Genomic DNA, 144179 nt, shown 5'->3' with positions numbered 1-144179 from the left:
AAACGACTTACCGACAGTATCTTGTTACGGGTCCCATCCAGCTGCATGAAATAAGCCTCAAGCAACATCTCCAAATCCTCCACATCATGATCATCAGAATGGATGCTTGTGATCATACTTGCGTTGCTTTGAATGTTTGAAATAGCCCGTGGTAGGTTTGAAGCAAAAGTGATGGAACTGTTTGAAGCCCCAGCAGCCGCCAAAGCTTCAAACTGTTGAATTTGAATCTGCTTCCTTGTCAGGTACAGATGTGCCATGTCTTCATTATCATCTAAAAGATGCTCAATCTCATCTCTGACCTGGGGGATGAACATTCATCACTCATTGAAACAAGGCCATATATGTTTAAGGTAACAATATGCAATGTGATTTGGGTGGCCAACTGTTTGGTTTTTATATGTTGAATATGACACAATATCGAATATGAACAATGTGATTACACTATAATCACATCGAAAGTCAAGAAGATAACACCCAAACGATACAAGGAAGACGAAGAAAAAAACAATTCCTATGAAGGCCACTGAACTTTGAGCATATATGATCTCCCCTTCACTGCTGAGAAAAGAAAACAACCCATTTCCTACTTAGGAAACGCACAACACTTGCCACCCCTCGGTGCATGCCCCCCCTCATGGATGCATGCTATGATTGTGTCCGCATGTTATGCATTCCCATGTGTATGCAAATGTTGTGAACTGCAGAGCAGTGCATGACCGCAGCATGTGGGAACATGTTTGTGGGAATAAAATAAACAAGTTTGCTGCATTCATATAAATATGGAGATACCATTAGCATGTATCAAGCATCAAAACAAAGTGCATGTGGGCGATGTATTCTCAGACGGGCATGGTATTAGCATTTTCCTGTGTGAAGACAGGGATCAAATTACTAATACCATGCTTCTTGAAGATACAAAATTTGCAAGTAACATACAGATAATAAACAAAACACAGGAGAAAAGTAAAGCCCATCCACCGAACATACCTTCTGTACACGTGCAAGCAGACGGGTAAGATGGCTCTTCAGGCTCCGGACACGCTCCAGATTCTTAGTGCTAACATACCTGGCTAGCTCGTCTAGGATGGGGTACGCATTTATTTCTAGATCCACCACACTTGAGTCCAAATACGAACATACAACCTCCAATGCAATCTCCAGGACCTGAAACTCAAACGGTAGTTCACTCTGCAAACCTTCAGCTGCATCAGGAACAGGCAACCATTGCCCATCAGTTGAGCGCCTCTCTTTTTCTTGCATGTCTGTGGGGCCAGACTCATGAATTCTAAATGGGCTCTTAAGAGGCAGCTGTTGCCTTAGTTGATCCACAAAAGGAAGAACTTCCTGGCTCAAAGGATCCAGCAGCAGCACTTCCTCCGCGGTAACTATCGCCTTTATAAATTCTAAATTCACAACCATGGCTCTCTCTCTGGCTGTTGACAGATTCAGGGTAGAGAGAAGTTAGCATAATATATCCCCCATTGTTGGCATGAATTCAGATTAGAAAAATCCACAAAGTCAGCACCAGAATAGCATTAGATCTACCAGATAAGCATTTCTGGGTATAATGCTTTAGCAGCTACTATTAATTGTTAAGAAACGCTAGCTGCAAATTGTAACCATTCACATGGTGGAAAAGAAAGAAGAAGAGAAAGGAATATTTGGAGAAGGGGTTCTATAGAGATTTGCCCTCTCCACACCTTAAACTTGTATGAACCCTGGGGGTGGCAATGGGCCAGGCCAAGGTTACCCCTGGCCCTAATGGGCTAAAGAGGCCCCAACCCTTGCCCTCACCCTTAAGGGGGCTGGGCTAGGCCGGGCCAGGGCCGGCCCTATAAGTTAAAGATAAGTTATATGTATGCTACGTGTACAATTGGTGAGTGCATGATTATGAACCATCATGCTCCTCCAGGGAATTATTTATTTTCCGTGGCACACCTATGTCAAATAAGATCATTAATCAACCAAGTGTATGCCCCACCCAAATATCCACCATATGCATGGACTTAAATAAGTGCATCTATATACCATTCACCATCTAAAGTGGTGGATGCACACTTTGGACAATTTACAAGCATTGTGTATCATCCATTACACTTCACTAGAGTATCAAAGTTCTTCATATGTTACTGATACAAGTGCCGCCTATCATCCATCACACTTCGCTAGTATATGAACTCTATTCTACGTTACTAACACCTACAAATACCCGTGTATCGTGTAGCATACAGTAGGGAAACAGGTTGAGCAGGTCGGGATACACATCACTGGCCCTAGCCCAGCTCAACCTGAACAGCAGGTCTATATTTCAAGCCCTAATCCAGCCCTCGGGCCAAGTTTAGTGGCCCAAGCCCTAGCCCTTTAGGGCCGGCTAGCCCGGCCCATTGCCACCCACTAATTAACACAAAGAATATGGCGTACATGGAGAGTGCCAAGACAGGATACACATGCACCTTACAAAGATACGCGTGTCACACCCAAGGTATTACATGTCGGCCATCAGGTAACAATTTGGGCCATCACGCATTACGGGGCCGTAACAGAACATTCCGAAAATAAGACCGTAAGTTAGGACTGTTTTGCGTTTTTTCGCCACTTCTCCTCCACTTTTTTATATATTTGATTCTTGTGACTATTTTAACCCATTTTCAACTAAATTTATAAAATCCTTGAAAATTAAAACACAAAATTAAGCCATTTTCGAAGAATAAAGATCCGAGGCTGACTTCGGAGAAAATCGAAAAAAAATAGGTATATATTCTTCTTATTTTTTTCTTACTGCAAATTTATTGACTCAACATTATCCTGCCGAATTGACTAAATAAGGCACTGAATTTTATTAGGAGACCAATAGGACAAAAAGGTAAACAGAAACAGAAGAAACAGAGCAAAATAAAATACAATATAGGAGCCAAACGGCTCCCAAACACCGAAGCTAGCTAGGAAGCCACTCTCTCACTAAGATGAGAACCCTGTTAAAAAACCCCAAAGCCAAGATGCTATGATTTCTAAAGCAGCCACCATTTCGTTCTGCCCAAAGGCACCAAAGGACAGCTATCAGAGATAAATCCCAAGCATATTTCCTGTGCCTCTTCCAGCCATCCGAGAACCATGAGCGAAACAAATCTTCAGTTGAAGCCGGCATAACCCATTGAGCCTTGAAGGATTGAAGCACATTGGATCAAACTTCCTTGGGGAAAGACAACAGTGGATGAGTAAGTGATTCATTGCTTCAGTATCCTCATAACGCAGCAAGCATATATTTGGGAGGACCATAGATCTTTTGCAAAGATTATCTACAGTCAGGATGCAGTTTCTACTAGCAAACCAGGCAAATGATCCGCCAAAGAGCCTTCTTCTAACTAGGAGAGTCAAAAAGCTACTAGAAGCGAAGCTTCTGGCTCTCCCCCTTTGAATTTCCAACTCCTTTTCATTCTACTTAGGTGGAGCAACCCGAACTGATGCAGGACGGTCTAAACTAGAATGCATGTGTGAGCACAAAAATGATCCAGCGAAATAAACTAAGCAAATCAATTGAAATATTCACATTCCACATCATAGTAAAGATAATAATAAAGGGAATATACAATGGTTGCAGACCATCATCACAATCCTACGGAACCATATTCAAATCATGCGTGGATTGGATCCGACAAGGGATGGGACCTCCCGATCTTGCATGGTTTCAATCCAACAATCAATGCAGCTTTTCTAGTCTAGGAAATCAATGGATTTTTGGAATAGGGACGGCTGAAAAATCTGAGAGAGGGTTGGGATCAATTCTCAGATTTTTAGGGCCAATAGCAAAAAAAAAGACCAGGCATAGAAAGAGAAGAAGAAGGCTGGAGGGCTAGAAATAAAAGTTAGAAGAAGAGGAGATTAAGGGAAGAGAAGAACTTACCACAGAGAGAGGAGGAGGCACCAAATTTCTTTATATATATATATATATATATATATATATATATATATATATATATATATATATATATATATTAAAAAAAAAAAAAAAAAAAAAAAAAAAACATCGTTAGGTTTAGGGTAGAAAGCACCCTATTTATAAAATTCGGATTTAAAAGAAAATGACTAAACTACCCCTATAACAAAAGGGGAAAAAAACGTGCAAAACAAAGCTTTCTATAAATAAATAAATAAATAAATATTTCATGCGTAACAGATTAGTCTTCTAACTCATCCTACACGTGTCCTCCTAATGTGGGCCTTCAATTAATCCAAGGACAAGTGTAAGGTCTTCAAAATCATCCTCAGTTGTGCAATTAACCAAATCTTCAAAATCATCCTTGGTTGTGCCATGAACCATCATCGAGCCATAAAGATGTATTCGTCGGCCGCCTTCGTCTTTGATAAAATTTGAAGGGTCTGATGTCCTCATCACGAACTCTCAACAAAATATAAAAGACGACTGCAGGCCTATGTAGACACCTCAACAAACTCATGTGGACACTCCTCAGCCCGAGGTATGGGAATCATGGGGCTGGTTGGGAGAATATGAAATTCTGGCGTGAAGGGATTTCACCAAGGACCCATTGGGGGTGATTCCATATTAGCGTGTCAGCCTCGCCCAAAGAAGGTCTGAATCTTTGCAAGCGCAAGAGAATGGAGGTCAGATGACCGATCTCCTTGTCTTGGAGGTTCCACCGGCAAGCGGGAATCCATACTCCCCAATCCACCGAACCACTAAAACAATCTGCAGCAAATATCTTCAAAACAAAACGAATAGCCGCAAGGGAAGGGAAGACCTCACACAAGGGCCTCCCTACACCAGATATCCTCCCATAAGCAAATACAAGATCCATCCCCTAGGGAAAACACCATTCCCTCCTAAACAATAGGAACTGTCTTAGGGATAGATTTCCATATGAGGGAGGCACGGTACAGGGTTGACCCCCTTATCCGCTGTCCCATAGGGGTTGGGCTGTACTTGGCCACAATTATAGATATCTAAAGACTCCCCTCTTCTTTTTCAAACCTTTAGATTAATTTACCCAGAACGGCCAAATTTACCTCATCCAATCTCTTAATCCCTCCTAAGGGAGAGCAGACCTTCCAATTCATCAAATAAAATTTACCAAATGACAAACCACCACATTACCGAAAATCCCTCCTAAGTTTGTCGATTCTATCAATGACGGACTTAGGGTAGAGAAATAGAGACATGTAATACAACAGGGATTGGAGAGGGATGCTTTGATGAGGGTGATTCTAAACCTTCCAATTCATCAAATGAAATTTACCAAATGACAAACCACCAAGTCACAGAAAATCCCCTCCTAAGTTTGTTGATTCTATCAATGATGGACTGCACAACAAGGATTGGAGAGGGAAGCCACCCCCCCCCCCGAGAAGCATAATCTTCTAAGGAGAGAGTTTTCTCTCTATCATCTCAATAACCTTATCCCATCGATAAGGGGGCCAACACCATCGATGAAAGGGTTCCAGGAAGCCATGGGGGTGGCTAACAGCGCACCGAATCCTTGTTCTGTAGGAGTACCGAAACAAAGAAGTGACACGTGCAACGATACAGTTGGAGGCAGAGACGACAAAGACAGAAGAGGGACGGATCACGAGACGCGTGGTATCGCGCTATTAGAGGGAGACATGTTACCTGTCTCAGAGGGAGATTTTGAATCTCCATTGGCCACGCGAATGGAGGAGATGACGTCGCGTCACCAACGTATCTCCGTCGAATTGAGGGAGATCGAGCTTCATCAGATCCTCGAGGACACCGGTACACGTGGCAGCTTCAATGAGGGTGGCTCCACACAGGAGGCTCTGGAGCCTTTCTTAGACTCGGCCGACATCCTCCGGCTTGGTAAGGTTGCCTCGGGTCAGCCGAACTAGGTACGCTTAAATTTGGACCTTTCTTTAAGTGCAGACCCTAGATCCGATCGTCGCCTCGTGTCATTTAGGGGAGGCTCGGACGCCTCAAATAAGCTTAATGAGCCCTATAAGGAGAACGAGAGCCGTGTTGGGGAGTCTCCTCGAAGGCACGACATACAGACTCGGGTGATATGGACGATTAGTCCGCCTATGACTGGACCGCTCAAACATACGAAGACCTTGCACATATCAGAACGTACAAATTGTCGTCTACTACAATATTACAAACACCTATCCTCGAGCGATGTAACTCTATCCCCAGAAATTCTTAACAGGGACGTGATCTATACAACTGAAGAAGATCTCCTCCCGGAACTCTGATTGTGCGGAAACTCCCAAGTGCTTGTAGCATCGTTCCTCAACACCAGAGACGCAACATCAGACCAAGCACTAGTTACTCTATTCCAGGAAGGAATCAGTGAAGAGATTATTGAAGCGAAGCCTTAGCAGGTTAGGGTGGGAAGATCATCAAAAGAACTGTGGTGCGACCAAATGGTGAGGGCAGATTTTGAAGAACAGAGGGCAAAGCTGATTGATATTATACAACAGAAGAAATGGATCGAGGACACAATGGGCCATGAAGGTTGATAGGGCTTTCGTTCGGCGAGCATCCGAAAGATTACATAAGCACTTGTGTGGAGGCTCGCGGTCAACCCCTGACAAGAGCAAGATCTCAGAGGAAACCTCCCAGCAACTCAGGTAGCAATAGAGAATTACAGAGTCTTCTATCGAGTCCCTCTTCGCTTAGCTGGAAAAAGACGGAAAGTGGGACGCAAGGAAAACGGGGTAACACCGTTCCCAAATGAAGATTTTATCATGGAATGTTAGGGGAGTGGGGTCTAAGCAAAAAATAAGGCTTATCAAAGATGTCTGTGGAAGAACCAAAACAGAAGTGATTTGCTTCCAAGAAGCAAAGGTTCAAATTTTCAATTATAAGCTTTTGAGCACTCTCTAAAAAGCAAAAGATGCAAAGTGGGCAGCACTAGATGTTAAGGGAAGGTCTAAAGGAATTCTGGTGGCATGGAAGTCTTCATATTGGTTGTTGGTGAATAGCTAGAATGGAGCCTTCTCAGTTTCAGTGATTCTTATAGAGGTCTCCTTTGACTTTTGTTGTCTTATCACTTCAGTATATGGACCTACTGAAGAAGACAGAAGAAAAGATTGTTGGGAGGAATTGAACGCAATAAGGCATAAGTTCAGCGGACCCTGGTGTATTGGTGGAGACTTCAACATCATGTGATACGCTGAAGAGAGGTCCCACGAAGGAAAGATCACTACTGGTATGCGCTCCTCAAATTGGATCGACGACCAGGAATTAGTGGATCTCCCACTGGTAGGATCCAGATTTACTTGGTCTAACGGCCGGGTGAACCCAACCATGTCCAGGTTGGACAGATTTCTGGTTTCGACGGACTGGATTGAAAGATTCCCTCTTGTAATGCAGAGGGTACTACCAAAACCTACGCCAAATCACAGCCTAGTGATTCTCGCAGTGTCTAAAGTTAAAGGCTTCGCTGGTTTCAGGCTATGCTGCAAACTGAGACTCTTAAAAGAAAAGATCAAGACGTGGAATGGGACAAAGCTCTGTAAAAGGGAGATGGAAACTAGCGCAATTCTTGCGGAGCTGCAATCGATCGATACAAAAGCGGAGGGCGGCACGATGTCAATAGAAAAGATGGTGAGGAGAGTGTAGCTATTCCAAAATTACTCTGCAAGGGTTTTGGAAGACAAAATTACATGGAGGCAAAGATCGCGGACCAAGTGGATTAAAGGAGACAAACATATCAAATTCTTTCACAGTCTAGCGAGTGCGTGCCCAAGAAACAATAAGATCAACAGCATCATGGTGAATGGGACCCGAATAGAAGATAAACAAAGCATATAAAACGAGGTCATTTGCTTTTTCAGAAACCTTCTTCAAGGAGAAGGTTGAAATAGGCCTAAGTTAGACCATCTCCAGTTTAATAGACTCTCTTTTGAGGATGCTAGTGCCCTTGAGTCTCCATTCACGTTGGAAGAGGTGAAAGATGCAGCGGAAGCTTTGGTAGGAGATAAGGCCCCGGGGCCAAATGGGTTCCCGATAATGTTTTTCCAAACGTTTTGGGAAATATTAAAGGGGGATGTAATGGAATTCATGAACGAATTCTATTTAAGAGGGAAGCTATCAAAAGACCTTGGAGCATCTTTCGTGGCAAAAATTCCGAAGACTTCGGGAGTGGACTCTTTGAAGGACTTTAGACCGATCAGTTTAATCAGCGGCCCGTATAAGATTTTGGCCAAAGTTTTGGCGCCTCAATTGAAAGGAGTGCTGGGAAAGATCATTTCCGACAATCAAAGTGCGTTCATCCCGGGAAGACAAATTATTAACAACGCCCTCATTGCACACAAATGCTTGGACTCAGGACATAGATCCAAATCAAAAGGTTTAGTCTGCAAGCTTGATATAGAAAAGGCATATGATCACGTTGATTGGGATTTTTTACAATATATGTTGCAGCGGCTGGGATTTGGAGATAAGTGGAGAATGTGGATAGAGGAATGTGTGGGCTCGGCGTTCTTCACGGTCCTACTAAATGGATCCCCAAAAGGATTTTTCAACAGCTCTAGGGGGTTGCATCAAGGTGATCTGCTATTCCCTTTCCTTTTTGTAATTGTTGGGGATGCCCTGTCAAGAATGTTGAGCAAAGGCCAAGACAGACATAATTACCGGTTTCAGAGTGGAAGGAATGGAAACACTGATATCTCACATTCAGTTTGCAAATGACATGTTACTATTTAGCGAAGCCAAGCCAGAAAAGGTGAGTAATCTACAGACCATAATTCGGTGTTTCGAAGTAGTTTTGGGGCTTAGGGTGAATATGGCAAAGTCCAAGATGTTTGGGGTGAATATAGAGGAAGAAGTAGGGAAATTCACCGAATACTTTGCTTGTTCAGTGGGACGTCTTCCGACTACATTCATTGGCCTTCCATTGTGTATTGGGAAGCCCCCGAAGTCCTTATGGGATAAGGTTATTGATAGGTTCGAGATGTACCTTGCAAGGTGGACATGTAGATACCTATCACTGGGCGAACGTATCACTCTTATAAAGGCAGCACTTTCGAATCTCCCCCTATACTTCATGTCAGTGTTCAAATACCCGCCTTCAATATTGGCAACACTAGAAAAGTTAAGAAGTGACTTCCTATGGCATGGGATGGAAGAGAAGAATAAATTCCACGTCGCACGTGGATGGTGGGAGGCGACTTCAACACAATTCGCCGAACAATCTGATAAGATTGGAGGTCGTGAAGCATGTTATCAATCAATGACCGACTTCAGGACAATGATAGATTCATGTGGTCTGGTCGACATGAGATTCTTTGGTCAATTGGAAGGAGGTGTGCAAGCATGTCTAAGAAGGTGGGGCAGGCGTAAAAGATCTCAAAAGTATGAATTGGGCTCTGGTAGGCAAGTGGACTTGGAGGCTATGGACCGAGAATGGGACTCTTTGGAATATGATTATCAGAAGTAAGTATGGTCGCTCGAAGGGAGGATGGTGGACCAAGGACTCATCCAACTATAGAGCATCAACTCTTTGAAGAGGCGTGGTATCCATAAAGGAGGAGGTTATGAAAGGAATTGGTATTGCAATAGGGAATGGTGAAAGCACTCGATTTTGGGAAGACATTTGGGCGGGAGATATAGCATTGAAAGAGGAGTTCCCGTGTATCTTCCGTCTCGCCCCAAATCAGTCCATTACGGTAGCGGGATGTTACTTTGTAGTTGGGGGAGAAGTTGCCTGGAGTCCTCTGCGCAGAAGATATCTTCAGGATGACGAGGTTGAAGAATATGTGGCCCTTCTTAATCGCATCTGTAATTGCCAGCCGGACCAGTTCAGCACAGACAGATTAGTCTGGAGAATGGATAAAGCTATTGAATTTTCCGTAAAGTCTTTCTACAAATTTATTGGTAAGGATCTTTCAACAAGAGAAGAGGCATTAATAGATCAAGTATGGAAATCAAGGTGTTCTGTAATGGTAACAGTGGCCGTAACTGCCACCACCGTTACCTTTACGATACGGATCGTAACGGCTGTTACGGCCCCCGTAACGGCCATTACAGTCTCTTTTTTTATTGAAAAAATTCCTGAAAAACCTGTATTTGCCCTGTAATATTGATTAAAAAGTATGGAAAGCATGTATCTGCCCCATAACAGACAATTACAGGGTTGTTATGGCCTTTATAGGGGACGTAACGTGCCGTTAACAACAATTACGGGTCATTTTTTTCCATAACGGCTGTTACGGCTGTTACGACCCCGTAACGGTTGCCACCATTACCTTTATGTAACAGCCTTTACAGCCCCGTAACGGCTTTTACAACACACCATGATGGAAATACCAAGTCCCGCCCAAGATAGTGGCCTTTGGATGGTTGGTTGGCAAGAAAAAGGTTCTCACAGTGGACAATTTGCGTAAAAGGGGAATGATTATCACAAACGCCTGTCTATGCTGCATGGCAAACGAAGAATCGGTAGATCACCTATTTGTACACTGCACTTTTATCAATCAAATTTGGCCAGATATTCTAGCTCGGTTCAAAGTCCTTTGGTCCTTCCCCTATTCAGCGGGAGAGCTCCTAAAGGCTTGGAATGGAACAAGTTTGGGCAAACAAAGGACAGTTTTATGGAGAATGTCACTTCTGGCAGTCTGGTGGTCCGTGTGGGAAGAAAGGAATGGGAGATGTTTTAGTGGAGTTACCAACCTTGTGAAGTCCATAGCTCAAAGAGTGAGGTCGTTAATAGTTGAGCGGGCTTCTAATGTCAACAAATTAAACGGTTGTAATCTTCATTTTATAGGAGTGTAGCCGGTTCGCTATCTCAGCGGCTCGGCTCTCTCTATGTAGTCTTTCCGTTTTTGTGATTAATAAACTCTTCGTAATCTTTCAAAAAAAAAAACTTATCCCATAAATGCTTAGCTAGTTTACCGATGCAAGGGGTTGCCCAAGATAAGAAGATAGAAAGGAGCCTATCCGACAACCAAACAAGGAAGCTAATCTACTTGACTCTGAAGGCGATACATTGACACCCAAAAGCTCAAATTTGGCCAAGTTGAGACCAGCTCAAACAACCATATTGTCTTGTTAAGCTTATCCACCATAAAATCAACAACTTTGCAAAAGATCAAGGTGTCATCAACGAATTGAAAGTGAGTGACTTTTTGCAGAAAATTGGGGACAAGGAAGCCTTGAAACAAATAAACAGATTGATCTTTGACTAGAAGACGACTCAAGGATTCAAAGATAATGGGGAAACAGAAAGGAGAGCGAGGGACCCCTTGTCAGATTCCCCTCAATGCTTTAAAGCAACCAAATGGGAACCGTTAATCAAGATCAAGAACTTTGCCAATGAATCACAGGCATTCATCCACCCTCTCAATATAGAACCAAAAACCATACAGGCCATCATATAGTCTAGAAAAGCTCAATCGACATGATTGTATGCCTTCTCTAAATCTAACTTGCATAGAATTCCCCACCTACCAGCCTGATAGCAAGAATCCATGCACCCGTGGGCCAATAGAGCATTTTCAAGAATCCGTCTGCCCCGAGATGAACGCACTTTAAAAAGGAAAGATAACTTTGCCCAACATAGCCCTCAACCTATGGCTCAACAATTTAGCCAGAATCTTGTATAAGTTGCCAAATAAACTATTAGGCCAGAAATCCCTCAAGGAAACAACCCCTTCAATCTTCAAGACTAAGGCTAGAAAGGAGGGGAGCCCAACTCCGACAGAAAGCACCCAAATTAAAAATTAAAATAAAATTTAAAAAGAAAAGGAGAGAGAGAAAAAAAAAAAAAAACCTTCTATGAAACCAATAACGTCTTATTTAACTATTTCCCAAAATGTATGAAAATAGGCTACCGGGAAACTGTCGAGACCAAGAGCTTTGTCACGTTCCAAAATGAAATTTGCGTCCTTAATTCCCTCCTCCGAAGGAGGTTGTTCAAGGGAATCAACCTCTTGGGAGAGATTGTCAAAAGTTTTGTATCTTTCCTAGTTTTTATATAATTTCCAACAATTTTCAAAAAAAAATGTGTTTTTTTTATAATATTTGGAGTGTAGATTGTTTAAATACATGTATTAAGTTTAGATCTACAAATGCGTGCACTAAATTGTTGGGTCAGTTTTATTATGAATAATGCCAAATTTATTTATTTTTATTTTCTTCATCAAATTTCTTGAGGGGAATGATGTCAAATGCTTAGGGATATGTACAGTACTAATGGGATGAATTCCGTTGATTGCATGAATTTTGGCCAATTTTAGAGGCATTCGAGTGGTCCCAAATCAACCCAATACTATTCATCCGATTTTAATTTTAATTTTCTCCTCAAATCTCAAGGGAAATAGTATCAAATGGTTAGGGACATGCATTAGTGGGATGAATTCCACAGATATTCGAACCATTTGGGGCTCATTTGAGCGGTCCTAAATCGGCACACACTATTCATTCGAATTTAATTTTTTTTTAAAAATTCTTTAATTTTTTTTGAGGAAAATGGTGTCAAGTGGTTAAGGATATGCATTAGTTGGATTGAGTTCCACAAATTACATGAATTTCAAACAATTTTGAGGGCATTCAAGTGGTGTTAAATTAGCTATACTATATCGTCTACGATAAAATAGTTATTTAAATAAAAGTATATAATTGTCCCACAATTAGATTCATGCTCATATAATCTTATTTATATTGAATAACTGATATTAGATATTTAGAAAATTAAATATAGGAATTTTAGGTTAGTCTAAACCTCTCAAGTTAATAGAATCATTAAGTCCGAGAAAGCATTCTTACCAAAGTATTGTCCATTACACCACCATAAACATGTTCAAAGTAGGAAAAAAAAAAAAAAAAAAAAACAATGATTTTTTTTATAAAAAAATTCTTTAAAAAAGATCGACCATTCCGGGGGCCATAACGCCCATTGCCCTTTTTTCTTAAAAATAAATAAGGGTTCAATGTCAGTACCTCTGGAATATGGGATACAATACTTGTGGCTTTCTACTCTCCCCATAAAAAAGTTAGGAAAGCTTTTATGCAAAAAAAAGGCTTTTGAGTTGGATGGTAAAGTTGTTAATACGCTTGTAAACAAAAGCCTTGAGGATTGTCGGTTGGGAGAACTCCCTCCCTCAAGACAAGAGGGTACTCACGAATCGACAGACATTCGCTACTATTTTTCTTCACATTATTAAAGAGGAAGCCCGTAACATAACCGTTGAATGATTAGTTGTTACATTGGTCGTTGTCGTTATTGAATACCTTGGTCACACTACTACATACTACACCAACACAAACAAATCAAACTATACCACTTCAACTTACTGAAAGCAAAAAAAGGAGCAATTATTTTTGTGATTTCAGAAGATATAAGAGCGGAATTTGAGAAAAGAAGAGGTAGACATACAGATAAGGACAGGCAGGAAAATGTGAGAAGAATTATCAGCAGATCATCTTCGACTTCAAATGTCTCCTTATTACATATTAGCAATAACCAAATATTAGCTTATATCATTTCACACTGCATTAAGAGAATGCAATCTACGAAGACCAGTGTTGTCATGTGCGAGCGATCACACAATCACATAAATTGGCTCAAATCGCAGACGCGATGGTCGCATACAATGTTTTAAATATCAACGATATCGGCCGATATATCCCACGATATATCTTGTATCCCACCAGTGCGATACGAACCGCACAGATAGAGTGTTGATATATTCCACATGTTCGATCCAATGAGCATTTTCAATTTCTAATCCCTTTTTTTGTTGAAATTACGTTAAATCAGTGTAAAATGGTTACAAATCCGTTGGTTCTTCATGGTTTGCATGAAAAATCATGGAGTTGGAGTTTTGATTTCGATATCCATTGGTTCTTCATGTTCTCAATGTTTTTTTAAAAAAAATTTCCTTCAACCAGCTATCAATTGATATTAATTTCGAAGTATTTGGGAGTATTTGATGAAATGATAATCACATACACTCTAATTTTGAAATTAGGGTATAGGTAGTATGATTCAGAGAAAATTGGGGGAATTTCAAAAATTTTCCAAATTGTTTGCAATGTTGCACTCCAAACATGAAATCAAGCATGTATGAGGGTTGATCTAATGATTTGTTAAGTCCTTATCAATTTTTAGAAAATAAAAATTATTAAAATATTATTTTTTTCAAAATTTTCCATCAACCATATATCAACTTAGACTAATTTCAAAGTATTTAGGAGTGTTTGATGAAATGATCATCACATACACTCTAAATGTTATGCATTCAATTTGAATATAGTTGCATTAGTTCAATCAGACAACGCATAGCTTAGGACCTTATACAAAGGAAACCTATTATGTGCACTTCCTTTTTTACTGAGATGTTATGATTTAAAAGTGTGTATTAAGGTCTTTTTTTAAAAATCCCCGAAGTTTCATTCAAAAATTCAACCATTTCCCCAATGTTTCCCAAAAAGTGCGATAAATTATCGATACAAAAGATATATCCCGTGCGATAACCGGTACGCATCTATATCCCAAGGATGTGATACGTAATGTGATACTGATATTTCAAACACTGGTCGCATATGCCATATAGGAAGTATGCAATGGTTATGCGAAATGGCATAATGGCCAACAGTCAAATTTCTCATAGATTGTAGTAAGTTGTAACTTGTAACTTGTAGAGTTGTACTTGTAACTTGTATTGTATGCATTAACTCATCAAGATTCAAGTTATACATAAAATTTCTATGTTTGTAGTTTTTAATAATTAATTCTCTATTAGTGTAGCTTGTTGATTGTTTAAATTTGTTTGTTATATATAATATAATTTAACTTATAGATGGTCTAATGAAATAGGTTTTTTAAAAAAATCCAATCACTTGTAGTAATCAGATAGTTCTTCTTAATTTTTTAGATTTTTTTCTATTTTTCTCCTTTTTTTTGTTTTTCCAAAAAAAAAAAAAAAAAAATTTAAATTAAATTAAAAAAATAGCCTGAGCGATTGTTTATGTGATTATGCGATCACATAAGCGATCAACCTAGATTGATGGCTTAGGCGATTATATGTGATTTGACAACACTGACGAAGACCCAATAAAATGTTTTGTTATTGATAAAAAAGACACCGCAATCATAATATACAACAACAACAATGACGATGATGATGATGATGATGTCAATGGCAATGATGGGAGACTACAATCCCAATGCTAAGTATCATTTGACCCATATATGTGAATTGGCACCAAGAACATAATAAGGCACAAGGGTGGCAAAAGAGGGAAAGCAAGAAACTCCAACATAAATATACTACAATGATTTATTAAATTGATCCTTTGGTACACCATTGACTATTTGAAAGATATAACATATGTGAACTAGTGAAAATAGTGACATCATAGAATACATGATTCCATGCACATGAATCAATTTCATTCGTTATCAACGTATAACTATAATCATACTTCTAAAACACACAATGGTTATTGCGTTGTAAGCAAGTATTGTCATGCATGAGGGTGGTTTCTCTAAAGTTCCATTGTATTTAGCATCTCCAAAGCCCCATTGATTTAGTGCACTTTGGTGTTTGGAAAGCCATATATATTCGTCTAAAAGTGGTTTCTTTACCATGTAAACCTCATTAATGATTTTTCGAGGCATACATAAATTTATTTAATGTTATATATTTAAGAATAGAATTAATAACACACATGGGAGGTTTACACTCTCATTATCAGTCCCGAGCCTGGACAAAGAGGGTTGTGTCAAGTTGGCAACTGACAACCCAGCATGGAGCTTTGGCCACAACTTTATCATGAATACTGGCAATCAAACATTCCAAGCTCATGCTAGGGCATTCCCTGTAAGCTATGCACTGCACCACCGCCCAAGTTTCCTGTAAGCAACACATTGCATTGGAACTCAAGTACAATGAGAAGTGACATGCCCGAACGACACCTAGTTGTGAGATGTAGGCAAGGGTTCCCATGCCACTTTGGATGGGTTACGGGCAAAGAAACTAGTCTAGGAGATAGAATTCGTCTTGCCACATGGAGTGTATAAACACTAATAAGTAAGAGCATCAAGTTAGTGAATACAATGAAAACAAAGATTTAAAGGACAAAGATGTAGATGTAAAGAGAGTATGTAATAGGCTTTTCTTAATAAGGCTTGTGTTGAGAGAGGAGATAATTAATGTTATTAGCGCATGTGCCGCAGGCCCGTAGGTAGGATTAGAGGAAAGAATCAAGAGAATTTTGGGAGGACATGGATGACCTAGTTTAAAGAATTTCAAATCGAGAAAGGATGTTTTTAGGAGGAGACTTAAATGGCCGTGTAGGAAAAGAGAGTGGAGGAATGTGATGGGGGATGTTATCCATGCTTTTTTTATGGCATACGATCTCTCTCTATCAAACATGTACTTCAAAAGGAGACATGGTCGCTTAATAACTTCCAAATGTGGATCATATACAAACTAGATGGACTTCTTTCTACTTAGAAAGGTGAAACAATCAATATGTAAATATTGCAAGGTTATACAAGGTGAGAGTTTGACTATGCAAAATGGGTAAATGGTTATGGAAGTCTACATTAAGAGATGGAAGAGAGGGAGTGAAATTTATAGGTGTCCAGAAACAAGATGGTGGGATTTAGAAGGAGAGAAAATAATGCTATTTAGTAAAATGAAATGTCGAAAAAGAAGTTAAATGTCCTATGGAAAGAGAGGGATGAGTGCATTAGGAAAGTGGAGCAAAATGTTTTTATCTAGAGGGGAAAACCATTCATATAAAGAAACTTGGTGGTAGAAGGGCAAGGTACAAAAGGCTATTAGCAAGAAACGATATGTTTCAAAGCCTGCAGGGAACTAAAAACTAGGAAGATACAGAAAAATATACAAACACCAAAAAGAATGCCAAGAGTAGTAAGTGAGTCTAAACTTAAGGCACACGATGATCCTTATAATAGATTGGGGGAAGAGAAGTGATGCAATCGTCCAGCATCCCACATGTGCACGCTCTGCACGTGTGTACAAGAAAAGGACCACCTTCCTTTTTTAACCATCCTCACTTTCCATTTTTTCAAATTTCTAGATTAGGAAATCTGCTCTTTCTTTCATATCTTTATTTTTAGGCAGGGAATAATCTTAAATATTTTCTTATCTAAGTATCTTCTTATTTTAAAAAGCTTTGTTACTTAGGTGCTTTCCTATTTCATAGATTCTTATTTTAGATATTTTCTAAAATATAGAAAGCTTTGTTACTTAGGCCGTGTTTGTTAACGCTGAAATTTTGCACTTAACGCGAAATGGAGAAAATTTTCCATGTTTAGTGGTGTTTGTTAATGCGTTGTTAACGCGGAAAACGGAAAGCGGTAAGTGGTTTTTCACTGAATTCTTTCCGTGATAGGAGTCTGGCTTAATGGTGAACGCGGAATGCGCTCCGTGATTCTTCATTAAACAAAAATTTTTTGCTTCCAAAAATACCCCTTTTCAAGTTACTAAGGAAATTTTTTCTTTTAAATTATTTGCGCAATAAAAAATCAACCTTTAACCAGGAAAACTTCTTTATGCCCCACCATGATTTATGTGTTTGATCCACACCGTCCATCAACTTTTTCAGATAATTTAAGGTGTGATCCAATAAAAGAAGCAGGTCCAATGATGAATTGGACCATAAGGTGGGGATTGAACGTCCACCGTTAAAAATTTCTTAAGAGCTGGTGAAGTTTCAAATCAAGCTGATATTTGTGTTTCACTTCATCCACGTTTACATGACCTAATGAATAGGTTGGATGGTAAAAAAACATCACAGTGGACCTGTGAATTTTTTAATGGTGAAAATCATTATCCCGCTGCTGTTTTTGGTGTGGTCTATTTGAGAATTGGATGTGCCTCATTTTTGTGTACATGCCTTAAAATAATCTGAGAAAAAGGATTGACGGTTTGGATGTACAGATACATCACAGTGGACCCACCCACAGAACTGCCCGTTCGGAGCTAGGGACGGGTGGGGGTAGTACGCCACGTCCTCGTGCTCGTCCTGGACACAGGACGGGAACGGATTGGCTACTCCCACAGCCACCGGCCAATGGCTGGTGGTCGGTGCTCTGTGGGCCTTACCATGATGTATGTGTTTCATCCATACCATCCATATATTTTTTCAGATCATTTCATGGTATGTGACAAAAAATTAGGTATATCAAAATCTCAAGTGGGCCACATTACAAGAAACAGTGTTGAATGAGTTTCAACCATTAAAAACCTTTAGGGGGCTATAAACGTTTTGGATCAAGCTGATCTTTGTTTTCTCCCTTCATCTGGGCCTGTATGACCTAGTAAAAAGATTGGATGTCAAATAAACAGTACAGTGGGCCTTAGGAGGATTTTAATGATGCATATCCAATCATTATTGTTTTCCTATGGTGTGGTCCACCTGAGATTTATATCCTCTAATTTTTGGGATAAAGCATTAGAATGATATGTAAAAATGAATGAAGCGGAATGGATGAAACACATACATCATGAAGGGGCTAACAGAGCACCACCCAAGGAGTGAGTCAGGGGACGCGGATTTCCTGCCAGAGGCTTTCGCGGGAAGTGACTGCGCTGGAAACTTAGGTGGGGCCTACCGTGATGTTTGTAAGAAATCCACCCCGTTCATCCATTTTTTGAGATCATTTTAGGACTTCGCAGAAAATTTGAGAAGGATCCAAGACTCAATTGGGCCGCAATAAAGAAAAATGTGTACAGGGAAATTTCTGCCGTTGAAATGTTCCCGGGTAGATAGTGATGTTTATATGCCATCTATACCGTTTATAATGTCATTCATACTGGGATGAAATGAAACAAAAATATTATCCTGATTCAAAGCTTCTGTGGCCACACAAATATTTCAACTGTTGATGTTCAATACTCACATTTTTGTCCCACCTGAGTATCCGATATGGTTCATTTTTCTCCTTATATCCTAAAATGAACTCACAAAACAAATGAATGGAGTGGATTTCTCACAAACATCACGGTAGGCCTCACCTAAGTTCCCAGCGCAGGAACTTTATGCGAAAGCCTTCGGCGAGGAATCCCGTCCGAGTCACGGACGGGATTGGAAGCGGATTGGCTGGTGTATTAAGCAAGTTCTGTGGATCCCATCATGATGTATTTGTTATATCCAAACCGTCCATCCATTTTGCAAGCTCGTTGTAAGACTTGAGCTGAAAAATAAGACATATATAAAGATAAACTGAACCACAATGCAAAAAGCAGTAGGGAATTGAACGTGTACCATTGAAACCCTTTTGGGGTCATAGAAGTTTTGGATCAATATGAAATTTGTTTTTCCTCTTCATCCCAATGTTTTTGACCTTATGAATACATTAGATGGAAAATAAATGTTATAGTGGGCCCTACAAATTTTTTAATGGTGAAAATCATTATCCCATTGCTATTTTTGGTGTGGTCCATTTGAGTTTTGGATATGATTCATTTTTTAGACAATGCTCTAAAATAATCTTGAAAAATTTATGAACGGTGCGGATATAATAAATGCATTATTGTAGGGCCCATGTAACTTTGATTTCCTTTGAAACCTTCATACAAGGCGGAGTTCAAGGAGTGTCTTCGCACGACATGTACCCACGTATCAACGAATTGGCTACTCTCCCAACCAGCAGCCTAGTGGGTGATGGTCAGTGCTGTGAGGCCCCATGATGTATGTGTTTCATCCATCTAAGTTCATTCATTTTTTACATATCATTTTATATCTCCTATCCCAAAAATATCCACCACACTTATACGTACAAATCATTAATTTGCAATATGTATTCATGATTAATGATATTTTAATTTTCTATTAAGTATTTTATAGTTTATTTAAATTAAATAGAATAATTTTATTTTCATTTAATAAAAATAATTTCTTTATAATGTAAAATATTTCCAAACAGGAGATAGGGGCAAATGTGTCAAATCAACCTATTTTAGACAATTCATATGTTTGTTAACAAACAGATTGTTTCAAATTCAGTACTTAATTTTCAGACTTCAGCCATAATTACCAAACAAGTTTTTTGACTTCAGATTTCAGATTCAAGATTCAAATTTCAGATTCAGCTTCAGATTTCAGATTCAGGCTTTAGACTTCAGATTTAACAAACGGGGCCTTAGTAGCTTTCCTTTTTATAGATTTTTAGATTTCATATCTTTTATTACAGATTGTAAGGTTGATTATAAACAGGACTTCTGTCCTATGGAATACGACAACTTGATCAAAATTCTCTTTATGAATTTTCTTCTTTTCTCTATGGTGGCTGTTGAAGGGAGGGAAAGTGATCTCTAGTTCTACACTAGAGGACTGTTGAGCTTGCTCACAATCTTGCATTGTGATCTCCAGCATCCGGCTAGAGGATTGTTGAATCTTTTCCACAATCTCCTTATTTTCTTATTGATTTATTTGCTTTCCTTTTCGGGTTTGCATGAAGAAGGTTAGGGATAGGAAGATGTCTTCGAACTAGCAAAAATGAGAAAGAGGAAGGTGGGGACTTGGATTGCGATGCATGCAGAGCGATGGGTAAAGGGTATCAGTTAAAGGAAGATGAGATCAATAAGGTGGAGATGCTATTTTTGGAGCTTCTTAAATGACAACCACTGAATGAATCATAAACTCAAATGAGGCTAGAGGCTGAAGATACTTTCATCCATCAGCTGCCAGAGTCTCAAAGTTTGTCTTCAGCATTATTCCTTTCCTCTCATGGAATTCACATGTGCTCATTGGAAACCCGAATCCCATAGATACTGTTCAATCCATGGGCAGGGTCTCTTTCTACGAAACGATTAGTTTATGAATTCTGCAATTGGACATTTCCTCGATTCTCCACTAATAAGGTAATCGCCTCATATCTACTCATCTGCCCTAGGAGCTCACAAGCAAGAAGCATCTTGGCCATCAACCGGAAACCACGAAATCCGAAATTTAGAACAGGCATATACCGATTCGAACCAAAACGGCACATTCAATAAGGAAACCTAAGAATCGGAGGGATGAGCAAAGTACCGAGAATGTTGGAGGAATGGGAGAAGACGGGGCCGAGGATCCTGAGGTCTCGGGCAGGGATGGAGACACGCTTCATGATGGTGTTCTTGTCACATTCAATGAGCTCCGATTGTCCCGCGATGTCGAAACTCATCCACAAGCGAGATCCCGTCTTCTTCTTACTGCTCTTCGACGGAGCGCTGGCAAGAACTGTGCCGGTGCCGGTGCCGGTGCCGGTGCCGGGGTTGGATCTGCCGGCGTTGGCTGAAGATGAAGGGTCGATTGGTTGCATCTCCGTCTTCCTCGACGTAAGGAATTTCTTCCGGAAGGAGAAAGGGGTTTTCTTCTTCCCCATCCTCTTCCCACACCATTCGCCTCCCTCCCTCTCTCCCTCTTATTCGACCCTTCTTTTTTATTTCGCTCGCTCTGTTTTGAGTTTATTCAGGGGAGGAAGTTTCTTTAAAGCCTGTTAGAATACATACTGACGTCTTACATTACATATACCCAACGTCGGATTCTAGCCGCTGGATTTGAGCCTTTTCTAACAACACAAACAGTGGGTGTTACTCTGACCGTATGAGGCCCACCTTAATAATTTTTTCCATATCCACGCCATCCATCCGTTTTCACATCTCACTTTAGTGCGTGATCCCAAAATCTAAGTAGATCCAAATCTCAGGTAGACCACGCCACTAGAAACATGGACGATTGACCGTTAAGGGTTTCTTGTGGGGCATAAGAAGTTTTGGATCAAGCTGGTCTTTGTTTTTTCCATTCATCCAGGTATTTTTTATCTTAATAATAGGTTTGATGGCAAATAAACGCCATTGTAGGCTCCCTAGGAAGTTTCAACGGTGGGCATCATTGTCCCCACTGCCTTCTCTGGGATGGTCCACTTGATATTTGTATCTGCTTAATCTTTTGGACCACCTCCTAAAATGAGCTGAAAAAATGGATGGACGGTGTGGATATACAACACACTCATCAAGGTGGGCCCCACAGTTAGAGTAACACCCACTGATGTGTTACCCAGGTAACACCTAATCCGCTCCCGGTCCCGATTTAGTGTAAGATGATCTGATAGTCAAAGGTGCAGGGCTCACTGGGGCCGATCTTTTCTGTAGAGTAATATGATACGTCGACGGAGTATGAAACTTAATATGCAGGCACTCCTAGATTGAACATGGGACGTGTTAACCTGAGTTAAACCGACTAAAGTGCGGATTACTCAGTGTCAGAACAAGGCTAGTTAAACAGTCCTAACCCCTAGCGTGGATAGGGGTGAGGAATTCGTGAAAGATCATAGGTAGTACTTTAATTTTTGTTTACGATAAATTCCTAATTATGACATTATTTCTTCAATTTTTCAAGTTTCCTCGAATTCTTGTATCACAAGCCATTTTTAAATTCATTTTATTACGAGTCCTGGACAGAAAATCCTTTGATATTTTACCTTTAAACTTTATTCAAACTATGAAGCCAGCCACCCTAACTGATCAATGAGGGAGTGGTATGTGTCCAGAAATGCCTGAGAGCCAATTGAAACATGCCATGCGGCTATAAAACCCTGTATCTTATCTTATTTTCAATATACCAGTAAGTTTTTAAAGGCTGGGTGAGAAAGTCTGGACGAAAGTGGTAAAATATTATCCCTTTCTAGTATCCATTCTCCCATGAACTCGGTGTGACAAGGTCCCAGGAGTAAAGTGCATATCATAAAGCTTTAGTCATTTTCTTTGACCAATGACTGTTGGTGTTCTTTATTTCCTAGGCATATCTTTAATCAGGACACATTGTCCTGTGATTGAAGATTTTGTAGAGTGAAGATAATGATTTGAGAGCTCCCATCAGCCAATCTCTCGTCATGGTGTTGGATTTCTTCTCCTCCACTCTCGTCTTTTTGAGTCCTCAACTAATTCAGATAGCTTGTTTAGATGGCGTTTGAATCATGAGTTACTCATACCTTAAGTAGTTTATCTTGATTTTTACTTATCAAAGGAATGATTATGTTTAATAAACAACATGCTTATCAACTGAAAATTAGAAAAATATATCTGATTTCTAACATCACATAAAGTTCTTAGCCCTCGAGTTTGTTTGATCTGCTCTTAATATCACCATCCACCACATGGGCCCAACCTTTTATATGGATTATTCATTATGTTGGACTACCTTGACTTTTGTCTTCGATATGAAATGTTCAACATTTTTGACCTACCTTTAATGTGGACCATCCACCTTGTAGGGCTCACCTTCAGTGTATGTTACTTGTGGTGTGAGGCCCACTTTAGATGTAACGATCTTGAATTTTAATACACTTATAATTGAAACAAATATTTAAAATTTTTTATTTTTATTTTAAAAGTAAAAACAAGTTAACTGTAAGTTAGTACTGATACTCTTGATTAAGAGAAAGGTTGGGAGAATGACTCTTCTCTTGTATCTTTTTACTTATTTTTTGTTATTTTGTTCATCTTTTCCTAATTGATACCAATGCATTAAATTTCAGATTAATCTAATCTGGTTAATTTTATCAGATTTTTCATATGAATCACTTATACTTTAGATTCAAAAATGGTGATTGGACATATCAAATCAGATCCCCACTACATGTGCTCATTTTGGAATAAATTTTAATTTTTATCAAGAGAGTTAGGGTGAATCTAACTGTTTGATGAGCCATATGGATAAAAGGTTAGGACCGTGCCTATTATACTTTAAAGCAATTTTTAAAAAAAAAAAACATAAATGGTTTGTATCTGAGCGATCTATTTACCCATTCTCGACACGAGATTTTGTGATGTCAACTAATGGGTTAGTTTTGCCTTATATAATCAGTGGATCATTTCAAACAATAAAAATGAGGAAGCATAAACGATAATAAATTTGGATCATTTAAAATATTTTGGTATGATCGGTTTGACTGGTCAACTATACACTGCAAATTTTAGTTTTTTCTAAACTTTGATATTTTAAAATTTGTTAGTTAAATTAGCGACAATCCCTAATCATCTAAAGATAATAGGATGATTAGAGCACTTGGTTAATCAGGTGGACCCCACGTGATAAGGTGACTAACTATAAGTATACAATTTAAGAGAATTCAAAATCTAACGGTTGAATTGTCGTGTGGGTTGTCCGAGTTAAGAAATTATAGACCAAATGTAAAATGATAAAACATGAATGGATAAATGTAGATAGAGAGCTAATTAAGCTATGTAATTAGGTAATTGCTAACCAGTTGATCTCGAGGTAACATATCAGCATATTCCAAGTGAGTGATCCCAACATGCTTCATATTCGTTGTGATTAAATTAGTCATCTAAATGTTTTCGCTAGCTGTGATTCCTCGTGTTGAATGCTTTGTTTGATTAAAATCAAAATGGCATATATTATTATATATGTGACAATTGCTAACATGATGCATAAATCATTTCGTGCATCTATGCCATGCATTGCATAATTGCGTTGAATACCCAGGGCACTCACTGGATGACCCGTAGGTACTCACAATGCCGAGTGGCCTAGGAGACCATCCATGGATGCCCGCAAGATGTAAAAGAGCCTACCCAAAAAGTGAGAGATGCAGGTTGATGGGATATAACTTAGGCAAAGTGGACGGATCGGCCCACTTGATCCACTCTCGCATATATGCATCTAATGACATTCATACATTCCTATTTTATTTACGATGTATATGAACCATGACAGGTTCACTCACTGAGCTTGGCCAGCTAACGTTATATTGATTAAAAAATCATACGGATTTAGTGAATGATGTAACAACTGCTCAAAATTCAGGGTGAGAAGATGAATTAGTAGATGATGCACAAGGGTAGTGGCCTTATCTTGAGAAAGATGATCTAAATACATTAAATCAGCAGGATGTTATAATTGAGCCGGTACTATATTATTTGTTTATGCTTTTGAATTTATTTTAGTTGGAAGATTCAGACCTGTATATGTTTTGCTTTTATTAATTGACTAGCAATTCAATAAAGCTCCGAATATGTGCCCCATAGTACAATAAATAGTTTTTGTAAATGTTAAAAACATGTGAACTAAATGTTTATTTATTGGTTATGTGTATGAATAATGGATGATAGGGAAACCTATAATACATAAAATTATTGGCCTCTAGTCAAACAAAGTAACTCGTTGTTTTAAACACACTCTGCGTGCGAGTCATGGACCATAACTTGAATATGAGGGTGCACACTCTATATTCAATTTATGGGGCGTAACATTAGATGTGAGTTGTCCATCATGTGGGCCCACATTTAATTTGGACAGTCCATTTGTATAAGCCTAACTTCAAAGTGGGTCATCCATCAAGCGGGGGCCACCCTAGATACTATCCTCATGCAGTGCCCACCTTGATACGGGTCATCTATCGTGTGGAGCCCACCATCAATGTTATTGTCCATCATGTGGGGCCCACCTTTAAAATCCACCACCATCATGTGTAGCCTGCCCTTGGCGTGGACTATCCATCATGCGGGCCTCACCTTTAATGTGGGTTGTCCATCATGCGAGGCCCCACATTGGATGTGGGTCATTCATCATTCGCACTTTTGATGGAGACCATCCATTATATGGGTTCCACCTTAATGTGGGTTTCCATCATGCGGGGCCCACTTTCAATGTCCACCTCCAGTCATGTGGAGCCCACCATTGATGTGGATTGTCCATCGTGTGGGTGCCACCCTCGATGTGGGTCATCCATCATGCAAGGCCCGCCTTGGATGTGGGTCATTCATCATTAGGGACCGACCTTTAACGTGGACCATCCATTATGTGGAGCCCACCTAGATGTGGATCATCATCATGTGGAGCCCATGTTTGATGTAATCATCCATCATGCGGGGCCACCTTTAATATCCATCACCCCTTGTGTGGAGCCTACTTTTGATGTGGGTCGTCCATCATGTGGGTCATCCATCATGGCGGGCCTACTTTGGATGTGGGCCGTTAGAAGCCTAGCTTTGACGTGGACAATTCATTACGTGGGCACGCTTTGATGTGGGTCATCCATAGTGTGATGCTCACCTCTAGTGTGGACCTTCCATCGCGCAAGCCCCACCATTGATGTGGACTAGCTATCATGTGAGGCCTCCCTCGACATGGATCATCCATCACATGGAGAGACAATGAAATATGTAAAAAAGTTATAAGCTTGCAAGTAAAAAATTTGAAAATTTTTAGAGGTAAGCCACTTTTATTGCAATTCTTGCCAAACTAAATAAAGTTGAGAAGGTAACCTATTAACTTACATAGGTAAAAAAAAGTTACTTATTAAGTGGCATCCAACTTTCCATTATATGAGATTTTGCTTACTATATAATTATATTTCCTTTCTCATTTAATCATTCGTGGTAAATTTACTTTATTTTTTATTCAGTTTATGTACTTTCTGTCAAGCAACAATTTAAAGCTAAAATTTTCATGATTATATGTTTTTCCAGGAGTGGTGATGGGTGGAGATGGGCATGTTGGACCTGATCCGGTGGATCCAACCAGATTCGACCTGAATCGAACCGAACCGATGGCCTGGATCGGTCAGGTTCGGGCAAGATCAAGCAGATCCGACCGTTAATCGGATTGGGTTCGGGTCAATGTCGATTCAGACCGGACCTATCCGAAATCTGATTCGATTCAGACCGGATCGAATGTATTACTTGTTCAAAAGCAATATTTCGAAAGTAATCTTCTCACTGTCCTCACTGAAATCAGGCAACTCACCAATAAGATGGAAGCAGAAGTTCACATATATTTCATAGAAAGTATGCTCCGTCAGAAAGTAGCCTAATACAATCCTTCTCCATCACTGAATCACTTGTCGGATCTCTAGTTCCCGGACTTTTTCAAATCAAATTGCAAGAGTTTTGGGTTTCTAACTGGCCTTTCAGTTGATTTTGCTCAAAATCAGTTTCATCATTTCCGTTATCGACTATCAAGATCACCGAATCCATATCTACAATCAATGAGCTATGGACTCTGTTTCTACAATCAATGAGTTTGTAGACTCTGTTTCTACAAAATTGGACAAAAGAAGAAGAAGAAGATCAAATGGTATATAATTCATACCGAGCATGGTGAGGGTGATGCCAGGGATCTGCCACTTGGAATCCAACTAAAGAAAAGAAGAAGGTCTGAAGAGGCCGACAACGCATGCCAATGTAACCCACATCGAGAATGCCATTGATATAAGCTCTCCAGCTAAAGCTATCCGCCCAAGGAGATCAATGCCGTCGCTGCTGCTGCCGTCGTCACTTGAATTGTCAACAACGGCCGAAACTGTAGTTGATGAATTTCTACTTCTCCTTCTCCTTCCATTCCCATCGCTAGGAATCCAGATGCTGGAGACATCATCAGTAGCAGCAGCAGCAGCAGCAGCAGCAATGTTATAATCGGTACAGAGGGTGTGGAACCCTCTTCTTCCCAATGGCTTTGATGGGAAGCTGCTTGGGGCCCACTCCCTGGAGCTGTTGAGTGCTTTGTAAGGATGGAGATCGTAGAGTTTTGCTCCCCTGCTGGCGGGAAGAGTAAGTAGACATTGCATCTTGATTTTCTAAAAAATGGGTCGATCTGAACCTTGCCCAATCTAATCCGACTCGATTTTCGTGACTAAGTCGGACTTGGATCGGTTCAGACCAGCATGGGTTTGGATCGGTTCGAGTCAGATGACCCGGATTCGATCCCGGATCGGATCGAGTTCAGGTCAGGCCATGTAGAACTCGGACTGAGTCGAGTTGGACCCAATCCGATCCGACTTGGTCCGATGCCCAACTCTAATGGTGGGTACCTCATATCTTCCTTCCCATACAAGGTCCATACTTGAAATTTGCAGTAGTAGATAATGTGATGCTCTTCAAACAAAAAACGTGCATCTCAACCCTCAGGTCATCATGGTCACATGGCATCTAGCCTACTACATAATTTGATATTTAAGCTAGTTATGATTCCACGGACCTGCTTCCCAAGTCTTGTATATTGCATTCCTTACAGTGCACCTTGCCAATCTATTTTATTGACTAATTTCTACATTTTGAAGGCAATGAATATAAGAAAGGAATAAGAGGAGTAGAGAAATGAGAGAGAATGAGCTTACATGTAAGGAAGAGAGGAAGAGAGCTACAATGCAATACCCAGACCCTAACCCTAAATATCAGTCTTTTATGATAACGTAGAAAATCTGTAAATTCCATTAGGCCTCCATGGTGGGCTTTGCCCATTATTCAACTAATGCATATTTGCTTATTCAACACAACATAAATCCCATTTAACTTTGCTCTTTCAACGCTCATCCTCAAACTAAAGCACCCAGTATTGGAATATATGAAAGAAATAAATTATTTCTTAACATATTTCATAGCAGAATATGAATATTTTAAATTAGACCGTTAAAAACAGCTCATGATTAATAACATAATAAAAATATGCATGGTTATTCAAATACCGGCCTATTTAGTTGGTGCGCATGTAAAAAAATGTTGAAATGGAAAAATATCTAATTATCTTATTCCAGCAAACAATTAGTTCCCAACCAGATGTCACAACTTCTAGGAATTGAAGACTTAGAAACAATGGTCTCTATGATTTAGTCGGTTTTATTTGTATTAATAAAAGCTAGATTACAAATTTCGAGCTGCCTGTTATAGTATCAAATAACTCTACCGCTGGAAAAAGTAATCAACAACCTATATTCAACGCTATGTGATTTTGGGGCTGAAAACTTACAAACGGCGTCCTCTATAGTCCAGTTGGTTGAATTTGATCAATATAAGTGAGCTCACAAAATTTGAGTGCCTGCGTATCAATCGTCGTGCACCACCAGAGTATCAAATAACTCCACTTGTACAAAGCCTAGATTCAACGCTAACATGTCGTCATTTGATGCTCAGGGGACGCGGATTAGGTACTGATAGGCTAAGCAGAGACTCGCAGCTAAAGTAATGCCACCAAGTTCGGTGGACCCACCATAATGTATGTTTTGTATCCACACCGTCAATATATTTGGGCCAAAGGATAAGTTAGATACAAAACTCCAATGGACCCATCACAGAAAATAATAGGGAGGGTGATGCCCACCATAAGAAATTTCGAAGGGCCACAAAAGTTTTAGATCAAGCTGATATGTGTGTTTTCCCTTGGTTCATGTCTTTGTTAACTTATAAACAGGTTGGATCTCAAACAAGTATCATAAACAAGTATCATAAGAAAGTTTCAATGGTGGGTGTTACTCCCCCCACTGTTTCATGTGGTGCGGTCTACTCGAGCTTCAGATCTGCCTTATTTTTTTGGCATACAATACACACGTCATGGTAGGGCCCACGTAACTTGGTAACGTCACATTCTGCAGAGAGTATCGCTACTCAAGCTGTATGTAGCTAATAAGCGTGCATGCTCAGCCAGCTTGCTTAAAAAAATAAAAAAATAAATACAAAAAATGCCGCGCATGTTCCTTGCGTCGTCTGTGTCCCAAACCTGATAAGTGGTCCCAATATCTCACAGGCTCGCTGGGGATATTCCTTCACAATCCGTACTCTCGCCACCTCGTCATCTGCCACGAACGAAAAATGTAAAGCTATTCGCGGGGAGAGAATTTGAAGGGTTGGATCCAGCCACACGTGCCAACGTGGCATCCATGTCCTAAATCGTGGCCCCACATATTGGTGGGGCTCTATACGCGTAAGGATGGCCTACATGAAACGTGGCCTGCATGTCGCACAGTATAAATTGGTTTTAAGCACGGACAAGTGGTCCATGGTTGCTTATCCACACCATTCATCTAGCGAGTCTCAACCGAGGTAAGAGTAGCCGATGTTATAGAAACTCTGGAAGATCCGAAGCCTTTAAAGCATTGGATTGGAAGATCTGAAGCATCTGAACCACCCGACTGGAAGATCTGAAGCATCTGAAATTAGGATACATTTATTGAGTTCCACCTTTGACGGAGAATCTGATATTAGGACCTTTGGAAGATATTAAGCAGCTGATATGAGGACCGTTGTTTCAGTTGAATGTGGACAGTAGTTGTATTTATCTTCTCGACCGTCTATTAGGGCCCACAGAGCCAAAAAAACAGTTTGAAAATGCCATATTACGTGCGATGATCCATCAACCGCCTAATATAATAGATAAATGGTCTGGATTACTGAAATGTGGACCTCACTAGACAAACTGCAAAAAAGCGCATGTCCCACCTCACGTAATTCATCGCGTGGGACTTTACTAGATTGTCCTGATTGCATGGGGGATTGACTAGATTGTCCCGATTCATGGGACGCAGTGTGGGGTAATTTACCTTAGCTGGGAGGCCTTGACTGGAAGGCCCACCTTGATGTATGCATTGTACATCGGCTCACCTTAAGCCATGGTAATAAAAATAACTGTAGGTATAAATCTAAGGTGAACCACTTATAAGAAGATAGTTGCCATTGAACACCCACCCTAAATACTTTTTAGGAACTACTATAATATTTATTTTCCCTGTTACTTGTTAAATAAAGCCACATACGTATAAATGAAGGAAAAACACATGGCAACTTAATCCGAAACTTTTATGATCACCGATGAGTTCGAATTATAAAAATTCAATTCCTACTATATGGTCCACTAAGGATATGAATTTACCTCAATTTAAACTAGCACTAAAATGAGTTTATAATATGGATGGACCATGTGGATGTACAACACGTACATTAGGGCCAGCCTTATGGTCAAGGCCTCACCCACTAAGCCATTGCTTGTCTGGCTTAAACATGTCCATATAAGGTCTTTCCTACCCTAATGATCGGTTGGGAGTAGCTGTGGGGCACGCTTGAATGGTTTTCATATATTCATGCTGTCTATCTATTTTTCTTGTCCATTTTAGAATATAGTCACAAAAATTAAGTAAAAAAATCTAAAATAAAGCATACTTAGGAAATAGTGGTGATTAAATATTTGTCATTAAAAACTTTATAAGGTCCACCTTAATGTTTATTTACCAGTTAACTTATTAGCAAGATTAATTTTAGAATGTAGTCACAAAAATCAAGTAGAGAAATCTAAAACAGATCACACGATAAGAAATAATGGTGATTAAACATTTATTATTAAAAGCTTTATAAGGCCCACTTTAATGTTTATTTGCCATCTAACTCATTAACAATGTCAACTATATCAGGATGGAGGGAAACTACAAAGTTATGCTTGATCGAAAATATTTGTAGCCCACAAATTTTTTTAATGGCCATTCACCACTGTTACCAATGGTGTAGTCCACCTGTGATTTGAATCTACTTGAGTTTTGGGATCAGGTCATAAAGTGAGCAGGGAAAATAGATGGACCGTGTGGATATACAGAACTTTCATCAAGGTGGGCCCCACACGGTAAGGGTAACATCCACTACACCTAATCCGACCCCCAATAATCGGCCCCGATCTCGCACACGCGCTACCACTCACACGGGCGCCGCGATTCATTTCTTCAATATCTCCTCGCGCGAATCGCCACACCAGTCTCGGCCATAAAATGTGGTCCGCGGCCTCTCTCTTTCCGTGCCTTTCCCCCAACCCGAACATTAAAAATAGGAGAGAAGGAGCATCGAAATCGCTCTCTTCATCTCCGCCCTCGACCCAACCTGTCTCTCTCTCTCTCTCTCTCTCTCTCTCTCCAACAACTCTCATGTCTTTCAAGGTACATTTCAATCTCTCTTCATTTGCCCCTCATTTTCGCCCTTGTTACAAGGGATTTGATATCTACACCAACCCCAATTGATTTTTTCACCCACCACAGGAAATGAAGCAGTACACTTTTGTACTGTTTCATTACCTAAAATGGAAGATGCATGCAAGCGAGCACTAAAAAAGGGCGGGTGTAAATATCGTCTCCGTTATTACAATCTTGCCATGAATCTCAGATGCTTACAAGCCAAAAGTCATGTGCGTTCTCTTTAATTTATTCATTTCTGCAGAATCTCAGCATCTGATCATTTTTAATTAATATTCCCACTGTCTTTGGCCATTTCTCTTCCCATCAAATCGTTTTTTTTCTTTTCTTTTTAAACGATGCCCGTCAAATCACGTCCGTTGATTTTTTTGGGACATCTTTGCCCTCAATCTACCACAGCTCGTTGTATAAATTTTGGTGGGTGTTTGTTAGAAATCTGTGCTTTTCTTTTAATCGGGAAACGATCGACGAGGCATATGGATATCTGGTAATCTATCTTGCATTTGAATCGCGCTATTGGGAGGTAGGAGCCATTTTGATCCGTTGACCGTAGTTTTTTTAAATCCTTTTTATTTGTTTTCTTTCAGACGGGGTAAACTGTAAAGATCATGTTTTTGGTGAGATTCCCATGTAAATGGGCTGCTGCCGAAATTGAGATTTGCATATTGTGTATTGATTATTACTCTGTAGCTGGAGGTTAGATATCTCTACCAAGGGAAATTTGTTTCCCTTTTTCTCTTTGAATTTGGAGAATGTGCAGTGAGGCCTGATTTTGGGGTAGACTACTGCTTACGCTTGCCTCAATCTGTTGAATTGTGATAACGCACTCAATGTGCAATATGGCAAATATGTATGTTAATCCAGACCTTCCAAATCGTAGGTGGGGTGGATATTGAAAATCCAACTGATAGGGTGATCTTTACTGTCCAGTTGTTGGGCATCAAATTGATGATCACAAGCTATAGGTCCATGCTTGAAATTCAACGGACAAATTTGGATGGTTTAAATTGCTCGATCAGCCCTCCATTGGGCCTGTGATCTGTGTCAGGGACTCGGGATCCTTCTAAACAGGTGCAGCTCCCACTTTGTATCTTGCTTCAGACTCGTGCTCCCGCTTCCGCTTCCTAGTCATGTATACTTGCTAATATTTTGTTGAAATAGAAGCTTTGCTGCTCCCGCATCCAAATCTGTTGCTGTACTTCGCTTCACGCTTAATGCAACTGTTGGGGGTTTCTGTTTGATAGATTAATGACATTTGGTCATTGGATGAGATGCCACAATTTCATCAATTGTCCCAGGCAAAGTTAGCAAAAATCCAGTTTTGTTAAATGTCATATGCAGGAATGTCTGTTAGTGTGATTGGAATTCAGTTGAAATGTGGTTTGAACTAATACAACTCGTATTTAGCCTTGGTTCCTTCATATGCTGTTCCTTACTTACATGTATGACTTTAGCCATCACAAAGCAAAGTTAGATGAGATGCGACAATTTCGTAATTCATGCCTAGCAAATTTACCAAGCATGTGAGTCTAGCCCCCTAGTTTTGTTCTGTTGCTGGCAAAGTCCTGCTTGATTGTGTATCATGTGTGGGAGTGTCTGGTAGGATAACTGTAATTAGATGGAATGTGGTTTCAACTAACACGAGTTATAAAACTCCTATGTTGCCATGTTTCCTTTGAGTGCTGTTACATGTAAGACTTTATCCCATCACAAATCACTACCATTTCACAATTTAACAGCTTCTTCCTCAGGTAGTGTACGGTGTACCACATTGTCTTCCTTGAATTCCCAACTTGTTACCTTAACAGTCAACATGACGGATATGACCATCTATATAGCCATGAATGATTTGCTCCATCTCTTGGAACCTATTATGGAGTAACTGGAACAGGGGAGACCCCCTTTGCAGTCATTAGATTGCATCAAAGGTCAAATTGAACTTGTTGGGGGAATCTTTAAGGAACTTAATGTTGGATGAGAGGGTTGAATCTTGGCCTTCATTACGTTTGTATTGCCCACTGGACTGATACAATGATTATTATTATTATTATTATTTTTAAATTTTTTTTTGAGAAATCACTTTCTCCCTCACGAAGTGACAGTCCAAAATTTCTATATGGTGCTTGGTTCTTTCATGGAATACTGGGTCGGAGGCAATGTGAATTACACTCTTTTTATCACAGAACATATCCATGGCTTGATGATGCCTTAACCCCATCTCCCAAAGTAGAGATTTCATCCATATAAGTTCACAAGCTGTGGAGGCCATTGCCCGGTATTTTGCTTCTGCAATGGACCTTGCTATAATAGACTGCTTCTGACTCTTCCAGGCAACTAGACTATTGTCAATGAAGATGCAATAGCCAGTGGTAGATCTCCTGTCTTCAGGGCAACCGGCCCAATTAACATATGAATATCCAGTGATACCTTGAGAGCCAACTGAGACCGGGGTTTAATTTGATGTATTTAAGAAGTAGACTGCAACAAGGTGAGGCTTTCGAGGCTTATGCATGAATTGGCTGACAATGCCCACAACATTTCAAATATTCGAGACTTCCCACGAGGTGTCTATACATAGCCGGATTCTCAATCAACTCTTCTGATTCAACTATTAACTTGTGATGCTGTTCCAACGGCAATTCACTAGGCTTGGCTACAAGCATGCCACTCTTTGAGAGGAGATCAGTGACATACTTACATTGATTGAGAGAAAATCCTTTATTTGATCTTTTAACTTCAATGCCCAAAAAAGATTTGAGGTCCCCCAAACAAGGTGTCACAAAACGGTTATGTATCGGCCGTAATGGCCGATACGTAACGGTAACAGTGGTACCCGTTACGCGTTTCGGGGTCGTATCGGCCGAGTCCATATTCTGTACACGTAACAGCCGTTACGGGCCCGTTACTGACCTGTAACGGCTATTACGGGCCTTCAAAAAAAATAAAAAAAATACCTGTTTTCCTTTATTTTCTTCTTCTTCTTCTTCTCTTTCTTCTTCTTCTTCTTCTTCTTCTTCTTCTTCTGTGGTTGCGGCTGCGGCCCCGGCTCCGGTTGAGGTTGAGGTTGAGGCTGCGGCCTTCTTCCTCCTCCTCTTCTTCTTCTTCTTCTCTCTCTCTTCTTTCCCTCTTTCCCTCTTTTTTCTTCTCTCTTCTTTCCCTCTTTTCTTTTCAGTTTCCCTCTCTCTGTTTTTTTTTTTTTTTTTCAGGCGTACCACGCACCAGCTAGGGTACGTGTCACGCTAAGACGAGTGCTGACACTCCTCGAGCTCCGAGTTGTACGAACGGTTCAAATGAGATCAAAGTTATATGGGCTCCAAAGTGATGTATTTATTACATCTCTACACCGTTCATCTATTTTCAGAGATCATTTTAGAGCACTACCCAAAAAATGAATTATATCCAAAGATCATCTGGACTGCACCAAAAATAGCAGCAGAGATAATATTTTCAGCGTAAAACAATTCGTAGGGCCCACAGTAACGTTTATTTTCCATCCAATCTGATTTGATCAGACCTGAGTGGGCCCCACCACGATGTATATATTTATCCATTTTGACCATCCATTTTGCCACGTAATTTTACATCAGGATCTAAAAAATTAATAATATCCAAATCTCATGTGGACCACACCATAGGAAACAGTGGTTATAGAATGCTCACCATTAAAAATTTCTTAAGGTCCATTGTAATGTTTATTTTCAATCTAACCTATTAATTGGGTCACACTGACGTGGATGAAGAGAAAACACACATGTCAGCTTGATCTAAAACTTTTGTAGCCCCCAATAAATTTTTAATGGTGAACGTTTAATTAGTGTTGTTTCTTATGGTGCAGTCTACCTGAGCTTTGGATGTGCCTCATTTTTGGGCTCATGCCCTAAAATTATTTGGCAAAATGAATGGACGGTGTGGATATAACACATTCATCACGGGTGGGGCCCAAAAAACTTTGACACGTGTGCTATACTTCACAGTCCGAGTCCCGCCTAATTCGAGCCTTAAAAAATTGTACACGAGACATATATTAACTTAAAATTTAGCAATTAAATTATGAACTGCAATTGCTAACTCACAATGCCAAAATCAAATTGTTTGAATAGTTTTAATTGTTAATTTGTGGACTTTTATTTTTTAAAATAGGGTCTTTTGATTTTTTTTTCATGATTCACTATCCAATAAATGTCCACCAATTCATAAGTGGGATAATGACAATAAATTGCATGAATTTGAGGCCGATTTGGTGTATAGATTGGTCCTCCAAGTCAGCCCCAAATTGGCAACGCCATCTACCTGAATTTAATTTCATTTTTTTAAAGAACTATTGAGAGAAATGATATCAAGTTGTTAAGTATATAAATTAAATATTTAGAAAATTAAATATATAAATTTTGTAGTCAAATTCAGGTTATCTGGTTCATAAATTCATTAGACAGTCCGATACAACTTCTCACCAAAGAGTGGACCGTTACACCACCATAAACGTGTTCCAATTTATAAATGAATGCATATTTGGAATGCTTAGAATATTCCGGATTGAATCCATATTTTTTCATATTTTTTTTGGCAAAAAAAAATATTTTGCACCGTTACGGGCCGTTATGCCCCCGTATCGCCGTTACGCCCCCATATCCGTATCGGTTTCGGAGGGCACCGTTACGCCAACCGATACCGATACAGGATACCTTGCCCCCAAATCCTTAATGTCGAAGACTAAGTGAAGATGAGATTTCAGTCGCTTGATACTCTTTGCATCATCTCCTGTCACCACAATGTCATCCACAAAGACTAAAAGTAGTCCCATGCCTTTTCGTGTTTTCTTAATGAGCATAGCGTGGTTTGATAATGATTTGATGAAGCCACCACTTTCCACAGTGCAACTGAATTTAGCAACCAAGCTGATGGAGCTTTAGACCAAAGAAGGAATTTCTTTGATGGCACACACAGTGAGAAATCCAAGCTTGGAAAATCCAAGAGGGAGAGGCAGACTAATTCTTGCAGGTCACCATAAAGGAATGCATTTTTCACGTCCAGTTGATATAGATGGCGGTTCTTTACGGTAGCAACAACAATGACACATCTGACAGATGTCATTTTCACCACTGGCGTAGATCTTTCTTCATAGACTACCCCTTTGGAGTGTACCCCTTTGCAACCAATCTTGCTCTTCTCAATGGATGCGAGTGTTACTTTATGTTATAGCTCCTAGCGAGCTAAGCTCATTCTTTTTTGTGGCCATGCTGTGAAGTGAAATTGTATTGTATCCAAAGCCCTTGCACTGCAGGGCCCTATCATAGGGGGTTCGAACCCCTATTTTCCTGATCCAACATGGTGGAGGCCCATCTTCTTCATTTCCTCAGGGGAGACAATAAAAAATGCTTGGTTGGACTCGACCCCTTTTTCTATTATGGATGAAACCCTACCTTACAACTAGAGCTACAAAGTGTTAAAACCCGAGTTCAATGGAGAACTTCTAAGGTATCGTACATAGGATTCTGTTTTTGAATGTCACTCCTATTTTGCTCAGAACCAAAAAGCAAGTTGAAAAACTACCGAGCGCACTAGCGCGTTTTACCTTAGTAATAAGATTTGAAGCCATGCTGAAAAACGTAAGCTAGTGCGCAATAGCTTTTTAGCACCTTGTTGGCATTTTAGGCATTTTTTCTTATATTCCCTAGCTGTTTTCAATTTTGTGAAAAATTTATTGTTGTGAGTAAGAAACAATTAACAGATCATTAACCATACATAGAGCTAGAGCTCTTTGAGCCAATTACAACTTAAAGCAAACAAAATAACACGGTAAGATAATATTACGAGGATTGATGGGTGTTATAGGGCGGCTTAGGGGACCACCCATTGTTTGGTTTCCTGGACTCCGGAGGCTTTAGCATCTTGGGGAGCCAAGAATGTTGACAGATCCCACTTGAGCTCTGGCTGTGATTGAGTGATGCAGGACAATTAACCACTTGCTCTAAAAGCTCGAATTGTTAGAGTATGACGAATTAATCCCTTTATCTCATAGCTTAGGCCCCACATCGCATGGGTTTAGGACCTCGGCCGAATCCCCTTCGTGGGCCCCAAATCACATGGGCCGCCCACTCCGAGTGTGTCCCCACATCCCACGGGCTACCCCAATCAAGCCCAGTGTGAAATGCACATTAATTACCCCTGATGAGGAGTCTTGAACACGAGACCTCCCCCATGGGTCCCAAATCACATGGGTCACCCACCCCGAGTGTGCCTCTGCATCCCACAGGCGACCCCACTTGAGCCTAGTGTGAAAATGCCCCTGCATTATTGAGTGTCACTACCTTTTCATTTCTTCTAGTTTCTTTGGTCATCGAGGGTGACAGCTTGCACAATGAGCTCTTGTTGTTCTTCGAGCAACGCCCTCTTCTTTGGATCCTTGCTCTTGCACGGGTGGTAGACTCTTGGGAGTTTCAACACCCGGTCAAGGGTTCTTGTATCCATAGGTGGTGAAATTCCATTACGGCGTGAGTGTGGGGGGTGTGTGTGCGTGTGTTAAAAAAAAAGAAAAAAAAGAGCAACGCCCACTTCCTATTTTCAAGTGAGCATATCTCGTTCTAAGAAAAACATATAATCTCATATGAGAATTGGATCGATAACAAACATATGTTCCCATAACGCACCCAGCATTTGCTCTCATTGGAACTTTTCGTTTTTCACCTGACGTATTTCTTGCTTAATTCTCTCAAGTCTTCTAGCGATATCCATGGCCATTTAAAGCACGTTCTTGTCGACTTTTAAGTTTGACCCCGTCTCTCTTTGCCAAATAGAGACTAAAAGAAGCTTATATGTATAGGCGTTGGAGGCCCTTAACTCAACAATGTCTTAATCTGTAACATATATCATTTTAAACCTTAGCCAATTGTCAATCTCTAGCCCAAATCTGAGCAGTACAAAACTATGTGATTTGTTTCCGTTTACGTACCCCACTGGCTTCACAGTATCCTGCCCACTTTTCTTTAACTGGCTTCTACTTGTCTTTTACTTGCTTATTTGTACCAAGCTACATGATGGAGCTTCCCTCGGCCCATCATCACTTGCTAGCGTAGTCCTTGCTTAGGAAAAATATATTTGGCTGAACCCCTATCTCTGTACTGATCTGATCAGTGTAAGTACAATCACCAGTACAATACTAGCTTTTACAACAAGTATTAATAGCTACCAATACATCTTTTACAGTACAACAATAACAATCGTTCAATTAGAGGACCTCACTATCTATGTCTATTAGTAGAACTCTTATGGTAAGCTAGCTACTGATACAGCTCGCTCTTTAAGTCTACTAACTATTAGAGTCCACTAATAATATACCAGTAACGAAAAAGATTAAAAGTGACATCAAAATGTAATAGAGTGTTCAACTTGTATTTCGACTTTTTCGAGAAAAAGTTCAATTGAAATGCTAAACCAAAAAGAATGACACGGCGTCTCGTCGCCATTTTTACAGATTTTTGCGTCTTTCTTGTCCTGTGTAATTTTAGTTGTTACAGTGAGTAGTGTATAGTCTGTGATGTGAAGAGGCCCTCCTCTTGTCCTTCGCAATTGTAGCTGTTACGACGACAACAACATGAAAAAGGCTTGATCTTCCTTTTCAAGAGCAGTCCTCTGTTCTCATAAATCAACCTTCTTTCATCGCAGAAACGAACAAAAGATGATGGACCCTCTTTCCCCCTAACTAATGATCCCCTTAATCCCTTATGGATTCTTTTAGTGTCGTGCCTAGCACAACAACTCCAACCATTATTGCCAAAGTCTTCGATTTGCCGGTTGGAGCTTTTCAGTTGGTTGAAGGCTTCCGAAACTAATTCGGATGAACGAACATGAACCCAAGCTATATGAAGGGACAATGCAAAACTTTTATTGCATTTGTGTACTCTGCAGAGTAGCAAGCCGCAGGTTGCACTAATTGGGGCTTGGGCAACAAATACCACCAGGCACCAAGTCCACTTAGAATGCATGTCAGTAGAACGAAGTAGACATCCCAGAAGTAGGATAGGGATGTTGCTTTTGAGAAATTGAATGTCCTTGTTGTCCACTTTTTCGTATTGGGTCCCCCAAGCACATTACCCCCTCTAGTGATCTTAATAGCTTGGCAATGTGCTCCCTATTTGGATCCATTGCTGAAGAAATCATTAAAGGCAACCGATCGACCTCGGCACTGAGAGGCTTCCAGAGCGACAACGGTTGAAGTTGAATTTGTTTCAGCGAGGTGAAGCCCTTCAAGCAAGCTTTGTTTTTTAACAGGTTTTGAAGTTTGGACAGTGGGTTGATTCACTGTCATGCATGGGAGAGTGGGATACTTACAATCATCTCTGCCTTTAATGCCTTTGGAAAGCGTCGTCTAATATTAGGATGGGGAGTTGGTGTCGAACAATTAGGCTTACTACTACTAGTAGTACCTATAATCTATAGGGTGGAAAAATGACATTCAAACTAATGGATGATTTTATGGGAATGTGGTGAAATTGGCCATAATACCGTCTTTTCTGGTTTTTCCGGACCAAAGCTCCTTTGCTTTGGGTCACCTGTTTGTTGTCGGTAGACTCAGTGATTACTGATAAATTAAATGATTGGGAGGGAGCCTCGACACAAGAATTTTGACCAATAGATTCTTCTGAAGAATGGTTTGAGCCTTGGTGCGAAATCTTATATTTTTTTGGAAAGTAAACTAATTGCCCCATGTGTCTCGTAAGAGGTATAAGCAAACCTCCTAAGATATATGGCACGACTCCATGCTTTGCCTTTTTGAGTTTGAAGTGTAACCTTTGCCCATGAGGCTAATGCTCGCAATAAGAAAGTGGAGAAAGATAAGACTTTTTGGGTTCCCGATTGGTTGATGGGAAGCCTAGCTTGAACGGGCTTACAATAAACCAATCGGGATAAGAAAGATGTAAAAATCTGTAAAAATGGTAACGAGACGCCTTATTCTTCCTTTTGGTTTAACCTTTCGAGTGGATTTTTTTTTTCTTCGAGAAAACCGAAATGCAGGTTGGACATTCTATATTATAGTTTGATGACACTTTTGATTTTTTTCGTCACTAGTGCATTGTTAGTGGATTTTAATAGATAATTGACTTAAATAGTGAGCTGTACTGGTAGCTAACTTACTAGTACTGGCGTCTGTAAGAGCTGTATTGATAGACAGAGCTAGTGAGGTTTTCCAGAATGAACGATTGCTATTGTTGTACTTTAAAAGCTGTACTGGTATTTATTGTTGCTTGTTGTTAGAGCTAATGTTGTATCGGTCACTGTACTTACATAGCTGTATTGGGTACTGGATTGGGAAAATGCAAGTGTCTAATTAGATTAATAAAGAGAGGGGTTCGACTAAACATAATTTTCCTAAATAAGGATTACACTGGTGAGTGACAATTGGCCGATGAGAGTTTTATCATGTAGCTAGGTGCAATTAAGCCAGTAAAAGACAAATAGAAGCTAGTTAAAGACGAGTCAGAAGGGTACTGTGGAGCCAGTGGGGGAACGTAAATGGGGACAAATCACATGATTTTGTAACGGTCAACTTTAGGTTGGGGATTGATGATTAGCTAAGGTTTGAAATGATCCATGTTACGGAACCACATTTTTGGGTTAAGGGCCTCCAACGACTATAAATAGAAGCTTCTTTCAATCTCTATTTAGCTAAGGCAGATGAGGCCAAACGTAGAAGTCAGCACGAAAGAGCTTTGAGTAGCTATCGACATCACCAGAAGACTTTAGAGAATTGAGTAAGAAATACATTAGGTGGAAAACGAGAAGCTCCAACCAGAGCAAATGTTGGGTGCATTCTGGGAATATATGCCTGCTAACGATCTAATTCTCATATGAGATCGCATGCTTTTTCTCCAAAATGAGATACACTATTGAAAACAGGAAGTGGGCCTTCTACAAATAAAGTTGGGTAATTCGATAGGGAACGAATATTGTCCTTGAATCTTTGAGTTTTTCTTTATCCAGACACTATTTCCCATCTTCCCAATTCCTTGCTTTTGAACGATGATGATCATTCTTTCGGGATTGAATCCAATTGCTTTTCAGTGAGATGTGAGGAAGTTTCTTGGACCCTCATTTTTAGAAGAAATCTTGATGATGAGGAAATCGAAGAATTTGTTAGTTTGCTCCAGCTTCTAAAGAATTGCTCCCCGGTGCTTTCAGATGTGGATTCTTTGAAGTGGTTAAAGGATTGGTTCGACTCCTCAGCATGAAAAGAATGATGGTGTTTCTCCTATGTCACATCTTTGGCGCTATGGTGCTCCTTTGAAGGTGGCGGCTTTTAGTTGGCTAGTAGGGAGAAATAAAGTGTTTACTATTGACAATCTTTGCAAGAGGAAGATGGTCCTCCCAAACATTTGTTTGATGTGCTATAAAGATGTGGAAACAGTGGATCATTTGTTTATTCATTGTTCCTTTTCGAGGGAGGTGTGGAGTCTTGTTCTTCTATCTTTCAGAGTTCTATGGGTCTTCCCCAAGCATATCCAAGATCTACTTCTTGGCATGATACGACATTTGGATAAGAAGAGGTGAAGATTAAGTTTGTTAGTGATTTTGTGGGCCATATGGTGGGAAAGAAATGACCAATGTTTCAGAGACGAGAAGAAAGTTGCTTCAGATGTCTTTAGAAGGGCTTCTCTCTTTGTGAAAGAATGGGCAGAAGCTTAGATTTCTTTGCTTCTTTTTAGGCCTTGAGGGTGGGTGTGTTTAGCAGTATTTTGTTTTGTGTATATTTGTATATTTGTATTTTCAGGCTGCGGCCCTTTTCTTTTAACGAAATATCATCACAGTTTAAAAAAGAAGAAGAAGAAGTCTCTCCCTTTAAAAAAACACATTTTAACGTCTCCATGACACTAAGTAACTTGTCTAGAATGTCCATGATTGTGTTATGCTTAGTTATGAATATACTGAATAGGATTCTATGTCCTTCATCAAGAGTAGTTTGTGATTAACACAACACAAACAGATTGCACCATCATTATGTGATTTAGTTAATCTTATGTGTTGGAATTCGGAGCCTTGGAATCTCATTTCTTTGGCATGCACACATAACATGCAAGCATTACACATGTTATCACTACCGTTGTTCATTAATCCTGTTTCATTGTTGAATTTGGAGCCTTGGAATCTCATTTCTTTGGCGTGCACACATAACATGCAAGCATTACACATGTTATCATTATCCTTGTACGTTAATCCTGTTTCATTGTTGGACTGACACCGTTTGGACATTGTCTAATCTTTTCAGCCTGCTTAGGAAACACATCAAGATCCTTAGAAGAGCATTTTGTCCTTGGCTTTCAGGTAACTGATGTTTATGTAGAATCTTGTGCATGCAAAGGAGTCAAAACTGTTCTTTTGGCCTCATGCTCTTAAAGATATTGCATTTTCATCTGGGAAGGCATGTTTTACAGTCCATGCTGTTATTCCTGCTTTGGTAAATTAGTGGCCTAAACTTGTTCTTGTCAGACAAGTTCAAAGATGTAAGCAAGGATTACTCTGCTTCCTGCATTTTGTTTTTATGCTTAAAAAATATTGTTTCCCATGACAACTACGACTTAACACATGACAACCACGGCCCTTAACACATGACAACCATAACCTTAACAAATGACAACCACGACCCTTAACACATGACAAGCATTAAGTGCCCATAATGACAACCCCAACCCTTAATAGAGGCTAACCTTGAACCTCATGTAGTAAGGGTCTTGGCTGTCATTTGTTAAGGGGAGGAATGTGCACCTGACCTAATTCCCTGCCAGTGGGGAGGAATGCGCACCCAACCTGATTCTCACGCCTGAGGATGGAATGTAGGAGAATGGTCCGCCAGAGAATAGAGCGTGGGAGCGTGGTGGTGGGTCCCACGGGTTGTGGTTGTCATGTACGAAACGGTTGTTTTTTTCTGGTCAAAGCGAACAGGAATGCTGTATGTTGGAGAACGTGGCGCTAGTAGCCACATGCCAGAAAAAGAACTCCACTAGAGGGTGGTGATGGCTCTCATGTAGGAAGGTTCCAAAGGAAGAAGAAGAAGAAGCTCTGTAAAAAAACCAAAAAAAAAAAAAAACTCAAACAGGTCCTTTGATCAACTTGGCCCTACTGATGGGTCTTTGGACACTGTTTGTGGGGCCCACCGTGGGTATGTGTCGAATCCACTTCATCCATTGGAATTGGAATTTCATAAAAGGCCATGAGCCAAAGGATGAGCCACATCTGCAGATAAGGTGGACTACACTGAAATTAGCGTCTTCCCATTGATATGTTGGGCCACAAAGAGAATGAACGGATTGGATCTGCCTTCAAGTGGGTCCAATCACTGTGAGGGCCACGTCATGCATTGGGATTGGTGCTACAAAGCTTCTCCCGCAAGACAAAGTAGGTACAAGAGCATCTCCAAAAGGCAAGGACATTTTGGTCATGTAAAAACTAAAAAGCTGTCAGTTGAGGGGAAAAAGAAGTGAAAAGGGATGCTATTGTCTTACAATGATTCCCTTTAATAAATTATCATTAACTTTTTAAACCACCCCCCGTGGAAGGGTTAACACCAGCAATTGTCCACCTCGATATTCAAAAGGTTCTTGTTAATTATCTAAAAAAAGAATAAAAATTTCTCCAAGTTCAATACTGATGTGAATACGTATCTTGATACTCTTGGTACTTTTGAACCATTTGTCACAGTAGACGCTGGTTGCTTATTGTTTTTCAGAACCTGCACCTTCTTGAGCTTCCTCATTCCGATGTGAAATTTTATCCCCCTGTGAAAATACGAAGTTCACTCAAGACTTGCATGTGGAAATACATTTCAGTATTCGTTTTAGAGTGAGCCTAGCTTGGCTCCTAATTATTCAGGGTAGGCCTTGGCCATCATGCTACGAACTTGATTGGGCTCCAAAATAAGTCTCGTGAAGTCTAGCTCAAAATTTTGGTTGACATTCCTTCTAACAGGTAGCTGAATGCCTTAAAACCTTAGTTGCATAAAGCATGAGGTGAAGCAGGAGTGAGAGTAGGGAAATGTCTATTTCACAATGTTGGCAAGTGCAAAAGCATAGGAAACGGGCGCGGGGCTGACCTAGAGCACTAGTTGTGAACCCAAATTTGAAGTGGGGGTTACACCTTGTCAGAAGGTTGTGTTACTAAGCTTTAAACAGACTGCAAAAAATGTATACGTGTTCCCAAATATAAAGTTACTATACTGCTGGCATGTGCAACACGTAGAATGAGCAAATGGTGGGAGAGAAGAGAGGTAAAGGCTGTTGTAAAAATTAGGTTTCTTTTGTTATAAAGATGGTGGTGACACTTCAAGCATACAGAGGTTGCAGTTTTACAGCAATCTAAACCACCCAAATTGTTGACCCAACATTGGATGGAGCACAAGCTAAAATTTACACGGAGAAGATGATATTTAACCACTCACTATTACTTCTAGCGATGCATTTGATAGCTGTCAATTGATTTGTTAGAACTGACTGATTGCTGGGGTCTTAGAGATATACTCCATCCACAATGCAACCTGCAATTTGAGAGGTGTAGATAATTGTACTTGCTCCCAATGTGAGGAGATAGTCATTAACTTCTGTAAAATGATGGTGAATTATCATGGGAGTAGCCTTCATTCGAAGAATAAATGTGTGAATTCGTCCAGCACATGACCATACTTTCTGAATTCCCTAAATGCCCTCTAATTAGATTAAAAACCCTTTGTATGTCCTTTTATAGGGAAAAGTTTTAGCAAGTCAAAAAGCTAGTGTGGAAAATTTTGCCCATGGCTACTCATGTTATATATAGTAGTGATAAATATTCTGAGGATCTTAAGACTTCGCATTAGCTGAATGTAAGTTGCTGAACATGATGGGTCGAATTCAACACAAATCAAGCAAGATTTGGTAAATTAATGCTCAACATTGAATTGAAACAAAAAGAAGATGAAAACATGAAAGAAGTGGATGATTCATCCTTCTTTCTGTTTTTTCCCATAATCGTCCATTCTACTTTAGTTCATTGAATCTCACTCAAATATTTTGTTTTGATCCCCACAATATGCCTAGATCTAGTCTTAAATGACCTTTTAAGCTTCATCCATGGTTGAAAATGATAAAAGGAGGAAAATGGGAGAAATTTTGATTTTTTTTTTTTTCAAAATTTGTCTTCATGGGTTATCAGCCTGTATCAACCTTTATAGGCATATCAGCCCATGATACGTGCCGATATGGCCCTTTTTAGGGTGGGCTGTTTTGATCATGTATCACATATTGTATATGGCTGATATGGAAATGATACGGCGATACCAATATTCAAAAGCTGCCTCTATTTCCCAATGATAGGAAAGTCAACGTGGAATTTTGAGGTTCAAGCATGCTTTAAAGATGGTTATGGTATCAGATGTATTGTAACTATATCAACTTCCACCGATACATGATACCGGGGTGAATCGACTTATGGGAAAAAAAAGAGAGCCATATTGGCCAATATAGGGCTGATATGGCCATAAAGGCCATCTTTGTTTTGTATATTTTTTATTTTTCACCTTTGTCTTCATGTCAACCCACAAGGAAGCTTATAAACTTATTTCAGAACTAGATCTATCCCTATTTGGAAACCATTTTTTAAGGAAAATAGCAACCCCCCCCCCCCCCCAAAAAAAATAAAAAAATAAAAAAATCTGCCAAATATGCTTGTTTTGTGTTCGATTAAGGCCTAATTGGTTGTTGACTTTCAGCTAATCTAGCCGAGAAACAACATTCTTATCAATTAATGGTCTGCTACACCACTGAATACATGTAAAAAAAAAGTGAAAGAGAGAGAGAGAGAGAATAGATTCTGGTGTTTTACATTTTTTCCCTATTTTCTCAATAATTCTTCAAGATTTAGTTTGGGCCCAAAAAGCATTTCGACCAATTTGGGTCTGACAGGGTCGATACATGCTATGATTATATTGTTTTTGGGCACAGTCGATATGCCTGTCACTAGAGTTTTGTAAATACATCCAAATTTAAACTTTCGAAAAACATTACATTATTTACTCCAGGAGCCCAGGTGGAATACAATCAAAATCCAAGAAAACTGATACAAAACATATTTTTGATTTCGGTTTATTGATAGTGAAGAAGAAGATGCTGATGTCAATTCTCCGATGTAGGAGATCTCTCCCTGATCTATCCCAAGATGAAGGAGAAAGTGGAGAGCTGCCACTCACACCCTTGAGTAGGGCAAGGATGTGCTCAAGGAGAGCTGTTTACAAGGTGACCCCACACATGTGGGTGTATGGATGGAGGAGAGGGGAGATGGAGCTCTCTCTCTCCTCTCTCTCTCTCTCTCTCTCTCTCTCTCTCTCTCTCTCTCTCGATCATAAGTGTGCAATCCTGCAAGATCTCACCCATCAGATTACCATCAAGCGAAACTAAAATCCTTTTAACAGTTAAAACAAAAGATCAATGATTGAAAACATTTATAAAACATTTAAAACCATTTGAGCGTTGGGTCCGTCCAACTAAAAACAACTTGATGGATGGTCCAATCACCAAGATCTAAGCCATGAAAGTGTTCCTAGGCAACCATTGGATCCCTCATCAGATCACACAGTCTTCAACCGTATCCTAATGCATGCACCCATCCACACCCACATATGAACCTCTACATTGACTTTGTGAGGAGGGCCAGAGCACATTATGCTAGGAACCTAAAATTCTCCATTTGTCCTCAGGGTTAAGGATTAGTCATAGTTGGTACATATACAATTCCATATGGACTGAACATGATGATGGTCTCCTGATCCAGAGACTGGAACTGATCCACCAATGCAAGCTCTCAAAGGGTCTAATAACAAGACACCATAGGGGTAAGGCAAGGGACCAAATTGTTCTTGAGCCCGATGGTGGAGACTTCCCATCCTGACTCATCATCAGTCCCGTCACATAGGATGCTACCACAGCCACAGGTTGCCCAAGCTTGCTTAAATGGCCATGGTCATTTTGTGTATGAGATCCATGGCCCATAACTCTGCCTTGGCCCATGGCTGTTGTATCCACTCTCAAGTGCCCAGGGACAAGAGAGGAACCCCTCTCTTTTCCATGAATACATGTATGATTTAAACCCACATATCAATAATGGAATTACTAACATACAGGTCTTTACTCTTTATGATCAACGGTCAAGATCAACATTGACTTTTTAGGGCACAACACTAACACCCACCCTGTTTGAGGATGGTAGAGATGTCATGGTTTAGAGACTTTTTGTAGCAAGTTTGAGCAAAGAATTGCATTACATCATGTAAAAGAAAACTTTGAGCAAAGGAAAAATAAAGCACATCCCAAAATTGTCTGTTTTCAAGAAAGAAACTGGACTTGAAAGGAGGCATCAGGAAATTAAGGGCTTGCTTGGTAGGCACCTAAAAATGAGTTCATCTCCTTTTAGTTAATTGTAATCATGTTCAGAGATCGTATTCCTCACTCATAAGGTTTAAAAATAATCTTGATAACTAACAACCATCATCTCTAGTAAAGTTATACTTTACTAAAATGAGATCAACTCATTTTCAGGCATCTACCTAATGGGCCTCCAAGGCTTATTCTCTACAATTCTCCTGGCAGGGAATTCGGTATCTTTGAAGTGTAAATTGGACATGGATTGCCTGCAACTGGGGGTTATAGGAATGCCTGTTAGATGCTGGGCCCACAGTGAATAGCAATGATTCCCTTGTGTGAAATGATGATCCTGCCCTTTTCACTGTGGGCTCTGCATCTGACAGGTGCATGGGGCGCCTTTTCATTAAGAATCGTAAGGTGTTCAGGAATCTGCTGCAATCCCAGTTGCATACAATCCGCGTCTGTGTAACCATTGTATTAATAGTAAATCAAGACGGCATTGTTGCTTGAGGTAGAAGAACAGAGCACATGAATCAATATTCCGTTTCTTCGCTCAAAGATCAGAGGATTGCAACAGGAAGTAGAAGCAAATTCTATTTGCCTAAAATGTACAATGTATCTTTTGTCAGTTTTCTCAAGTATCCACTGCATCTACTCCCCTGATTCATCCCTTGAGATAATTGTACAGCCTTTTCTACTTTTTCTTGGCTTGAGCTGTCTCAAGCTTGTAAATGTTTCTGAATACCGTCCAGGTTTCTTTTGAAAATGGCAAGAGGTACCAGGGCCTGCCGTAGGTTTGCTTTCCGTCAGCACAGGTCAACACCATACCCATTACCATCTCGGAGTCAAGAGTGTCCAGAGAAAGAAGCAAGCAAGAAGAAATCACCCAAAGCTGTGGAGAACAAAGATTGGGAAGATGCAATGTGTTCGGTGTGCATGGAATTCCCTCACAATGCCGTCCTCCTTCTCTGTTCTTCTTATGACAAGGGCTGCCGTCCATACATGTGTGACACCAGTTTTCGCCATTCCAATTGTCTCAATCAGTTCAAGAAGGCATACACAAAAGACATGTCACCCCGCCACGGGCAAGGCCCAGTTCAAGACAGCCTGTGGAATGGATCTGCAGACCACCACCCAACCTTCAGCTCAAATGAGAAGCAGGGAGTAATGGAGCTCGCATGCCCCTTGTGCCGAGGGCAGGTTAAAGGGTGGACGGTGGTTGAAGCTGCACGTGAGTATCTCAATGCCAAGAAGAGAAGCTGCATGCAGGATGACTGCTCATTTGTTGGGACATACAAGGAGCTCAGGAAGCATATGAGGGTGGAGCACCCATCCGCACAGCCACGGGAGGTGGACCCCATGCTCGAACAGAAGTGGAAAAGGCTTGAAAGGGAGCGGGAGCGGGAGGACGTGATCAGCACAATACGGTCGTCGATGCCTGGGGCAATGGTCTTGGGGGATTATGTGATTGAGAGTGGGCATCATCGTCATGGGTTTGATACAGATGATGAGGATGAGGAAATTGATGAGGATGGGAATTATGGAGCAGGCATCGAAGAACCCAATTGGCTTAACGTCCTCTTTCTCTTACAAGCATTTGGGCAGTCTGGGAATGTGAATCTCACTTCCCGTCTGAGGAGGCTTCATCAGAGAGGTTTCCGCATGTCGGAGGGCAGTAGCAGTGGCAACGCTCCTCCCTTTGCTGCTGCCAGGACAGCTGTTTCTATCTCATCCGACGGAGAAGATGATTCTTCAACTATCCGAGGGAGAGGAGTGAGTGTGGGGAGGTCGGAGAGGAGGCGGCGGCGGCAGCGTAGAGGCCAGCGAGATCGGTGATGGATGCAGGGGCCTAAAGAAAAGGTGGGGCCGTATTGCAGGGAGGTTGGTCCTTTATAAATTGCATTGACTACTGTCTTTTATATAATATCCATGAATATGGCCCCATTTTTTATTGTTGATTCAGAAGTGGAGATGTGACGAATGGTGAATATAGTTCCCTTTTTAATTTTAATTTTTTTTCCTTTTCTTTTTTCCCTTGAAGAATCTCATGGATGCTGAAGGATTCGGTGATCGGGTGGTGATCATATTCATTGGGTATGCCTTGTGCTCATGCAAACATTGGATCTCAGTTCTTAGTGTTTGAAATATTTGTCATTTTAATTGTGGATTATTGAATGATTCTGTTTCTTCTTAGCTGATTATTTATTTTTACCAGTTTGTTGCATCTACTATTTTCTTTCACCTCCATACAAAGGGGCTATGGACCACCATTGCAAGATCTCTTGCAAGCCGCTGCGGCCCTAATTTCGCTGAGATGAAAAAAAAAATAAAGGAAAAAGAAAAAATAAAAAAAAAGAAGAAGAAAGTTCGTATCTACCTTTATTTGAGGCATTGATGCTGCCTGTAGTGCAATGATGATAACTTCTTTCTATTTTCGAGTTAGATTCTCGTGTCAGCAGGTAACACCGGCTATCCAGGCTGTATTTTCACTGGGTAGATGACATTAACCATCTAATTTGTCAATTTGAATTTGGATCACTCCTTTAGTTTTAACCATCAATTTGATAGCCATTGATTGAATAGTTAGGATTGCATGATCAGTGTGGTTTTAGATATATATTCTCCATCCACAACGGGACCTGCAATTTGGACGGTCTGGATAGCTGTAAATCTTGCCATATGCGAGGATGAGTCGCCACCATTTTTGGTGCATAATTACACACATGTATAATACTGATATACATAAATACATATATGTTGTTATGTATGCGTACATGTACATGCATATGTGTGTGTATATAAAGCGTCAACAGATGGAAAACCCCAGCTCACTGATAAGTAGACTAGAGGCGGAGCATGTAACTTGTCTAGGATCGCGAAACATCGAAACATTGATACGCTAGCAGACTATTGCAATCAATGTCCAAGCACAAGGTGTGCTCATAAATCATCCTAACCGTTCAAATTGTGGGGAGGAGGCATGCCCACCATATTTCTCACTGGCAATCCTAACCTTCGATTACTGGACATTTGCTTGATCCTGGACCAGACCAAATTTCTTCATTTCAACCGTTTGCACGCCATGTGTTTAGTATTTGTTTTAATGCTGAAAACCATAATATTGGTCTCAGAAAATCAACTGAAAAAAAAAAGTCGATTTGGACTTGCTTTTGCAGGGAAAAACCCTTTTTGCTGAAATGGGCGATTAAGCAATTATAACCCATGTATTTCAGACAGAAAGTGATCACAGTGGGAACACCAATAGCATCTGTCACTATCTAATCCACATCAAACGGTAATGAGATGTAAGCCCACCACATCCCAACATCTACTCATCTCCTAAAAGAACAAACTAGGTTGGGCCCCACATCCCACCACTGTTCAATCTTTATCATGAAAACACAGCGCTTACCCTATGGTCTTGCGCAATGAAACTGGAGATGGCAGAAACGCAATAGCACTAAACATGCATTGCTGTGAATACACCATGCAAACACATTCCTTTCACTGGTCAAGCAAACACTATCTTCTTCCTAATTGAATTTTTTACACTATGGGGTCAAGACCTCAATTTTTCTACAAAATCACCCTTGGAAAGGAAGGGCACATCGGCATTGCCAAGAATCGAATAACAGATACGGGATGACAAAAGTCCTGAAATGATAAATACAACAACAAGATGAAGGATGCAAATGGGTCATTTCTGAATTCTGATTCCCAGCTGGACTGGATGCCTCGCGTCCCATGTTGAAGTCCCCGCATTTCAGAAGGAGCACATCACTCAAAGATATCTTTATAGTACAAGCAACAGCTGAATCTAAAAATGCGCCGCGAACACTTGCAAAGTCAAGTGTGAAAGATGACCACTGGAGCTGATGGCGATCAGGAAAGTAGCTACATTAGCAAAGCCGCAAGCCAATTTGGTGACTCATCAAAGTTCTACCAAAAGATATATGAGTGCTGAATCCTGCACATGGGAAATTCTTTTGCAAGAGGCACCTTTGCAGTAGTTTGGGATAGGGGAACGTCGAGAGAGGGGTCCCTTACTGATCATCACCAGAAAAGGAAAGAATTTGATATGCCCACAACTCAGTTGCCATTTACCATATAATCTGGAAACAACCATATGCATTTGACTTTAAATGTGATGGATGGAAAGTGCTTATTTCTGAACTAGGATGCCCTGATAGTCTAAAAGATGAAATGTACATGACTAGTAATTGTGTCTGACCTCATTATCTGCAATTGCCAAGAAGTTGACCAGTGAAACTTTTAAGTTCTTCTGTTGTTGTTGTGTGAAGACTCAGAACCCATGGAAGCTGGCAGTGGCTGCCTCACAAACGGATGGCTCAGCAGCTCAGAAGCAGAGGGTCGATCATCCGGTTCAACTCGTAGGCATCGGTGGATGAAATCCCGCGCATCTCTTGAGAGGGAACTAGGAATGGGTGGTGGTTCACCCTGACCAATCTTAAATAATGCCTGTGTCTGTCACATCAGAATGAGACATTTAAGTCAACCCAAACAACTTTCGTGAATGAGTCCACTTTACCATTTGCCAGGAGCATGAGATATTCATCTATTAGATAGAACATGAGGCATTAGCTGAAAAGATTGCTTGAAGACAGTAAATATGTAAATGAGATTGCAACAAGTAGAATTTTATACAAACAATTGCTAGTGCAAACTTAAAATGAACCCCACATTTGAGTGGTAAAATGGGTGCTCTGCAGTTGCCAGTGACTGGAATGGAAGATAAGCAAATCAAATGAGCTGGAATGGAACAACTCACCCCACATTTGACTTTATCTACTGCAAGAAGATAAGCAAATCAAATAAGCTGGAACGGAACTACTCATCTATTTCAACTGGTCATTCCTGCACTAGTCGAAACACCTGAAAATAGACATCTGGGCGAGAGATATGGTCCAGTGGGAACATTCAACCACAGTAATTTACCATGTTAGTTCGCAGGCATCGTTACGAGTTTCTGAGGGAACAATATCAGGTTACAGTCTTCCTTTACTGCAGCATTATCAATTCACATATAGAGAAGCCTAGTGAGACAATCTTGTTGATCCATTTGGCACAAGGCTGTTATAGAACAACGTAACTAAGTGACCTAGACAGCCACGATACTACTACCCACATGAGGGGTTAGAGACTACGATCAATGGCAACTAGTGGAACTCGCCCAATCAGCAGCTTCATAGTTTCTACAGTTGCCTCTCATGACGAGGCTCAACTACAATGTCATCCATTGTGTGCAGAGGACTAAAACATTATCAGCTGTGTTTGTAAGGTTTGAATGAAGCCATGCTGGAAAAGGCGACTGGTACCAGCTCAGTATAGAGCATGTCATACCGGCGACTAATAAAGCCTGCTCCCACCACCCATAGCAGGTTTAGGCTGTCATCCAATGGTGTTAATAGCAATCAGTCCATCCGAACGTCATTTCCCAGGAACCTAGCAACTGTCACACACACACACACACACACACATTGCTGAATATCAATGGTTAAGTTAGACTTCCCAAAATGTAGAAAATGCATTCATTGGTCAAAAGCATGAAATAACAAGCTGCAGATTACTGTTTTCTCGAACCTAGTTTTACTAAAGCTTTTGGCTTGTCAATCAAGACAAAATAGTAGAATCATTGTTTTCTGAAATCATCATGAATCCTGTTCTGCCATCCACTCTATCATGGATCATATCCTCAATTAAACCATCTGTCATCATGTCTTCTCTCACTACCCCCACCCACATCCATTTGGGCCTTCCTCCTGCCCTTCTAGATCCTTCATCTTGAACCAACTCACTACTAATTGGTGCAATTCTGTCTCCATTGAATATGTCCAAACAATCTAAGTATACCTTCTATCATCTTATTACCTATTGGTGTTAGTCCCAAGTTCCCTTTGAGGGCTTTCATTTATAATTTGATCCTTCCTCATCTTGTCTCAACATCCTCGTCATCCTATGACCATGTTGTTCCTTGAGCGGCCAACATTCTGCTCCATAAAGCATTGGCCGTTCCTATAGCTATCTTCTAAAATTTCCCCTTTAGGAAGGTGGTGGCGTTTGGTTGGCTAGTAAGCAGGAACAAAGTGTTAACAATAGACGATCTTTGCAAGAGGAATATGTATCTCCCAAATGTTTGCTTGTTGTGTTTCAAAGATGTGGGATCTTGTTCTACAAATTTTCGAGCTTCTGTGGGTGTTCCTGAAGAAGATTGGGGAGTTTTTCATAGCTTGGCACGACGGGGGGATATGGAAAGAAGGGAAAATGCAGTGGCGATTAAGCCTATTAGCGACTCGATGGGCCTTATGGTGGGAAATGAATCAACATTGTTTTAGGAGCAAATTGAAAGGGTTGGTGCAAGTATTCAATAGGGCGATTCTTAATATGAAGGTTTGGGCGGAAGTGTAGTTAGTTTTTTCTTCCTTTTTCATATCAGGGGAGTTCTGTTGGATGTTGTTGTACTTTTGTATATTTGTATTTTTGCTTCCTTTGGCCTCGGCCTTTTTAATATATCATCATCTTTCAAAAAAATAAAAATAAAAAAATAAATAACTTGTAATGTGAGCTACGTAGTGTGTAGCATATATAAATTATCATGTATCATAGGCTACAAGCGACTTAAGCGATTTTCATGAGCAATGTAGTTGTCAAGGCTAAGCTACACAGTTTAAGCTACATGCTACATAGCATAGCTATTTAAAACACTGATCAAAATTGTCATTTGCAAACAACATACGACATAGGGTTGGTGCTCTGAGTGTAACTACATCTGCATTCCATAAACTGTCTCGACTAACTTAAAAACCTTTAGATTCTAAAACATCCCTCCATAGTTCCAACTTTGTGTTTACCACCTCCCTCATCTCATCAATTAGAACTATGCCATCTACAAACAACATACACCACAGGACCTCTTCCTGTAATGCCTTGTTAACTCGTACATAGAATAATAGAATAAATATCCTATACTAGGTTGTTTCAATAGATTAGTTATCATCACCACAACATATCCAACAGAATAGTTAATTCAGGTTTGAACTTTTATCAAAATTATAATGATAAATCTATCACAATATAAGATAGAAAAAATTGCCGAGTTTGCTAGATGATTTAGAATATGTGTTTCCAAATTAAAGCAATGAGAAAAAGAAGAAGAAGAAGAAGCTGCAGGATTTTATACTTTTGAACAGATAAGACAACTCAACCAAAACCCAATACAATTGTGTCCAAGATTGTGTGTGTGTGGGGGGGGGGGGGGGGGGTTGTGATTAGTTTACATGCAAGGATGATGCACAGAAACCTACTAGATTCATCTCGCATGAAAAAGATGACCAGGACTTGTATCAGGTACTCACCCATTCCAAATGGGAATAAGGAGGCTGATGAGTTAACATCTCTAAGACAGTGCAACCAAGGCTCCATATATCAGCTGCAACCCCATAAGTCTTCCGTGGATTAACAACCTGCAAATGCGGAAAGAGCTTTGATAATGTTAAGAGTGCTACAAAAGATATCCATGCCTGGAGCACAATGTGCCTCATCATATCAATGCAAAGGAACCCATTGAGTTGACATATTCTTAATAGAAAACATCCCTGGGGGCCTTTATTTTGTTTATTTACTCATTGATTTCGAGACGTGGCATGTTTACAGAATGCTGCCAGAAGAAAATTATGCATGTTTTGTAGATAACACTAATCATGGAAAAATGAAGGAACATTCATTTTCTAACAAATCACATGCATCAATTATGTATGCTGTTGGCATTTTTAACAATGGATACAATTGCATTGATCTGTTTAAGTTGCTGTTGCTCAATGCAGGAGAACATGACTACACAAGAAATGTTGCGAACCTCAGGCGCCATCCAGTATGCACTTCCTTTGCAAGATTTCAGCAAGTTTAATTTGGTTGTCTGGCAAAGTAAACAACCAGCAGTATTAAATGAGGGCATCTGTTCACAAAGAAAATGAAAGATCTAATATGCTAAGAAAGAAAAGCAAACCTCCTTTGCCAATCCAAAATCTGCAAGTTTCACAGACCCGCTTGCATCTACCAATATATTGGCACATTTGATATCCCTTGAAGACCCAAAAAGAAAAAAGAAAAAGAAAAGAAGAGATGATTTAATTCCAAGAAGTGGAAGAGAAGGAATATAGCCACACTGTAAAATAAAATAAGTAGACCAGAACAACCAACTGGAAGCACTTTTGTAAATATGACCTCAGAATCAGTAAAACGAACAACGATATTTAGAAACTATCTTACAAAATGGACTACAGATTGGAACATGGATTGTGCACTAAACCAATAGTCTTGAATGCATTTTGCAGCTATTCATTTGAGCATATACTCCATGCAGTTATACAGTTTTGCACATCCAATTGCCAGTGCATTCTGAATGATTTCACTTGCAGTCAAAATAGGATTTTTCTTGCTTTCCCCAATATACACGTGTGAGTTTTTTGGTTCATGCATATTGTGGGCAAATACAAATTATGCATTTTCATTTCCAATGATTGCATTTTCCCAAGCTACTCAAACTCTGTATGGTTGCATTTGGAATTCCTGCCATGATTTTTAAAGTGGTAGGGGAAGGTGAAACCAATGAATCATTCACCAACCTCAATATCTAAAATAGAACACAGCCATGACCAACTGACAGAAGCAAAATATGAGTAGCTTTCCATTGGAACTGTATAGATATATTCCTCACTTGTACCAGCAGGTTTCAGTTGGAAATGACCTGCAGATAGCATAATGTAGCCAATCTAGGAGGAAATTCAATGCCTCAATTAATTTACTTCAACCCGGGGAAGCATAGTTATTCAAGCAATGCTGGAGTCTAGCTCGAAATAAATGAAATATGAACAAGAGAATAAGAAAATTTTATTGGAAAAAGGAAAGAAAAATATTACGAAAGAGAACACTTATACAACAAGGTTGGACATAATCCAAACCACAATTCGGGCACACAACCCCAAGTATCATGCTATTTCCTGAACAAACTTGAAACAGACAGTTGAAATGTACTCGGAAAAGGAGAATCTGACATAGAACATCTGCGATCCAACTGAAATACTAGTGGGGATAAAATGAACACGTGGTGAGTAAAATTGTGTGGTCAATGCACTTCTGGCACAATCTGTGAGATCATAAGATTGCCAAAGTGGTTGAGCTTATTGACCTTCTTGATGGGGTTGTCCTATAACTGTTTGAGAAGAATGAGTGGGTGTGGGCTCCAAGCAGAGAGGGTTGTTTCTCTTCAAAAATTTACCTCAAGACGCAGTGTCCAATTAAATCCCCTAACCCCCATGGGCGGAAGTGTGGAGGACTTGTGCCCACTCCCAACCCCTGTGGAGCCCTTTTGTTGGGCGGCTAGTGCCAGTAAGATCCCTATTTATGGTAATAAAAGGAACTGGTCCCTTTGAACATCTGTTTTGTGTGGAGAAAGATGTAGAATCAGTTGATCACCTATTTCTCAAGTGTCAAATGGCGCTCTCTATTTGGTCCGTCTTCTTCAGCCTATTTGAAGTTGAGCGGTTCCTTGGCTTGACAGAGGATCTTGGTGGGCCCTTTAAGCCCAGAAGCAAGATTCAATGAAGGATGCTCCCACATGCTATCATGTGGGGTATTTGGAATGAGAGGAATAAAGGAATTTTTGAACCCCTGGAGCATCATTCAGGTGATCATGAAAATTACGATGTTCTTAGTTAACTAGGGCTTTGCTGTTAACAGTTCAAAAGGATTTTTAAGTCTGAGATTATCTTTGGTAGAGAAGGGTGATCTATGATTATTGTATCCATCCATCCCCTAAAGGTGACCTTTGGATGGCTTCTCCACCAGACTGCCAGAAGCGTAATATTGATGGGAGCTCAATGGGCAATCCCAGAGCATATGTGATTAGAGGAGTATCAAGTGATGTGCACGGGCTAATTATGTTTTCACTTTCCAGGTTGACTGGAGTTGGATCCTAGAAGAGGGCAGAATTATTGGCCATCAAAGGGTGGAGATAATTTGCTTCTCGGGAAGGGAGATCCCTGGTGGAGGGGGGCTCTCGCAGCGTGGATGATCGGGGATAGTGACCCTCCCTAGGACCTCACTTTATCTTTAGTAGTACAAGGATGAATTCCAGCTCTACAGATATTAGCTATCATCGAATTCCTAGAGAAGCAAATTGCTGAATCCTTTGCAAAGGAAGGGGTCCATAGATCTTCTCTTTGTATGGGGGGCTCCTATCCATTGCCTAGACAATCTTCATTTCTCCTAGGCCTGTGTGCTTCAGTAATAATTTTTATTTTTATTTCTTGAAGAGAAATAAAATCTTTTGTTATCGATCAAGGGAAAAAAACCTAGTGGGGACACCGAATATCCCTCAAAATAAGCAACACCACCTCGCACATGCAGGAAACAATCTATTGATTATGCGCATCATGCGAGATCTTGGTGGCCATTTCAGGGTGATGCAATAATAAGCAACACAGGTCTGTCAAACCTTATGTTAAAGTACATGGAACTGACAGGGTCAAGACAAATGCATCAAGCACAACAACACATAAGAATTAAAGAATTACAATATTAGTTCAGTTTGCATCACCTGTGCAACACGCTTCGGTCATGAAGATACTTCAAACCATTCAAAATTTGCCTTGTGTATGCAGAGACCTGGGAATCTCGCAAATGATACTTTTGATAGAGAGATGCTAGAGAACCTTGTGTAATGAGCTCAAGGAAGATATACAACTTTCCTTCTTCCTGAATGGTTCAGCACATTAAAAATATGTCATTATCCATGATCCTCACCAGAAATTTTTTAAAAAAAAAAACAACAAAGTTGCGAGCAGGTTTAAAAATAGAAAGATCAACTTGAAAGAAGGCTGGTTCAGGTGAGCTACCATTAAAACCTCTGTAATATGGAAGTGTTGGATAGAAAACTAAATGTATCATCGGAAGTGTATTTTGTGGTCAGCTGTGGAACTTTATGAATCTATAATGAAAAGAGCAAGAAACTGAGAAAGACACTGGCTACTTTTCATGTCAGTTAGCTATCAACCTTTAAAATTTTATTCTTGAAGGGGAATGATCAGTTAGCTATCAACCTTTAAAATACTATTCTTGAAGTGGAATGAAGCTTAGGGGAAAGAATACAGAAGAGAGGGGTCTTGGAATTTCCCATTAGAGAGAGCCTGAAGGCTAAAACAATGAAAAGTTAAAGGGAGAAGTAAGTCTAAGGGATGAAGATCCAATCCCACATGGAAGAATGGAAACCAAAGGTCAGCTATTTGTTCAGACAAAAAAGAACCTGCCACCTTCAAATAGATATGACCTTGTCAAAGACAGGGTAGAAGGCTAAATCAATAACAAGTTAAAAGGAAAAGGACATCCAAGGGAGGAAAACCCAATCCGCTGGAAGATGGGAAGCCAAAGGTCAGCTATTTGATGAGACACCCGGCACCTCCAAACATAAATGACATTGTCAAACACAAGTCCTGCACAATCAATCAGATAACCTTGGACACATTGCGCTATATCCTCACAGTTATAAAAGTGGACCTTGGAATGTTTTAGATCTGTCAGTGGATTAAGTCTTCGGGAGAAGGGTTGCTTCCTCACAAAGGGGGTAGCAATGACCAGGCCTGGGCGTCTGTTTACCAAAAACACAGGTCTCCACGAAGATGTAAGACCATGTATGGAGGCTGATGCCTGCCTAGTGCCGGAAGGTTAAGGAAGTTGGTGACCCGATGATGGGGGAGCCAGTGACCAAAGCCCCGGTGAACAGTGGTTGTAACTATATTGGTCCTAAGCCATGTTCTATCTATAAAGCATGGCTGCTCTTATAGCTATCCTATAAAATTTCCCTTTCAGTTTGAGTGGTAAACGATGATCACATAAAACTTCAGAGGTCCATCTCCATTTCTTCCACCTAGCTTGAATTCTATGGGCAACATCCTTCTCAATCTCTCCACTCTTGTGAATTATTCACCCAAGCTATCAAAAGTGGTCATTTTGGCAAACTTCTTGGTCAACAATCTTAACCAATTTCTCGTTTACTCCCCTATTTTTACTAAAATTGCACTCCGTATATTTTATTTTAGTCAAATTAATTATAAATCTGTTAGATTCTAAAGCACCCTTCCACAAATCTAGCTTCGTGTTAACGCCCTCCCTCATCCTATCAATCAAACTATTTCATCTAAAACAACATACACAATGGGATCTCTTCCTGCAAATGCCTCATTAACTCGTCTACAACTAATGGGAAAAGGGTATGGGTTTAATGCCAACCCTTGGTGCAAGCCTACAGTAATTGGAATTCACTCTTCTCCATAAGTGGTCCTCACATTTGTTGCCGCTCCCTCGTACATATCCTTAATCTCGTCAATTTATCCTTAATCACATTTGTTAATGCTGGTGGGCCACTTTTTTCTTTTTGGACGAATGCTGAACTTTATTAAGAAAGAAGGGAAGAAACAACACGGATAACTGGACCAAAGTCAGCCAAACAACACAGACAATCGGGTCAGCAAAAACAACTTGTAAAACCCGAACACAAGAACAGCACCAAACATATGGTAAAAAACTATCTCGAATCTTTGACAACAAGCTCAAATCTTTGACAACAAGCTCAGACCTCAGACGAGCAAACAACAAAAACTTCTTTCTTCTTTGATAAAGAAAAAGATTATTGCTAAAAAGAAAAGAAAAGAAAAGTGTATAGCTTAAGGACAGCACAAATCAACAAAGCAAAAATACATGAAATTAGATATAGTTCATCGGTGCTTACAATAAAATCATCCTCGAGCACTTTGGGGCATAGGTGTTGAATGTGGAGTGTTAGTGAATAAGAGGTGTAAGTTGATGATAATTAACAAGTGAATTATTAGAAACAAAATCAAAGAAGTAGTACCTTGTCTGTACCAAGATATTGAACTATGTTCTCATGTTCAAACTGACTTAAGAGAGCAATCTCCTGAAATGACAAGAAGAAAAAAAGAAGATCATCCTCAGCAAGTAGCAGAATCATGCATGGACTGATTCCTGTTAAGTAGTTAGAGAGATGATGCCCAGTGAAAATACCTAATATTTACAAAGACAGGAAGATTGAGAAGATCAATGGAAAAATTAACATATAAAAAAGAGGAATGGTATGACAGAACTGATCCAACCAAAAAGCTAATAGAAGCCAAGTGGTTGGCCCTGTACCGCAGGCCCACCAACTTGGAACCAAAACAAATGTATTCATGTGTGACCCCATTTGTTTTTGGTCAAACAACATAAAACGAGTAAGAGTAACTCATCAGGACAAAGGCTCACCTGCTCAAGTTGATGAATGCATTGTTGAGCTTGGCTTCCTTGATCAAGCAAAGAAACCTCCTTTACAGCAAAAAAGAACCCTTTGCTGCAGAAGAAAAGCTTAATGAGCAGGTTATATAAATTCTATCCTAATAATGGCAAGGGAGTACCATTTGAACAAAAAGAGTAATGACATTGATCAGAGGCAACAACTATAAACAATCAGCTAAACCCTGGAGCATGCCTGTGGATAATTATTACCGGTGGAGCATATTCAATTAAAACTTAATTTCCAATTATAGAGCATAAATGCAACATCAGTTCTTGGTGCCCAAGTGCTAGCCAGACATCAAAACTGAAGTACAGAAGGAATTTTCAAAGCAGAAGACACCAACAAATCCAGATTGGAAAGTGAATTCAACAGCTATTCCATCCCTAATAATTCAAATTAATATGCCATTAAAAAGAAATGAAATTAAAGAGCATCCAATAAGAATTTGCAGAAATTGACTGAGATAATGAAAGAGATGAGAAGCGATGGTATTATCATTAAGAATGTCACTAGCCAAAACAAGGACTCCGTGCAGAAAGGATTGGGATTATGTGGGACGGAATTGCATTTGGTCCCATGCAGGATTTCTGGTGGATTTTGAAATCCACTACATCTATGGGCCATTGATGCATGTGTTTTATCGACATCGTCCATCCATATGCGCCTTTTACGCGTGACATTCGAGTTATATACGTGTACAAACGACCAACATTAGTTGCGAATCTGGTCCGTTGATTACAATTCCATGGTTCACCAGATGCAGGTTTCGCTTAATGCAGTGTTTTTTCTAGTGCAAGAATTTGATCCCAAACGTGGGGCTAGGATGGCCAAAATACCATCGTATTTCTAGACATTCAATCGTTGTGCAATAATGGTGTTAATTCCATCTAATGCAATTCCATACCGTTTAATCCCACGGACTAAACAGGCCCTATAGAGCTTTGCCTTTTGCATAGTGGCTTTGGAAGTAAGATTCTCACAAAAGCTCATTTAATTGGAGCATGCAAGCAAGGGTTGCACTGTTTGTCAATTAAAGTCAAATCACCCATTTGTTAACATATGATCTCTTTCCTAGCAAGACCAGACCTCTTGATCAGTGTTGCAATTACCTAATTCGCATGCTTATTGAACCATGGAGAGCAATGAATCCGAGGTCTAGACTCTTGATAGGGAGAGTGACCTTTTGTTGGGCAAAAAGTGATTTCTTTTACTTCAAGAGTATTTGGATGGAAGGAATAATGAAACTTCTAGGAATGGAGTCAAATGACCCATTTGTTAATGCATGGCGTCTTTCCTAGCAAGCTGATACCTCTTGAACAGTGTTGCAATAACCTAATTCCCATGTTTATTGAACCATGGAGAGCAATGAATGCGAGGTCTAGACTCATAATAGGGAGAGTGATCTTTTGTTGGGACAAGAAGTGAACTTTTTCACTTCCTCTAAAGACAATTTAGATGAGAAGGACCAATGGAACTTCTAGGAGTGAAGTATGGGATAACTAGATGTGTTAGTGAGAATGGTACTTAATGTCTCATAGAGAGGCATTATTCTGGCCATGTTGTTAGCCAGGTACGTAATTAATGATGTATGTAATTTAGGGAATCATAAAGGAGGAACTGTACCAAATTTTGCACATGAATGAATATCAGCACATGGCATAACATGGATATGGTTGCTCTTGGGTAGATGGGTGCTCTACTTAATGGACAATTAGAATATTATTCAAGCACAAGGGACTACAACGGCTCAAAGACAGAGCAACAAGGTTGCCATAACCATGGATACTCTCATCACTCCATCTCTAGCAAGAAAATCAACAACCTCATTTGTTTCTCCTAATACATGAGATACATGTTTAAACAAACAAGAAGTGAATGCCAGTAAATATGAAAGAATGCCTCCACGGCACCTCATATGGAATAAGTGCCCACTTGATGACGTTACAAGAATCGTTGTCCACAGTTGAAGAGAGGGGATTACTATCTATCCATTGCCTCAATCTACTTTGTACTTGTCCTCTTGCTTTTTTTCTTTCTTTTTTCTTTTTGCAGTACTGATTTAAAAAGGAACAAAAGATGTGAGCCCTTGCTGAAGAGTTCTAGCTTTTCCCTAATTCAAGTCTTAATTCCCAATCATCCGGGAAAAAGAACACCCTAAGCCTGCGTTTCTCCTCTCTGAGAGCACCCCCAATGCCAGCCTTCCATTTGTTACCAAGAGAGCTACAACTGAAATTGAACTTCCAAAAAATGAAGTGTTCCACAGAATGCTCTTCAAAGGACTATGGTGGCCTTCCAATTCCAGAGAATGGAACTGCCTAGACGACCATATAGCAATCACCAAACAAACTTTCATCACCAAAAGATTTCAACGAGACTAAAGAAGTGATTCTGCATTTTCGTTGTGATACTGCAATGAATGAACACGGTAAACAAATGTGGCAACTCATAAAAAGTGCTACTGACATCAATGAGAACCTATTTTAAGTACCAAAGGAATATGTTAAGTGTTACTTTGTGGAGAGTTGTACAGATATGGCCATACCATGTATGTATTATGTAATAAAATTGGAAGTTTGGAAAGCCAAGTTTTCTATGAAGGGTATAGGGAGGAGAAAGTGTATTTATGGTGGCAAGCCAGAAATGTTGGACCTACACTAACAAACAAGAAGGATGTGAATTAAAATTTGAAGGTTAGATATGTGTGTTTCTCGTAGTTATTTTATTCACACTAAGTACATAGTTTCCCATTTATTTTCTTCCGAGTGTGGCAAAAGAAGTCTTGCATCAGGCATGAAGTTACAATTGAAGAATTCTGCAAAGACGTCGGAAAATTACATCCGATAGGGAAGTATAATTGACTTAAGGTTCCACCCATGTTTCAAAAAGATAAGAAAAATCAAGTGAATTTTTGAATAACTAGAGTAGAATTGTAAAACAATTGTTGGCAAAATCGAGAGCAAAGGGCTTAACACTGTGTTTTGATGAACTGTGATAATTCAATAAATTAGAAATGACCAACTTGCAGTTACATTAGTATTCAATTGAGATGAGCTTCACATGGCAATCACCTTAGTTTTGAGTTGGACTTGAAAGGAAGGGAAATTTGATGGCTACTACTTTGCTATGATTACTAGTAAACATTAGGTCATTCCTCTTGACTGAAATGAATGTTGAAAATTCAATTCAATTACCCATCGAAGCAGACCCTAAAGCATGGCATATGGACGATAAAGGAAATAAACTGTACAAGGTAACAGTTAAGCACTCTACTTACTCACTGATCCCTTCATAAACTGTTCCAAACGACCCACTACCAAGAAGCCCGCCACGTATCCATGATCGGATAGAGCGTTTGAATCTCCCATCAGGCGATATAATGCACATAGACTCTGTTGTCGTGCTTGAAGAATCGTCGTCGTTAGACGTTGTGAACGAGCATGAGGCGCTGAAATCACCCACCTCTCGGCACCCGCCCCTGCGTCCCTCTTCACTTCCAATGACTGCCACCACACTAATCTCCACGTCATCCCCTTCACCTTCCTCGTCCTCACAATCAAAACGCTCTCTGACTCCACAATCGTCGTCCGGCGCCAGAGACCGCAAGATGTCCCATGTCGAGCACATCTTGTCGAGAACGGGAAGCAACATCACTGGCGGCGGTGCAAGAACGGGTGGCCGCGCGCCTTTAATCCCTCCTCCAGATGAGGGTGACGGCGATTCCTCGTCACAAACCCTAACCCTACCCCTAAAATCAGCTACCAAATCCTCTTCCACTTTCCTCTGATCTTCCATCGCCTTTGCAGAACTGGATCTCGTTTCCGACTGCTGCTGCAAGGGGTCGGAAGAAGAGCGGGCCTTCATCTCCTCCCACGCGGTGATCGGAATTGCGAAATCTTCGGGCCCAGAGAACCCTAAGCTCTGGCAAAGGCGGTCGATTTCTCCTTCGTTGCCTTCGATGCGGAGGCTGATCTGGTCTGTGGAAGACGGGAGATTCAGCGATTGGACGGTGCGGAGGCCGGAAGAGGAAGGATCGGACGGCGACGAGGAGATGGGATCGTATTCAATGTTCTTCTTGGCATTGAGGCGGTCGAGCCTCGGCTTCCGACGCTGACGCCGCTGCTTTGGGTCCACTGCCGTTGACTTAAGGAGTCGGAGAAGGAGATGCATCGGACGGCGGAGATGGAATCATGGAAATGGGGACTGTACGGAAGAGAGGGAGAGAGAGATACACGGAGAGGCGCTGATTCTGACGGTACGGTGGTTTTGCAGCGTTTTCTTTTTGTCTGCGAGCGTTTGGGCCTTTCCTTCTTCATCCTTTTCATTTTGGGTGAAGAGAAACCGTTAAGTGCACTCGCATCGCACGTGGAAGAAGTCACCCGTGTGAAATATCGAATCCGTCCATTATGAGATCATCACTGTATTCACATGATTTCTGAAATTAGGCTCGTAACTTCATCATTTAGCTCACACGTACATGAAAAAAATAAACGGTTGAGAAAAAAAGAACAACTGCCCATATTATTTGTGAATGTGTGGCCAAAGGGATGATTATATAAGAATTATTATTTTACATATTCCTTGTACACATTTCCAGCCTCATGAAGAGCGGTTCAGATATTATACACGTATGCTCTGTTAGCATGTGTGACCGTGTGAGTGCAGTTAGCATTTACGGTAGTAAAAAAGAGAGGGAAACTACTGTGGGTTGACTGACTTTCCATCGGTAAGGAAGAGAGTAGGAAGAGCCTGTAAAGTATCTTTTGGTAAAAGTCAGGCAGTCCTCGAAGTGGAAGTGACATGTGAGCCAGCTGGGCCATGTGGATAGGGCCCACTTCGAAGGCAGGCTACACGAGGATAGGCGATGGACGGTCCTCCTTTTCTGTAAATAAGTCCTCACGACTCCCGAAAGTGTACTTAATCTGAACAACCGAACATTCCATGATTTCATTATCATAAAACGAACAGTTAGGATATTTTATGTCCTCACTAATCCCCGGTGTTTCCTTCCCTTTCAGCGGTTCCGATCATCCGAAATGAATGGCGAACTCGCCATCTCGAATTCAATTCAGTAGTCCGCGGACTACAAAACCTGGCATGAATATCTTTTTCCGCGTCGTTTGTCCGCTTGACTGGTGAACGCGGAAGCTGGCGCTGCCATATGGCGACCAGGACTTCCTTCGGGAGCGGATTGCGTGGTATCACGCACCACCGACCTCGGCGGTGTGTCGACGTCAGCAAGTTCTGTTAGCATAGCATACATCATACATACCGTCCATCCACCGACACGGGACTGTTTGTTTTCTAAACACGACGATAGACTGTAAATTAGTAATTATTAATTTTTACAGTTCCTTGAAATGAAGAACTGCTATTTAAATTTACCTCTAAAATCGTGCCACAAAACGTTGTTATTCGATGGAAATCATGGTGGTAAATTTTGTGAGGCTCATCCTCATACGTGTGTCTTATCCACACCATTTATTTAGTCTAAGAGCTAGTTTTAGAGTATAAACCAAAAAACGAGGGAGATATAAGGTTAAAATGGACCACACCACATGAAAGGTATGGAATTGAACGCCTAACGTTAATAATTAAAATAAGCCCAGAACTAACATTGACGCATACCCGCCATCCAAACCGTTCATTATGTCATACACACATGGATGAAGGGAAAACACAAAAATAAGCTTGGTCCAAGACTTCTGATGGTCCATTGAAGAAATGAATGGTAAGTTTTCAAATTCCATTTTTTTCGTGTGGTGTGGTTCACCTAAGCTTTTGGTTTGCCTCATTTTTTGCCTCACTTTAAAATAACAGGAAAAAATAGATGGACCGTATGGATCAAGCACACATATAATTAGTGGGCCTCACTAGAATGTCCACCTTTCCTCCGTTTCAACCCATAGTCAATGTCAAAGTCACGTTAAAAGGGCGGTTGTCACTGTCAGGCGGCTGCCAAAGGTAAATATAAGGGGTAAATAATAATTGTCAAGTCACACTAAAAGAGCAGTTATCACTGTCAGTCGGCTGCCGAAGGTAAATATACAGGAAGAGGATTGGTGTATTGACGGATCTGTGGGTCACATCATGAGATAGGTGTTATATCCAAACCGTCCATACATTTGGCAACTTAGTATTAATGCTTAATCAGAAAAATGAGACAGATCTAAATATCAATTGGACCACACTGCAGAAGGCAGTGAGGGATTAAACCTCTACTATCCAAACCCTTTCGGGGTCACAGAAGTTTCGGATCAATATGGAATTTGTTTATCCTCTTAAACCATGTATTTGTGACCTTATTAATAAATTGAATGAAAAATAAACATTATGATGGGTCTTACAAATTTTTTAATGATGAAAATCATTTTCCTCGCTGCTGATTTTGTGGTGTGGTACATTTGGGCCATCGACATGATTTTTTATTTATATAAAGCTGCTCTAAAATGATTTTTAAAAATGGAAAAACGGCGTGGGTATAATAAATTGCGGGGCCAGGTAACTTTGATATCCTTTGAACCGTTGGTACACCATGTAGATCGAGGGTTGTGGCGCTCATCTTTTCGTGACAAGTGTCTACAGAAGCAATATAGTTGGTGTGTGGTACACCAGCCAATCGGCTTCCATCAAAGTTATATGGATATAACACATACATCATCAGCATGCAAACCACAAAACATGGTAGCGCACAAGCCAATCCATTTTTGGGGATTGAACGTTTAGCATTAAAAACTTGGAGGCATAAATTTGGGATCAACATAATATTTGTGTTTTTCCACACACTAAGCTCGTGTAACCTTAGATATACCGGTTGGATGACAAATAAACATGATGGAGGGCTCTACGAAGGCTTCATTAGTAAAAAAGTTACCGTCCTCCGTCCACATATGGTTTAGATCTGCTTTATTTTAAGCTTACATACAAAATAAATAAATTCGTGTAGATATAACACATGCATCATGGTGGCACCACCAATGTCATCCGTGTGTTTACGGTACGAAGCTGTGGGACCTACTATAATGCATGTGTGATATCCACATCATTCATCTATAAGTTTATTTTACGGCACAAGCTAAACAATGAGCTAGATCCAAAGCTAGAGTAAACCACACCACATAAAGCAACAGGGATTGAACGCCGACCATTCGTCCCAGCCTTACCTTATGAACCGTTAGGATGCCAAATAAACATCATGGTGTGCTTTACGTAAGTTTCAACTGTGGGCATCGTCAACACACCACCGTGGAGTGGTGTCTGTGGCCCACCCCGCAATCCGCTCCCTAAATGCTAGGGCAACGCCAACGTGACTGTAAGTGGCTCGACGTGGTACCATCACGTCGCACGTGGTAGATATCGGAATCATTCACAGTGTGCTCTGCTTTGCAGATACTCTCTATTACTGAAATCTCATGATTTAAGTCACGGTCATATGATAAATATGCACCGTTGATATCCTCGTTTATCTTATGATCACTAGACTAGCGAAATTTTTCGGTTGGGACATTTCAGAGGCAATTCCCACCTGATGAATGTCCCGGATCTCACACAAGCACGCCATGCTAACCATGAGCAGTGAGGCACTTCTGCGATCTCACTCGCGGGTTCCCTTGGCAGGCCTTCAGATGAACCGGCTCCTCAAAAACCAGAATCCTCGTGGCAACTGAGGTGGGCCCGTTTGGAGGCCGAAGCCCGGATCGGTTTTGAGCAGACCCAAGCCCGAGCTCGGTTTCCTAACCGATCCATTGATCAAGTGGGTCACACATGAATAAAGAAATATACGTTTAGATAAGAAAAGAAACAAAAACCAATGGTTGGATCGTGCTAAAATGAGGTGATTACAAGGCCAGCTTGAAAATTGATGAGGCCGTACATGCCAGGCTGGGTGGGCCAACGTGATGTTTATGTAATATCCATTTTGTCCATCAGTTACCAAACCTCTTGTCAGGACCTGAGCCTGATAATCTGGTCCATTGAAAACTCATGTGGCCCACATGGAATAGTAGCAATAAGGATGCCCCACCATAGAGAGCTTCCTAAGGCCCACCAGGAGGAGAAGACCTCTGAAGAGTCAGCATACCGTGTGAATTTACAGGTTTCAGGCATGAATTTATATTATTTGTTGCGGTCCACTTGGGTTTTGGATTGAGGTGATTTTTGTTATGTGACGTAAAATCTGAGAAGGCACAATGGATTAACGGAGCGGATGTCTTTCACACTCACACACAGACTTCACTGTGGACTCCTCAGGACTTGAGGGTTGCACGTGTTCATCGTGATGATCCTGACCTTTCATCTATGAGGTTCCATTGTACATGGTCTACACGGAGCGAAACTCTGGCTCACGAGAGATTTCACGATCTATGAAAAGTTGAAGGTCTAACCACCTTTGTGTGGACGGTTAAGATCTTGATCAAACCCAATCCTACACTTGACAACGTGGTGGCCACTCTACTGCCACAGCACGTGCCAATATGCAAGATCTAAGTCGTTCATCTGGTGGGCCTCGTAATTATGTTATATGTGAACAGCTATTCATTTTCTAAATTGCGATTTCTTTTGCAAAAGCGTCCCCAGCTGATGAGTAAAACCAGCCTTATTGGGCCTAAGGGTTGGCCCATTTTAATCGGACTAGGCTCGGGTTTTGCTAAGAGCCGTCAGCCCAGCCCGGTCCAGACCGTTTGGATTGACAAGGGCATTTTGGTCATATACGATGGATGATGGTGCACAACAAATTGGACAGCCCAGATCTTGCATAAAAGTGGGTGGCCAATCTCGGACTCGGGCAGTGCATAATCATCACGGTCCTGGGTTGGGCTCGTTTGTTTTGGCCCACCATGGTCCTGGGTCAGGTCTGTTTCTTTGGGATAAGATTTACTTTCAGAACGGGCTTGGAGAGACCTTGGCCCGGCCGTGCGGCCCATTGAAATCCGTATTTTTCTCCCACAGAACATACCATGTGGCCCCCGATGAAACGACCAGATCTTGCGGGCATTGGCAGGTGTGGGAAGAGTACGATTAGGATAGATACTCCCGTGAGCACCAAGATCAGTGGTCCGCCGTGCATGTCACTGTCCTGTGGTGGAGGATGACAAACCATGCATGGCAAAGGAATTATCATTTTTTACACACGCACACACGGTAGGGTACGCTAACCCATGACCTTAGTGCAAGTTTGACGCAAGGGATCAAAATGTATTAAATGATATGAAATTTGAAAAAAAAACAATCATTATATGTGGTAATGGATTGTTTGTTAATACTATTAGCTTTTTAAATTCTACTTTATTATTGAATTATAAGAAGATCATGGGTAGCCAACAATACATTATATGTACAACGTTTGAAAGGATGTTGAGTACAACAGTATATGTACAACGTTTGAAAGGATGTTGAGTACAACGAGGGAATATCTTTCTTTCCAAAACTGCCAGCAAGCTGTGGACCCTACTATGATATGTGCATTATATCAACACTGTCCATCGACTTTGCGGGAGCATTTTAGGACTTGTGCCAAAAAATAAGGCATATCCAAAGCTCAAGTGGACCACACCACAGAAGCAGTGGAGATTGAATGCCTACCATTGAAAACTTCTTTGGGGCATAGAAGTTCTAGATCCAGCTGATATTTGTGATTTTCCTTCGTCCATGTCTGTGTGACCTTATGAATAGGTTGGATAGCAAATAAACATTATGGTGGGCCCTAAGAAGGCTTCAACAATGAGCATTATTGTCCTCACTTCCTTTTGTGGTGTGGTCCGCCTGAGTTTTGTGTGTGCCTCAATTTTGTAACATGCTTTAAAATAATATGAAAAATGATAAACGGTGTACATATAACACATACATCATGGTAAGGCTTACAAAACTTAGTGGCGTGAGTCACTTACATTGGATTTGGGCAGTTACGAAGAAGAACAGTTGAAATCACTTTTAATATAAGTATATTTTTCAATGAAAAAAAATTAAAGTAAGCGGTGAATAAAGCAAACACGACCTAACTTTTATATGGTATTTGAAATACAATGCTACTTAATACCATCTAATCCATCTGTCCAAATTGGCCCTTAGTGTTGAAATTCCCGTGAGTTTACCACTTTGGCATGGGTAAGGAACCGAGGATATGTATTATCATGTGACATTCAGATCGTTAACGTTGGCCAGATCGAAGCCGATATTTAATGGGCAAACAGCGATGGTCCACGCTTTAAATTCTCCTCCTCAAGGAAGCAATCCTAATCATGCGGTCAGTGGCTTCAAAACAATGGTCGCATAGGATATTCTGACGCTCCACATTCAAACGAGAGGAAAAGGACAATGATTGCGTGGTTGAAGTTATTTCGACTTGAGAACTTTTGTACACGGTGCGTCCGAGAGCGGATTAGATGAGACCGGGCTTTACCCAAGACGGTGGAGCCCTTACCGTAAGGTTACCGTGGGGCCCACCTTGACGTATGTATTATGTATCCACGCCATCCATCCGTTTTTTCAGATCATATTTGGGTAATCCAATTATTATGTGGACCATTCCATAACAAACAGTGTTGATTGACCGTCCTACCATTAAAAACTTCTCAGGGAACAAATTAATGTTTACGTAATGTTCATTTACCATCCAATCTGTTAATAAGATCACGTAAGCCTGGATGAAGGGAAAAAACAAATATCAGCTTTATTCAAAACTTTTGTGGCCCATTAATGGTCAATCACCACTGTTTCTTATGATATGATCCACCTGATAATTGGATCTTCTTCATTTTTTGAATAATTCCCTAATATGATATGGAAAAACGGATGGACGGCGTGGATACATGATACATAAATCAAGGTGGGCCCCGCGGTAACCTCACGGTAAGGGCCGCACCTTCTTGGTTGAGGCCCGGATCTCACCTAATCCGTTCTTGGTGCATCCATGGTGAGCCCCTATACATGTACAGGATGGACCACCGAATCACTGGTTCCAGTCCTACGGACTCAGAACCATGGATATTATACATGTGGCTAACCCAAACCGTCCAATTGGACAGATAGGATTGTGGATCGATGCCACTCTCAAGAAATGCTCCACTCATAACAGGGCCCACTATCTGGGCGGTCCGGATGGAGGTAAATGAATGCCGGATTTATAGTGGCACCCATTTATGTTGAAGGGGCCCGTGATTTGGATGGTCTTATCGCATACACTTGCTTATTGGATGGTAATCAATGGTCCAAATTCGATGGGGCAAAATTGGATGATTGGGTTTTGATTACTTGGGCTGTCCCGATCCACAACAGGCCCGCTGTTTGGACGGTCTAGATTGACATTGGTCGAGAGGTGGGTCCCATGGTAATGAATGGGCCATGGGTCAGAAACTGGAAAGGATGGAGTCATTGACCCGGCCAGGACTGCCAGTTTATCTAAGTTCCACCTGCAAACTTCGAGCCCTTTCTTTGTGGGTGGCAAACGGCTGGGCCACAACAGGCCCAGACCGGAGTAGGGGTGCACACAGCTCGGTTTGGTCCGGTTCTGGGGTGAAACTGGAACCGAATTGTTCCTAACGGTTCTAAGAAATTCGGAACCGGACTGTTGGCACCCTAGAATCGAACCAGAACCGAACCGTTAAAACCGGTTCGTTTCCGAATCGGTTCCACGGTTTTAGGCTTTTTATAATCCAGCCCAATTGCAAGCCCATGTCCATCCATGTTGTGTTCCATTTGATGAATGGTTTAGATATTGTATAAGGTGTGCAAAAATACATTTACGAAAATAATTGTTCAAGAGAAAATAATTATAAGGTGTGCAAAAATACATCGTTTCGGTTCCACAGTTCGGTTCTATAGATCGGATCCATGGTTTGGTTCTACGGATCGGTTCATGGTTCAGTTCAGTTCTACATATCCCCAAACCGAGAACCGAACCGATGTCACCGGTTCTTTGATTTTTGGAATTGGAACAGAACCGGTGCACTCTAAAACCGGACCAAACCGGACCATTTGGTCGGTTCCGGTCCAGTTCCAAGGTTCTACCGGTTAAATGTGCACTCCTAACTGTAAGGCACCGGACCCAGCGATCAAAACCCTATTTCTCACAGTGAATGATCTCGATTCATCCTTTGATCGGGTATTTGTCACATGCACAATAAATAGATATTTAGAAAAATGAAAACAAGTATACATGAAAGATATATGGGTTGCTTGACAATTAACTAGGCCATACATTCCAAGCCCAATCACAAGTTTGCACAATAAATAGATATTTAGAAAAATGAAAACCAAGCCGACATGCAAGATACATGGGTTGCCTGACGATTGACTGGGCCATACATTCCAAGCCCAATCACAGGTCTGCACGATAAATAGATATTTAGAAAAATGAAAACCAAGTCTACATGCAACATACATGGGTTGCCTGACAATTGACTGGGCCATACATTCTAAGCCCAATCACGGGTCTGCACAATAAATAGATATTTAGAAAAATGAAAACAAGTCTACATGAAAGATACATGGGATGCTTGACAATTGACTGGGCCATACATTCCAAGCCCAATCACGGGTTTGCACAATAAATAGATATTTAGAAAAATGAAAACCAAGCCGACATGCAAGATACATGGGTTGCCTAACAATTGACTCGGCCATACATTCCAAGCCCAATCACAGGTCTGCACGATAAATAGATATTTAGAAAAATGAAAACCAAGTCTACATGCAAGATACATGGGTTGCCTGACAATTGACTGGGCCATACATTCCAAGCCCAATCACGGGTCTGCACAATAAATAGATATTTAGAAAAATGAAAACAAGTCTACATGAAAGATACATGGGATGCTTGACAATTGACTGGGCCATACATTCCAAGCCCAATCACGGGTTTGCACAATAAATAGATATTTAGAAAAATGAAAACCAAGCCGACATGCAAGATACATGGGTTGCCTGACAATTGACGGGGCCATACATTCCAAGCCCAATCACAGGTCCAGTGTGTGGACCCACCCCCTTCTAGCTAAGGACCTGTTCAAACGACCCACCCCCTTCTAGCTACTCCCATATGCAGGGTGGAAGTTCCAGATTGAGGTAGTATGGGAGGATGGTTTATTTTGTGAGTATGATCATCCAGTTCACTTCTGGGATCCACATGCAGGGATGGACGGATATCAAGACCATTCATCTGATACACGACATTGGGGATGGGACACACAATTCTGACCCTCGATATCTACAGCCGAACAGTAAGGTTGATTCATTGAAATGGCCCTGTTTGGCCGGGCGAATCCCGTGGGAATAGGAGGGATGGGATGGATTTTAAGGTAATGATGGTGGTGTCAGTGGATTGGTTTAAGATCCATGGGATTGCTATATCCCGGGACAAGTTCACTGGATCTGTTTGGCACGCCCGGCATATCCCGGGATTTTACCTTCCAATCCGTCCAACCAAGGGATGGGATCAATTTTAAGGTAATGATGATGATGTCAGTGGATTGTTTTAAGATCCATGGGATTGCTTATATCCCGGGACAAGTTCACCGGGTCTGTTTGGCTCGTCATGCATATCCCAAGATATTGCGATCCCATCCCTCCTAATACCGTGGGATCGGTCCGGCCAAACAGGCCCCCATGGGATTACTTATGTCCCGGGACAAGTTCACCGGGTCTGTTTGGCTCGTCATGCCTATCCCGGGATATCGTGATCCCATCCCTCCTAATACCGTGAGATCGGTCCAGTCAAACAGGCCCTAAACGGTATGGTAGGATGAAAAGGATGTTTATCTCCAATGTCATCTGTGCTCCACTAAGGAAGGGAGCTCGCCTTCAGTGCTAGGAGACAACCTTGACGGGCAGGTCAGTAATCTGGTCAAGGCATATGGATTCAATACCCAATACCTACTCTCACAGCCTGAATTGCAAAGTATTGGAGGGATGCTCCATCTCGATCTCCTACTATATGTGTCTTCTAATCCTGATTACTTTAGAAACGGTTAAGAAACAACTGCTAAACAAACGCCTATGCTTCAGAAAGTATTTTTCTCTGTGTAATCGACTCTTAGCTTGTAAATAGATGCCCTATCTCCAGTAAAAGTGAAAGTTACACAACATTAAACTCTCAATACTATTGGACCCAAATTGCTTCCTGACTTAGGCATGAAAGGGTAACCTGCCATATCAATATCAAGGGTCTCATTTATCTCCTTTGTGTGCAGGTACTGAGAAATACAGAGAAAGTTAAACAGATTTCTGCATCAACAAGTATCATACTCTCATCGTGACTGATGACTTTGCCTGCATTGGACAGTTTTGATATTCTGCATAAACCCGGAAAGCCAAACACATGGCACGTGTATGCAAGATTCCGGCTTTCCTCGAAGCCAGACACACTGTTTTAACCGTCCGTTTATTTTGTCTGTGAGCCACGTCAGATCAAATCAGTGTGATAAGAATCTCGGGTCATGCACACAATCACACATGCACATGTGGATGGATAGCGCTCGACTCACAAAAAAAAGAAGAAGAAAAAAAAAAGAAAAGGAAAAGAGGTGGGGCATGAGAAATTAGAAATGGATGGCTAAGAAAAGATGTCGAACGTATGGCAAGGAGGTGGATACGTAGCCAGGTTCTGAAAAGTAGATAGAAAGAATTAATGGGAGAGAGATGGTTGCTTGCCCATCTTTAAGCATCTTCACTACACAGCTGACACATTTATCCGGTGATTCGAGCTGTTGATCTGGTGGCCCACCACATGCCCAAAAATAGACGGCCAATTCACTCTCTTTGTTGTGGTCTTGGTGGCCTACCCAATGGATGGTTAAAAAACGGTTGGGAGAAATTTCATGAAATGAATGGCAGAGAAGGTAGAAAAACTGGTTCCTGTCTATTGGTTGATCATGTGTTGGCCTACAAGATCAGCCGTCTTGATTTTGCTGTGCATGTCACGTCTGTCAATGCAAAAGCAGCTCCTATTGTAATGGGCAATTCTTGGCAGATTCTACTGCCTGGAAACGCAGAGTCCTGGTTGTTACAAGGTCATGTCCTGGAAAACGACAACAATATGAATGACTCAGCCGCACTCAGGTTTTCAGCTTGTCCAAGCGAGGCCCATTTTCAGTGATCCGAGCCATTGATTGTATGGACTATCCCCACGAATCTCACTACAATCCTAACACTTTGACGGGTGGCCTGAAAACAGACATGTTCAACTCACTTTTGGGACATGTTCCATCCACAGTTCGACCTTTCATGTTAATTAATCTGTCAAGGGTCCCACTTGGATCAACCGAAAGAAGAGTAATGGTACCATCGAGGATCATATATCTCTAAGTTCTCACGCGTTCTTACGAGAACTGATGCGGTGAGCATTCCTCTCTATATATAAGGCACTGCAGCGATTGATTGACCACTAATTCAACTAGAATGTGATTCGTTCGCAGAGATTGATTGACCACTAATTCAACTAGAATGTGATTCGTTCGCAGAGATTGATTGACCACTAATTCAACTTGAATGTGATTCGTTCAGTCAACTTAGATTGGACACTGACTCAGAACTGAACATATGGGTGACTTGACTCAACTTGGCTGAGTCACAGCTCGACACAAGGTTAAATCAGTTAATGTTACGAACCACAACCACGGATACTTAAAACAGTAACCACAACCTTCAAAAACTGCCTGAGTAGGTGAGCTTGATGAAGCCATTTTTGGTGAAGATTAGATGATGTGGCCAAAATATCTACCACTATCTCATGTATAGGAATGTGGGCTGTCGGTTGTGGTGTTAGTTGAGAATCTCCCTTTATTATAATATGATCGAGTTTCAATGGGGTGGCTGGGAAAATTCTCAACCATAAGTCGGTACAATATTATGCCATATGACCATGTGAAAATTGTATCCTTTAAGCATAAATGGCGAAAAATTAACCATATGAGGGGTAGACCATGCCATCGGCCCCACCAGAAGAGTCCTCTAACCAAAGGGATCCGTTAAAGCTAAGCTTGAAAAATCCACCTGGTGGTCGAGTCCATGGATAAACTAGTCTAAGGGATCCTCGTGGTTAAACTGATCTGAAGGTGAGAACGCACCGTCTCTACCATCAGTTTGATAGAAGATCAAGCTCATCTTGGGAGCAGTTCGTTTGCCCCAAGGGTGTGATAGAGTTCCTGAGTCATGCCTAATCTATAAATATACTAAATGAATTCCCATCCCAACATTGGGTTTCTTACATGGCAACTCTCTCATCTCATCTTTCTATTTTCTAATTTATTGGTTTTTTGTTCTTTTCTTTTCTTCTCTCTTGAACTCTACAGGAAGAGAAAGTATAGCGGGCCCACTGATTTCGTTTCTTATGTTGTTATAATGAGAAAGTTTCTCGTAAAAGAGAGATTCCAAAGATATAATGGAGAGAGGGAGGTACGGATTGCGTAACCTTCAACTTCTTGCTGGTAAATCATTCACCAAATGAAATCACAACTTTTTGTTAATAAATGAAAAGGAGAAAAAGCGAGATAAATGATTTACAAGTATTTAAAGCATTTAAACGCAAATTATAAATAATTTATTAATAAATCATTTACAACTTGCCTCCTTTACCATCATCCAACAACCCCTAAGCATAGGTGTTTACGGGTGTGTGGGGCCCACTAAGTTGAGACGGAATTATTTTTCTATGCACAGTGAATATATTGTGACTAACTTGATGAACAGATTAGATTGCATACAACCATAATGGTGGCCCCCACAAAGCTCTGCTGTTGTATATGCACAGCAAAGTGCATATCTACAAGAAATGTCCAGTATGAGCAGGTGTGCAACACGCATGTCACAGATCCTTTCTCATACAACCAATAGCCTTTTGGATGATCCGAAAAGAATGGCATTTTTTTTGGTTAGCTTGTTAGTACACCCACTGTCAGTTCATAGTTCACTGGTAGTCACCCCTTGAGGGAATCGATACCAGGACCTCAGTGTTGAAACGATGTATCTTTCACTCAGTCCAAAAAGAATGGCATGAAATGCGTTTATTCCTCAGTGTTGAAACGATGTCTCTTTCACTCAGTCCAAAAAGAATGGGATGAAATGCGTTTATTCCGTTACTTTCAGATGTACCACAAGTAGTAGGTAAGAAAGGTTTTCTAATCAGAGATTGCTGACCCGTCTGGGTTATATCCGACTTATATGAGTTGATCTGTGCGTGTCAAGATCACGAGTCATCCTACGATTCACCTTTGACTCGGACGAGTCAGGCTGATTTACTCCCATTCAAACCCTAGCTAGTGACTGCAAGTCCACGGGTCTAGAAACCATGACCGAGTTCAAAGAACTGGTACTGGCCACGTCCACTAGTAACGAAAACTGTGGTTACTGGTTATGGGATTTTATTTTATTTTTTCACACGCACTCATACCACTGGTTCTTTGGCCCAACGAGATTTGTGTGTCATATCCGCTCTTTCCATCTCTTTCGCCAGGTCATTTCAAGGGATGAAACACATGAGCCACTGAGCTTTTCCAATCTAAGTCGGTTTGAGTTGAGGTACGATCGGCTTTGAGTTAAGCTCAGGCAAGCTCAAACTCGGCTCGAAATATTTTCGAGCTCCAAAAAACTAGCTCAACCCGATCCGAATCCAATTTAAAGCCAAGGCAAGTGAAGCTTTTCCAAGCTAACTTGACTCGTGCGCCACTCTACTCACAGGATTTACCGTTCGTTGGGTAGGACGCAATCCGCGTACCAGTATAACCCGTCACCGGACGCAGACTTCCTGTTAAAGCCTTTCCTGGAAGTTCCTGCAGTGGGAATCTAGGTGGGGCCTACCTTGATGTTTGTGAGAAATCCTTTCCATTCATCCGTTTTTCGAACTAATTTTAAGACTTACAATAAAAAGTTGAGATGGATCTAAGACCCAAATAAGCCACACGAGAAAACAGTGGGCCACCGTACGTAAAAATACAAGTAAAAACTAAGAAGGTTTCAACAATGGGCGTTTCTTTCCACGGTTTTCCCTCTGGTATGCCCTTTAGTCTTGGATCGAACTTATTTTTGAGCATCTGTGCTAAAATGAAGTGAAATAAAAAATTTTAAAAAATAAATAACGGAATGGAATTTGTTGATGCAAATGTCTGGTTCGTCCTCCTTTGACCCTTGTATGCCTGCACAGAAAGAGGACAAAGGAGACCCTGGCTCGATCAGGGGACCCTCCGATGCCAAAGTCAGGCCTGGACTCGGGGTCTCAAAGTATTGAAAGGTTTTTTAGAGGGAATTTGTTTCGTACCTCTCAAGGTGACAGGGGTCCTCCTTTTATAGCTGCTGGGGTCCTCCTGATATTGAGCGCGGGATCTTCTCCTGGTATCACGGAGATAGGATCGTGCCCATCTTGAGCCGTCATCCGATCCCGTGAGCTTCGGGGTCGGAGATCTTATCCCAAGATATTCGGGATGAGATCTGACCTAGCGACGGTCGGTCTTGTAAGGTGGTCCGCCCGACACATGCCCGGAACGCTGATAAGTCGTCCGAACCGACTCAACCGTTGTCTCGGTTTAGCGAACCATGCCTCGGATTTGACACATCCTTCGGTGACCCGAGGTATTAAGTCCGAGTTCCGAGGCATTAAGTCCGAGTCTTCGGACTTGTATTTTTGTCCCCAACAGTAAGCCCCCCTACTCCGTGTGCTTCATATGACACTAAGGAGTAGCGAGTTTGGAGTCGGTTCGTAACTCAGTCCGAGATGAGTCGTGGTCATTAAATGCATTCCGTAAGGCCTTTGATGGGGGACGGTTCAGCTCCTGACATCGCATGCGCCGTCAGCCGTCAAATCGCACATCCCGCCAACGAAGATTGGACACGTAGCAAAGGTATTATTGTCGCCAGTCGACGTGCGCCACGTGTCGAATGAGGGAATCGATGCGGGCGTCGAATCATTTCCCCATTAATTGTCTCTGCCGTATGACGACCTTATATAATGTCAGGGGCCCCGCACTTTAAACTTTTACTGCTCTTGCCATTCCCGCTCCGCATTTTCTTTGGGGTTTGCATAGCCTTTCATCTCCTTCTTTTCGTTTCTCCTAACCGTCGGTGCCTCTTTCCGCCATTTCCGTTTTCCTTTCTCCCTCCGGTGAGTTTCTCCTTCCTCTTTAGTAGATATTAATGGCGGATAGGAGTTCTCAAAGTCCCCAGGGGGGAGCTTCCGGAGACGAAGGCGAAGCGCAACGTTTTTGGAACGTTGCGGAATCGCCTTCCTTACTGACGGAGATAGCAGTGGACGCCAACGCTGCTTGTCTACCGGAGAGAGTCACCGAAGCTCCGGCGGAGCGCCCTGCTTCCGTCGTTCCTTCTCGGGGCGGGTCATCTCTATTAACCCGCCCGGGAAGGCCTAACTTGCAAAGGGACATGGAGGAAGATGAGGAGGAAGAAGATGAAATTTTAATCGCCGAAGGAACCCCTGATCCTGCTCCTGTTGGTGAATCGGCGCAGGCCGAGTCTGAAGAAGAAGGATCGGGGGAGGATTTAAGCGGTCCGGTTCCCTCAGTCTTGACTGAGACGGACTTGGACAGAATCCGAGTCGGGTACCATATTCCCGAGTCGGTCATCACCTATCTTCCCCGTCCGAATGACTTACCGGACCACCCTCCTGCCGGGGCAGTCGCGATTTACCAGGTGTCGATGCAATGCGGCTTGCGTCTGCCCCTTCAGACCATCGTCCGGGGAGTTTTGTCTCGCATAAAGATTGCCCCGGGGCAGATAGTCCCGAATGGGTGGAGGAACTTACTCGGATGTGCGGTGTTGTGGGCTGAGATGGAACAGCCACCACTTACAGTCGACGAATTTCTCCACCTGTATCAAGTACGGGTAAATCCGAACTATCCCGGCTTCTACGTCTTCGCTGCTTGGCGAGGCGGAGGCGGTTCCCTGATAACCGACCCTCCCACTTCCAACAAACACTGGAGAGAGCGTTGGTTTTGGGCATGTGGTCGCTGGGAGACGGATGAATCCGGGTCCTACGAGGCTCGTGTCCCTCGGGCGTTCCAAAGAGCAGGTGACTTGGGTCTTCTCTCCCTCTCGCCCCCTTATTTTTTTTATTTTTGTTTTTGTAATATTCTGAGTCTGACGAGCTTTGGCAGACATTCCAAAGAAGCGGCCGAAGCTCGGCACCACTGCCTCGGCTCGGATCAAAGAGTTGAGGTCGTTGGATTCGAAGAATAGGTCTTGGAAGGTGCTTCTACAGCCGGAGCGCCTTCATCTTGCAGGTCTGGACTCGGAAGTTACAGGTAATTGAGAATGAATCTTCTGGATTTCCCGAATTTCCCTCGACTTACTTCGCCATAACTTATTCTCTGGTTTTTTTTTTTTTTTTACAGATCTGCCCGAAGCTCGTCCCAACCTCAGGATCACCCTCGAACCGGAGATGACTGGAGCTCGTCCTGCCCTTAGGCCAGTCACGAAGTTGAAGGCTCCTCCGCGGTCAGTTCTTCTTTCGGAGCCTCGGCCGCCGAAGAGGCAAAGGGTGCTGCGGAAGGAGAAAGAGCCAGCGAGCTCTTCTGCCCCTTCCGTCGTCGTAATCCCCGACCCGGACGAAAGGGCGGAAGAGACGGCGGTTGCTGCTTCGGAGCCTCAGGCGGATCCTGACTCGGCACGCGTTGAGACGGATGTTCCGAGTCGGGAGGAGGAGACCGGGGCCGCGTCCTCCAGGGGGGAGGGAGAGACGAGGACCGCGTCCTCCCGAGGGGAGGGGACGAACCAGGAGGGGCCGTCATTCCTGCAGCAAGTGGTGTCGGGGATGGTTCCATGGGCCCTGGCCCACGGGTGTGAAAGAGAGTTCGTGAAACTCTACAACGCCCCGTCGTCGCAGACCGTCAGCCATGCTGCCCGGATGCTTTTTGAACTCGCTCCTTGCTTAATCAAGGCCAGCAAGGAGCTATCCTCAACTCATCGACTGCAGGCTCTTCTGTCTGAGGTCGAAGGTCGACGCGAGGAGGCCGAGGTCCGGGTCGGCGTCCTGACAGGCGAGGCGTCCCTTGCCCGGAAGGCTGCCGAAGACGCGAGGGCAGAGGCGGCTTCCTCCAGAAGAGCCCTGGACGAAGCGAAGGCAGAGGTCGCTCAGGCACTGGCTCGACTCTCCAAAGCTGAAGAGGAGAATCAGCGAGTTCTAGCAGTCCATGCTTCGTGCGCGGATGACTTAGCTCGGGCTAAGCTTGAGGCGGCGGAGCACATTCAGCAGGCCGTCGAGAAGACTCGGGAGGCCGAGAGGGCTAGGGACCAAGCCGTCCAAGCATTCCTCGAGTCGGCGGAGTTCGAGGATGAAAGGGACCGCTTGTTCCAAAGCGGATATCTGGAATGCGTCAAGGACATAAAGAAATCCTTCCCTGACCTTGACCTTTCAGAAATCGAGGGTGGAGCAGCCTCGGGATCCGAGAACCCGGACGCCATGAGGACATTTACCGGGGCCCTTGGACATATATATATATATATATATATATATATATATTTTTGCTTTGATGTATTCGCTTGCTTTGTACTTACATATGTTTTGACGAATGAAAGAGATCTTCGCTCGCTTTGTACTTACATATGTTTTGATGAATGGAAGAGAAATGCCTATCTTTACTTATTCGACTTGGCTTTATCCTTTCTTAGTTCAGAGTCTTTAATCGTTGAAGACAGAACTAGGGATAGTAGACTTTGAGGTGTTCAGCGTTCCAAGGGTGGGGCAACGGTTGTCCGTTTAGGTCTTCTAGCTGATACGTTCCCGGTCTAATAGTGCCCGAGACGATGTAGGGTCCTTCCCAGTTGGGTCCCAGTGTACCCGAACCAAATTCCTTGGTGTTAGAAAACACTTTTCGAAGAACCATATCCCCCATTCGAAATCTTCTAATCCTAACTCGGGTGTTGTAGAACCGAGCCACTTGTCGCTACCGCGCCTCCGTGCGCAGCCGTGCCACTTCTCTTTGTTCGTCCAGAAGGTCAAGTCCGAGTGCAAGGAGTTCTTCGTTTGCTTCTGCATTGAACGTGGTGATCCGAGCCGAAGGTAATCCGATTTCAACGGGAGTGACGGCTTCCGAGCCATAGGCTAGTGAAAATGGGGTCTCCCCTGTGGCTGTTCGAGCGGTGGTTCGGTAGGCCCAAAGAATTTTCGGGAGCTCTTCGGCCCACGCTCCTTTAGCTCGGCCAAGCTTGGTCCGAAGATGTTGCTTGATAATCTTATTAACCGCCTCAACTTGTCCGTTGGTTTGAGGATGATGAGGCGAAGAATAAACGTTTCTGATTCCGAGGTTGTCGCACATCCCGCGAAAGCTTCTGTAATCAAATTGCCTTCCATTGTCTGTAACAATGGTACGGGGTACCTCGAATCGGCAGATAATGTTTTTCCATACAAATTCTGTGATCTTCTGCTCGGTTATTTTAGCTAATGGTTCTGCCTCGGTCCACTTCGTGAAATAGTCAACCGCCACCACAGCAAACTTGGTCTGACCTTTTCCCATAGGGAGCGGTCCTATGATGTCGATGCCCCACTGTGCGAAAGGCCAGGGACCGGTCATCGGCGTTAGTGCTTCGGGCGCTTGCCTCGGAATTGCCGCGAACCGTTGGCATCTGTCGCATTTTTGAACGAGCTCGCGAGCGTCGTGTTGGATAGTGGACCAGTAGTATCCCTGTCGTAGGACCTTGTAGGCGAGGGATCGCCCTCCAGAGTGGTTTCCGCAGATTCCTTCATGAATTTTCCGTAACACATAGTTTGCCTCGCTGGGTTTGAGGCACCGCAGCAACGGGGCGTAGTAACCTTTCTTGTAGAGGGTTCCGTTGAATATGGTATAACGGGAGGCTCGAATCTTAATTCGTCGAGCCTCGGCACGATCCTCGGGCAACTTTCCTTCGTTAAGGTATTGGCGGATTGGATCAATCCAGGAAGGTTCCGAGTCGATTGTACTGACAGCCTCGCTAATTGGTTCGTCTATGCTTGGCTTGTCAACGTATTCGACAGGGACGGACCTAGGTATCTCATCTTCATCGGCTGTGGCGAGCTTTGCTAACAAATCGGCTTTGCTGTTTTCCGCACGAGGGATCCGAATGACACGACAGAATTGAAATCCGTTGATAAGTTCCTTTGCTTTCTGCATGTATGCCCTTAGCTGGTCTTTTCGTGTTTGGTATACACCGGTAACTTGGTTAACAACCAACTGAGAGTCGCTGAAAACACTTAGGTGCGTGACCTCCATGCTAGCGGCGAGTCGGAGGCCGAGTAACAACGCGCGTACCTACGGAGCAGGGCTATCAGCTTTTCTTTCAAAGGGGACTGCAGAGACGAGCCAATTCGTACCGTCTTGGATCCATCTGTCTCGACCAAGGGGACCGAGACAAGATCCTCGACCGGCTGTCCTCGTTCATAATTCTCGCCCCGAGGATCCAACGATTCGATCGTTAATATGTTGGTCGGACTTTTGTCGGCGGCTCCTTTTACGGCTATCATGTAACATCGCCTCGCATCCTGCTGGTCTCCTTTGACAATCCCGACTCCCGACTCGGTCGGAAATTTCATTGAAAGATGGTACGTGGATACCACGGCCTGGAGGAGACTCAATGAAGGACGGCCGAGTATTGCGTTGTATACTGAAGGTTGATCGACGACTAGGAAGTCAACCATCATCGTCGTCTGACATGGGGCGCTGCCAGCAGTGAGTGGTAACGAGACAATCCCTTCAGGCAGTACCTGTCCTCCGGAAAAACCGATCAACGGGGTCCGAACTGGGCGCAGTGTGGATCGTTCGATCCCCATTTTGTCGAAAGCTTGGGTAAATAACACGTCTGCAGATGACCCCGTATCGACGAGTATCCGAAACACTTTTCGGTTAGCGATCGCCAAGGAGACGATCAGCGCATCATCGTGGGGGTGATGGATACCTCGGGCGTCTCCCTCAGTGAACGATATGCAATATCTTTCTCTTTTCCTTTCTTTTGATGGCCGATCTATAATCATGAGCTCGGACTGAGGCTGACTAAGTTTTCGTGCGTGGTTCCTTCGCGCGTTGTTTGAGTCGCCCCCACATTGTGGACCGCCGATGATCGTCCGGATTTCTTCCATAGGCTGACTCTCGCTCGGGCGCGCCTCAGATGCCCCAGCTTTGACCATATGTTCTCTGAGTCGGCCGTCTTTTATGAGTCGTTCGATCTCTTCTTTTAAGTGACGACAATCACTTGTGTTATGCCCGTGATCGCGGTGATAATGGCAGTACTTATCCTTGTCCCGCCGATTAGGATTACTCCTGAGCTTACTGGGCCAGCTAACAAAGCCTTCGTTTTTTATTTCCATCAGTACCTCTTCCCGAGTCTTATTCAGGGGAGTATATGTGGAAAATTTTCGATCCGGCCGTTTTCCTGACCTTCGCTCGTCACGCGCTTGATCCTCTTTGCGTTTCCTTCCTCCGGCCGAGTCGGCTTCTTTTTTGGCCGACTCTTTGGCCGAGGTTTTAGTTTCACGCAGGATTCGCGCTTCCTCGGCGTTGGCATATTTATCGGATCGTGCCATAAACTCTGCCAGAGTATCGGGCGGAGTCTTGTCTAGAGATGCCAGGAATGGCTTATCCCTAACTCCTTGCATGAGTGCATTGAGGGCCGTTTCTTTCGAATGTTTTCGAACTTGAAGGGATTCGAAATTAAAACGCTTGATGTAATCTTTTAGTAGCTCTCCCTGCTTCTGAACTACGTTATTCAGATGTGCAGGGGGCTTTAATTTCTTCTTTCCGCCGATGAAGTTGGTGAGGAAGGCGTCGCTCAGCTCAACGAATGAACTGATGGACTTTGGTTTCAACTGTTTGAACCACAGTCGAGCTACATCAGTCAATGTAAGAGAAAAGGCCCGACACATTACTGCATCCGAGGCATCGTGGAGTTCCATATAGGTTCTGAAGCACTCAATATGCTCGGTCGGGTCGGTTTTGCCGGTGAAAGGAGTGATTTGAGGTAATCGAAACCTCTCGGGCAACCGGGCCTTCAGTACCGAGTCTACAAAGGGGGACACTTTCGCTTCGGACCCGGTTGAGTATATATTTCGGCCGTGCTTTATGTCCGCCATCTCTTTTGCCATCTCTTCCCGCACTTCTTTTTTGAAATTTTGAATGTCGGCTTTCCATGGTTCGCTGCTTTCTGCCGTGCCTTCCATGGAAGGGCGATTGCGCCTTCTTCGCTCTATTTCGTGCCGAAGATCAGTCGGGGGGAGGGAGGCGTTGGCTGATTGCGCTGGAGATGGTTCTGATCCGCCTTGGGGTTGGCTCGGCCGGAAAGACTGCGGCGCGGAAGGTTGAGGATCAACCGCCGCCGTCGGTACATGCGCTGTCTCCCCTTGAGGATGCGGGAGTGGCTGTATTTGCTGCTGATACATTCGTTCCAGCATCTGCTTCATCATATTCATATCGGAGCGGATTTCTTGAACCTCCTTGTCCAACCGCCCATCGTTGCGACCCCGCTGATTGTTGCTTGTTCCAGTCGCCCCTCGTCGGCGGTTGTTAGGTGGGTTCTGGGCTGGGGGAACGGCGATTGGACCCGGTGGCCCTGTAATCGCGTTCTCATTCAAATCTTCTTCTGGGACCGTCCTTCTAGTCATCACCATTGGACTCAGTATAGAGATACGAGATGGCTGTTGATGCAAATGTCTGGTTCGTCCTCCTTTGACCCTTGTATGCCTGCACAGAAAGAGGACAAAGGAGACCCTGGCTCGATCAGGGGACCCTCCGATGCCAAAGTCAGGCCTGGACTCGGGGTCTCAAAGTATTGAAAGGTTTTTTAGAGGGAATTTGTTTCGTACCTCTCAAGGTGACAGGGGTCCTCCTTTTATAGCTGCTGGGGTCCTCCTGATATTGAGCGCGGGATCTTCTCCTGGTATCACGGAGATAGGATCGTGCCCATCTTGAGCCGTCATCCGATCCCGTGAGCTTCGGGGTCGGAGATCTTATCCCAAGATATTCGGGATGAGATCTGACCTAGCGACGGTCGGTCTTGTAAGGTGGTCCGCCCGACACATGCCCGGAACGCTGATAAGTCGTCCGAACCGACTCAACCGTTGTCTCGGTTTAGCGAACCATGCCTCGGATTTGACACATCCTTCGGTGACCCGAGGTATTAAGTCCGAGTTCCGAGGCATTAAGTCCGAGTCTTCGGACTTGTATTTTTGTCCCCAACAGAATTCTCACAAAAATCACGGTGAACACTCCTACATTCTTAAGCTTTCGCTGTAAATCCGCATTTGTCAGCCGCTATGTTTCGGAAATGCTTGTGGATGCCTGTGGGCCCATCACACACTGTGATGTAAGTATCTTACATCCACACCGTTCATACATTTTGAAAGCTCATTTTAAGGCATGATACTAAAAATGAATCAGACTTAAATCTTAAGTGAACCATACCACAGGAAACAGTCTTGATAGAATCCTTACCATTAAAAACTTCATAGAGTCATCAGAATGTTTATTTGCCATCAAACCTGCTGATCCAAAATCAGACGACACAAATATAAGCTTTTGTGGCCCATGAGAAGTATTTAATGGTTGAATACCACTGTTTCCTGTATTATAGTCCACCTAAGATTTGGATCTATGGGATCATGCCATAAAACGAGTTTTCAAAACAGATGAACGGCTTGGATATAAGTCATACACATCATGGTGTGCCCTACGGTCAGGGATCCCACCAACCTTCGGTGGATATGGAGATCCACCGAAACCGTCCTGATGTTGTGGGGGTACATCTGAATCGGGACCGTCCCAATCCTAGGAACCAACCTGAATGGCCGAATGTTCAAAATTAACAATGATCTGGTGATCAGAAGTGACCGTTGAACTGGCGGTAGGAAATAAAAATGGTTAGAAGTACATTCAACAGGAAAATTTTTTATTTTTTATTTTTTTAGTGGCAGCACTGATTTTTCGATCTGCTCTATTTACTAACAGTGGACCATCTATCCTCAACGGTTCCAATTCAATAGCCGCAATCATTTGATTAAGATTGAACACTCTATGCGGTTTACGGGTTGTGATTCATGTATATGGTGCTCAAGAAATGGACGGTTCGGATTAACGTAAAGCTTTGCCACGTGCCGTTGATGATCTGACGGACTTCACACTAATCATTTCGGCTCATGGCCGGGTTTTTCTTCCATTCCAGAGTCTCGCTAGAAGAATCCGACAAAATCTCTCCGTACTTCGTTGATATGGCTGTAAATTCAGATGCATCCGACTTACTTTACACGTGGCATATAAAACATTTCAATGTGGACCGTCAAAATTCCGGGTCTCATTGTTGATGGAGTATTGCCGGCTGCGGTACACAATTTTAACAGTTTGATTTTATTTCTTTTGAACCGTCTAATTTATGGCCACCAATCGATCTTAAAGATCTTCCTATGCTGTCAAAGTAGCACTACTTGTAAGTAACGTGCCATCTTTCCCGCTAACATGGGGCTCTTGTAGAACATCAGTACCATGAAAACGCTACGTACCACATTAATGATTACCTAGGAAAAAAAATGAAGTCGTTCCATTCATCAGGTGGGCTACACCGTCGGAAGCAAGTGCTTGCGGTTTGAGTCAACATAGAAGCCGGGCCCACCTATTGAGCTGATCAGCTTGATTTCAATAAGGATGATCTTCACGGTGGACCCTGTAATTTTCACGGTCCTGATGTCCTGTACAAATACCACGTTAGAAGGGAAGATTGATGGTGCCACAAGTTATGGTACCGTTGCTTGCATGTGATCAGCAAGTCGTCTTTCTCATGCTTACGCCAGGTTCAGACGCGGAATTTTGATGGTACTATGGTATACATTGGGGAGCATGTATGTTGGACAAGTCGCACAACTAAGCGATTTCAAGAAAATCCCAGCCATACGATGATCCATACCATCCATTTAGAAGGAAAAATCAATTACGAGCCAAATAATAATAATAATAATCCAATCGGCGATTTCAGCATCTATAAAAACTTGAGCTGTCCTCTTCTTCTCTGGAGCGTTACTTCTTACTCACATTTGTATATGAAATGTAAATTTCTGACAACCGAAATTTTTCCATGTGGCCCATGCACGATGTGATATTCATATGGATGGTCTAGATCATCAAATAGTAGGGAAGAACGGGAGACCAGCATAGGCGAGCCTCCAAGTAGCAAGCTACCTAAGCATGTCTCGACCCCGGTATATGATCAGGTATAAGACGAAGGTATGGCAGAGCATCAATCCACACAATACACGCGGCGACAAAAAGAAATTTTGATACTCTGGAAGTTGAATGCTCTATGCTCATGCGCAGGAAAATTGCACATGTGGAATATATTTTCTTAAAATTAAACTTTTAATAGCTGGAATCACTATAGATGGGTCATACCAAAAAAATTAAACTGAAAGCGTGATTTCAACTCTCTGGCTGCTGCACATCTTATGGACGGCTCATCATCATCGTAATCATCTAAGGCTCGTAATCCTGCTCCTCCATTCCACTCAAGGGCCAGTATGAAAATCATAAGCCAGGAACAACCAATCAATGTCTCTCCACCGTTCCATTTGAGATTGCCACGTATACCTTTTCCGTTTCTCTGTCCATATAACATGGGAGCGGATTGCGTGTGACCTCGGGCGCAGTGATATCCCTGTGCCCGGGGCTGTGTGGGGCACAAATAGATTTCCGTAACAAATCCACTCCGTCCATATGTTTTGAAAGAGAAAAGTAGGACAGGATTCTAAAAACGAGGAAGATCCAAAACTCATGTGGGCCAAATCACCTGAAACAGTGGGTATTGAACGCTTGGCCGTGACAGAAGTTTTTTTTTTTTATCACAATGACATTTGTTCCTAAAATTTATCTGAGTGTTAGTAATTCTACGAACAGTTTGGATGGCATATAAATATCATGGTCAGCTCCAGGAATGTTTCAACGGTGAAAGTTATTATTCGTTTTTTGGTGTGGCCCACCTGAGTTTTGGATCTTCCTGATTTTTATAATCATGTCCTATTGTGATCTTTCAAAACTGATGGACAGAGTAGATTTATCACCGACATCTCTGTGGGCCCCACACATCCCCACGCACAGAGAGTCGGAGGCAATCCGCTCCCATATAAAATCAACCGCTGCCCAGTGCTATCAAATGACTCCTCTACACCAGCAGACGGCAGTAAAAGCACAGGATAGAATGATCATAGCCATCAGAACAGCACATTTCCAACGATATCTAGTATTTTCCAAAAGGTACCGTTTTCTAATCCATAACTATCCACTACAGGGCCCACTAGATAAACGGACCAGATTCTAACATACCGTCAAATTGCGTACTACGGTGAGATGGTTCTACGTAATTCCAGTGCTACAGGCTCTACAATAACGTTCATGTATAGACAAAAAGCCGAGAAATACTCCCGAAAAAATGATGGAAAGAAAGAAAGAAGCGAGTTTTGAAGAAAGGGAGAGATTTGGGTAAGCAGGCAACAGGCTGCGGGCTTTTTGTACGCAGCTGTTTCTGTCAGCAAAAGAAAAAGAAAAAGAAAGAAAAAACAGAGGGAGAAGAAGAAGCTGCGATTAGAATATCTCCTATTTCTATTCGTTCGCTTTTTTCTATCATCGGCTGAGATGCGTCGATCACCTCTGGCCGATTCTCCTGAAGTTCTCCGGGTCAGTGACTCGTCGCCTTCCTCTGCCGAGTCCAGCTTCCGAGAACTCGACGACGTCTTCTTGCAGGTAAAGAAGAAGAAATGAAGAATTGTTATCTAGGCCCACCCGATTGATTTTCATACACCTATTTTTCCATTTCGATGGAATGAAAACAGTACACTTTTTGTACTGTGGGAGTTTGCGGATCAATCGAGGCGGGGGTAAAAAATAAGAAGCATTGTATCTTTCTCTCTTCCTTTTTTTTTTTTTTGTGCCTCTCTCTCTTCGTTTCCGATTGTTGGAATTAGCTAATTTTTCGGTTTGGGGTTGATTTTTACACTCACCCTAGATGATGAATGCACCCTTTTGTTTCTACTCTTTGGTAATAGAACAGTACAAATTAATTCGATTGGATTATGAAAAGTAGAGAGAGAAGGGCTTGTGTACCAGTTTGTGTAGGTGTGAGCAGTGTCTACAAGTCTACCGGGATGGTAGGATTCTCGACCTGAGTCTTTGCTCCGTATGTTAACTTCTCAAGTCTTACTAATGGGGTCCGTAGTTCGGTAATCTGGACCGTTGGTCTGTTTCATGCTATTGTGGATGGATTATGTACGGAAAATCTCCTCATAAGACAATCTTAGACCTTCAATTTGTGGGATACAATTAGATGGTTAAGAATAGAATTACTGCATTGCTCCACGATTCTGGTGGAGACCTTCCAAGATTGGTGGCCGTGATCTCCTGAGTCTCCAGGATTTTTTCTTTGGGCGCGTGGTTTGGTGGGACACAACAGACCCATGGTCTGATTACTGAGCAATGGGCCCCACTCGTTGGAACTGAGAAACTGGTCAAGGATCGATCCTACTAATTTCTCAACATCATTTCATAGTGGTACCATTGAGAACCAGACCAGAGAAAAGGGTCATCCTCTCTGGGAGGTTTTTGGGCATCCTCCATTCACTGTGGGACCCATCAGATCAACAGCCTGGATTGCCAAAGCTTGGGACCCACAAGTATGAATTGGGAGCTGCAAGAAATTGAATATTCTGTGAGGTTCAGAACTACCCTATGGTTCCTCTCAATACAATGCTAGGCTTTACTGTTTCCATGGTAATAAAAGTAATGGAGAATATTTGGGTTAGTGGCTAATCTATCCTTAAAGCTTAATTATCACTTAGGAAATAAATAGCCTCTGAATAATTGTAAGAATGAATATCATAACAATTTATTTAATATTCTATTCATCGATCTTAGTTCCTATATCTGTCATTTTCCGTGCAATTCCTCTATGGTGAGTTGAGTTAGAGTTTTTCTCAGTCGAAGATTCCCTAAAATGGTGCTTTCTCCTGCATAATTGCAATTATGGAGGTTTTAGAAAGCCAAAAAGGCTGCTAATTGCAATTATGCAGTGGAAAGTGCCGCTTTAGTGCAGCGAATCTGAGGGTGGAGGGGCATAAGGCCTGTCAATGTTGGGATTAGGCTTAAAGCCCAACTTGTGGGATCCCCTACCCAAACAGAATTTTCTTTTTTTCTTTTTTTGGTTCAAATTTGTTATATTGTTTCCATGACCTACGTGATTGGTTCTTTGTATAGACTCAGACAAGGATTTGGCTTGGAGAAGTTCTTCATACAAGATTTGATGAGGAGACAACTATCGCTGACTTACTTGCTGATGGAGAAGTGTTGTACGTCTTCAAAATATTTCTGGTTTTTATCTTATTACCTTGATAAACAATTAAACATGGATGCTATTATATACTCTGGATTACATATGTCAGTGCACAGATGTAAACCATATATTACATCTGAATAGTTTATTACCAACTATATTAATTTCTAATCGCATATCACAGGTTTCAAGTGTCTGAAGTAATTTGGAAAATGCTCCAGACAAAGCGTGTAGAGATAAAATATTCGAAGGCATATATATATGAACCAACTGCATCTGGGAAGGGCAGTGGGAGGTACATGCCTTATTCTAATGTTGACTCGTTTTTGAAGGTAATCTTTATCATGGTCTTTTTCTTTTCCATTTTGAATTGAACATACAATATCCTGGCCAGGTGAAAGATTCTTTTATACAAGGAACTAAGAATATTTAGATGTGAAATCTGAATGGCTGTCTTACGCTCTTACAATCATTCCTTTCTTTTTTTCATTTTCATTTTCATTTCTTTTTCTTTTTTGGATAGATTGCTAAAAGTTTATGCCAAATGCCGTTCTTTGTGCATATCTAGAAAATGCTGTTAGTTTATCACTATATTTTTCATGAATGATTTTGTGATACCAACTTCTATTAGACTGATGTTAGTTTTTCTCCCTCAAGGGTTTAAACAAAAACTTGACTCCAAATCAATTAGGGATTGAGTTTTGAAAGACCCTAAAACAACTCTAGCTCAACCTAACTTGGTGAGTGCTATCTCAAAAATAATAAAAAATAAAAAATCTCAAAAATCATAAAAAAATTACTAGAAGAACTAATGCTTAAAGGCACAAGTTCTATATTCAGGTATTTAAAAAAGAACGCATATTAACATGTAGTATTTATTAAATTTAGAGTAAAATAGTCCTCCAATTCTAATCCTTTAGCAATGTGAAATTCATCCACTAACATCACATCTCCCATGTCTAATTTGTCATGGTGCTGCTAACACGATGTATAATTGCATGGCCACTATTTACTCACCTTAGACGTTTTTTCCTTCTACAATCTATGGAGCCAATGCACCATCATTGCACCAAGCATTTCTACCAGTAGAGCATGAAGATTATTGTGATTGATTTCTACTTTATGCATGAAAAGGTTCAGGCCAGTGTCATCAAATTCCGTTTCTTACTTCAAAATTTCAACTCACAAGCTTGTTTATCAAATTTATAGCCTGATATCTGCCATGGTCTTTTCTTGGAAGGTTCTATTAGCACACATCACAACTCAGCAACTGTTGCCTCAATCAGCCATTGTGAACACTTGGCATCGTTACCACGTCAAAGCTTCTTTCTCTTATCTTCCACTCTCTTCTTCCGCCATGGCTACTCTATCTCTCAACGTTGACAACTTCATTACGCTCAGACTCACCTCAAATAATTATCCCTTGTGACGTGTGCTAATAGGTTCTTCTTCCTTGAAATGATCAATTGAGTTCAAAAGAGTTGCACCAATGGAAAGAATGTATAATCTCTGTAGGTAGTGCATGGACCAGCTGAACCCTCCCACAACATTTAAGCCTTTCCATATGGGTTGGTGCCCAAAGGTCAAGGCAAAAATCTCACAAGACTCCAACTTGATTTCGATCAGTGTGTGTGCGTGCACCCGCAATCACTATGGTTGGAGGCTAAATTACATTTAACCCACTCTAATACATCAATTTTTGCCCTCTTAAAAACATCCGCCACCAACCCACAGATATCCCAGAAGATTAAATTGCGCACCCCCCAAGGCACACATTACCACCAGCAAAAATAATTTCCAAGCAATCCTTCCTTTACTTCATGCTGGTAAAAAAGATCATTGATACTTGGCATCATCTAGTGAGTGTTGAAGATTGCTAGGAAGCTATGCCACACCAACTGAGCAAACACGCAATGAATGAACAAGTGGTTTCACCCACTCCACATTCCTCGTACAAATGACACAACAATTGGGGATCATCATTGCTCTTCTTTGTAAGTTATATATGGTAAGCACTCTATTCCTTCCTACTAACCAAGCAAAGGCTGCAACCTTTGGAGGAGCCTTGTAGACATGGGAGGTAAAACCACACTCCATGCCCGTTGAGCAAGAAGTCAAATACCTGTAAAAGGATCGAATAGAGAAACGGCTGGATTTGACCTTGGATGACACCATTGAATCTCTCACAGCAAAAGATGGCCTAACATGATGGAGCCTCATCAAAAGCCAAATGAACTCCTCTGCTTCCTCACCCGACAGATTCCTTTTGTAGGGAGGAGACTAAACACCAGCATCTCCAAAAGCAGAAAAACATCGATCAACGAAAGTACTTGAAATACACAGTTTTGGTATGTTTTGAAATCTCAACCTTTTGTTGTGATTCGGGTGTAATTCAAGTTAAAATGACTCTTTTGCTCCCTTTCAAAGGCAAAAGAGTCGCACGTGTAACAAAGTTGTCACTAGGCTACTAATCCGCTCTACACATGGCACATTAATGATGCTCCGAAATAATTTAATGATCGACTACAACACTAAAATCACGTCAATAGAATGATCTGATCTGTCCAAACTTTTCCCCTTACAATATTTGGTGGGAGCAAAAGTCATGCAAGGTACCACCTTCCACCCAAACATGACCTGCTGCTCGAGATGGTCAATGATATGTAACCCATTTTTCTTTTAGATCCATAGTGATCATTGAAATTGTTTGTTGGGCAATGGACTGTATCTACTCTTCTTCTTCTTCTTCTTCTTCTTCTTCTCCCTCTCTCTCTCTCTCTCCAAGTGTGATTGGTTGTGAACTCATTTACTCATTTTCATCGAGGCCCAAAGACTTGTCAGGTGAAAACTCCACTCCCGGTTTTCAAGTTTTTTTTATTTTTTTATTTTTTTATTATTAAATTCCATTTTCTAATTTATTCATTTCATAATCCATCTTATATTTCAAATAATTATTCATTATTGAGTTTTTGACCTGGTCCTTTGATCAACTTGACCTGATGAACTGTCGAGTCAAGTTTCGGGTGCTTTTTGGACCATGGTCCATAGATGTCTACTAATTTGGAAGAGCAGAAATATGACTCCAAGGTAGGGATTACTGGAATTCTAGCCCTTTCTTTTCTGTTTTTGATGAATTTTTTGTAACTGTTCAACAAATGAAGAAACATGCACACACGATGCCAGCATCACTACGTCCCTAAGATTTCATTATGAATTGTGAACAAGCTATCAGGAAGCCAATTTCTATGGTTTCTAACTGCTGAACATCCTTTTGTTCCAGCTCTGCCAGATCCTGGGGTTGACTGGTGTTGATCTCTTCTCCCCATCAGATGTTGTTGAGAAAAGAGATACCCGCAGAGTGTGTATGTGTATTCGTTCCCTCTCAAAGAAAGCCAGGTCGAAGCATGTAAACGTATGAAATGTATATACAGGTTCACTGTTTGGTGCAACTTCTATAATTTGGCTTTTGAGTGAAAACAGCATAACCATTATTCTTTAAAACAAAATTCTCTGTTTATTTTTCTTAAAGCTGAAAGCGCCTTAGGTTGGTTGGTTGTTCTTGTGGTAGGTTCCAGATTTTGATGTTGTTACCTATACAATAGTCATGCCCACAGATGTGGTTGGCTGTATCCGCAGAAGCCTGGAGCAATCTCAGTGTAGCTCTTCAAGTTCTATCATCTGTAGTAAATGCAGGCATTCAAAAGGAAAATACAGACAGGTAGGCTTATGTTTCAAATCTCCAATCAAAGAGACTGCAAACGGCTTCCTAGGATCATATCCTGAGGTTGCGTGCGGTGCATTTTCAGTTGATATTGTAAGAAGTTTCAAGGACATTTCTTATCATGAATTCAGCGCTGGTTTGTGTTTCTAATTGTTTGCATTCTTCACTGTAGAAAAACCATGTAGTGGAATATGCCCAACATTTTGATTTATCTTCGGAGGAATCAGATGATGCGGAAAGCAGTTATCAGGTATTCGAAATTCAGAGTCCAGCCTCAAATACTTCATTTGACAACACAGCTCTGTCAAGGTTATTTACAGAGAATTCGCCTGGAGGAGATTCAATGGTTGAGGAAAATTTCCGTACACCAGAAAATAAATTCCGGCAACATGAAGATGGGTCGAGCTGCTGTCAATATAGAGCAATCTCTTCCACAGAATCAGCCAAATCTCTTAATGCATGTGCTGTGACATGTGTTGATTACCGTTTGTCAAGCAAACACTCGATTTCTTCACCCCAGTCATGCCTTGAGTGTCGGATTGATCCGAATGAATTAGATCAACCGTTACTCATTGATTCAAAAGAAACAAATAAAGGCAAAATCTGCAATGGTCCTATACTACGGTGTCAGAACCTTAGCAATTGTTTGCCTAAACTCATGCTGTCTGATTCCTATGCAAGTTTCTCTGACATGCAAGAAGACTTTACAAATGTGTCTGTGGTTCCTTCACGACCTCCACCGAATCCCAGCTGTATCACCAAAAAAGCTGACAGTGATGGGTCCGAGTGCAAGTTTATGCTGGAGGAAAACCTCAATGCAAGTTGCAGCTACATACCAGAACTAAATTATGAAGCAAGACCTGAGTGCAATGAAATTATGGGCCTGCCTGCTGAGGGAGGTAAAAGTAGTGTTCAACATGCTTATCCAGGAGACGTGGAAGGAACAAAATGCTGCATTGATCTTGATGCCTCAAAAATGCGTGCTGATGATTCTATCCTTGGTGACACATTTCGTGGAAGATGCATTGAGCTTCAGGCACTTTCAGGTTTGAACTATCACAGAAATTCCAATGGCAATGGTGTTCTGTTTGATACAGAGATCACAGATGACATGGTTGGTGAATACACAGGGGCGGATTTTTTTGGGTTGGGTTCAAACTGCAGAGCTTCAGAGAATGGAGATTCTGATGCCTGTTTACTGAACTCTATTTCAGGTAAAGCGGCAGATGCAAATGATGATTTCACCGGTGCAAGCGCCCATTTCCCTGAGTTTCAGAATTTGGAGGAAATAGATGAACGCAATTGTACCCTTGAAGTTTTAGTTTCCAAAGACTCCAATAATGCTCTCAAGGCGAAGGACTGCATCCCATCCGATTTTCCTGACATGGATGCAAAAGAGAATCATCGGAATTTATCGCTGGTGAAAATTTACAGTCTGATTGACAAGGATATGAGTTCTGTTAATGAGTATGAATCTCGGGATGTAGTCGGATGTAGCATTCCCACAAATCGTGTTTCATCATGTGATACTGACAACCAATTTGCCAACATGAAAAATGAGGATATTGATGCCACCAGTCTCTTATCAACCATGCATCAGCAATCTTACATCACGGGGATTCAAAATCACGCTCTACTGGATACTCATTCTACGAACACGCCCCACAAATGTGCAGCTTTTGCAAGAACTAACATGGATGAGGTCGTGTTGAAACATAGGGGTTTGAATGGTGCAGATACCTTGAGAACTGCTTATCGGAACCAACTTTATGATGGGGTCCTAGCAGACCAGTCCAACTCTCGCTGCAATGGTTTCACCTTACAAAGTGAGATCTATGAAATCTCAGTTGAGAGAGTATCAAATGGAAGTGACAGCCATGGAGTTTCTGCTGAATGGTTGCAGTCACATGATATTTATCCTGCCCATGCTTGTAGGCGTCTTATGGAAACTTTGGGAGATTCTGTGGTGATCAATGATGGCAACTCAACACATGCAGTCGACACATTCACAGCCATTAGTGAACCAGGTATTGCCACGAGGAGGCTCCTGAATGACTCATCTATGTCCAGGGCTTGTAGCAACATAGAAACTGGGTGTGAAGCTGAAAGCATGGCAACTGAGAAAGTAGAGGTTAAGGAAAGTAAAGATGGCAGTAATAGCACCATAGGAAGGCTGACGCAGGCTCATATGAATTTCTTTCTTTGCTATGAGGTTGAGAACCATCTCCAGGCACAGGATCCAGAAGCTAGAAGTGAAGTACAGAAGATGTCAGTTCGACAGAAGGAATCATCATGTCATACGTTTGGAATGTGCAAAGATATGCAGGAAGCAGCTATGCAGGTCCCCGAAGAAATGACCATGGAAAACAGTCTGAATTGCTGTTCAAATAACAGGCTTGAAGATAGTGTTTGCAGCAAAAATATCACCCAAGAGAAGATTGACGATGAGAAGAGCAGCACAGAGAGTGAGGAAGATAGGTACAAGGGGTTTCCAAATGCAGGAGATCAGTGTGTTCCTCAAGTAAATCCATTGGGCATTTCTGTTGGAGGAACTGGTGAAGAGTGTGTGTTAAAAGAAAAGGAGGAGATGATCAGCCATCCGTGTCTATTCTCGCCACCAAATGACTTGTTCTGCATTGCTGGCATGGATCAAGACAGATCTTTGTTGGTGAAACGGAATGATAGGAATCCCCTATTGTCTAGCATTTTCGATCATAATGACCAAAAGCAACACTCACGTCTTGGTGCAGTGGACAACAAACCCATGCCAGCTGGAAAAACACAATCAGGAGGTGAGAGTGAAACTGAAAGGCATATGTGGGAAACTAAGGTGATGGACTTCCATTTTGATTTTGATGAGGCCAGCTTGGGTATTCCTCCAGACATGAGTAACGTAGATCAAGAGATGCCCAAGAAGGCTGCATTTGACAGTGGTCATGCGTTGAAATTTGTTTTTGCTGGTGATTCCATCCATCACAATAATGTTCCCAGCTCAAGTAGTATAGAAATTGGCAGCCTGCCCCCACCAATCTCGGTGAATCAACCCTGCTCAATGCCCAAATGTTTAGAGAACACAAGCGATGAAAATCAAAGCATTGGAGTGAAAGAAGATAGTCGTCAGCGTCTTATTGATGGGAATGATATGCAAGTGCATGGGCCCACTATGAATTATGAAGGTGATGTTGGTGCTACTGGAAATATGGATAAGGTGAACTTTTGGGGAACGTTGATGTATTTCCATTTCAGTTTTGCTCCTCTCTCTCTCTCTCTCTCTCTCTCTCTCTCTCTCTCTCTCTCTCTCATGCTATAGTAATACTGTAATACAATATATGCCGGTACGTGATCTGAAGTCTGTAGTTATAAAAACAGGAAGCTGAAGAAAATGAAAGGGACCTGTTGATGGTCAACAATTCAGATGGGAGAGAGAGCAGGCCAAATAAGAAACTGCTGCTAAAGTCAGTTGCTGGGGGAATGACACTGTTCGGTGCTTTGCTCATTTTACTTCACCTCAGGTACGTGGCCATGTTTTACAGGCATATGCTCAAACTAAAAGTCTAGGGTTGTGTCTGGAAAGGGCTGCCAATTCCAATGGAAACGCGTTGATGCAACATTTCATAGGACAACCTTGGTATTTTAGAAATTGCAAAATCCCATTCCACCTATTTTTCATCAAACCTTTGTTTGAGAACTCGAAATATCTGAGTTGACTCGGTTTGATTAAATTTCATAAAGATTCCAAAAGAACTTGACTTGGTGGGACTCTTCAAGGCTTGGTTGACTCAGTTAACCTTGAAACAGCTGAACTCAAGAAGACTAGACTCGCTGCTATTTGCAATATTTGTAATTTTAAATATTAAATATTACCATGTCTCGGTATTCTAAGTCTCCAAAAAAAACTCAGACCGAGTTGACTGATTTTTTGAGTTTTCAACCTTCTTCTAAGGTCTACAAATTGTAGATGTAACTACCAATTTACTGTTTTGAATCCCAGTTAATGCCCTGCGAAGCAGGATCTCAAGTCACAAAAGCACCTGCAATTTATATCACTCAGCTTGCATTTGAAATTGTTCCTCCTTTTTCACAGGAAGAGGAGAGGTGAAGAAAAATCAGGTGGAGAGAAAATTGTGGAAAAGCTCAAAACAACTGCACCATCGAAAATCCAGAAGCCAGCTCAGGAGAGGCTCCCAACAAGTAACAGGACCACTGTATATTCTGGAGAAAGGCTGAAATTGAAGGATTAGGGACCACTGTATATTCTGGAGAAAGGCTGAAATTGAAGGATTAGGAAAATTTACAGAGTACATGGAATAACATGCATTTCTATTCAGAACCCAAGTTTCTGACACTTGGAAAGAATAGTTTCTCGGGAGATAGACTGGCTGTATCCCAAGGGTGTATACTTACCATTATACAGAGTATATAATCAGTTGAGAGGTAAATAAACAAGTCCACCGGTATACCAACAATGTGAGACAGGGTCAGTTTTGTCTGAGTATTACTCTTGCAGGCCCTTGTAATTATATAAACAGAACAGTTCTATCAATGGAAACAGCTAAAAGATTTTATCATTATCCTCAATTTTTGTTCAATATAGTTATTCTTTGTCCCTGCATTATACCCTTCATGTTCGATTTAGGGTTTCATTTGGCAGTGCTTCACTACAGAATCACAATGTTTGGCATTTTGATTTGCAGGGTAACCGCCAAACAATGATGCATTAGCCACCAAAATCCCAGTTATCGTTTAATTATATAATATTACTATTTTCTTATCTAAACAAAGCATTAGCCATTTCATAGAATACTAAAGGGGGGGGGGGGGGGGGCGGCGCGCTAGCTGGAACCATCCAACTTTCATAGTTTGCCAAGCAGAAAGAATACGATGGTTAAGATGGCAAAAATTTTCCATGTTTCTTTAGGTATTGAGCCCACAACTTGAAACAGTTGATTGGTTGTAGCATCCATGATGGATATGTTGGACACTACCAAATTATCCCATGCAGCAGGCTATCAATGTGGCTGGAAATCTCGGCAATCCTGTCTGCACCAATGGCATCCATAAGGGAAATGTCCATTGATGGAATGGCTTGGATCATTTGAGTCATTTCAAACAAATTATCATGCTATTCACGAAATTGGATTGCCTACTGAGAGTAAACTCTGTTGGTTCTACCGTGAATGTATGTAGTTTATCCATTTTTCCAACTCAATTTAGGAGTTGAGCCCAAAATTGAAGCATATCCAAGCTCAAGTGGACCACACAACAGGAAACAATGAAAATAATTATTTCCATTGTTGAAACCATGCTAATCTATTTGTCATCATTTGAGTCATTTCGAACAAATTATCATGCGAAATTGAATTGCGTGATGAGAGTATCAGGCCCCCAAATATCAGTTCATAAGATCACAAAGATCTTATGAACAAACTTGGTTCATAAGATCACAAAGATATGGATGGAGGAAAACACAAATATCAGTTTGATCCAAAACTTGCTTGGCCCCCAAGAAATTTTCAACAGTAGACATTCAATTCACACCATTACCTGTGGTGTGGTCCACTTGAGCCTTAGACATGCTTCATTTTTGGGCTAAGAGTGGATAAAGTACATAAATTACAGTTGATCCCATAGAGTTTATTCAGTACGCAATCTGCTCCAGCCATCTACGGCACAGCCCACCAAATGGATGGTCCGGGTGCATTGAACTGTAACAAACTCATGGCCCATTCACGTTATTTGGAAGGAATTCTCAATGTTCAGCATAATTTAAGAGGTGATCATCCAAGGACGGCAAGAAGGTAGGGCTTATGTTTCCACTTATCCTACTCCATCCAAATCCAATTCTCTATTCTGTTTTGCCTCGTTATATGGACAAGAAACTAAACACTGTTTAAATGACTAGGAGACCAAAATCTTTAGTTTTCCTTCTGTGAATTCTGCCAAAAAGGGGGAGGGCAAAAAAAAATAAAAAACATCTGGTTTCTGAAACTGTGCAATTTCCGTTAAAATTGCATGGACCAAAATACCTGCCCTGTTTCCTATACCTTGATGCCATGGAAACTTCCTTGAAAAAAGTAGCCCATGTTTGACAGTGCAGAAGAGCACACCACAGAGAAACTCATGACCGAAGCACTGTCACTTATTTGAATTCACTTGGTAAACAGAGGGAGGGTAAAAAAACACCCCAGGCCCACCACCCTCTCTCTCTCTCTCTCTCTCTCTCTCTCTCTCTCAATTTCAATATCAATGAAAAAGAAAACATTTGCCATCATCAGAGCACATATGGTGGAACTCAAGGAACCAGATGGTGGTAAAATTTAACAAGCAATCATGCTTGGCGTTCCGGGTCGGCTGAGCTCAATCCAGAGGAAGCACCACCCACGTTGCCCATAGGAGATTCAAGCGGCACTATCTTCGACCGCTCCATCCTTCTGCATAGTTTAGAAGATGGCCTCTTCTTAATGTACTGCAAATCAAATACCAAAATACACATCACTATGAGCGGCAAAGTGCCAATCACCATCTAGGTTTAGTTACGGCTGAAAGTGACATGCCAAGAGAAACCTATCCCAACTAGAGAGAGATATGGGTACTCAGGCCTGCCAAAGTCAAATTTTGAATAGGCCTGGTACAAACAGTTCAAAATATCGTCTGAAACCAAATCCAGGCCCAGCCGTTGACAGTCCAGAGCCATGTCATGGGCATGACTGCACTTCTACTGACAAGGAATCATACAGCCCTGATGCATCAGATGGCTGTAATTTTCCGGATGTGCCTGTTGCATGGAGGAGCCAAGGTTTGGTGACCCAGACTGTCAATCATGTGAACTTCCAAATGCTCCAAGATTCATCACAAACCGAAGACCCTAATAATTCAATCAGTTTGTTACAGGTAGGTGATTAAGCAAAACAGCAAATATGGTAAGAAAAGAACTGAATGATCAGATAGCTAGGATCATCCACAATCTGGAAAATTTTGCGGCACCTCCTCCCATGCGTGGGGGCCATCAGATCAACAGTCCAGATCACTGAATCATGGACAGCTTGTATCGGATGGGCACATTAAGGGACTAGCACATTCTCATGCATCAGGTTTCTATGGCTCTTTGCTGGTATGGGCACCTATCAACAAAAGAACTCCCAGCTCTGTATACTTCTTAATGGTGGGCAAATGTCTGTTTTCAAATTTGAAAATACAATGTCAAAGATGCCAAGTTCAGCTAGTATACTTGGATCGAGCATAGCAATTTACCTCCTGATAGAAAGCATTGATCTCCTCCTCTGTCAGAGCTTCTTCCCCTGCATTTTCCTCCCATCCAAGAGATCGCAGGAATTCAACCTCCTCCTGATCCAGGTCAACTGCATCTGAACTTGAGTTCTTCTCTCCACAAGGCTCAAACTCCTCAGAGGAATCACAATTGCCACCTGGCCCACTGCCATTCTCGGTTGAGCAACCCAAACTAGAAGCTGATGTGGGAGCATCCTTTCCATCACTGACAGAAACATTAAAGCCTGTGGTTTGTTCATCAGACTTCTCTGAGATGGTTGGTCCCATCAGGCTTGCATCTGGGGTAGCAGCTGAGTGGTTTGCCGAGGTTTTCTTCCTTATAGAATTGAAGAAATCGCTCCGAGCTTGAGAAGGTAGCCTTCTATCTGCAGAGGTGCTCTGCATCACGGACAGGGCAGCTGCCTTGCGATCAGCAGCAAGCTTTGGATTATTGGGGCTCCTCAGGGGAGCAAATGCAGCTGATGGAGCAACGCCAAGCAAAGCTCTACCGGCATTTGTCGGACTTGGACTCTCTTTAGCAGTCGGAGATGCACCGTTCTTTTCTCGTGCACCTTTGAGGACATGAAGCTTCCCAACTTGAGGTGTCTTGGAAGGATCGGATCTAGCTGGCAAGCGGAGAGCAAGGTTGCCAAGCTGAGATGTTGAGGTCTGTGATCCAACCTTAGTCACAGTGCTCAACTCACCACTTCTTGTTGCCTTGGGTTTCGGTTTCTCTGAAGAGTTGAGAGCCTGAAAGAGAGACAGAAGCAATGACCACCCTATATAGAACCTGAAATGGTTTTGCTAGAAACCAGCTAGTTCAATTACAGACGGAAAAGCATGTCAAGAAGCAAGCAATGTTGGGGATAACTGATGAAAACAACAGCAAATACAAAGCGACTAGTTGTAAAACAAAATCAAATGTGCACCCATATCTATATTGCACACATGGAACAAACAGGTCGAATAGATGCAGACAATCCCCTCTGCCCCTGGTGTCACAGAAGCAATGCCTGATATATCTGTGTCTGTGTCCGATTCTGTGTATCCGTATGCATGATTGCATTATGTTATGCATGCATGATGTATAGTCACAGTGCGACTTTGAGGTTCTGGTCAAGCCCTGGGTTCTTGGCAGGCAAGAATGGTTACATACCACCGGTTGTAGGATACAGACCTCTCGTACTTTTACCTTTGCAGTTTAGTCTTTTCAAGTAAATTAGTGGAATGATTTTAAACATGCTCCACGTTACAATCAAGCCCTGGGCAGAATTAAATTTTAAAATGGACAGGATCCTACTACAGTAGACTCGGATCTAACTTCCAATAGTCATGTTGAGGCCATGCTTTCAAGTGTACCGTGACAGTAGAGAAAGTCCAGTGTGGAGAAATTTCAACCATAAAAAACAACCCAATGATCAAATGATAGCAACAAATCCACACAATCCCCACAAAACCAGAAATGTAAAGATGAGAAAATTGGTAGCACATGTTCCGGAAGGTGCTAATTCATTCTTATGATCTACCCAAAAGGAACCAACCATTAAGAAGAAAAAATGAGAAGGGATTAAGCTTACAACCAAGTACGAGATTCATATAATTATAAGAACTAGAGTCTGAAGTATAAGGGCCTGTTTGGAAAGATGCATTGCATTGCATCAGAGATGGACTTAACACTATTGTCAAACAATGATTATATGCCTGGAAATGTCCTTTTCTCAAATCCACTCAGTTGTTGGCACAAGTTGACTACAGATAAGTAGTTAGAAGCTTGAATTATCTAATAAAGTGTCACAACAATTTTCTCTACACTTTGGAACAGTTCAGAATTTCAGCTTGACTACCACAACACCAATTGAGCAGATTTTCCATATCTTAACTCTTTTAATGGCCATTGGACCAGCTATACTACATGGGTAAAGTGTTGAGCAATTAAAAAGCAACATGAGCTGGATTCGAAGGAAAGCAACAGCGAATGCCATCCCCAATCATCACGGTAGGAAGAGTCAGCGGTCAAACTTCACTAAATATAAGCCGGAGGTTTTTGGCAGTGTAGTTAAAGCTGCTAGGCGCACATGCGCCCTGTAGCGCCTGAAATGCCTAGGCACATGCCCAGAAATTCTAGACGCAATTTTTAAATTTTATATAATAAATATTAATATTTAATTATTTCTAGATATAAACTATTTCTCGAAAAAACCAAAGTCAGTATCATTCAATTCCTTTAGAGCAAAGCCCATATCCACAAATTCCCCAATTCTAAATCCTAATTTCTCAATTTTCACAAATCCTAACCCTAAATTCACCAATGTAAGACCACAATTTTCCAAAATCCATAAAATTTCAAAATGCTATAATCCAATTTTTCACAACAAATAATAACCTAAATTTTCAAAATCCCTAAATTACCTTCTATCTCTTGTACAGCACCAACAAAGCTAAAATTGCTTTCAGGAAGTCCATTTAGATGACCTTGTCACACTATTCGAAATAAATCAAGAAGAAAAAGAAATTAGAAAATTTGTTGAAATTTAGGGAAGGAATATCTAAAACTTTTTTCCCTTGGGAAAGGCCGGAATATATACAACTTTATTATTGAAAGAAATGAGAAAATTTGTTTGAAATTGGGGTTAAAGGCCCTTTCTTGTCTACTTGCATCCTTATTGGGTGGCAAATTATTAACACACACACACAAGGTCCCCATACAGATACCTCATTTAGAATGTCATAGGTGCTTCAGGCATGCACCTGAAGTAAACGCCTCACCCAGGGTCCAGACGAGGCGCAACAGACCAAAAATGCCTGACACCTTTGACTACACTGGTTTTTGGCCCTGAAATACCAGCTAGGAAAGAGTTGGGACTCAGGAGGGGAAAAAATAGAGTTCGAACACAGGAAAATCACATAGGGGAAGATGTAAGGTGGAAGACTGGAAATTTAGAAAGGGGGCTAAATCCTTTTTCTTTTTTCAGAAGAACCTTTCTTCATTGGGGAATCTTGGGCACCATCCGGAATAGGTGGGGTGGTGCAGGACGAGTTGAGCATGATCAAGATGCCATTCTCTGGTCAGATTGTTATCAGAAACTTAGATCGAGCCAAGTTGAAAGCAATTCTCACTTGGGAATCTTACAAAAGGCATCTTATGGTGGAAGGCAACTCAAGGATGGCTATTTCTTGGGGCTTCTTCCCCTTGTAGAGCCCCATGGAAAAGAAAGAACTTTGGTTGCAGAAATTATTGTATCATCCATAGTGAAACCAACTGCTTTCACGTAGTTGATAGATCCACAAATTCAATTGCAGATTCTCTAGCTAAAAGTGGAGTGGCAAGGTCTTCTCTTGTACTCAACAAGGGAGTAATTTGAGATGTCCACTAAATCATGCATACAAGCTTTCATGGAAGCAAAATTTTCTTGGGCACCCAAGGGATAGCACTGCAAGAGTCACTTCTGCTACAAGTTGCCCCAAGGACACTTTGAATAATTTCAAGCCTTGAAGTAAAGACCCTCATTGTCACTTCATTTGAATCGCTGATACCAAATGGATTGAAGAAAACAAGAATGATCTTGACCACTATCATTTCTTAAAAATGAACTGGCCAACTCTAGGTTAACACGAAGCTGCCATCCAGAACTCACCAGAGGAGACTTTCAAGGAGAAACCCTTTGCTCCCCCATACTCCCTCCATTAGTGGCTACTAATCCTTAAAACAATTCTGATCATTTAAATTGCCATTTCCTTTCTAAAGCAATACACAAAATGAGAAGATATGATGCTTCATTTTGCTAGCTCTTCTCAAATTACCCTCCAGACTTTCGTTTTCCTAGCATTTCTCAAATTATCCTCCAGACCTTTAAATTGCCCTACAGGGTTGCATGTGAAAGAGTTCTCCATAAATAAGTCCTCCCCAAAAGTACCACTTCCCCAACCATTTTTTTTTTCAATTTTCTGAAATTGCTTCCCTTACCATTAAAGAGAATTTCAGAAGAAGCCAGAAACAGCCATGTCACTATGAAAGAGCTTGAGGAAACAACACTTAGTATAATGCCACTACAATGAATCATGACAATTGAACAATTCTTCATTATACCAATACACAAAACACATTCTCAAGGCAAAACCACCTACCTTTTAGGTGATCATAAGTCAAAACCACCTACCTCTTTGGGTGTGACACGAGATCCTTTCCTTCCATGTACCTTGGTCTGCCCGTGTATCAGGTAGTCAGCTAAACATTTATGGGATAAAGTTGGGGAGAGATTTGAAAGGAAGTTGTCTAAATGGAGAGTTGGTATCCCTTGAGGGCTGTATTACCGTCATCAAAGCATGCTCTATCAAACATGTTAATTTACTTTATGTCCCGATTCAGATGTTTGAAGTCACAGTTGGCTAAATTGGAAAGATGTCTGATTTTTTTATTTTATTTTATTTTATTTTTTTTTTGCGGCAATGACTAGAGAAGATGAAAAAGTTGCCCCTCTTAGGATGGGGGAAAGTGTGCAAATCCTATGAAGAGGGCAGGGTTGGTATAAGGGATATGGAGCTGATGAACTCTATGTGGATGGGGAAGGTAGAGGTTCGAGACAGATGATGGTGCCTTATGAAGGGAGATTATTGCTAACATGTATGGTTGCCAAAATGGTAGTTGGAGAACTAAAAGTTCCTCCTTGTATAGAGCTTCCACAATATGGAATAGGGTATCAAGTGTGAAGTGCAAGTTCTTAGAGGAGATTGGTCTATTTCTTAGGACTAGGGATAAGATCCGATTTTGAGAGGCTGTGGATCAGGAAATTATTAAGAACCTGCTAGCAACAGCTAAACAGGGAAAGAACGACAAGAGAAAAAGGAAAAACCAACAAAGCGAGAGGCGGCGCGTCAACGGTTCCTTTCCCTCCCCAAAATGACCACAGAATCGCAGGCAACACCAGCTCCCCCCAACCACCCCCATGCCAAGCACAAAGGTCCAGCGCCAACCCTAGCATCACCCAAGTGGCACCTAAGGCAGCTATAAAATGGTTCCAAACCTCTTGAGTGAATGAGATAGAAATGAATAGATGGTCTGCAGTTTCAGCGTCATGGTTGCACATGCAACACATATTTGAGATCAAGAGAGAAATGAATAGATGGTCTACAGTTTCAGCGTCATGGTTGCATATGCAACATATATTTGGGATCAACAAAGACCTCTTTCAAAGATTATCGATCGTCAGGACCTTTCAACCCACTAGCCCCATGAACGAAGCAACTTTGGGAGGTGATCCACAAAACCAAAAGTGAAAAATAGAACACTCATGAGGTTCAGTGCCACTGGGATGAATGACTTTTTAAAATGTCTTAACTGAGAAGCAACCAAAACCAAACCAAGGACTCGGGACCTCCTGCCGAGGAGATAATCTGCAAGCAGCCTAACAGGGCAACATAATCAATTGCCTCATCATCCGACAAGTTCCTCCTTGTAGGAGACAAGTAATTGACGAACCACAACAGGAGAAACAATCCACCACCGTCAACCCCACCGAAAGAGCAATATCGACCAAAGAAGGAAAGATGCATCGCAAAGGGGCTCCGCAGCACCAAAAGTCCTCCCAAAAACGAACTCTGGCACCATCCCCCGGTGAAAAGGACACACCTTTCCAAAAAAAAAAAAAAACATCTCTAATAATCATAACCGATTTTCAAGTATGAGAGGCCCTCTAGACAGAAGACCTCTTAGTTTCCCAACCCCTACAGTGAAGACCACGTACTTGCATAAGATAATTTCACGCAGCAACCTTCTTCCAATCCAAACCGCCATAACCATTTCCGAAGAAGGGCCAAATTCATATAGCTAAGAACATGCAAACCCGCCCCACCATTAGTGACAGGCCTACACAGCTCCCCATTTTAGTAAACGAAACTTGAAGATTTCATCGAAGCCTCTCCAAAGAAAATCTCTTCTTAACTTTTCCAATCTGGCTAGCACCGCTTGCAGGCATCTAAAAAGACATGAAGTAGAGTGGCATATTCTAAAAAGCTACCTTGATCAAGGTGAGACAACCACAGAGAGATAAGGGCTCTTCCACTTGGATAATTTCCTCTTGATTCTTTCCATCACCGTCCCATACATGAATCGTCGGTTTCCCAATACAAAGTGGAAGACTCAAATATGTAGAGGGGAAAGAGCATGTCTTGCTTCCGAAGGAAGAAGCCAGACGAGAGGTTTCATCTTTTGACAAGTGAATTCCCAATAATTCAATCTTCCCTGCATTAATCTTCAAACCAAAAACTGCTACGAAGCACATCACCACTTTCCTCATGTCATCCACTATCAGCTGAAAGCTTCTGCAATTACCAAGAAAATATATGGGGGACAAGGGGTGCCCTTGCCTGAGGCCCCTGGAGGATTTGAAAAAACCTTTCGAGGATCCATTCACGAGCACCGAGAAAGCAAGAGCTCTTTATTTCATGTGCATAGCAAGCACAGAGTCAATCAACCATCTATTTATCCATTGCCCATTTGTGTATCATGTGTGGACTAGATTCCTTATGGGGTTCAATATAACATGGGCAATGCCAAGTTCTGTAGGCAACCTGATGCAGGGACATTTTCACACCGGGGCTCGATTGGGGTGGCTTGTAAGATATGGGAGCACACTTGAGGTGGGTGGCTGGTGTGAGGCAGGTGGCTCGTGGGAGTTGGAACTCATGTGATATGGGGCCCACAAGGGGGGTTCAGCCGAGAACCTAACCCATGGGATGTGGGGCTTGGGCCATGAGATAAAGGTATTGATTCGCCACGCTCTATCAATTTGAGCTTTTAGGGCAAATGGTTAATTATCCTGCATCAAAATGGTATTAGAGCGGGAGGTCTCGTGTTCAAAACTCCTCATCGAGGGTGATTAATGCAAAGGCATTTTCACAGCAGGATCGAGTGGGGTGGCCTATGAGTTGTAGGGGCACACTCGATGTGGGCGGCCCGTGTGAGGCTAGTGGCTCATCAGGCCCTACCCGTGTGAGGCGGGTAGCTCGTGTGAGACGGAACCCATGTGATGTGGGGCATACGAGGGGGTTCGGCCGAGGACCTAACCCATGGTATGTGGGGCTTGGGCTATGAGATAAAGGGATTGGTTCGCCACGCTCTATCAGTTTGAGCTTTTAGAGCAAGTGGTTAGTTGTCCTACATCACCTCTTCATGGCATGACATGGCATGGCATGGGGTGATGCTTCAAGAGTTCTTCGATAGTTGTGTTTCTTAGTTACCCTGTGAGCAATATGGGAGGAAAGGAATGGAAGGTGCTTGAGGAATAAAAGCAACGGGGTGGAGAGGGTCTTTAGAGGGGCAATGCCTTATGTTGTGGAATGGGTTTCATTTATAGTTGATTTGAAAATTTGTTCTCTCTTTCTTTATAGTTGATTTGAAAGATTGTTCTTTCTCTTTCTTCAGAAGAAAGCGAGAGCTCTTTTGATAGTCGTGTTTATTAGTTACCCTGTGAGTAATATGGGAGGAAAGAATGGATGGTGCTTGAGGAATAAGAGCAACGAGGTGGATCAGTCCATTAGAAGGGCAATGTCTTATGTTGTGAAATGGACTTCGTTTAGAGTTGATTTGAAAGATTGTTCTCTTTCTTTGGTTTGTAGCTTGGATTTTAACTTTTACACTTTTTTTTAGAGTGATAAATTTATTAACAAAACCAGCTTGCAATAGCAAAACAGGAAATAATATAAAGAACCGCAAAAGAGCCTAAACAGGCCACAACCACTCAAACAAATTTGAGCTTACCCAGTCAACTACAGATACTCTAATAGGTGTCACCAAAGCTTCAATCGAACCCTGCGAATTACGGAAACATTAAGTCATTAGCCACCTAGACCGCTCAATCATCCCACCACCTCCCCCATGCCATGACCAAAGCAAGTCCATAACCGATCTTGGCATGACACAAGACACCCCAAAAGCAGCTAGTAAGAAATCCCACGCCTTAGAAGTAAATGGGCAGTGGATGATCTAGTGGTTGATGGACTTGACATCTTGTAGGCATAGGCTACACATATTGGGAATCATTAAGAACCTTTTCTAAAGATTATTTATCATAAGCACCCTTTTCCTCCCCACAAGCCAGGTAAAGGCGACAACCCTAGGTGGCACTCTATAGAACCAAAAGTGGAATGCGAGCCCCTATTGATCGTTGTTTCTAACCGATCAAAGCATCTTGTAAAAAGATTTAACCGAGAAGTGACTCAAACTATGCGGCCTCCAAAACATATAATTAGTCTAAAGATGTCCCAGCAAAGAAGTAAGCTCCTCAATCTCTTTGTCGTTAAGATTCCTTCCACACGATGGCGACCAAAAGGCAAACGAGACCACTGTTGAACCCTCCACCGAAGCTAAATGAGCCAGATTAGGGAAGGCGAGAGCTAAGAGTGAATCACCGCACCATGTGTCGCCATCCCCCATTATCAAAGGCGATGCCCTGCAAAAAAAAAAAAAAAAAAACTCATGAAGCACCATGAGAGATTTCCATATATGAGATGTTCTATACAATGAGGACCAACTTTTCTCCCACCCTCCAACCTCCAATATGTAATTGGTTGCTATTACCTTGCACCAAAATCCACCCTCCTTCATCCCAGAGCGCCACAACCATTTCCACAACCATTTACCAAGAAAAGTTGAATTCATGTTATTCAATTCCTGAATGCCCGCACCGCCTGGAGAAATTGGCTTACACACTTCCTTCCACTTTAACAAATGGAACTTATTGCCTTCCGCAAAGCCCCTCCATAAGAAATCTCTCATCAACTTATCCAATCTAATTTGAACAAACTGAGGGCATTTAAATAAGACATGAAGTACAATGGCATGTTAGAGAAGACTGCTTTGATGAGGGTAAGCCTACCACCCAAAGAAACACAATGGCTCTTCCATTTGGATAACTTACGCTCTATCTTTTCTATCACCTTGTCCCAAAGATGCTTCATTGGTTTGCCAATACATAATGGGAGACCCAAATATGTGGATATGGAAAAAGAACCAGCCCTACACCCAAAAAGTTGGGCGAAGTAAGTGACCTCTCGTTTAGATAGATAAATTCCCAACATCTGACTTTTTTCCCACATTGATCATCAATTCGGAGATAGCCTTAAAGCAAATAACTACTTTCCTTAGATCCTCCAACATGGACTTTTCCGCCTCACAAAAGATAATCGTGTCATCAGCAAAATGGAGATGAGAAATTCCTACCCCTGAGTTAGCCACCCTAAAGCCGGTCAAAAGATCGGTGTCCTGAGTCTTGGATAGCATGCAACTGAAGGCTTCCGCAAAAAAGATACGTGGAAAGTAGGTCCCCCTACCTTAGGCCCCTAGAGGACTTAAAATAGCCTTTTGAAGAACAATTCACAAGAATGGAGGGAGACCTCACACATTTCTGAACCAAACCTCTCCACTTCTCCTTACATCTTTATCCTATTGAACATGTAATCCAAGCAGTCTCAGTCTACGTGATCATAGGACTTCTCTACATCAAGCTTGCAAATAATGCATGCTTTATTATCCTTGAAACAAGAGTCAATACATTCATGAGCCACAAGAGCCCTGTCCAAGATTTGCCTCCCTCCCACGAAAGCCCCTTGATAGGGGGATTTAATCCACCTCAACACACCATTGAATCTTGAATATAGCACCTTAGCCAAAATTTTGTAGGGTCCCCGATCAAACTGAAAGGCCTAAAATCTTTCAAACCTTCCACCCCCTCGAGCTTAGGGATTAGCAAAATAAAAGAAGCACCAAGCTCAACAGGAAGACAACCCTTCTCAAAGAATTCCTTTATAAAATTAACCACATCATCCTCCACCACAGCCAAAAAGACTTGGAAAAAAGCAGGGGAAAACCATCGGGGGTAGGCGCTGTCTCTACCCATGTTGTCAACAACTTCCTTTATTTCCTATTCTGCCAATAGTTTCTCTAGCTAGGTGGCCAACCATTCTAGCAAACTGCCGAAATGGAGGTGATCTAGTCTCGGCCTTACCCAAGTCTTTTTTATATAAGTCGCTGATAGTAACCCCACAATCGCTTCACATACCTTCTTTTTTTTCTCAATTCTTGTGCCATCTACCAACAGGGAGCTGATTGTATTAGATCTAGCTTTGGCAAATGCTATGTTGTGAAAGAACCACGTGCTCTTATCACCTTCAACTGAAGGGCCCTCGATCGTTGCCTCCACATAACTTCCTCCTAAAAGAACTTGGAATAGTCTGACGATAAGGAAGTCCGTTTCTCGATTTCCTCTGGAGGCAAAGAACCCCCTTCCTCCTTCAAGTCAAGGTATGCATCTCCTCAAGAACTGCAAACATCTCAGCCTCTTTGTTGCCACAAATCTCCATGTTCCACTTTTTTAGATTGCCTTTTAAATGTTTCAGCTTCTTGTGGAGCTTGAAACCAGCTAATCCTTCAACATGAAAGGACCACCAATTCTCCACCATCTCTAGAAAGCCCTCTGCCTCCAACCAAAATAAGTCGAATCAGAGGGGGTTTTAGGCCCACCAATCTGAAACAGGTCTGTAATCTGAAACGAGTCTCGGGAGACCTATAGACTGAGCCAAAGAAAATCTGCCCCACCAATCTAGTGACACGAAGAACCTGACCAGACATGACATGAACGAAGAACCTGACCAGACATGACATGAACGAGGAGCTTGGCCTGTTGGACTAGGGGCTTTTTAAATAAAATATTAATTACCTTTAAAAAAATTTATTATCTGCCAAAGCCATCCAACAAAAACACATTCACCCTAAGGGTTAGTCTTCTCTAAGCCATGGGCAAGAAAATACCTGACAACAATATGAGGATTTTTTATTTTTTTTGAAAGGTACAACATGAGGACATTAATGGACTTGGAAGAAAATAAACCAAGACCATCCTCTCTGTTACTGATGCCAATCCAAGGAATACACAATTTCTCTTAGCTTACACAGAGGATACAGTTAACAACATAATCACATAATTATCCCTTCGCAATCATGTCATTTTCCTCAAGGACTTTGGGTCAAGAGTATTTCATTATCCTCCATATCTAAGGACCCTAATAGCAAGGCCATTTCTGTAGACGCAAGTATGTAATAGTCAAAGCATTACCATTTTTCTACATTTGAAGGTATCACCAATTCACCATTGCATATGTTAAGTTTCTGATTATAGGTGAAAATTCGCCATTGATATATAAGTTATGCATATGATGAGTTGATGACCATCGTTTCAAAGTAGAGCCATTTTACTCAAACTTGGTACCTTTAGTAGGACTCATGCATGAAACTTTCAATTACCTAATAGATGTTTTCCATAACTTCTAACAAATCAAGAGTATTGTTGAGTTCTATGAACACGTGGAACTGGAGCAATCAATTTTATCTCAACAGTGCACGCTTATGCAACCAACAAGAAGATGGCGTTGTCCACGCATTTTGTTGCTTAAACAACTTTGCAATAACATGATGAAAATTTGTACTGCCTATCCAAACAAATCCTATAACTATGAGGTTCCCATTGGAATTGAATATAAAAGGGACTGACAGAAACTACATGGAAATTAAGCAGAACCATCTCATAAAATTATGAGAGGACTCAATGGGTTTCAAAGACCATCATAAAGTGTTAGAAATGATTCAGTTAAAATGGAAAGCATTTAGGCAATCAAAGAGAGGAAGTAACATCCCCTACCAAGGTTTTAGGCATTGAAGGCGTGACGGGGATCAACTGCCGAGATTGCTTGAGTGCCAATTCCTCCAGCCTTTGAGTCTCAGCAGATAACTGAAACCAGTCAATAAAACATGTCGGGATACAGAACCACTTCAAACCAAAATATGTCTTACAGGTGCGCTAGCTTACTACCTGTGGAATGGTACGAGCTCTTGAAGGGACCTGAGCTAACGTCTCAGCCATATTGAGGCCAGTTGTTGTGCTTGGGGGCACGGTTGCTAAATTTGCTGGCGTGGTTTGTTGAACAGGTGAAAGTGCCGTGCTATTGCTTCCAACTATGACAGGTATCTCTACTAAGGCCGAGGTCCAACGATCGCTGCCAATTACAGCTGAAGTACCCACTGGCAAGCTTTGAGAAGCAGTGCTCGAAATGGGAGGAGAGACTCTGCCAACTTCAGGAACCCCTTGTTTTTCTTCTGCTCCGAGTGATGGAAAGTCTCTTTCAAATGCAGATTTATGGACGTTACTTGTGATACTACCCCCAACAAGCAAACCGTTGCCCATGCCATTGCCTACTCTTCTAGGCCACATCTCAGCACGCTTTGCTGAAATCATGGACTGTGAACGTCTTAATGAATCTTTCTCAATCCTACTTGTAACTGTCAAAGAATCAGAATAGTCACGATCACCAAAACGATAATCAAGGTCCTTCTCCCGATCCCTGTCCCGATGGCTCCTACCAAAACTACTGTAAGAGCGGGAGTCCTTGTCATGCATCATATGACCATTACTACTTGAACTCCTGCGGAAGTATGTAGATGAGGTTCTTTCCATGGAAGTGGAAGATCGGGGAGTGTCATGATCGTTAGAACTAATGGTTGATCTGCTTCTGCCAGTCAATGCAACTGAATGATCACCTACAACAAGAAAAAATGGCCAGAAGATATTTTACTTCAGGTGAAAATATGGCTACAGAGAGGTAAAAAAAAAAATGTAATGAAGTATTACACTGTACCCTATTGCAAGGAACTATCATCTATATCAAAAAAGTGTCGAACATACTCGAAATGAAATGCTAACAATAGAGAGTTGATAGCTTAAAAACACAAGGTATTCAATAACAGTAACAGTGGCTGTAATGGCCACTGTTGTTACCATTACAATACAAGGCTGTAACGGGCTATCTTTCTTTCTTTTCTAGTGGGGGTACAGAGGACAACCTATGTCGGCCCCTTAATGGCCGTTACCAGCCATTTCTTCTGTAACAGAAGTTGCGGCCCAGTAATGCATAATGTTTCCCATCATTACCATCAAGTAACCCTTTTTTAGTAACTTGAAAAAACAGCAAAGAAATTTTAATACCTATTTTGCAAGGGGTGATAACATATAAAAAGAAAAAACATCGGAAAAAAAAGTCAAAGCAAAATGCTTAAAATAGAGTGTCTGGAATAAAAGCCATGACAAGTCCAACAAGCATGCTGTTCATTTCAGCAAAAGCTAGTCTCTTTAGAATGTAGCTTTACAGATGTTACTTAACACTATCCCAACAAGCAAACCTGTTACTCGTCCCATTCCCTACTCTTATAACCAATCCTAACTTGCCATAATCATGAGAACATCTTAAAGGATCTTTCTCAACCCTACTTGTAACTGTCAAAGAATCAGAATAGTTAGGATCTCTAAATTGGTAATCATGGTCTCCAAATCCCTATCAATATTGCTCCTACCAGAACTACTGTCAGAGCATAAGTCCTTGTCATCCCTCATATCACCCCTTGGACTCCTATGTAAGTATGCAGAAAAGGCCTGTTCATGGAAGTAGATGAACGGGGAATATCATGGTCATTAGAACTAATGGATGATCTGTTTATCGCAGCAATGCAATGGATTGATCACTTACAACAAGAAAATGCACACTAGAAACTTTATTTGAGGCAAAATCTGGATATCGAGAGGGACGTAAATATGCGGTGAAGTAATTAAACTTTACCCTATTGAAAGGAACCATCATCTACAATGTGTAAGTGACCAAATACTAGAAGCAAAATGCTAAAGACAGAGAGTTGAAAACTAAAAAGGGCAAAGAAATTTTAAACTCCGATTTGCAATGAAAGATAATCTGTGCCTAGCATGGAGTGCAGAAATAAAAGTGAAAATAAAGCTGACAAATACCCAATTGCAAGGAATGATAATCCATAACACACAAAAAAACCAACAAACATTTAGCCAAAAGCACTGATTATAAAACATTTAGTCAAAGTGAAAACCCGAAGAGGGAGTAAGATAACAAACATGACAAAATTATTAAAAATGCCAATTAGAGGAAATGATCATCTATGAATAAGAAAAGAAAAGAAAAGAAGAATAATATGTCAGAAAAATGCTAAAGAAATGAAGAAATTAGAGAGTACCAGACTGCAGAGAAGATGCAAAATGGTGGAGATTACCACCACTGCCAGTTATGCCTCCGGATGTGCCCTTCAACCATCCTGGTACTAACGCCGGCTCACTTCTTTCCATCACGATTATCGACCATGATAAGAATAAGTAAATGCTGGCTCTTCTGAATTTATCTCCAAAACAACCTTTTTACCACCACCCAACAAAAAAAAAAAAAAAAAAACCCACCTTCTCTAAAAGAATCAAACCCGTACCCAACAAGAAAAAAATAAAAGAAAGAAAGAAAGGAAAAAAAAAATTCTCTCGATTGAATTCACATGAAACGAAATTTCGAATTGCAAGACCGTAGACTATGCTTCCACTCTGGACATTACAGAATCCAACAGAGTCGAATCGAGGATGGGATGGTGGTAGTTAGGGAACTATAGATGGGCTATTGTTGTTCTTTTCTATGAATACATCTTCGAGGAGACAGATTTGCAGTGAACGGATGCCGCTCAAAAGACCCTCATCTCCTATAGCGCAAGAGGAATGAAAAAACACCAAACAAAAAAAAAAAAAAAAAAAAAAAACCTAACCGTCTGACAGCAGTGATGGCGAGATGGAGGCCCGTGTGCGATCGTAATTCCGAATCATCTCCTTCAAGAAAGACCAAGCCCTAGAAATTTAAAAGAAGAAAAAGAAGGAAAAGATAGAAACCCTAGAGGAGAGAATGATGTGAGAAAGAAAGAAAGTGCAGAGAAAGGAAGTGCCAGGGGCTACGGTTTGGGGAAGTATATAGAGAAAGGGTTAGAGGATCATACGAGCGAGAGAAAGAGCGGCTGTGGTTTCTAAGTGAGGGAATGGGGCCCACAGGATCCAAGTGGAGAAACCCTAGCCGTTGGATTTTCCTACTTCCTTTTTCTCCTTTCTTGCGTTGATGTTTCTTCGAAGCAGTGCGTTTCAGAGAATGAGAAAATCTGAGAGAGAAATAGATGTGAAAGAGAGTAATGAGAGAGAAATGAAGGGTTTCTCCGTTGTTCTTTCTACAGAGATAAGGAAAGGAGGTTTTATCTCTGAGAGAGAGAGAGAGAGAGTCTTCTCTTAGGATTCTGCTTTGTAATTTCCTTTGGTTTTTTTTTTTTTTTTTTTTTTTCAATTTCTCTCTCTTTTCTTCTGTTGCTTCAACCTTTAGAAATCCTGCACACAACGGAATTGCTCTTTGATAGTCTTCCTATATATCCCCTACAAGGAGCGCATTAGGTGCGGCCCAGGCCTGACCCAAGACGGTGCGGCCCATACCGTGGGCCCACCTTGATGTATTTATTCTATATCCACTCCGTCCATCCATTTTTCCAGATACTTTTATGGTATTATGCCAAAAATGAAGCGGATTCATTCCCCATGTAGAAGATACCATAGGAAAGAGTGTTGATTGAATTCCCTGCCATTAAAAACTTCCCAAGGCCCACCGTAATATTTATTTACCATCCAACCCGTTGATAAGGTCAAAAAAACCTGGATGAAAATAAAAAAGACAAGAATCAGATTGATCCAAAACTTATGTAGACCATTAATGGTCAATCACTACTTTTTCCTATAGTATGGTCCACCTGACAATTTTATCTGTTTCGATTTTTCTATTATGCCCTGAAATGATCTTTAAAAACGTATGGACGGCGTGGATATACAATACGTACATCAAGGTGGGCCCATGATAAGGGCCGCACCTAATTTGCTCACATCCCCTACCAACGCTACCAAGCACCCACGCCTTGCATGTAACGGGGGGCTATTTGATACTCTGACGGAGTATGACACTTGATACACAGTTACTATGAAATTCTAGAGATGTTAGCTCAAATTAAACCGAATAAATTATATATATCAATGTATCTAATAAAAATTCACAAAAATATATTATTCTATATATATCTTAACCTCTGATTCGTGAACAACTGTTTGTTGAAATAGGACCATTGGATATATTTCATTTTAGCCGTCCAATATGTGTCCACCAATCTCATAATCAGGTAATCAAACAATGGTAATTTTTGGTTCACAATATCTACAAATTGGGACCAATGATTTAGACAGCTTAATTTGATTTCTTCCTTTTATTTTTAAAGTAATTTCCAAGTGCCCGTGTATCATCTACATCACGGTTTGCCAGAGTATCTAAGTTTTTCTCCATCACGAATACTATGGATGTGTGGTGCTACCAGGCCTCGGGTTACTGTAAATAGGGCTGGCATGTCACTGATCCGGACTGTTGATCTGATGTCCCTACTGTAGATTGGTTTGGTTCGGTGATTTTTATATTTGGGACATCCTGGCCATACAGTTCCGTTTGCCGTTGATCTTAAACCGTTATTGTATTGTTTTTCGTAACCGTATTGAAAGTGTTTGGTTTGTCCCATGGAGAAGACTTTTAGGTCATCCGCACATACGGTGAGGCATGTGGTCCAGATCACTGCAAAGTGGGCCTCAGTTGGTGATCGACACACGGGTACGCATGGTAGCTGCGGGCTTGAGTGGTGCATGTGGGCCCATGCTTCAGTCATCTGGACGGAAACGGATTGGCTACTCCTCTGACACTAGCCCGTGGCTGATGGTCGGTGCTCTGTGGGCCCTACCATGATGTATGTGTTTCATCCATTCCTTTCATCCATTTTTACAGATAATTTTAGGGCTTGATCCCAAAAATTAGAGGGATATAAATCTCAGATGGACCATACCACAGGAAAACAATAGTGATTGAATATCCGTCATTAAAATCATCATAAGGCCCAATGTACTGTTTATTTGACATCCAATCTTTTTATAAGGTCATACAGACGCAGATGAAGGGACTAAACAAAGTTAAGCTTGATCTAAAACCTTTATGGCCCCAAAAAAGTTTTTAATGGTCTACTTTCATTCAACACTGTTTCCTGTAATGTGGTCCACTTGAGATTGGGATATACTTCATTTTTTGTCTTATAAATGAAATGATCTAGAAAAATAGATGGACGGCATGGATGAAACACATACATCATGTTGGGGCCCACAGAGCACTGACCATCAGCCATTGGCCGGTGGCAGGGGGAGTAGCCAATCCGTTTCCCATCTGGACCGCAAGCTGGCCCCACAGTGGATGGACAATTCCCCAGAAACAAATTCTCAGTATCGGAAGATCGTTATCCTTTTATCTCTGCGGGTAGAAGGTTAAGAGAAATATATGAAAACGGATCACATTCAAACTGGAGTCCCCATGACACCAGGGAGTGGATTAGGTGATACCAGCCTCACCGAAGTCCGTGGGGCCTGCCTTGATGTATATATTCTGTATCCAGTCTGTTATTCATTTTTTTCGGATCATTTCAGTATATGATCCCAAAAAATGAAGCAGATCCAATTATCAGATGGACCATACCACAGGAAACAGTAGCGATTAACCATAAATGAGCTATAAAAGTCTTGAATCAAGCTGATGCGTGTTTTTTCTCTACATTGAAGCTTATGTGACCTTATCAACGGATTGGATGGAAAATAAACACCACGGGAAGATTAAGGTGTGTCCTGATAAGTTTTCAATGGTAAGAGGCTCAATCACCACTGTTTAGTAGAGTTTGGTCAACTTGAGATTTAGATCTCCTTTATTTTTGGGATCATGCCTTAAAAATAATATGAAAAGATACATGGACGACATGGATACAAAATAAATACATCAAAGTGGGCTCTAGGTAAGGACCACATCATCTTTGGTGAGATTTGGGTCTCACCTAATCCATTGCATGAGGGTTAATTAAATTAACCTTTAATTATGATGCTATAAAATTGTTTACCTCAGTATCTTAAGGAATTATTATTTGTCCCCTGGATTCCATTTGCATTTTCAAATGATCAAAATACTTATCTTCCAACTTCTCCTATGGCGGTAGCATGTCATGGAAGTTGAGATTAGCTTTTTTTTTAGAATAGAGACGTGAGCTTTATTAAATCAATGATTAGAGTCACCCCTCGACCAATCTAATATGTTAACTTTAATCTGTCATACATGAATCCAAGATAGGATCATTTCATTATTTTATTTTTTTTTGAGATGTCTTCCCCTACAACATCATTAACCATATGCATTCATGCTTAATTATTTTATCTGGTGTGGTCCATCTGTGATGAGTTGTCTCCTCAAATTTCGTACGATGGCCTAAAATTAAAACCTCTTTTATATGGACGGCTTGGATCTGATACAATACTCTATCTAGTAGGCCCCATGTAGGGTCTCATGCGGGACCCTTGCACAAGAAAGGCTATTTGCCTTTTGTCTTTCTCTTTCTTCCTTGTTTTTTAGACGGGACCATAGTAAGAGAAAAGGACCACACCAACCATCTTTAATGGTTGGTAGTTGTATGGTTGGATATTTGACTTCCCGCCCAACGACGACAAACTCTAGCAAGATCTAGCGAAGTTCTAAGTGAAAAGAATATGGTTTTTTCATATTCTCGGCTAAAACTTGAAACATAACTCAGCCAAGTTCAAGCAAAGTTCCAGTAGAAAAAAAAAAATGAGGTTTTTTTTTTTTTTAATATTTTCCGGTAATGATGGCATCTAAAGGCAAGTTATATTGTATGTTATTTTTATGAAATGGTGGATGGTATTGTGGTTTCCTTTACAGTTGTTTATGTTTATTTTCTTTTTATTTTTTTCTGAATGGTTGGAGTTTGTAAAAGAGGGAGAGTGTAGTCGACTAGTTGCTCTTTCTTTTTGTCTTTTAAATGGTTGAAGCTTGTGAAAGGGGTGAGGATTTAATAGTTCCCTTTCTGGTTATCTTTTGTTTTCTTCTTCTCGTTTGAATGATTAGAGTTTGTGAAATGGATGAGGGTGTGGTGTTTGTATGTATGGTATATGCATGGTGGAGAGTGTGGTGGTCCCATGTTCAAGTGGTTATTTTTTCATAAAGTATACACAATGAGGATTGCCAATATGAAATGTGGATCGCTGATATGATTTTTAAATTGCTGATATAAATTATAAATCACCAATATGATACGTGGATCGTCGATACACAACTTATATCGACGATCTATATCTCATATCGTTAATTCACATTTCACATTACATTTAATAAATTACAAATAGTTTCTCTTTTATGATTTGGTATGATTAAACTTAAATCTAATTATTTGTCTTTCACGCATTACAAAACCCTCTTTCGATGTGAGAGAGCTTGATCTTTGCTTCGAATACTCCAATATAAAGGTCACCGCCAAGTGCATAGTAAAATTTCTAACTATTTTGAAGGACAAATTCAACAAATGCCCTGTTACGAGGGTTATGTTTATAAGAATCCAATTCAAATATTTACTTAATTTCGATAAAAGATAATGAAAGACGAATTAATGTAGGACTTATGCATGAATTGAGTAACATATGAGATCAAATAGCCGAATAAAGATATTTAAAATTTTTAAAAAAAAAATACACATACACGTACATCGCTATAATCATCACAAATATCATGAAAATCAAAAGAAAATCATGTATAATTCTAGCCTAAGCTACCAACATCGTAACTCAATATCATTAAATAAAAAGAATTATCATATAATGGATGTAGGGACATCCAATTAGTATAAGGTATAATCTATTTTAAAATAGGAAACCTGATACAACCTAGGGTGAAAATTGGAGTTTTGGTAATAAAAAGTAGAAATTTTAGAAAATTTAGGTTTAGGGTTAGGGTTTCGAGGATGGAAGAAATAGGTTTTGATATAATGATGGCGAGAAACTAAAAGAGGCAGGTGGGTTTCACACACGTGACCGTATGGTCACACGTGTGGTGTGGGAGAATAGGTTTAAGTCGGTTAGGGTCTGAATAGTGGATGGGTATGAAAAAGTTGAGTTTATGATTAGACGAATATTTGTGATGGAAGAATTAAGAATCTGAAGAAAATACTCGGATGTGGAAGAAAGGAGAAGATGGCGTAGGGATAGATGGAGACCTCGCACATCCGTTAATGAAGATTAGCATTGCCCCAATCTTCCTTCCAAATCACATGGAAGTATCTTTAAATCGCGTGAAAATGAAAAAAGAAAGTAAGAGCTTTTCTCTTTTTTATCATGAAATTCAATGAGAGAGAGGTCACACTCCTCCCTCTTTTTATAGATCCGAGAAGTTTTAAAAATTACAAAAATTCCCATATCTTGTGAACTTTAACGAAAATAGCCATAGTCTAAATAAAATCAACTAAAACACTCATAATGTATCTAATATAAAATCATCAAAAACTAAATCCTAAAATATGATAAAGTCTAAAACTGATGTGGACGATCAACGATCAATGGCCCGATCGTCACGTCCCTCCGATCCAATGGTCTGGATCACTCCATAAAGCAGCACATGTGCATCTTCCCAGTATGGGGTCTTCCATATGCTTGCACGTGCACACTGGGTCTTCAGCACGATCATGGATACTCACCTAGTCATAAAGAAATCGGTGTGGCATGCCTCCTCCTCTGATATGTACGTAAGGGTGTATGTGACGTGATGTCTTCATCACGAATGAACTATTGATCCACTGCCTGATGTAAAGGCACATTGGTTACCTTCACTTTGACTTAAGTGGCGTCATTCTCCAATAAAGGGAGATGGCCTTTACTTTGATTATGAGTCTGTAGTGAGGATAACTAGACGAATCTTCGAAGGCCGGGTGAAGATCATAAAAAATGAAGAGTTTTATGGATTAATTATTCAAATATCGGTCTTATATTAGGAATGTATATTTGTTGAAGGCATTTATTTCTCTCCAATGGAGTACAAATAATACGGTTATCGTAAAAGCTAGCAATGTTAATGTGCACGAAGAACTTAGCAATGTTATATGCGCAGAGAACTTATTCATTGGATTGCCCAAAAAGAAGTTACATGAAGCAATATATAGATTTAGAAAATAATTTTGATGCATTTGATAATTACCCATATGAAGTGTCGGGTACGATTACTTAAAAGAAGGAGTGAATATTGTGATCTAGAAACACATTCCGAACTCCTACGATTTCCGCATTTGCCTATATGTCCTATATGTAATTTTTTCTTATGAGTTTATGTAAAATATTATATCACTATATTGTGCCCTAATTTAGTATTTCTTATTTTCCTCATTCGATAGATTTAGGTAAATGAGGTTTTTCCCTCATTTGATAATTTGTGGCTTGCATAGGAAATCGACATGTATATGAAAATTTTGACGGATTAACGTTTACAATATCCTAATGTATATTATCGAGATTGCATATTTGTAACAATAATATTTTGGGTAATTTCTATTTTCTGATATATGCATTTAACTTATATTGAAATCAATATAATTTATAGTAATTTAATTAATTTGTAATAACAACCTTTTAAGGGCAACATTGAGCTTTTACGGTAATACAGTATCGGAACGTATATTTATAGAACTAGACATGATATCTTAAAGGATATTAATCCTAGTGTTTTGACTATTATTATAGAAAATAGCTTATAAAAGGAAGTGTGAAAATTCAACTGTGTAAGTTTGTCATTGTACTATTACATGACTTACTTGACTTATGGTTATACGTTGTATTTGGTTTATATGTACTTATAGTACTACTTATGTATTTTATACGTATACTTTCCTCGTAATATTGAAAACCATCACTGAATTTTTATTGTCATGCACCTGTAAAGAAAAATCGTTTGATTGCTCGATAGGATGGATACCAAATGAGACAACAAATACGACGAGTTTTATAATTGGTTTCACGGAGGGGTTAGGATGGTTGTTCTATAGATATGATATAGCCAGTAATTTTTGAAAAGTTGGATGAATTTTCGTAATAGTAAGCGGGATCCCAAAGTAGACTTATTATAATGAATGTGGCTGTTCGTGATGAAATACATCGACTTCTTATATAGCAATCAGGAGATCATATTCAACCTGGTAAGATTCTCATGAAATCTTTCTCAGTTTTATTTGTTGTTGCTTATTCATCATCCATTGAATAATATTAACTTGGATATTAATATACATGACCAAAACTCTTATTTTAAAGAGACCATATATATATTTCGACTGTTTTCGACGAATTAAAAATATTGAAATATAAAGAACCGAATTATTTGAAGTTGAAGAAGTAGAAGATGGGGTAGAAGTTATAGATTGAAGACCCCCAATAGGACTACAACCATTCATATATGCTCATTATGAAAGAGAAAGCCAAAAAGTAACGATATTTAGTACATTCATTTATTGTTTCATTAATTTATTTATTTTAGCAAAAAATATGCCTGGGTGTTGTAATTACTAATTCATCAATTTAATTATTCGTTTATGATGAATGAATGTGAAAATGGATATATGTTACAATGGATGAGATTGTGGAATATTTGGATTGAAGAATAATGTAATGGATGACTATTGAGATGAATAAATGTTGATTTAAACGAATGTTGAAATGGATAAATGTTGTAATAGAGGGATGCTGTAACAGAGAAATGTTGTAATGGAGCAATATTGACTGTGGATTGCCGACGCTCAATGCGGATCACCGATAGTCATTGAGGATCGCCAATCTTCGGTGTGGATCACGCGATACTTAATGATGATAGTGTGATATTCATTGTGGATCGTCAATATTCACTGTGAATCACCGACCACAGTGAATATCGATGATCTCCAGTGTTTATCGGCCATCCCCAATGAATTATAATATTCTTCCATTTCACACGTTAACGAGTGTGTATCTAAACTAGTTGTCATTTTCAATAACTACTTTATATGTATGAGTTAGACGACTCGGCCCAACACTTTAACTAGAATTATCTTATGCATGATTGGTTAATATTTGCAGGTCATTTACGATGTTTACTCATGAGTTTATCAAAATGTTGATTTAAAGCAAATCCATGTGCATTTAATGAATATCGGTGATGCACAGTGTTCATCAGTGATCAACAGTGTTTATCAGTGATCCACGATGTTTATCGGTGATACAGAGTATGTATCGACAATCCAGAGTGTTTATTGTTGAACAAAACTGTTTATTGACGATCCCAAGTGTTTATTAGCGATCCACATTTTACGGAAATAAAAAATTTACTATGTGATCACAAATAAAGCAAAAAAGTATAAATTTATGTTTGTTCATGTATAAGACAAAATATATCTTAAAATTGCTAACTTTGAACTCACTCGTATCAAGAGGCACGATTGGCAAAGGTCATAACAACAATTGATAAGTTCTTCCTTTAGGTAATTGTTTGGACACATTCATCTTCATAGCAGACAAGTGTTCTCACAATGAGGGTTTGTTCCCTAGTTAGGAGATGTCTGACATCTTTCATTAATTCAATCTTTAATAGTGCTATTTATCGAGATTTACGAATTTGAATTATGGTATTATGAATACAACCTTCCAGTTCTCTAAAGTGACATCCTCTTCTTATTTGATGTCGCAATCAACCTTTGAGCATAAAGAGTTGTAGGACAAATTATTGGATAATATGGTAAGTAGCGCAAAAGGCATCTAACGATGATTTAGTCATTGTAAAAGTTTTATCATGCTTATCTAAGATGCTCCTGAGAACTTGATGAGAACAAAGTCGTTCTATCATTATGATGTAAAATAGTCGCGCCTCTTAGAATGATTGAAGAATGACTAAAATCATTCGTAAAATAGTAGCAACTTCACGCACAAAAGTGTTCGAATTTTCAAAGGGATGGAGTTTTTCAATATGTGTATGGATATCTCCATCCCTGTGTGTAATACTTAAAGATAACAAATCTAACTATAATATAGAAGTCGAGAAAGCAATGAAACAACGAGCAACTTTGGAAACCATTGTAAGAATTTATACTTTATATTAGAAGATTATGAAGTTGAAAGGGTGAGATTGAGAGTTATAGTCAGAATGTATATATAACCAAAAAAATTAATCCCCATTAATTCATTGCATGAAGGGAGCTTGGTTCTTTGCGCTTGATTTTTCCTTTCTCAAAGTGCGACACCGAAAATTGATCTCCATTACTTCATTGCATGAAAGGGGATTTGTTCTTTATACTTGATTTTTCTTTTCTTAAAGGGTGACATTGAAAATTGATTCTCATTAATTCATTGCACAAAGGGGCTTGGTTATTTATACTTGAATTTTTTTTCATTCTCAAAGAGTCATAATAAAAAATTTTCTCCATTAATTCATTGCATGAATGTGGCTTAATTATCCAAGCTTGATTTTTTTCTTTATTAAATGATGATGTTGAAAATCAGTCCCAATTAATTCATTGTATGAATATGCTTAGTTTTTCTATGGTTGATTTTTTGGGGGGCTTAAATGGCGCATTAAATGTAAATGCGGATTCACGATATGTTCTTAAGCGCCAATGCACACTGTGGATTACCGATAATAACTACGGATCTCTGATACCCACAACGTGTATTGGCAATCCACAGTGTGTATCGACGATCCACAATTACTATCATCGATGCACAGAACAAAAGACGTCTTAATTTTTCACATTTTACACTAATTCATTTTGAGAGGTGCAATTGCCCAGGTCTACAACAATACGTGATAATTGCTTCCTCTATGAAATTATTTTGAGCTATTCTTAATCATAACGAGTAAGTAAACTCACGTAGAGCTCTCGTCTCTTGTTTAAGAGATCTTCGGATCTTTCTACTAAATCGGTAAAAAATGGTGCTACACGACGGGCTTTTTCAAGTGTAAATCTGATTTCATAAATACGAACTTTTAGTTCTTTACGGTGGCAATCTCTTCTGATTTGACGTCTTCATCTCTGTATGACCACAGCAAGCTGTCGAACATCATGCCTGACATTACGATATTCCGTGTGGTGGGCATTTATGATGGCTTGACGTGGTTAATGTCTTCTCACAGTTGTCTAAGTTTTTTCTGAAAAACTTGATGAACATGAAGTCATTGTGTTATCACGATTTAAATTTGTCGGGACCTCTCAGAATACTTGAAGAATGGCTGGAACCAATCATAAAATGGCTGCCAATTTCTATGCATAAGGATTTATATTCTTAAAGGGATTGAGTTCTTGGAGATGTGTAGCAGTCTCTCAGTCCCTTTTTGCAAGTCTCAGATTCAACAATCTAATTAAAAAATAGAATTCACGAAAATAATGGCACATCGAGTAGCATTAGAAGTCATTAAAAAGATATTACTTTTTGCAATAAGATTAGCAAGCTAAGAGAATGTGATTAAAAATGATTGATGGTTATAAAGCATACAATACAAGTGAATAACAGACATTCAATGTAGATCGCTGATACACACCGTGGATCACCGATAGTTAATGCGGATCGGTGTCTATTGGTGATCCTTACTACCTGGCCTTTAACAAAAAAAAAAAAAAACAAACCCTAACTTTCCATATATAACCACCATGCTCTCTACCATTCAAACAAACACCAAATCCAATTCCATTTCACATGCTCCAACCATTCGTTAAAAAAAAAATAAAATTGTGTATGGAATGGAACCACTACACCACCAGGATAGTGTGGTATCTGATGGGGTTTTCTCCTCATCACTGGACCGATCAAGAGTTTCGCTCGACCGGTCGAGGGTGTTGGTCGACCAGTTGAGGACTGGCTTGACTTGAACTCCAGCGAGTTTGGTTTGTATTTTTCCGTGTTGCTTGACCGGTCGAGGCTTCGCTCGACCAGTTAAGGACTCTGCTCGACTAGTCGAGGTTACGCAGATTCATGTTCAAATTTTGTGCAGACTGCGTAAATTTGAGGCGATTTTCACCACGGTGCGGAAGGGAGTTGCCTAAACTATAGATAGGGGTTCCTAGGGCTTTTCTAGGTAATGTGAGAGGATTTCCTAAAGCTTTACAAGGGTTTGCTAAAAGGTTTGGGGCTATCAAAGGTGTATGAGAGAGAGAGAAAGAGGGAAAGGAAGCTTGTAGAAGAGAGGTTATGCTCATGGATGTGATCTACTGTGCAATCAACATCTCAGCATTTCTACGTCCTCGTGATTGGTGAGATCTCTCCGTTTTTCTCTATTCTCTTATTGTTTATCCACTCCTACGTGAGTGAAGAAGGTTTGATCCAAACGGTGTGTGTTTGCGATCGGTTGTAAAGTTCTACTTCATAATGGATTGTTGCTCTAGACGAGGTCCTGTGGTTTTTACCTCATTGAAAGTTTTCCACGTAAAAATCTCATGTGTCGTATGGTTTGTGCTTTGATTTATTTCACTGCTTTATTATCCCATGATTCTGGTGTTTTGGGAGGTTAGATCCTAAGGTTTTGTGCAATGGCCCCTAATAAAGTGGTATCAGAGCTAAGTTCATTGAACGGAGTGGGATCGGTTTAAATTATGGAAGGTGGCTCATCAGGGATGATCAGCCTTAATGGTTCTAACTGGACTATATAGAAGGCTAAGATGGAGGACTTGCTTTATTGCAATGACTTGTATTCTCCAATTCTAGGCATACCAGCAAAGTCAAAGAATATGACAGATGATAATTAGAAGAAATTGGACCAGAAGGCAGTGGGGTTTATTAGACAATGGTTAGATGATTCCGTATTCCACCATGTGTCTACGGAGACCTCAGCCACTAGCCTATATCTGAAACTGCAAGGGCTGTATAAGAGGAAGACAGTTGGCAATAAGATTTTCTTGATACAACGACTTGTGAATCTTAAGTTCAAAGATGATAGTTCTGTGGCTGAGCACATGAATGAGGTCAACAATATATTGAACCAGCTCTCCGCTATAAAGATGGTACTAGACGATAAATTATAGGCTCTGCTATTGCATAGCTCATTGCCTGATAGTTGGGAGACATTGATGGTGTTTCTAAGTAACTCCGCTCTAGACGGAAAGGTATCCATGGAATGGGTAACTAGCTGTCTCTTCAATAAGAAGATAAGAAGGAAGTCTCAGGGGTCCACTCAGCAAGAGGCCCTTGTGACACAAGAATGGGGGAGAGGAAAGAACAGAAAAGGCGGGAAGGCCCGAGATAAATCAAGAGGCAAGTCGAGTACTAAAAAGGATGTTGAATGTTAGAATTGTGGCAAGAAGGGACATTACAAGCATGAATATCGTAAGAAGAACGACAGGAAAGGAAAATGAAAGGAGAAGGAAGATGAATCTGATTCCACTGTAGTCGCTTCAGATGGCGACATTGTAGTTATTCTTTTTGCAGATCATGATGTTTGTCTCATGGCTACGAGTCAGGACACCGACTGGGTGATAGACTCGGGAGCCTCGTTTCATGCGACTCCACGCAGGGACTTCTTCACAAGTTACGAGTCAGGTAACTTTGGGACCGTGAAGAAGGAAAATTCTGGCGTATAGAAGATTGTAGAGGTTGATAATATTTGCATGAAAACCGATGTAGGCTGTACATTGGTTCTCAAGGATGTGAGGTATATCCCAGATCTTCGCCTCAACTTGATGTCGATAAGAAGGTTGGATGATGATGGCTATGAAAGCCGTTTTACTGGTGGGCATTGGAAGCTCATCAAGGGTTCGTTGATCGCAGCTAGAGGAAATAAGTGTTGCACCCTTTACAAGGTAAGTGTTAGTGTGTGCAAGGGTGGGTTGAATGCAGCGGAAGATTCAGCTATTGACATGTGGCACAGGCGTCTAGGTCACATGAGTGAAAAGGGCTTCAGGTACTAGTAAGGAAGCGACTCCTTCCAGACGTGACAGATATACCTCTCAAAACCTGTATTGATTGTTTATCAGGGAAACAATATAAAGTTTTATTTGTTAAAAGTGTTTCTTATGTTAATAAAGTACATGCATTAGATTTAATTTATTCTGATATTTGTGGTCTTATGAGGATAAAAACCTTAGGTGAGGCATTGTATTTTATCACTCTTATAGATGATGAATCTAGGAGGGTTTGAGTTTATGCTTTGAAATCTAAGGACGAGGTATCTAGTGTGTTTAAATTGTTTCATGCTATGGTCGAGAGAGAGACAGGTAGATCATTGAAGTGCATCCACACTGACAATGGTGATGAATACATTGGTGACTTCCATGAGTACTGTAAGTCCCTAGGTATACGGCATGAATAGACGGTTCTCAAGACCCCCTGACATAATGGTGTGGTTAAGCGAATGAATCGCATAATTGTAGAGAGAATCAGATGCATGTTATCCCATGCGAAGTTGCCCAAGAAGTTCTGGGGAGAAGCAATACATACGGCAGTGTATTTGATAAACAGGTCTCCATTAGCCCCGTTGAATGGAGAAGTACCTAAGGTGTGGACTGGACATGATCCATCGTACAGTCATCTCAGAGTGTTTGAATGCAGGGCATCCGTTCACGTACTAAAGGACGAGAGGTCCAAGCTTGATATAAAGATCGGGCAGTGTGTGTTCTTGGGGTACGGTGATGAAAAGTTCAATTACAGATTGTGGGATCCGACCGAGAAGAAGCTCGTCAGGAGTAAAGATGTGGTTTTCTTTGAAGATCAGTGTATAGAAGACATTTGTAAGCTAGAAAAGAACCAGCCTAGTTCAGGTGAACTAGAGGATATAGATCCGGTTATTCTTCCCGTGGTGCCTGATGACAGGGGAATACAGTAAGGTGCAGAAGACGAGATAGTTCATATAAAAGATGGACCGGGGGAGCAACCCCCACTTGATCCACCTGTTGAGCCACAGGTGAGGAGGTCATCTAGGAACAGATATCCGTCCAAGAGGTACTTGTCGCATGAGTACATTATTCTCACTGATGGAGGAGAGCCAGAAGATTATTCTGAGATCCTAGCCGATGAGCATAAGGGGGAGTGGTTGAAAGCTATGCAAGAGGAGATGAAATCCTTGCATAAAAACCACACATACAATATGGTGAAACTGCCTAAGGGTAAGAAAACTCTAAGCAATAAGTGAGTGTTCAGAAAAAAAATTGAGCAGAAGAATTCACAAAAGAGTTTCAAGGTCATACTTGTGGTGAAAGGGTTTGGTCAAAGGAAATGCATAGACTTCGAGGAGATATTCTCACCAGTGGTGAAGATGACATCCATACGGGTGTTGCTTGGGTTGGCGGCTAGCATGGATCTGGAGATAGAGCAGTTAGATGTTAAAACTATCTTTCTCCATGGTGACCTAGAAGAAGAAATCTACATGCACTAACCAGAGGGGTTCGAAGTCAAGGGCAAAGAGCATATAATGTATAGGTTGAGGAAGAGCTTATATGGGCTGAAACAAGCTCCAAGGCAATGGTACAAGAAGTTCAACTCATTCATGTTAAAGCATGGGTATGACAGAACGGAGTTGGACCACTGTGTGTTCACACGTAAGTTGTCAGATGGTGATTTCTTAGTTCTGTTGTTATACGTTGATGACATGGTTATCATGGGAAAGGATATCAAGAAGATTGACAGGTTGAAATAGGAGTTGGGCAGGTCATTTACGATGAAAGACTTGAGCCCAGCTAAGCAAATCTTAGGAATGGAGTAACCTGTGACAGAAACAGCAGGAAGCTTTATCTATCATAAGAGCGGTATATTGAGAAAGTCCTAAAGCAGTTCAATATGAATACAGCGAAGCCGGTCAGTACTCCACTGGATGGTTACTTCATATAGAGCGACAGACAGTGTCCCAAGACAAAGGCAGAGGTGGATGAGATGCAGAAGATACCCTACGCGTCAGCAGTAGGAAGTTTGATGTATGCTATGGTGTGTACGTGCCTAGGCATAGCATATGCGGTTGGTGTTGTCAGCCGGTATCTTGTTAATCCTTACAAAGAGCATTGGGCAGCGGTGAAATGGATACTGTGGTATCTAAGAGGCTCATCCAAGTTGAGCCTATACTATAGTGACAAAAAACCTATGTTAGAGGGCTACACAGATGTAGATATAGCAGGTGACATAGACTCTAGGAAGTCTATATCGGGCTTCATGTTCATGTTTGCAGGGGGAGCGGTCTCTTGGCAGAGCAAGCTACGGAAAGTCGTAGTATTGTCGACGACAGAGGCCGAGTACATTGCCATCACAGAGGCATGTAAAGAGATGCTTTAAATGAAGAGGTTCCTATAGGAACTTAGCCTGAAGCAAGAGCAACGCGTGGTCTATTGCGATAGTTAAAGTGCTATACACTTAAGCAAGAATCTAAGTCAGCACTCCAAGTTGAAGCACATAGAGATTCGGTATCACTGGATCAGGGATACTTCGGAACGGAAGGTGTAACAACTTGAGAAGGTCCACGTGGACGATAATGGGTCAGACATGATGACCAAGGCTTTGCTTAAGGGCAAGTTTAAGGTTTGTAGAAACCGGACTGACTTGAAGAATGTGGATTTCTCCTTAGTTAAAAAGGGAGAGATTTGATGGGGTTTTCTCCTCGTCACTCGACCGGTTGAGAGCTTCACTAGACTGGTCGAGGGTGCTGGTCAACCAGTTGAGGATTGGCTCGACTCTAACTCTAACGAGTTTGGTTTGTATTTTTCTGTGCTGCTCGACCAGTCGAGGAGTCTGTTCGACTGGTTAAGGCTTCGCTCAACCGGTCGAGGACTCTGCTCGACCAGTCGAGGTTACCCAGATTCATGTCCGAATTTTGTGCGGACTACGTAAATTTGAGGCAATTTTCGCCATGGTGCGAAAGTGAGTTGCCTAAACTATAAATAGGGGTTCCTAGAGCTTTTCTAGATAATTCAAGAGGGTTTCCTAAAAGCTTTGCAAGGGTTTGCTAAAGGGTTTAGGGCTATCAAAGGTGTGAGAGAGAGAGAGAGAGAAAGAGAGAGAGGAAGCTTGCAGAAGGGAGCTTATGCTTGTAGAGGTGATTTACTGTGCAATCAACATCTCAGTGCTTCTACGTTCTTGTGGTTGGTGAGATCTCTCTGTTTTTCTCTATCCTCTTATAGTTTATCCACTCCTGCGTGAGTGAAGAAGGTTTGATCCAAACGGCGTGTGCTTGTTAGAGCTGGGCATTAGACTTAGTCGGATTGGATTGGGTCCAACTCGGTTCGGTCCGAAACCTACTTGGGCTGACCCGAACCCGATCCAATCCGAGACCGAGTCCAGGACATCTGTTCCGAACCGATCCGTTGCACGATTGGCCTGACCTGAATCGAGTCCGACTCGGTCAGGGAAACCGAGTCGGTTCGGATTGGGTAGGAATCGATTTTTTTAACGGTGGAAATCATTATCCTCGCTGCTATTTTCGGTGTGGTCCATTTGAGCTTTAGATATGATTCTTTTTTCCAAATGCTTTAAAATGATCACGAAAAATGGATAAACGGTATGGATGTAGTAAATACATCATTGTGGGGCCCACGTAATGTGGATCTCATTTGAGCCGTTCGTACAACTCGAAGCTCGAGGAGTACAGCTGTGTTGACGTGCACAACAAGCTAGCAGTTGTTACTTGCTGTGCACGAAAGTGTTATGCATGGTGTAACGTTAGCAAGTTCTGTGGGTCTCATCATGGGGTATGTGTTATATCCAAACCGTCCATCCATTTGGCGAACTCATTTTAAGGGTTGAGATGAAAAATAAGACAGATCTAACTATTAAGTGGACTACACTTAAAAAAGCTGTGGTGATTGAACGTCTACCATTGAAACCCTTTTTGGATCAATTTGAAATTTGTTTTTCCTCTTAATTCAGGCCTCTGTGACCTTATGAACAGATTGGATGGAAAATAAACGTTATGGTGGGCCCTACCAATTGTTTAACAGTGAAAATCATTCTTAGCTGTTATTTGCGGTGTGGTCCAGATGATCTTTGGATATGATTCATTTTTTGGATAATGCTCTAATATGATCTCTAAAAATATATGAACGGTGTAGATATGATAAAGACATCACTGTGGGGCCATATAACTTTGATCTCACCGTTCGTACAACTTGGAGCTCGAGGAGCGTCAGTGCTCGTCTTCGCACGACACGTACCTACAACTAGCTACTGCTATATAGCTTTGTGTGGTACACGGTCAAATCCTCTTATTTTAGTGAGTAAACTCTGTTGGGGCCCACCCTGAATGCATGTGGTTTATCCACGCCGTCCATTCGTTTTTCCATATCATTTTAGTGGTTGAACCCAAACTTGATGAATATCCAAAGCTCAAGTGGACCATACCATAGGAAAAAGTAGAAATATCGATATGAACCACTCCGGATCGAGCCGGATCGAATCGGTCCGGTTCCATTCGGATCGGGTTTTCGGATCAGATCGGTTCGGATTAACCATGACCTGATCTCGATTCGAAAACGGTCGGATCTGAAGGGCCTCTACTCGATCCACACCGATCCAAGCCGTCAAATTGGTTCGGAACGGATCGGATCGGGTTGGATCCACCGAATCGGGTCAGATGTGCCTAGCTCTAGTGCTTGTCCAACGGCCCCCAACAGTATCCGTCCGTACAACTACCAACATTTGAATAAGCTTCAGCTATTGGCGTGGTCCACTCAAAAAGAAAAAAAACACCGAAGAAGTGCCTCCTGTGGCAAGGGCCCCACCTTTAAAACTAATCTCACACCGTGGCCCATTGAATTGTCGTTTATAGATTCGACTCTTCATTGTCTTCCCCTCATGTGAAAAGAAACCAAGCAAGAAGAAAGAAGAAAATGCAAAATCGTCTTTCCTGTGTAAGAGACCCATATATTTAACCCCACGTGAGACCCTACTAGATAGTCTTGTATTATATACAAGCCGCACACATGAAAAAAAGGGTTTTATTTTCATGCTATCGGATCAAGTTTGGGTGCAGAACTTATCACTAATGGACCACACCGATGGAAACAGTCTAAAATTAATGCACAACGTTAATGTAGTTATGAGATAAATATAACTCCATTTTTTTTTTTTTGAAATAATCTTATCGTGGGTTCATGAATATTTGATTTAAGTGAATGAATTAAATCAACTGAAAGATGGTCCCAATCATTGATTTAATTGAGCTCATAACCTCGTTCAAAACGGCCTTTTAACTTTCATGACAAGCTATTATCACATGAGGGAACGACTGGTTGAGAAATATTTTGGTCCTTCAAAAATGCTAAAAATGATGGGGAGCTAAGACAATAGTGACGTACTCCAAGATCAATGATTATTTTAATTAATAATCCCTTCCAAGACACCGTGCCCACTTCATAAAATTCTTTACACTGAGGAGTAATTTGATTATGCTCTGACAGAGTATGAAGCTTAATACGCCGGCCTATTATAGACGTGGCATCCTTGCTCAACTTGAACCGATAAAATTGTGGAACCCAATGTCTCGAAGCCCATTTCGAAATCAGGTTGGCTGAGAAATCCTAACCTCTGATTCGTTTGTTAAAAAAGGATCATTATATACTTTTCAATGTTAACCGTCCAATAAACGTCCAATCCAGTTGCCAGATCATCAAACAAGGATACATTTAAACTGGGACCCAGGCTTTGAACAGTTTTAATTTGAATTATGTGTATGCCACCCATGTGATATCTAGATAGTTTAATTTGAATATGCCACGTATGTTCCTAACTGCCGGCGTATCATCCATCAAAAGCGTGCAAGAGCATAAAAGTTACACTACGCCCGGGGAGTACGGTGGTTGATACTCTCCTATTATCTTGCACGTGCATTCATGCATGTTAATCATCCATGTTAATCACTCTTTGAGGTCCACCATGATTTATATAATTTATCCTCTACGTCCATCCATTTTAACAGATAATTTTAGGCTTGATCCCAAAATTGAGGCATATCCAATGTTCAAGTGGACCACACCAGAGGAAGTTGATTGTACGTCTACAGTTGAAAAATTATTGACGGCCACAGAAGTTTTGGATCAAGCTTATATTTTTGTTTTCCCTTCATCCATCTCTTTATGATCTCATGAACAGGTTGGATGACAAATAAACATTGCTGAGGGGCCTAGAAATGTTTCAACGGTGGAAATCATTATCCCTACCGTTTCCAGTGGTATGGTCCACTTGATCTTTGGATACACTTTAATTTTGGAATCAACCCCTTAAATTAGATGGAAAAACGGATGGACGGTGTGGATAGACCACATACATTTAAGGTGGGCCCAACTGAGTTTACTCACTACTATCAGAGCGTACTGAGTAACTCATTACGCAATCCGATTTCTCATTTGGGACGGTTACTGATGGGGCAGTGACCAAAAACAGCATTAAACGGATGATCTATAGTCATTTTGTGGGACATCCCCAACATGAAAATGGGTAGATCCCTCCATGAAGAACCTATTTTTCAGAAATTAGGTTGATCCACTAGTTAGGTGGGCCACACCTGTATATTGAGTCAGACCATAGTCGTTGATTGTGATAAGTTCTCATTCAGTTTCGACGTCGACCCATCAAATTACAAGGACTATCCAATCCGCGTTAACTAATGGGCCATGATCCATCCGCATCTGGGCTTCATTATTTGGACGGTCTATGTTAAGATTCACGAATTCTATTACAGTGACGGTCTATGTTAAGACTTCCTTGACCATCTAATCCATGGATTACAATTACAAATGGACGGTTAAAATAAGTACCGGTCCGTCCCCCAATCAGCCGATGATCTTCTCCACAGTGTGACCAATTTAAAGTGGTATGCATGAGATGCATCGTTCATGTCCATTGATTTTCATTGGTGGGCCACCTCCATGAAGTTGTTCTAGGTATGTGGACCACCAAGGTCCGGATTGCCCCACTGGGAAGATTTTAGGCCATTGTCTATCACTTGCATGGCCCATAATATCAACCATCAAGATCAATAAAACTATGTACTCTGCTTGTACGAACCAAGAATAAGTATTTATGCACCTTTATCTAAAGTATCAATTTAAAAATAGTACCGACTTAGCTATCGACATTTAGGTGACTTTATCCATAAGTTTTCGTGTGAAAAGCAGTGTCATACAAATCGTACTATTTATATTTGAATCATATGATTCATGAATCTTACTGTTCATACCGTATCATATGGATGTAGGATTCAAATCGTACACCTAATTCTTGTATGGATGTGGGATACAAATTGTATGCCTAAATCGTAGATTCTCATATGGATTGTACAATACTTGTAGAGTTTAGTAAATGAGCCCAAATACATAAAAATTATAAAAATATATTTTATTCATTTTTATTTAATTCTCTTGCTTATAAAAAACATGAAAAATGCCTTGCCCCATAGATATTCATTTATTATTTCTCTCTTTCTTTATACATACGGATTTACACTCGTTTTGGGCGCCATGAAATGGACCAATGAGAAAATGCAACATGGATAAGCTCCACGTTTGGCACAATCATAATCATATTCACACATGAATGGGATTTGCATATAATTTTCTTTCGGTGTTACGGATTCTGTCACTATTGTGACAGTACAAACTCCCCTTTTAGGAGGACGGACCATTGTACGCCACGTGGCCATTGTAAGCATGCTTATTAAATAAGGAACATGCTTTGCACAACTATAAAAGACATGCTAGACGAGTGTAGAGTTGGATAGTGAACTGAACAAAAATCAAACTTAGCATAGCTCAACTTGACCACCGAAGTACTTGAACTCGAGTTTGGCTCGACTTGGTCCTTGAGTCGGGCAAGCCAACTCGGCTTGGTTTAGTCACATATCTAGCAAGCTTGAGTTGAGCTCGAGCTTTTAAGCCTAATTTACGCTCGAGCTTGTGAGCCTTCTTAAGATAGTGGCAGACCAAGGTTTACCGTGTTTTACTTGGAAAGAGGTGACTGGATAATGGCGGACCAGATAATGGGGTTTGAGTCTATGCAAATGTGGATGGCCAGGTAAGGGTACAGAGGAGGACGGGTGAGATCAATTATCTAATCAATTCACAAATATACTAATTAATTCACAAATGTACTAATCAATTCACTAAGGTAACGGATAGTGGCGAACCAGAAGGTTATTAGAAATCAGAATGGGAAAAATTTTAGGGTTAGATTGAATGAAAAACGGGTGCCCATCCCTCAATGCCTTTATATATTTTCTTTTACAGACACACTAACAAACACATATTAGGAACGAGTTGAGCCGAACCGAATCGAAGTCAAACCGAACCGAATCGAGCTAGAGTCAGCTCAAGCTGGGCTCGAAAATCTTTCGAGCTTAAAACAATAGCTCGACTCGGTTTGAACCTAACGTTTGATCCAAGCTGAGTCAAGCTAGTTCGAGCAAGCCAAATGAGCTAGAGCTCGACTCGTGTCCAACTCTAGACGAGCGTATCATATCTCACAACTGGATATGATCTCATCTGCAACACTGTCACTTACAATCCTATCAGAATGAGAGGTTTCTCCAGAAATGTTCAGAGAGCCAACAACGGTCCATAAGATTTTGAGGATCCACATGTTGAACCAATCTCCGAATGAACCCAACATTGGATTGAGCCATGATCGAGAGGAACAAAAACATCATCTGAGTTGGGTCTATAACCATGATAGCATCGAGATCAAAAGAATGGGGAACTAGATCCAACCTAGTCCAATAACAGATTGATATCAAGTGTCAAATCCCCACTCCCTGCCACAGACTAGGTGATCTGCCCCATATTTCCACAATGGGCGACTGTGATTAAGCGAAAAATACTCCATTGACCAAATAAGGAGTCTTATAAGGGGGCATCTACGTAAAGAATTGGAATCTAACAAGCATGTCACCGCTAGCATTTCGGAAACCATCCTGGTTAACACCTTCCATGATTGTTAAGGAGGAGATCACATATTCGAAAAGGCCAAACGAAAAATTCTGAATGACCTATAAGCCCAGCAAGGGGCTTCCACCACCTTGAGAAAGCAATAAAAAGAGCATCCGAAGAAGAACTTAAAGCCCCCTACTAAATACATCTATCCACATGTCTACTTTACTTTTCCTATCTTAATTTACCACTGTTCAGCGGCTTTTGCTATAGTACGTTTATCTTAAGAGTAGATTAAATATCTGAAAGCTTAAGTTGCCAGATCCTTATATCCATCTAAGTTCCAATTCAGTTGCTCACACCATGGTCATATCCTATTGACCACCTGCCCCAATCGCTTGTTTCGATAGGCATGTTAAATATTTATCTTTCTTTTCTTTTCGCTTTTAATGGTTAGAGTGCGTGACATGATGATTATAACATGGCTACTATATTATGAAAGATCGGTCATTTTTATGCTAGTCTTTACTCTGATATGCGTGAATCTTTTACTATGATTGAGAAATATCATATTAAAGCACTTATTAGATTAAAAAAAAAGTCCTTAAACCAGTAGATTCCGTACTCACTAGTACAAGGCAAAAAGAACTCATTCGCAAGGGTTAACCCACTCCTTCACTTAAATCATTTGACTACGTTACACACTTCTAAATTAATCGGTGATTGAGAGGACTCTGAGTTTCAATCCAGTCTCCAATCTGTCCATCTCGATGCAGGGGTATCAACCAATTTAGTCAATACCTAGTTAGGTAGAGACTAGCATGCCCACACAATCATAGACGCATACATACTTCCAATCCAGACCCTCAGTCACACAAGTGGTCTTGATTGACTGAAGTGAGGGCAACAATACACACACACATTCTATTCTACTATTTTATGCATGATATGTACAGGGTACACATTTTCTCAATTGATAATATTATGATACTAAGTTACTTTTCATGGTATTTATTAATTGGAAATAGATTACTAATAATTTTAAAGTTTTTTAGATTAATTTGTATTTTTCAAATGTTGTAACACTTTTCTTTAGAAATCAAAAGAAAACTCTTGTAATTTTCCATGCGACATGTGATTTGGTACGATTTGACCCTTATTACAACATTTAATACAAGAATGATTGCAACACATTAGTGAAAAGAATGTTATATATGTTAGGATAACTGTGGATGCATTTACTAATTAGGGTCCTAATTTGAATATAGAACACAATAATTTTACCATAAACATTTAGGTGTAATTTTTAAGAAAGCTAAATATCTTAGTATTATAAATAGGCTTCATTTGGCACCCCAAAATTTGGACCGCTTAGATTGGTGATCCTTGAATTTGGAATACCCGAATTCAGAACACTTTGGTTGTTTTTGGTGCCTTGGATTTGGAATCCCCTTATAATCCCAAAATAACTATGCCTTTAAATGATGCAGTATATTTACATGAGTTTGAATTTAATTATTAAATTAACTTTAATATTTTTAATTAGTGTACATATGTGATTTTTGACATGATGATTGTAATAAGCTCATTGAAATATATATATATATATATATATATATATATAGAGAGAGAGAGAGAGAGAGAGAGAGAGAGAGAGAGAGATAAAATTTAAAAATATGATGAAATTCCAAGCCTCATATAGGTCATATGCATAAGATTACAAATCGAGCAACTAACTAATATTTTTTAATCATCGATTTATATGGCTAATGTTTGGACCACTCGAATCATTCAATTGATATAATTTTAATGATACAATTGGTAATTTAATTGTTTTAGATGTCATTAGCAAGTCATGTGTACAATAAATTAATAGTCTAATGACATATATGTTACACATGCAATTCTCCTACCTTTAAAAATGAGCAAAATAGGAAGATGATTGGTAATCAAAAGCGAAGTGAGAAATTGCAAAACTCACCAAAAGTGAGGATTTGGGTTCAAAATACCCTCCAATCAATGTTGCCAAACGACTAATGGATTTAGAATACCCTCAAATCCTCTCAAATCCATGTGCCAAAGGACCCATAGTTTTAATTTGAAAATGACAATCAATGCACTTAAAGGTAGGCATTTCGACAAATTTTCTTAGATTTTTAACATGAAAAATGGATAAATAATATATAATTTTATTATGAATCACAAATTCCACTGTCTCTGTGTGTGTGTGTATTTAGCATGTTCTAAAAGCGTCCAAAATCTACCTCTAGAAATACACAATCAAGTGCCTCTTTTGGAAAATCTTAACACAGACACACACACTATAGTGTGTGGGGTGTGTGTGCGCGCGCGCGTGTGTATATATATATATAAGTGCCTCTTTTGGAAAATCTTAACACAGAATGAAGGCTAAATGCATCTAGATAAAGCTGCTAAATGCTAAATGCCGGCATTTAGCACCTATATCTAGAATTTTAAAATGATAAAATAAATACCTTAAAAATAACTATTTGCCTAAATGACTCTACATAAAGTTTCTTTTAAAAATAAAAATAAAAAATAGAGCAAAAATGCTTTTCGAGGTGCAATTTAAGTGCCTTTTTCCTATACTCTTAACATAAATAGAGAAAGATGCCTCGCAAGTGGGTATATAAATGCCTTTATTTATTATTTTAATAAGAAAAAAATTACATATTTCAAGAATAGGCGTTTAGATGCCTTTATGTAGAGCTTTAATTTCAGATATTGCTAAATTTCAGTCATTTTTACTAAAGTTTTAATTTGACAAAATGGTTAAATGCCATATGGATGGATATTTAAGTGTCTTTTAATGGAGTTTAAACATGCAAAGACGGCTAAATGCCTTTACCTAAAGAATTAATATGAACAGAGTGATAAATGCTTTAAGGATAAGTATTTAGGATCGTTTATCTATATTTTTAACGTGGGAAAAAATAAGAAATAAAAAATTACACATTTCAAATTTATGCGTCCAATTGCCTTTACTTATGGTTCTGATTTAAAAGGGAGCTAAACGGCTTAGGAATATGCTTCTAAGAGGCTTTACTTAAGAGTTTTCATTTAAAAAATTGATAAAATGACATTTGTGTACGAATTTAGGTGCCTTTTCATAGAGTACTAACATGCAAAAAGGAATAAGTACCGTGAGGATATACAGTTAGATAATTTTATCTAATGAAAATAAATACAAACCCCTTAAAAATAAGCATTTATGTGTATTTATTCAGAGTTTCAATTTTAAAATAAAGCAAAATATATTCAATGGAGGCAGTTTGGTAGGGCCTATTTGGATACCACCAAATAAGTAGCTTTTTTTTCATTAAAAAAAATAAATTTTATTTTATGTAAATCAGTAAGCTACTTTTTAAATTTAGTTTGGTTATTAAACTTAAATAAGCAACTTTTTAGCAAAGTAACTCATTTTGTTAAAATTTCTCTCTTCGCTTTTCAACCTACACAAAAACTACTGAAGAGAGGAGGGCTCCAGCATCTCCAACAAGCATTGTGCATTGATCCGTGTGTGGGATGTTTCAATTAATCTGAATTTTTGGACGATGATGCATTTATGGTGGTCTCTCACAATCTGGACAGTTCAATTTGAGCTAACATATGCCACGTGTACAGATTTAATCTGCACAGTTCAAGTGCCCACAAACGAACCATCATTCCCTGCCCTGCTGGAGTATCAACCACGCACACCCTGCCCTGCTGCGCACGCACAATTTTGAACATGCGGCATATGTTAAACTCAAATGAAACCTTCCAGATTGTGGGACCCACTGTAGATTGGCCATAGCACTATATCAGATTGATGGAACGATCTTGATTTCTTAATTATGGATCCTTGTTT

The 144179-nt window shown here is 40.9% G+C and overlaps 5 protein-coding genes across 31 annotated transcripts in view; 2 read left to right on the top strand and 3 right to left on the bottom strand.

The window, feature by feature from the left end:
- The window catches only part of LOC131236469 (magnesium transporter MRS2-4), a 22509-nt gene extending 1000 nt beyond the window's left edge, over window positions 1–21509 (bottom strand). For all 3 annotated transcript variants that reach the window (XM_058233674.1, XM_058233676.1, XM_058233675.1), the window contains exons 1-3: window positions 20981–21509; window positions 988–1433; window positions 12–299 (exon numbers count right to left, since the gene is read on the bottom strand). In XM_058233674.1, coding sequence (XP_058089657.1) covers window positions 12–299; window positions 988–1433; window positions 20981–21314 — 1068 coding nt within the window. In that variant the 5' untranslated portion in view covers window positions 21315–21509. The remainder of the gene's footprint in view (window positions 1–11; window positions 300–987; window positions 1434–20980) is intronic.
- A 9898-nt stretch (window positions 21510–31407) lies between these two features.
- On the top strand, window positions 31408–50245 carry LOC131236468 (uncharacterized). Of its 8 annotated transcripts, none has more exons than XR_009166756.1 (4): window positions 31408–31643; window positions 32557–32747; window positions 42937–42992; window positions 46405–46817. XR_009166756.1 is itself a non-coding variant. In XM_058233670.1 (4 exons), exon 4 carries the CDS (start codon window positions 48818–48820, stop codon window positions 49886–49888), a length of 1071 nt encoding a protein of 356 aa, XP_058089653.1. In that variant the 5' UTR covers window positions 31507–31643; window positions 42937–42992; window positions 46825–46927; window positions 48805–48817; the 3' UTR covers window positions 49889–50245. The 8 variants fall into 8 exon arrangements, 6 of the variants coding, with proteins under 6 accessions (XP_058089653.1, XP_058089649.1, XP_058089655.1 ...); XM_058233670.1 differs by lacking the exons at window positions 32557–32747; window positions 46405–46817 and adding exons at window positions 46825–46927; window positions 48805–50245 and having other exon boundaries at window positions 31507–31643; XM_058233671.1 differs by lacking the exons at window positions 31408–31643; window positions 46405–46817 and adding exons at window positions 46825–46927; window positions 48805–50245 and having other exon boundaries at window positions 32611–32747.
- Window positions 50246–51487: 1242 nt separating this feature from the next.
- LOC131236467 (mitogen-activated protein kinase kinase kinase 1-like) lies at window positions 51488–65720 on the bottom strand. Of its 7 annotated transcripts, none has more exons than XR_009166753.1 (10): window positions 64690–65717; window positions 61385–61469; window positions 60978–61040; window positions 58668–58825; window positions 56076–56151; window positions 55854–55985; window positions 55426–55551; window positions 52284–52537; window positions 52052–52164; window positions 51488–51924 (listed from the first exon to the last, which is right to left on the bottom strand). XR_009166753.1 is itself a non-coding variant. In XM_058233660.1 (9 exons), the coding sequence occupies exons 1-8, from the start codon at window positions 65580–65582 to the stop codon at window positions 52325–52327; spliced, it is 1746 nt and encodes a 581-aa protein (XP_058089643.1). In that variant the 5' UTR covers window positions 65583–65717; the 3' UTR covers window positions 51488–52164; window positions 52284–52324. The 7 variants fall into 7 exon arrangements, 5 of the variants coding, with proteins under 5 accessions (XP_058089643.1, XP_058089644.1, XP_058089646.1 ...); XR_009166754.1 differs by having other exon boundaries at window positions 52100–52164; XM_058233660.1 differs by having other exon boundaries at window positions 51488–52164.
- A 25057-nt stretch (window positions 65721–90777) lies between these two features.
- LOC131236465 (uncharacterized) lies at window positions 90778–100965 on the top strand. 11 transcript variants are annotated; one of them, XM_058233650.1, is made up of 9 exons: window positions 90778–91093; window positions 92600–92691; window positions 92860–93007; window positions 95956–96087; window positions 96244–96393; window positions 96569–99604; window positions 99766–99908; window positions 100481–100618; window positions 100663–100965. In XM_058233650.1, the coding sequence occupies exons 1-9, from the start codon at window positions 90986–90988 to the stop codon at window positions 100679–100681; spliced, it is 3966 nt and encodes a 1321-aa protein (XP_058089633.1). In that variant the 5' UTR covers window positions 90778–90985; the 3' UTR covers window positions 100682–100965. The 11 variants fall into 11 exon arrangements, with proteins under 11 accessions (XP_058089633.1, XP_058089634.1, XP_058089632.1 ...); XM_058233651.1 differs by having other exon boundaries at window positions 90779–91093; window positions 95956–96037; window positions 96251–96393; window positions 100481–100965; XM_058233649.1 differs by having other exon boundaries at window positions 90779–91093; window positions 100481–100965.
- A 1444-nt stretch (window positions 100966–102409) lies between these two features.
- LOC131236464 (uncharacterized) lies at window positions 102410–118008 on the bottom strand. Of its 2 annotated transcripts, none has more exons than XM_058233646.1 (5): window positions 117743–118006; window positions 115524–116248; window positions 115353–115442; window positions 103648–104412; window positions 102410–102862 (listed from the first exon to the last, which is right to left on the bottom strand). In XM_058233646.1, exons 1-5 carry the CDS (start codon window positions 117849–117851, stop codon window positions 102725–102727), a joined length of 1827 nt encoding a protein of 608 aa, XP_058089629.1. In that variant the 5' UTR covers window positions 117852–118006; the 3' UTR covers window positions 102410–102724. The 2 variants fall into 2 exon arrangements, with proteins under 2 accessions (XP_058089629.1, XP_058089630.1); XM_058233647.1 differs by lacking the exon at window positions 102410–102862 and adding an exon at window positions 103242–103570 and having other exon boundaries at window positions 117743–118008.
- Window positions 118009–144179: the final 26171 nt, after the last annotated feature.

Source organism: Magnolia sinica, chromosome 2, assembly GCF_029962835.1.
Source record: "Magnolia sinica isolate HGM2019 chromosome 2, MsV1, whole genome shotgun sequence".
Lineage (NCBI taxonomy): Eukaryota > Viridiplantae > Streptophyta > Magnoliopsida > Magnoliales > Magnoliaceae > Magnolia > Magnolia sinica.
Note: the sequence above shows the minus strand (reverse complement) of the source record. Positions and strands in the feature narration are given on the sequence as shown.

Coding starts and splice junctions, on each gene's coding strand:
- LOC131236467 (XM_058233660.1), bottom strand. CDS start 65,582: ATGCATCTCCTTCTCCGACTCCTTAAGTCAACGGCAGTGGACCCAAAG. Junction 58,826..60,977: donor AATATCTTGGTACAGACAAG/GTACTACTTCTT, acceptor TGAACCATTCAG/GAAGAAGGAAAGTTGTATAT. Junction 56,152..58,667: donor GACCGAAGCGTGTTGCACAG/GTGATGCAAACT, acceptor TGGGTCTTCAAG/GGATATCAAATGTGCCAATA.
- LOC131236465 (XM_058233650.1), top strand. CDS start 90,986: ATGCGTCGATCACCTCTGGCCGATTCTCCTGAAGTTCTCCGGGTCAGT. Junction 99,605..99,765: donor CTACTGGAAATATGGATAAG/GTGAACTTTTGG, acceptor TTATAAAAACAG/GAAGCTGAAGAAAATGAAAG. Junction 99,909..100,480: donor CTCATTTTACTTCACCTCAG/GTACGTGGCCAT, acceptor CCTTTTTCACAG/GAAGAGGAGAGGTGAAGAAA.
- LOC131236464 (XM_058233646.1), bottom strand. CDS start 117,851: ATGGAAAGAAGTGAGCCGGCGTTAGTACCAGGATGGTTGAAGGGCACA. Junction 104,413..115,352: donor CTTCAATGCCTAAAACCTTG/GTAGGGGATGTT, acceptor TCTCTCTTTCAG/GCTCTCAACTCTTCAGAGAA. Junction 102,863..103,647: donor TCAATGCTTTCTATCAGGAG/GTAAATTGCTAT, acceptor TTTGATTTGCAG/TACATTAAGAAGAGGCCATC.
- LOC131236468 (XM_058233666.1), top strand. CDS start 48,818: ATGGCAAGAGGTACCAGGGCCTGCCGTAGGTTTGCTTTCCGTCAGCAC.